This window comes from Prionailurus viverrinus, chromosome C1 (genome assembly GCF_022837055.1).
Source record: "Prionailurus viverrinus isolate Anna chromosome C1, UM_Priviv_1.0, whole genome shotgun sequence".
Taxonomy (NCBI): domain Eukaryota; kingdom Metazoa; phylum Chordata; class Mammalia; order Carnivora; family Felidae; genus Prionailurus; species Prionailurus viverrinus.
Window position 1 is genome coordinate 66,216,672 of NC_062568.1, and position 144,179 is coordinate 66,360,850.

Here is a 144,179-nt window from a genome sequence, read left to right on the forward strand (position 1 = left end):
GGATAGGGATCTGGCTTGGGTAGGGCTGGCCCAGGAATTCCACTGTAGAAGAGATGGAGTGGTAACCGTCCAGATACCTCCCAAAGCAAGTTTTAAACTCAGTGCCTGAATACCGACCGTTCCGAGTTTGTTCAATGAGTCCTTACCCCGCTGCAGCCCCGCCCAATCCCCCCGAAACAATCCACTCAAGAAATGTAGGCCATTCTGTGTTTGCATTTACAGATTCGCCACCCATCTCCAAGGCCTCGTATTTAAAGATCGGGATTTTCGACATCTGCCTAAAGCTGTGGTCAACAGCCTATTTTGACATGCATTTCAATCACACCCTACTCTTGCCCAAAGCCTCCCGCCTGTGAAATTGAAAGAAATTTTCTTAACTCCTTATTTAAGACCCTCCTTTTCCTGCTCGCATTATTTCCTACTTCAGAGAAAATCAGATAGCTATGATGAGGAACTGCCTACGTTTTCCTGGGGAAAAAAAAAAAAGTGCAACAAAGTGAAACTTGACTCATAGGGAACTAAGTACTTTGTACGTAAGAAGGAAAAAGTAATTACTGGTACTGCTATAAAACAAATTTAAGTGGGAAATGGGAGGTGATTCCCATTAAACAGACTGCCCCATCCTGGAGTGGGAACAGGCTATTCTTCCTTAACCCTTAAAAGTAATCACCTATAATAAATTATTTTCAAACTGTAAACTGCTTTCAAACACCATAGCGTTTTACCAGATTTATTTACTTGTTATACACAGACGATACAAACGAGCAAAAAACAAAACGTTTCTCAATGGAGTGTGTACTTGTATAAATTATTCAGTTCACAGACAAAACGAAACAAATATAAAAATCACAACATTAGATTTACAGAAGAGCCAAAATATACACACGTTTAGACCCTGAATTCCTATTAGGAAAAATCCCCCCATGGACTGGAATCTAGATTGAATATTGTGTATGATGCATATTTCACATTAATTTTAAAATACAAAAAAAAGTATAGGTTTGCTACACAACATTAGAAATCCTACTAATCTATTTCCAGGGGGATTAATGCTCCTTATCAAATATAACAAGACTTAAGAGGGGAAAAAACCAGTCTTACTTGCATTAATGCTAGTGTTTTCCCAAGGAAGTCAAATTTCAGCTGTTTCTAGGTGGCAGGGAAATCATTTTCAAAACTAAAATGCAGTAAAATATACAACTCACACAATTTATCTTCACTAGACTACACTATAGTTACCAACAATTCAGTCATCTATATCATTAGTAGATATTCATTACAAAGATTTACAGCATATAAAGGTGGAGGGGGGGACTGAAAAGATATTCAGAAACAGTTTGTCAGCATATTTGGCACCTGCACAGACCAGTAATGGATTTGGCACTTTGGGGAAAAACAAATAAGGCAAAATAATATTGCTGATGTCGAGCTATTCTATTTAGAAGGGGGGGGGGGGGTGGGGAGTGGGGAGGGACATACAACTCCAGTTAACTTTGCTTTGCAGGCATCATGCCACTTAATCGACTTGCCTATGAACAAGACACCTATCCTTTACAGGTGTTTGGTCGGATTCTCCTTAGCTATGTGTGTGCATTAGAGCACAGAGCAATTATTTCATGCAACGGATTGAGGGAAAGTGAGAAGCCCATCATTATCTATCAAGTATTTCACGTTTCCAGAGCCTCTTAGAATATTGTTAATTATCTCACAAGAAAAAATTTTAAAGTGGAGGGGGGTGGAGAAAATGGCAAAGAAAGGAAAAGAAACGAATGAAAAGGTTAAGCGTGAACTGGTTTTGTGCCTTGACGATGAAAATAAAAACTAGCCATTCGTTACAGTAAATTAACACTATATACAGTCATTTTCACAGGCTTTGTTCCACTAAAATTATTAACATCCCTACCATCCATCCATCCATCCACTCGGGAATAAGAAAGGACGCGCTGGGTGGGTCCGGGTTCTAGAGTCAACATCCTACGGTTAATGGGGAGGCCGAGACTTGGAGGGTCGGAATCGCTGCTGCCTGACAGGACTGCCCAGGTCTCCTAAAGGTGAAGAGTTTCATTACAAGAAAGAGAAGGAGAGGGTGAGAAAAAGACGAGAGGGAGGAGGCTTGTTAGGAGTGTAACTTCACAGAAGAAGAGTTAGGAGGAAAACCAAAAGGTTTACAGCAAAGTTGAAGGTCGGTGTGCTAACTGCAGAAACTGCTGTGCAAAAAAAGGTTAAAATCGCACTCGGAGACCTGTACTTATTCGTCGCAGACGGTATTCGAGGGCCAAGTGAAATGAGGGGGTGCGCGAGGTGGGGCGTGGGGAGGAGGAGCTGGGGAGAGCTGCGAGGGGCTGGCTGGGGGTGGGAGGCGGGAGGGGGCCGGGCCGCGGCGGGGCGCGGGGCCGGGCGGGCAGGGCCGGCCTAGCTGTGCGAGTAGAAGCCGTAGTAGCCGCCTATGTCCTTGGCGCAGTTCTTCTCGCAGTCCCGCTGGGCCAGCACCTCGCTCTTGAGCGGCGACGAGCTCTCGGACACCGGCGTGTCGGCGGGTGAGATCCGCCTCCGCTTGGCCTGCTCGTAAATCCCCGAGTCGCTCGAGTCGATGGACTTGATGGAGGAGGGCGTCTCGATCCAGCTGGAGTCGGACAGGTCCTTGGGCTTGGCGTCCTCGGCGGCGCCGGGCGGCAGCGGCGAGCGCTCGGCGGCCAGGCCCTCGGCCTCCTCGCCCAAATAGGGGTTGGCGCCCGCCATGCGGGCGGCGGCCGCGGCGCTGTTGGGCCAGCAGGGCAGCACCGAGCCCGACTTGGCGCCGCAGTACTGCGGGGGGCTGCGCGCGCCCCAGCCGGACGGGTCGGCGTAGTAGCCGAGCGGACGGCCGGTGCAGCCCGCCGCCTGCAGCGGCAGCGCTTTCACGCCCGCGGCCGCGTACGAGAGCAGCGTGGCCGCGTTGCCCGCGAAGTCCGTGGCTGTGTCGTAGGCCGAAGCGGCGAAGTCCAGCCGGTTGTTGGCCGGTGTCACAAACCAGCGCTGCGGCGACGGCGCGCCCGGGTCCTCGGCCTGCTGCGGCGACAGCAGCCCGTTGGTGTGCGGCACACTGCGGTCCGTGCCCGGCCCGGGGCCCGCGCCCGCACCGGGGTGGAAGCGGGCCTTGGCGTAGTTGCTCACGAACTGGTCCTGCAGGAAAGAACCGGCCATAGCGTAGCGGGCCCCGGGCACAATCTGCGAGCGCGGGGAGTCGTTGGGCGAGGGGGTCAGGCGGTCCATGTCGCAGCCAGTGTAGATCCTGCGAGGGAAGGAGAGAGAGAGAGAACCGAGGGGTGGCCGAGAGGTCCCCTCGGGAGGCAGAAGGGAAGGTCACCTCCACTTGTGGCCCACCCCCACACTGTCCATCTGTAACTTGCCGTCCAGGATGGAGAGAGACGAAAGGTCACAGACCTGCGTCCTCCCCAAAACAAAATAAATCGTGAAATTGTAGAGGGATCAATGTACTTATACAGGAACCTAAGCAAAATGCAGACCAAGAGGAAGTCTTCCCTCTCCCTCGCTCTCTCTCACCGACTGCACGGGGGATCAGAGAGCAGAGCACAGCAGGGGATACTCATCCCACTTCTCCAATGTATTTATAAACATGAGGGCAGATTCGCCCAGGGACTACGGTGTTACTTGCCCTGTGGGCCTTTCCTGTGCAGTGAGAGTTTCTGCGCAAAATTTCTAAACAAGATATCCATTTCTTCACTCTTTTAAGAACACTTTCTTCCATTTGACACACACTCGGGCTGTCCAGGTAGTAATCATGGAAGCCTGGCCTTCACCAGTCTTCTGAGACTTGAAGACTTGCTGCTGGAAGCCTCTACTGTACTTGCTGTCCATTGTTTCCCCCAGGTGATCCTTTACCCCCCACCTCTACCAATACTAACAAGAATTACTACTTAGAGACAAAGTCATCAATCAATACAATTCTTTTACAGAGAAAAGGTGCACTTTTTTTTTTTTTTTAAGTAAGCTCTACACCCAAGGTAGGTCTTGAACTCAGGACCCTGAGATCAAGAGTCGCATGCTCTACTGACTGAGCCAGCCAGGAGCTCCAAGAAAACATGTTTTTTACTCTGATCTCTCCCTAGCTTTTGACCTTTATTGGTAACAAACAAACAAACAAACAAACAACAACAACAAAAAAAACCACAACAACAAAAAACACCAAAAAACACCTAAGGGGCAAACTCTTAACAGTGGTTACCGACCTCCTCTAAGCAATCTCCCACTAATAATAGCTAACCATTACACAACTTGACTATGTGCCAGGCACCATTATCTAGGACTGTACAGATAGTAATTTAGTTGACCATCACAACAATCCTCCCAGTTAGGTAGCATTATTATCCCACTTTACAGATGAGAAAACTGAGGCAAAGGGAAGTTAAATAATTGCCCACAGACAGAAATTGTGTTCCTGGGAATCACCTTAGGTAAAATAATGAAAGATTCACTGTAGGCCCTGGGCCTAGAAAATCCCATTAGAATTGAGGGAGAACCAGAGATTGGATCAAGATTGGTAGAAGTGTTTTCTCCTACACATAGACACACGTCTCCCTTTCTATTTAGCTCACACATAAACGTTTTAATCTTTGATCAACATGCTGTTTTGAGAGAGAGCCTCAGTTTTGTCAGACCTTAATCCCTTGGGGAGGAGATTCCCTGGTGAGTGGCCAAGCGATCCTCTAGTCCCCCCTGAACCCTCATTGCTCTCCCTGTTTCTCCAAAAGTGAGCCATGCCCAAAAATTCAACATAAAAGGGGAAAGGGTGGGTGTCATAAGCCATTCTGCTCTCCCCTACCCCCTAAAAACCTGTCCCTTTGTATAGATGAAGACGTTTTTATGAAAAATACACAGTTTAAGAATCAAAAGGAAGTGACTTTTCCAACAGAAGTCAGCCAGAGGAGGGCAGATGAGGGTAATGTTGCTGCTGCTCAAGTCCATTCTGCTCACTCTACAAAATTTCCCTCCTGAAATTTAATCCCAGGTTCAAATAAGAGAAGCAGAGGGAGGCAGGAAGGAAACGTAACCAGCAAGGTGCAAATATCTTCTGTTTACCACCACAATATTTTAAGAAGAAAAAAGCAGCCTGCAAAAGATACAGTTTAGATGCCCATCCAGGTCCCAACCCACATGGGATTACCGAACTGATTTGTGCAAAATAAAATGCTTTGGAACAGATGTTCACAACAGAATTAAAAGCTCAAAATCTACAAGACACCCTAGTACAGAGACCAATATCCCTGGTCTCCTGGGCCACACACTTTCCACAGTGCCGGGTCCACATTTTTAGGTTGTGAGGACTAGAGTAGCTGAGTTTTTATTCTAGGGAATCATCTTGACAAGGCTTGCTTCCTCAGAACTACTTTTGGGGGAGGCACATGACAGATATAGACAGAAATATCAATGACTCTCCTTTCAATTTGTTATAAAAATACCAGGAGGGAAGTTTGCAATCTACCTGGAGATGGAATAGAAGCAGCCACTTGTCTAATTCTCCACAAATTTCATCTATTGCTGGTCAAAGAGAACTTCAAGTTTGTAGCTCTATCCCAGGCACTTAATGCAAGCCATGAAATTCACAATTTAAGTACCCCTCTCTTTTGTGGCCAGAAAAAAGTGGGGGATTCCTATAATCCAGATTTATATATATATATATATATATATTCTATATAACAGTATTTGAACTCTTGGGCACTGTATCTGAACTCTGAGCAAGAATGCAAGAACAAACCCAGAAAGCACTAAGTTTACATCTACCGTTGCCCCCAGAGAACAGCATTTTGATAGAAAAGAAATGGAGATAGGTAAGGGAAGCCTGGAGAAAAGGGTACCAACACATTTAATTAAAACACGCCTAGATGCAAAGGATAAAAGGAAATATTTTTCTTTTGAAGCTGATAAATAATACACAGCAACAGCACCTGGGTCCTTCCCAAAGCCTTAAATAACTGCAACAGTGGCTCTGCTCATGACCTTGCCTATGGTGGGTGCACATTTTTATTCAGTCCATAGTAAACTTGCACAGGAAAAGCTATTACACAAAACTTGAAAACGGGTAAATAAAAGCCACATATGCCAAGGAGACTGTAACAACTGCCAGAGCCACATGCACTTTCCGGCAGGATCAGGCGGTTTCAGACACAGACAATCTGAGCTGAGCACCTGCAGCGCCACATACAGCTCGTGCACCCGGGAACCAGGGCAGCTCCCCCAGCCAGCCAGCCCCAGAGGCCCGCCACCAACTTTGTAACCCATAAGAAAGACAGAAATAAGTGGAGGAAATCTTTGACCAAAACTACAGAAGTACCAAGCCAGAAGGTCAGCAGAGAGAAGGGGAGTCCATGAAAAGGAAAGGGAAAACCTTAAAGACACCTTGTCTTCACACACTCCAGCTTCCAAAAGCCTTGTACACGACCATCCACCTTTGACCTAAAGCCCAATTCCACAACTACTTGAGAAGGAAGGTGCAAGATTACTTACGTGTCATAATTATCCCGAAATCCTTTTGCAAAGGGGTTGTGATCTATTTTCAATTGTGTAATCTGGATAAGACAAAAAGAAAAAGAAAAGATGAATAAGATCTCACCTTCTATACAGGTGGATTAGGTGTTGCAAATAAATCACCACTTTTTTTTACAAGGGCTTAAGGCCTGCAATTTCATTAAGTAGCCAGGTTTCCCTACCCAAAGATTTTGAGGGAATGAATGGAAAGGAGAAAAGAGAGAGCATCATGAAAGTTATGAGGAACATGTTTAAGTTAATGATGCCTAACACTAAAGCTTTGCTTTCAACTAGCTCTCCTATGTGTTCTAAGTCACTTCAAATGCACATTTTAAAAACGCTCGTTATAAAAAGACAAATATCTTTGAGGGGCACTTGAATTCATCACCAAACGTTGTCTATTTTAAACATTTCACCACATTTTTAAAAGTTGGTCATTTCCAATTCATAACCCCAAGAACTCCTAGCTGCATCTTAAAAAACCAGCTTTAAATTAAAATAAATGCATATTTTCATTTCTGATACTTTCATTTAAGTTAAAAAAAAAAAACACCATCACTCCTAGCAGTGAAATCAACAGAAGTAAAATAAGTTTTCGTGAACTTACAAATTCTGAAGTTCAAGTGCTAAAAAAAAACTCATTCCAAGGCTTCCGGGAATTTGATTTATTGTACTTTCCAGATATATGAATGTGTCTGTTCTTTTGCTCCCCCCAAAAGTGATGTTTTTTATTTCGGATACTTTAATTTTTTGTTTAAGATAATGCCAAAGCTTGCCAAGAATAAAATGCAGGGGAAAGTCTGCTTGTTTCTTAAAGGCAAGAAGGATTCGAAAGGAAAAGCAGGAAGGGGAGGAAGGAAGGAAGGAAGGAAGGAAGGAAGGAAGGAAGGAAGGAGATTTAAACCTGTTCTAGTTTGAGAACTGACTTAAAATTCCCAAGAGAAGAGGCCCTCGAAATCCTGGGCCCCTCAAAGGTGGCCCGTGTGACCCGCGATGGAGACGAACAAGAAGCGTTTTCCCACCGGCAAGGGATTCAGGGAAGGCGCCCGGCAGGCCCCTCGCCCTCCGCCCGAAAGGCGCCGCGGAGCCAGCTGTTGCTGCTGTTAGTGCGAGCGGGGCACCGCCGGGGACGCGGGCGGCTGCCGGGGGAAGCGGGAGCCGCCCGCCGCGCGCCCAGCCCCCAGGCCTGCTTACATCGGTGTTCTGGTAGGCGGTGACGGCGATGAACTGAGTCTCGGGGAAAGTGAACGTCTGCACGCGGCCGGGCTGGCTGGTGTCCTCCGTGCCGTCCTCGTTCACTTCCACCACATGCAGGCGGGGCTGGTACTTATGCAAGGACTGTAAAACCACCATCTGTCCGGCGGAGAGAAAAGGGAGCGCGGGGCGGCGCGTTAGCGCGGTCGACGTGCGCGGGGCTGGGGCCGCGGGCCGCGCGGGGTCTGGCTGGAGCCCGCCGCCCCGGCTACCTGACCGCGGGACTCCCCTGGCTGGTGACTGGCTGGCTGGGGCAAGACCAGCCCTCGTTCCTCCCGGAGCCTAGAGCACCGGAGCACGGGAGGAAAACCGAACCCGACTGCCTGATCCTCGGGTCCTCCCGATCCGCCTAGCCCTCCTTATTTAGGAGGAACAAAGATTTTTACAACAAGCAGGTCCTGTGGGGGTTCCTTCTCAAAATCAATCAAGTATTTGGACAGTACTAGGGAAGGCCGGGAACTCGGGAATTGGGCAGAGGGCAAGAGCAACTTTATAGGAGGATAGAAATAGAATTTTTAAAAAGTCTTTTTAATGAAGCAAAGAAACATATGCCCAGTTTCTCATGCTGATTTAAACTAATGGACTGAACGTTAGTGAGGGACATGTGTGGGAGAGAAGGAAAGAGAGAGAGAGAGAGAGAGAGAGAGAGAGAGAGAGAGAGAGGAGCGCTTGAGCCACTGACCTGCCCATTGTTGTTTGAAGCTCCTTTGTTGTTTGTAAGTTTTAATTTTCCAAAAGAGATTTCTTGGCGCATCCAATGAGCCCCCGTGTTGGGGGAATCCGGATGCATATAGACCCGATTTCCTAGAGAAAGAAATACGTTGTTTACATATGCCCGGGGCACTGCCCAGTCCCAACTCCTCACCACGTAGGACGTGCACACACACACACACACACACACACACACACACACACCTTATACCACAGTGAGGCCCATTAGCTGGGGTTTTTTTTAGGCCTCGCTTTCTCCTTATTAACTGGAGATGATTAAAATAGCTTTTGCATAATCCTCCCCCTTCTCGCTGCTCAGTCTGTCCCCCTATCCCCCTCGTTTCCTTTTAGAAGTCATTGGCCGATCGTTTTAAAAGTCTCTCGAGCCAGTCCACAAAGGCTTTAATTAATCATTCTCACCTAAATAAGTGTCAGGAAAATGTGTTAATTGGAAGGACTTGCCTTGCACATTGGTGTCCGCTTTGCCGCAAGGAACCCATTTGCCTCCTTGAAACCTCCAGTGATTGGGATCCGCCAAAATCACATCCACAAAAATATTGTAATGAGCCGTGGGATCGAGACCAGAAATGTTAAAACTTAAAAAAGGAAACATGCGCCTATTTAAATTAAGGGGGGGGGGGGAGAAAACAAGAGAAAAAAAAACATAAATGTTAAAGATTAAATGCAAGAAGCGCGGCGCCAGATAGCAAAGCAAAACTTGTTCTCCCAGCGTCGATGAGCGAATGTTTGCTGGGTTAGAGAAGGGGCGGTGGGGGAGGAAAAGAAGTGGGGCTGAAGTCGGGGAGACCGGCGGGCGAGCTGGCGTGGGGAGTCGGCAGGTGTCACTGCCCAGGTGGAGAGTGAGGTTGGCGACCCGCAAGTCTCTACCTGTCCTCGGTTCCGGCCGTTATTGCGTCCCTCCGATTTCCCAGCCGCAGGCCGGGACTCTCCCTCTCTTTCTCCTTTCTCCCGCCCCTGACTGGCTCTCAGACCACCTCTCTAGCGCGGGAATCCCCTTACCAACCTCACCGCGGCGGTTATACCTTCCACCTTCCCTTTTTCCAAAACCAGCCAACTCCAGGGCGCACCAGAGCGCCTTCCACTCCGCTCCCGACCCCAAATCATCGCTACCGGCGCGGTCACAACCCGGCGCACTTGCCCCCGGGCCGTGCCCGGAACAGCGACTGCCAAGAATGTAGCATTACCTTCCTTGTTTGGTGATGATCATCTCCGTTTGGTGGCGGTGAAATTTCAGCCAGAGGGGCCTGTTGCACAGGTACACCTGAGCTTTGCCGGGTACCAGTCCGGGCTGTGTGGAAGAGAACTGGTAGAAAGGGGCTCCTTGGTAGGAGTGGCTGTACTGCTGTGGGTAGGGGTAGCCGGCCGCGGGGTAGCCCTGCGGTGAGGAGTTGGACAGGAGGCTGTTGTAGGCTCCGTTGGTGATGACCGGGTGGTGGGCCATGTAGCGGCTGGGGCTGCCGATGGAGAAGGCGGGGTGCGCCGGTCCGTGCTGGCCGGGGTACGGGAACATGGCACTGGGAGCAGTGGCCGCAGACTGTGGCTGGCTGGACTGAGAGAGGAGGTAGCGATCTGCAGCAGAGCCATCGAAACTGTGACGAAGCTCAGAGACCCCGTCCAAGACAGGAGAGAGTTTACTTCTCTGGACGTCCCCTGGTGAGTCCTTGGAGTCAGGAAAATTGTCTGTATCTGACTGATTCGTCATCCCCCTGGTAATTTTTTTCAAAGGTGAACTTCTCTCCAGGTTGTCAGTGGTCGAGATAATGGGATGATCGTGCAAGACAAGCTCAGATCCGCCTGAATGTGGGTAGCTGCTGCTCACATTGAGAAATTTCTTGGAGAGCATGATAGAAGGAGAAAGGCAGTGCTCCAGCTGCATAGCTCTAGAACCTGAACACTCGCCCTCCTGTCCCTGGTTTTTAAAGTCCTATTTATCATAAACTAGAAATCCACAGACCCCCTCACTAGACAGAAAGCACTTCAACCAGCAAATGCTTCTCAAAGGTTTGATTTACTTTTTTTTTTTCCCTGGGAGAAGAGATTGGCCAATTGACACTATGCAGCAATCAGAAAAGGCTCACTTTTGATCTTGCTGCTTGTGCAGCCGATGAAACGGCTCCTGCCATTGGTTAACTGCTGACAGTAATTTAATTAGATAGACATTAATTAGGATAATCACCTGGCTCCTGGTCGCGACGATCATGGCAAATTGAAGGGGATGATTTTATTGTTGGCTTGGGGGGTGGGGAATGTGTGTTGGCTTTACGTGAGCACTGTTGTGTCACCTTTAAGCTTTGTGACCACTGCTTTAGGAAGATTCAAAGATGTGCAATTTACTAAACATTTTCCTACCTTCCCCCCCCACCTCCCTCCTTTCAGCTGAGGGGCGGAGGAGGGAATTCGATGATGCTAGGAGACTTTTCGGATCTGAATGAGCCAAATATTCAGTTGAATGTAACGATTTCAAGTGCAAAGTATACAAAGCGCGAGCCGGTGGCCTCTTCTCGCCCTGTAAAAGTTCCAGAGTCTGTCTTTTCCAGTTAATACAGAAGCACATAACACCTGAGCCAGTCCTTTGTGAGAAGGTCCTGCGTGTCCTCGACGAACCGCCCCCCCCTCCCGCACACCTTTTTAACTACATACATAAATAAATAAATCACTGCCGCTGAGAGCCACAGCGATGAAAGTGAGGGGGAGGGGGAGAAGTGGGGGCGAAAAGCAGCCACTCACCCACCCATCCACCCACCTCGGGAAGGTTCGGTTTCTTGCTCGAGCACAGAAACAGTGACAATCTATGATCACCTTTTTAAGTTTTGAAATAATCATAAGCTGTCGGGCTGAAGTGCCTTAATGTATTTGCAGTGATGTTTACGAGGTCTTTACTAAATATTTTATCAGCGAGCTTGGTTGCAGATTATCTGAAGAGCATCTAACTGGGGGCAGGCGCCATGCACGCGCGTCCCACTGCACTTCCTTCTCTCTGAGGTACTGGCTTGGCGACAAGGTTCAAAAGCCTCGCCAGGAACGGAGAGGGCCGAGTCCTCGCGCAAATGGGTTCGCTGGAAGCGCTGATCTGGGGAGACAGAGTGGAAGTGGTGTCAACGCAGTGATCGATGCTGAAAACTGGTCGTCTGTGTGTGTGTGTGTGTGTGTGTGTGTGTGTGTGTGTGTGTGTAATGTTTATATAATCTGAAGGGGAGAGGGAAAAAAGAAACATGCCAGTAAGTTTAAAATGAGGAAGAACTTACGGAGGAATAGAGAAAATAACCAATTTAAAAGGATGTTGGCACGAATGAATAGCACGAGGCCCAAAGCGACCCTGGGATGTCGGAAGAAATCTCCCAGCACTGGCTCTCCAGAGGAACCCAGCCCTGCGCCCGGACCAGAGGGCCAAGAGCAGCAGCGTCTTTATCCGGCCCAAGTTGCTTCCCGTGGCCCGGCACCCGCCAGCCTGCCCTCCTGAAGCTTTCCACGGGGCGCGGAGCCGCGCGGGAAGAAGGAGGAGGCGCGCGGCGAGAGCTGAGCTCGGCCCCGCGGGCTGGCGGACGGGCGGGCGGGCCCCGCGCCGAGCACCGCTAGGGCTGGCAGCCTGAGCGGCCATCCCCGAGCCCGGCGGCCCACCCGGCTCTGGTGCATTGTCTAACGTCCCCGAGCTGCCTGAGCGTAGGCTGCCCAGCTCCCCGGCGGCCCCGAGGGGGAGCCGCCGCCCGGGAGACGCAGGGAAGCGTGGGGAGAGCCGCGCGTGGCGCGGACGCCGGGGGCGCACACTCTTCCAGTGCCGGAGGCACGGCCCCGGCACCTCCGACCCGTGCAGCCGAAGTCTTCGAGAAGCGCGTCAGCCCTCCTCGGGCCTCGGCACTTCCCTGATGGAGAGCGGCGCTGAGGACACTGGGTGGGTCCCGGGCTTGGGCAGAGAGGGGTTAACCAGACCCGACTTCCGCCTAGGCGGGCGCGATTTTAGAGCGCTGCCTCGGTGGGCCGAGCGGTCAGCGCGGAGCCCAGCCCGAGCCCCCGAGGCGGGCTGGGCGCCTTGGCTGCAGAGGGCACCAGCTGTGGCCTCCAGCAGGGCGCCGCGAGCAAGGCCCAGGGCGGACGGCCCTGGGCTGGACAAGTTGATGACCAGATGTCCCAGACTCAAGCCGAGACAGCTTTCTGATAGAAAAATACAGCCAGACCCATTTTTTTTTTCCCCCCTTTCGGAAGCAAATCTCAGCTCCTGGCCATGAAGCTTCATAAACAAGCAGGGCCTTGGTGTTGAGGCATCGGGTTGCGGGGGAGGAGACAGTGGCTATGACACTTTTTGACACTTGGTTTTTCTGCCCTTCCCTTTACCTTCCACCACCATTTCTCCCCGAGGTTTTTGCCCAATTTTGGTTACTCTGGTTTTTCTCGTTTCTTCGATCATTAACTTCTTTGTCCCTGAGCGCCTTTCTGTCCACTGCTTCCAAGATTACCCCCCTCCTTTTTCAGTGGGGTATAAAGCCTTAAGTATGTAGCAAAAAGGCTAGACTGCACCTGGGCTCCTTTCGAGGCTCATTCCTTTTGGGCTCATTCCCGGCACCCTGACTTGGCTTTTTCTTTTTTAAAGAATGGAGAATGATGAAATGTTAAAGTATAGAAGAGGGATAGAAAAGGGATAAAGTCCTCATTTTAAAGGAACTGGAATAGGAGATTAATGTGCATTCTGACTTTATCAGTACTAAATTCAGTGATTCCTCACTACAGGCTATGCCTTGAACTTACATATGTTCAAAAAGGAAAACTCTAGACTTTCTTCAAAATCAGCACACCTGCTCTTGAGCCATACTTGTGTGCAGCAAGTATGTGCAGACTTGAAAGTGCATACGAACCATGCCAGGATTCTTGATTCAGGTCTGTATATATAATGTATATTCTGTATATATAATGAGCTCCCAGAAGACCCAGGGGCTCCTGGTCCAGGAAGATCACTGAATTGTTGAGGCTGGAGCTTCCAATGTCCCCATGTCAGTCTGAGAGGAAAACAGGGACAGCTCAATGCTAGAGGCAAGCAGTTTGGGTTCTTATGCTGCTTTAACACTGCATAATAGATGGGTAAAGATGCTCACATAAGCACACACACACACACACATACACCTTATTGAGCCTGTGATTAAATAAGTCGTTTCAATGCTTTACTGGACCTGAGCCACCAGGCTGCTGCTGAAATAGCTGCACATTCCAGGACAAAAGTGTTCATTGAGACTCAGGGCATCCTCATTTCAATCCATTCCAAATCTCCAAAGAAAATGCAGGGTTTTGCTAGGAGGGATCTGATAAGGTTTTGAAATTGGGAATGTCTCTAACATGAACCAAGTAGGAGAAAGTGGTACTGGCTGTGGGAAGTCCAAGGTGAGGTGATCAAATGAGAGCAAAAGGCAGGCACTGTGTAAACCTTCTCAGGAGACATTTTCAGGAGAGTAAAATGAAAAACAAAAAACTATTTTCAAATGGAATGTTGAGAATAGCCCTTGAATTATTGAGGCCTTCTTCTAGGGGCATACATACTGTGTGAAAAAAAAAATCCTGACTAGCTCTAATGAACAGTATCTGTGAAACAAATCATAGATAGAACCTTATTTATGTAAAGGGAAAAACCATGTATCCAAAAAGTCTGCACACAAGATCAAATTAGGCAAAAGGAAAACTTCTGCTAACTTCCACTTATATTTTAATTGTAAATGGTTAGCTGTTGTAATTTCAACAATTAAATTATTAATACATGTTACATGCCCTACATAAAACATACTATATGTAAAAGAAAAAGCCACAGGACAAGCAAATGCTCAGAATACCTCTTATTCCACCAAAAAAGTCTATGAAACACAGTGGGAATTTAAGCCATTTCTACTTTTAGTTTCTGGTAACTGTTCATTAGGCGACCAATAAGAGCCTAGAATTGTTCAAGTAGGACAGTAATGTGGTCTACCACGTCATTCCTACCACTTCTAGTAGAGGTCAAGTCTAAATTCCAAGCCCCCAAGTAAAACCCTCTTTTTAATGAAGCCTCAGAAACAAACATTTTTACCATATTTTCACAAAGGGTACAGACAAGAATGAAATCTGTCTCCATATGTTTTCCCATACTCCTTGGTGTACCCAGTATGGTGCTGTGCCATGAGGATTAATGGGGCAGTTATTTATGTAAATTAGGTTAGAAACAGGTTGAGGGGTAAGGTCATCTATAAAACCTGCCATTAGTCAAATTTTTGTCTTTATTAGAAAACTGAGTATTTTTAATTTGGAAAAGATGAGAGAAAGCAGAATTATTTATGTGTTCATATTAAACTCACATTATGGTGACTTTTCTCATTTTGCTTTCAAGATTATATACCTTCTATTGCTGTCTTAGCTAAAAGTCTAATGGGAGTCGCAGCCGGCCACTCCCAGATAATCTCAACGCTGTTGGTAGAATGTACTCTTTAAGAAAATGAAAAAGTCTAAATTAACATTGTCACCTTTTTCTTCTTAAATGTACTCCTCTGGAACCCTGAAAAGTATAATACATTAAGAAACTGAATATACAATATTAATTTGTGACAGATACTTCAAATAAAACGTGTCAACATTTTTTTCTGGGTTACTCACTAATGGGGCAGCAACTCCTTAATGGCAATCATTTTACATTTGTCAAGTTTTGTTATCACATTGATGTTTTATGTATTATAAGATCTTAAATTGCAAAGAGAAACATATCTTTGTGTGAGATTTCTAGAGCACTGTCAAATGTTACTCTGTCAATTCCACCCAGTGCCAAAAAACCTCAGGAGACATAGATTGTAAATGTATTTTATTTTGTAAGCAACAATCAAAATATATTTGTGTTACTGTTTTCTTCAAATATTAAATGGGATCTTAACAAAATTTGTCCACTTTGATGTATTCTTATACAACTTTGGAATCTGCAAAGACCCTGACTAAAGAAACAGAAGTAATTGCACAACTGAGACTGAAGGTGTTACAGTGCTGCAAATGATGCCAGATGTCTTACATTGAACCAAACACACCTTCAGAGGTCCCTTGATTTTGAGCATTAGGAACAATAGAGGAATATACGCTGAAAAGTATCACTAATAGCCTTTTGCATTGTTTTATTTAAATACGACAGTATCCAACATAGCTGCTAAACACTGGACGATATTTGAAGTCATAAGTACATCCACATGTTCCTCCAAATGACGTTTGGGGTCCTAAATAAAAAAAAAATGGGGAAAGAAAAAGAAAAAAGAACGATGTTACTGATAGAACAGTTACTTAAAGTAGCTGATGAAACTGGTAAAGAAAGCCAAACCTAAATTTATATATATATGTACAATTTAACTTTCCTAATATATCGCTACATTCTTAGGATTTCTAAATTAATTAAAAATTAAGTACCTGATAAAATAATAAGATTTACCAAGAAAGACTGATTTACACAATCGATGCTATGACTCTGTACCAGAAATTACAAAGAGTAACAAGGAATTCTATAAAGCCACAGCATCTGATTTTTTAAAAAACAAAGTTTAAGCATTTATATGTGTGCATAAGCCCAAGATGTGTGCGTATTTTGTGTCTTTCATATTTATTGACCGAGTGGGCTCTTTACTCAAAGCAGACATACCAATAGGTAAGAGTTGAATGTGAATTCTCATTACTTCCTCTGTAATTTTAATTTAAATTTAATTCATGTATAATTTTTAGTATTTCAGGAAAGGTGCTTTAAATGATTCAGGAAATATTCTTGGATCAAAAGTCAATGTTAGTTGTTTAAACATTTAAATACAATTTGGATCAATTCTACATTGTTAAGAATATATATTTTATATGCTTATTTTGAAAAAAAAAACTATCATAGTAAAGTATATAGGTATAGTCTTTTAACTGAAACCTAATTAAATCCATATATAAAATTATGTCTTAGTTAAAAATGAGGCTTAAAATAACATTATAATAAATGAAGTCAAATTAAAATGCTTAATTTATATTCATGTCTAAGGCTGAGCTGAATGAAATCTATCAGCTAAATATGAAAGCTATAAAATAATATATGTGTGTGTGTGTGTATATACATATATATATTGCACACATTAAAAAAACTCTCAATTAAAGCATTATTTTCGTTTGGGTATTGCTAAAATACCCAAGACTCCTAACTTTAAACAAATGTTCATCACTGGAATTATTTCTTGGCTGTTCTTTCCTAAATTACAATTTCAATATATGCTTGATTTCCTTAAACAACCCAGGGATGCAACATGATACAAATAATTTTAAGTAACTAGACCACATATTAAATTTTCTTTATTTCAGAAATACACCTTAGGACATTTTAGTGAAAGTGACTTTTTGAAAGCCCGGGAGGAGAAAAAGATAGTGATCTGATTCCATTCTAGACAGGTTTGCTTTTGCCATGCGATAGGTTAAACCAGTGAAATACTGTATTTTGAAAAATGATTCTGATCATTATTCAACTTTGCCCATTACATATTTTTCAGCTTTGCCTTTAATTTAGACCTTTTACTTGTTGCTAACTGTTACCACAATCTACATCGTAGCTTCAGATTCATTTAGTCAAAAAATCCTAAATTCTCTAAAGTGTAAGGCTCCAAGCTGGTGATCTAATAATAAATATGAGACTACAATAAATAGTGGGAAAAGACAACGAGAGTAACTGTATCACACAGGATGAGAGATTAAGATGAACTATACTTCATTTTGTTTTGGGAGAGTTCTTGTTGTTTTTAAATTATAATATTCAGACTGCAGTTGAGATTTAATTTCCCTGATTATGATATTTAAGTCAGACCTTTGCCCCTCCTGCTTTGTTGGAGTAACTGGTTTTGTAGTGAATTGGTAACACACTTCCCTCAGTTATCTACATTACTTCTTGTGGCAGCTGGGTGATTCTTAGAGATTTCCCATCCAAGAATGGTCCTGGCCCAAACCTACATAGCTTGTGAGATGTGATGGGATCAGAGCATATGGTAGGATGGCTGAAAGCAAAGACAGCTTAGTGTCTTGCATCTGAAATATCAAGATTCTGCCAACATCAGCAATATGATAACCATGTTCCATGAAATGAAAAAAAATGTAATCAACATTCTTTAAAAAACAGTTTAATTAATCTGTAGATTCTTTTAATTGGTTGGTGTGTTCCCCCAACCCTCAGAAACTAGGAACTAAAATATAGATTTCATCTTGGAAAAGTGAAAGAGCAAATACTTAAAACCCTTCTTCACTCACTATACTCCAATGGGGCTCTAAGCCTTCTCAGGAACATTACCTACATATTGAAGCCTAGAAATTGACAAACTGTATCATTTAAAAAATTGTTACATATGAAATAAATCTACCATTCTATTATTCACTGATGATGTTATTTCCAGTAAAAATAATACTTGAAAAATTAATACAACTCAGGACCTAAGTTTCCTAATTTATTTCTAGTAAATTATTTTCACTAAAGATAGTATCTCACAGGTATATTTGTGACTTCACTATATATGGCAAAGAGAATTTGACATCAAGTAATTCAGTGACCTTTAAAATTAGCATCGTATTTACATGACAGAAGAAAAATGTAGAGTGAACAGACAGGAAAAAAAATCATGCAGGCCCTAAAACAGTTTTAACTCTACAAGAGCATGTTATTATGCGACTGCATAACCTATTACGGTATACCTCACCTGCTTGCCAACATTCTTTATTGCCAGCTGTTCAGGTGTCATCTTATCTTCTTCTTCTACAGCCTGTGAACGAAACACAAAGGACAGAGTTTCAAATTCTAAATTTACTTTTCCCACTGTAGAATATTCAAAGACAATGGTGACCATAATTTTCATTCACAGAATCTTTGATTCAAGTGACTTATTAAACAAAAACGTGATTTTGCTACTCTTTAGAATAACCTGCAATTGTAGTAAAAACGACTACCACCATCATTTTGAAAACAGACTTAAGAAATATGTAAAAGACACTGAATATGTTAAACTGGACCACCAAATGATAGTATTAACTCTCTGGAAGCCGTTACAGAATTCTTTGAGGGATGGCTAAACTGGAGGACAGAAGCCCCCGAGGCAGCTGTTTATGGCAGCATGATGCTAACTAGTCCTATTCTGTGTTCTTTCCCTTTTCCTACTCCCGTCACACCTCTGCCCCAACTTCCCATTTCTTTGTCTCCTTTTTCTTGTCAACTGAATCTTTATATACCCAGTATCTATTTAACTACCAGTTATCTCTTCAGATCAAAGGAGCTGCTGGCTTTTTTTTAATGTTTATTTATTTATTTATTTTTGAGAGAGAGACAGAGAGACTCAGAGAGACAGGAGACACAGAACATGAGAGAGAGAGGGGCAGAGAGAGAGGAAGACACAGAATCCGAAGCAGGCTCCAGGCTCTGAGCTGTCAGCACAGAGCCCGATGTGGGGCTTGAACTCATGAACAGTGAGATCATGACCTGAAGTTGGATGCTCAACTGACTGAGTCATCCAGACGCCCCAAGGAGCTGCTCACTTTTGATCCACTTAACAAATCATATAGTTTTCTCCCTTCACAACTCTACACATTTAAAATCTCTAAAAGTAGTACATGTATTCAGAAAAAAAATCTCACTTCTCCATGACTGATCTTTAGTAATCATGAAGAAACAGAGTAATGTGAAGTTTTCAGCATGAAAAACGTACTTGAATTAAAATCCAAATCAAGTAAAAATGAAATCAACCAAAATATACATAAACCATTTTCTAGTATTATCAGTTAGCTACAAACACATAGGTGCATGACCACAAATTTTCTAGCAAGTAATTATGAAAAATTACAGAATTTAGATTAGCTACCATCACTGTCACCCTCTCTCCACAATAGCACCACCATAAAACCTCTTTATTGAGAAGGAACCTCCTAAAGAGTTTGGGTATGTTTCTGTCTGAATGAAGCCAGGACTCTGTATCAGGTGAACTCCTTGTCTTTAGTGCCTGATAAACGGAAAACAAAGAAAACTGAAGGGTCACCAACCTTAAGAAATAACACCACAGCACTTACCACAAAGATGGTTACAAAAGAGGGTGAGATGGTGGGGGTAGAAAGCAGGAAACCAAAATCCCAGTGAGGGTTAGATTTGGATACTCTAAACTTAATAATCTTGCAGCTGCCAAATTTCTTCATGTGTGAACAATGAACATGTAGGAAATGCAATCATCAGACATTTCCCATAAACTGGGAAGTTTGGCTGCATTTCACACCTTCTTAATAGTTTTGTAAACAGAGAACTTGAAAATGAGCAAAGATGGCAAGTGTCTAATTTTATAAATGGACAAACTATCTAGAGAATTTTCCCCAGTAGAACCTGCCTAAAGAGAAAAGATGGTGAATAAGTACTGTATCTAGTGATTATTAGAGGATACTTATTTACAACACATCATCAAGAAAATACATTTATGACTCATAAAACTGAAAGAAGGAAAAATAAAAGTTAATAACACTCCAAATCTAGAATTCCCTAGATAGAGAGTATGTTCATTTTCAGAGTCAGATGTCACTCCTATTATTCTCAGCTAGTTAAAAAAGTATTACCTAAGTGGGAAATTGCTTCCCCGCTATCCCAATGATTTACATATACAGAAACAAAGACAACACATAAAAAAGTTTCTTTTCCTCAATTACTTTGACAAATCCTGACACTATACCTTACCTACTTGAAAACATTATTGATGAATGGAACAATTCACTTAAGTTGTATTCTGCATTCATTCAGTGTTAGCTGCTCCATGCACATGTCGAAAACAGTACAGTACTGGAAGGAGGTAAGAGTTTTGGAATTTGGCTCAAAATACCAGTCAATGTACAAAATAGTTATTACAAAGTATTATGGAGTATCACAAATATCAAAGATGGCGGGTACGCAAAGATGAAAGTCAAAAAGCATTTTTTCACTTTTTCTCTTCACTGGTCCTTTTCTAAAAAGGTTAAACAGAACATAAAAAGTTCTAACTTAATTTTTAAAATCTTTTACATCATTTAACCACTTTACCAATTAGTTTTTCCATTTCCAATAATTAAAAGAGAGAGTTCACAAACTCTTTGAGAAGTGCAGATGGTAAAAAGTACTCCCAGCCATAGATGCCATCTGGAAAATGAGGAGCAGCTGTAGATTTAGGCATATACTAAGGTTGCAAACCCCATGACAAAGAATAAGCACATCTCTTTCATTCTAAGATACACCAGATCAGACCAGATCATCACATCAAAACCTTGAATGTTTTCTCCACTTACCTAAGTTACCTAGATCTCATCTGCCATCTGGGCATGACCAGTTTGTCTTCATTCATAGTTCTAATCTGGCTAGTCACCAGGAAAAATTAAGAAATGGTAGCAGCAGAAACAAATGAAATTCAGGCACAGGCAGTGTCCTCACTAGGGGAACTTCTGTGTTTATGGCAACTTCTGTGATTTGGCATCAAATTTTGCTTTTGCATTCATGCTCTTCGGTTTACTCAACCAACAAAAAAGCACTGAAAATGTTTGTGGCTATTCACACTAGAAACGTTTTTAACAGTTTATCAACAAAGACCCCCAGATGGCTATCCCATCATGCACGGTCTGCACAGTTCTAAGAAATTCCTAGAATTTGGTCTGTTATGTTATCATAATCCCCTCAGACGTACCCCCATGTTAAACAGTCTTTTACTAAACCCATTAACTTCATTCTCCTTTTTCTGGTAATGGTCAAATTTCTTAAATGGAAAACAGGTATCTCAGATTCTACCATTTTATTTACCCTTTAAAAAATATGGACTGGATCTTTTGCACTTCATTTACACTCTTTTAAGGATCTCCACCAGGTAAAATCCAATGAACTCAGTTTTCTTGAACTTTCTGAACGCCTTAAAGAGCTTCTTCAATCGCTGTTTTCTCTTCTAACCCTTTAACCTCTCTGTTTTTATAACACCATGTCTCCTATTCCACTCCATACTTCTCTGGTCCTTGGGCTTCTTTTCTTCCCTTTGAAATATTAACTTTCTTTACTCTATAACATTCCCTGATCCCATTTAATAAGCACGTGCTTTCTAAAATCACATAGATGGTAATTTTTTTCACCATCAATCTCTGCATAACTGCTAGTGAATTTCAAGATATTGTCTTTTCCTTCTTTCTTGATTTTATATGAAGTTAATGTATTGACTATATAACTGAAAATCACATTACTGGGTTAAGGGTAAAGAACAAGTTTAAAGAAATGGCTTTTATAAAACATACTTGAGAAAGCAAAATTAGCACACATGAAACAATTAGAAATCTGAGACAGGAGAAGAGGTGTGAGTTTGGAGAACATAAAATTGGTTTTCCTACAACTATCAGTAATTACATATTACCAGACACTTGCTTTTACAAATATTGATTTACTGAGTCCTTAAAACATCCCAGTGAAGTAAGTTAATATACATTTTATATGTAAAGGAATTAGGCACTATCTCCTTGGGAGAACCATATGTTAATTCCAGCAATACTCCTATTATATATAAAAAAAATGTATTTCTAACTCTCCTTTTGAAATAGCTTGTAACACTTTAGGTACATTCTATGCATGTCCTCGACAGCAGAATTTTCATTTACATATTCAATAATCACTACTAAGTACTCCCTCTGAATAAGATAGTTCTCTCTTCAAGGAGCTCACATTTGGGCTTTACTTGCCTGGAAATCCCAAACTGCAATGCAGTATGAAATATACAAAAATGGAATGTGCACAAAGAACAATGGGGCCACATATAGAATATAGCCAATAAGCAATGCAACTGTGACTTCAACAATACTATCTATCTCCAAAGACCTTGAAGCAATATTCATGACAATTCAGGAAATAATTACTTTATAATGACATATCCTGGATAATAATAAAGCCAAACCCATGATTTAATAAGCAGCCTAAACAGCATAAATTCTAAAAATCTTACAGGGAATCCAATTTAAAAGTGTAACTACATGAAATAGGGATATACAATAAACATCATAGGTGTATGTGTATGCACCCATAACAGAAATTATAGTTCAGCTTGTTGAAAAATTTCTATGACAGAATCTACTAGATGCCTACCCAACATGTATCCTCCCCTTTCTTCTTTTGTAATACCACCCTAATTTCCTTAAAGACAGTGCTGCTCCCAGGTAAAAGACCACACTATATATATAGCCTTTCTCAAAGTAAGATGTGTCCACTTGAGTTCTGCCAATGAGACTATAATCAGAAGTGCTGTTGGGTAGGGTTTACGAAAAGGACTGTGAAACGGAGCAGATTTAGCTGGGGCGCATCCCTCTCTTTTGCCCCTCCTTTTTAACCAGTTACTGGGAACTCAGATGGGATGGCTAAAGCTCTAGCAATCACCCTGAATCATGAGGATATCTAGAGGATGGAAGCCAATATGAGGAAAGTGGAGCAAAACATAGGAGGAATCTAGGTTCATGAAGACTTCAAAGTGTCATACTGGCCTTGACTTGCAAGACACCTACATTTCTTTCTTTTTCTTTTTCTTTTTTATTAAGAGACCTACATTTCTATCTTGTTGAAACCATTGCTACTTTGAGGTAACACAATCTTAGATATAAGCAACATCTGGTTAATGCAAAAACTGAAAATAATTCAGGATTTACATGAAGTATATTATTCCTCTACTTTCCACCTTTGAGGTGACACTGTTCATAACATAATATGTTGAGATAAATGTGAGATAGGTATCTTTGAAAAAGAAAAGGAAGGTAACATAATAGGAACTTTTCAATTGTTATACAATTCAATTTCTACACATCAGAGCAGGTTGTAAATACTTCTATAAGTCGGTACTTATAGAATTTTTCCTTCAAAATAAACCTTAAAAGAGAACATGTTAGTTTTAAGAGATATATGCATTTATAATTGAAACATAGCCCCTCTGCAAAGTGCTGTAACTCTTTACTTACCCACTAGTGATGCATTTTCCCAAATCATTTCTTAAATTTGAAAATAAAATTTTTCTTTGACTACTTAATAAGGTTGAACTTGTCTTTTCATGTTTATATGCCATTTGTCTTCAGTGAGTTTTCCAGCTGTTTTGTCCAAAATTATTGTTTTTTAAAACTACGTTATAGGGATTCTTGTGGATACTATACAATTTTTTGGATGCTAGTCTTTTCTGTGTTACCAGTACAAATATTTTCTCCCAGCCTGACTCCTAACAAGCAGTCAATAAATGTTAATTTATTATTTTTGTTGCAGATAAACCATACTGTCAAGTTATCAAAACTGTAAATTACCTCATTGATATTCTTACTAGCATTAAAGTAATCTTCCCTATAATAGTATATATTCCCTATATAGTAATTTTTCCTATAATCTAGAATCAATGATGATTTCCAGCTGGAACACTACATATAAATCAGGGCACGTTCTTCAAAGCCAGACCTAATTCGGCTGGAATTTAGTTTGTACGGGCCCATCAACTTTTTTCAAAGCTAAATTCTCTCCAAAGACTTCTTGCTACATGTGGCAAGCTTTACAATATTGACAACAATATTTACAATACTGAATCCTCCTATGTGAAAACAAAGGAATCTATTTTATAAATGTTTTTAGTATTATTGAAATAAGCCATATACATTTAAACATGTATTTCTTATGGTAATTATTTCTAAGTATTTTATAAGTTTGGATACTATGAACTGACTTGCCTATTACAGTTTTCACCTGGTTTCAGCTTATGTAATTGCATGGTTACCACATACATAATTCTCTAGTTTAACAGTTCTGATGGTCTTCTAGTTTAGTCTCTTAGATTACTGTTTGTAAACATATCCTATCATACTTAAATAATGATAATCTGTCTTGGTCTTCCCAATATTTATTTATTATTTTGTTTTTCTTATCTTATTGCACTAGCATAAACCAACATTTTCCCAGTTAAAATAGCTACTGTAGTAAACCAATGTAATCATATAATTACATGTTTTATATCTAATCACATAAAAAATATACCTGAATTTTCTTTCAGGTTATAGAGTAGGTACTATTTCTACCTGAAAGGTTAAGTGTCAGATCTCAGAATTTATAGGACTACATGTTTGAAAACAAGGTAAATTTTTATGTCTCTGTTATTTTTTTCTAAGTTTTATTTATTTAAGTGATCTCTACATCCAACGTGGGGCTCGAACTCATGACCCTGAGATCAAGAGTTTGATGCTCTACCATCTGAGCCAACCAGGTTCCCCTCTTTATGCTATTTTTTTTTTTTTTTGAGAGAGAGGGAGGGAAAGAGAGAGAGAGATTGTGTGGGTTTGTACAGGGGCAAGTGTCAGAGGGAGAGAGAGAGTGAATCTTAAGCAAGCTCTAGGCTCAGCAAGGAGCCCACTATAGGGCTCAATCCCACACCCCTGAAATCATGACCTGAGCCAAAATCAAGAGACGCTCATCCAACTAAGCCACCAAGCACCCCTCATTTTATTCTTAAAATGCTCCTTTTATAATTCACTTTTCACTTGCACATTCATTTACACAAGTATCCAATCAAATATTATCAATATTTTAAAACCTGATACATCTTAGCATGAATAAATTAGAGGAGATTTAGAATAACAGAGTGTGGTGGTTGTAGTTCAGTAATTAGAGAAATCAATGACTAGTAATCAAGCAGAATCTTTGTGTGGAATTCAGACTTGAAACAGAAAAGTTGGGACAAAGGAATTTAATTATTTTCTAATCTTCTTTCACTTTAGGAGCTAACTGGCACCTAACAGTAATTACCTTAGTTTAAAACACCAACCAATTAAAAAGAATACTATGAAGAATTGGTAGCATGGGCATTTCTTTTTATATTTTAAGTGTTACTAAAAACTCCACCACATTCTCTTTCAATCACAGAGGGAATTACATTCTCAAATTTGGACTCCTTCATATCACAGCTTACACATTGTTTTCATTTTATAACCAAACCTTACAAGTTTTTGAGTACTACAGAGATTTTTTAAAACTGTAAAATAGGAAAAACTTCTGTGGATGGGCAGCAGTAACCATAAATAGGTTATTTCCTGGCAGTGGTACCAATATGAATTTACTTAAAACTTGCAATGTTACAGAGAAATGAAAACCATTCCTACAGTCTGCTGAATAATATTACTTAAGTCACTAATGTATAAAAGGTTAACTGTTTTAAGTATGATAAACTATTTCTTTCTCTTTAATCTTCACAGCATGAAAATCATACACTAGAAAGATAAAAAAAATTTTCCCTATAATCTAGAATCAATGATGATTTCCAGCTGGAACACTACATATAAATCAGGGCATGCTCTTCAAAGCCAGACCTAATTCTGCTGGAATTTAGTTTGTATAGGCCCATCAACTTTTTTCAAAGTTGAATTCTCTCCAAAGACTTCTTGCTACATGCAGCAAATTTTATACACTCTCCCTTGGCTAGTATTTATTTGGTAGGTTAATGTAAAAAGAAAAATATTACTTTCTTTTTAAACTTTGAGAGAGAGCCTGTGAGCACATGAGCGAGAGAGGGGCAGAGAGAGGGAGAGAGAATACCAGGCTCCATCATGTCAGCACAGAGCCCAATGTGCGGCTCCATCTCAGAAACCGTGAGATCATGACCTAAGCTGAAATCAAGAGTCGGATGCTTAACCGACTGAGCCACACAAGAGCCCTGAGAAATACTACTTTTTGGTGTGACAACCAAAAAAAAATTTTAGCTGTCTCCAAAATCTTAAGCTCTAGCTCTTATCATTAAATTTTAGTCCTGTATTTCTACCTACTTGTTTAAAATACAACTCGATCTCCTTTCTCAATCCTTCTACTTCAAAATTGGAAAATTTTAATGGTACTAACATACTTTTAGTCACCTAGGTAGGAAACCCTGAATTCATCTCTGATTCCTCCTTCTTCTTTCACTCCATCTATCCAGGTGCCATGTTTTCTTTATTTGTCTGCTGATGCCTCTGTTCCCAATGCTACTCTGGTAAACCAAAATACCTAGTACCTTTTGTTTGGGTAACAGCAAGCTCCTCCTGAACAGAACCTTCATGTCAAATCTCCTCTTCCGGCACAGCCCTTCTTCTACACTGTCGTCAAATTACATTTCTAAAATTAGGTTCTGGGATATCATACTCCTAGTCAAAAATAACTCTATCCTGGGACACCTGGGTGGCTCAGCTGGTTAAACGTCAGACTTCAGCTCAGGTCATAATCTCATGGTTCATGAGTTCAAGCCCCGTGTTGGGCTCTGTGGTGACAGCTCAGAACCTGGAGCCTGCTTTGGATTCTGTCTCTCTCTTTCTCTCTGTCCCTCCCCCACTTGCCCTCTGTCTCTTTCTCTCTCTCAGATATAAACAAACATTAAAAAAATTAAAAAAAAAAAAAAAAAACCCAACAACTCTATCCTGGTATTCTAAATCCTGTTACTTGAATTCAATAACTTTAAAAAACTCTTCCCGGGGTGCCTGGGTGGCTCAGTCGGTTAGGCAGCCGACTTCAGCTCAGGTCATGATCTCGCGGTCCGTGAGTTCGAGCCCCGCGTCGGGCTCTGTGCTGACAGCTCAGAGCCTGGAGCCTGTTTCAGATTCTGTGTCTCCCTCTCTCTGACCCTCCCCCATTCACGCTCTGTCTCTCTCTGTCTCAAAAATAAATAAACGTTAAAAAAAAAAAAAATTAAAAAAAAAAAAAAACACTCTTCCCCACTCACCCTCATATAGTATATACTCTAGCCAAACACAGTTTCCTAAAGGTGTCTTTGCCTTTCTGTCTCCTGGTCTTTGCCTGTGATGTTTATTTTGCCTACGGTGACATTTCTCTGTATGTCCAAATCTTAGTCATGCTTTAGGGTCTAGTTCAAATGCTGTATTCTCTAAGACAGCATCCTGGGTCTCCCACAACTGAAAGCAAGAGCCTCTGAATCTCTATAGGACTTCACTATATTCTCTATGGTAGTGTTCTCTAACTTCCAACTTGAATGAGTACACAAATCTCCTGGAAATCTTGATAAACTATAGATTTTCATTCGGTAGGTCTGAGAGTCTATATTTCTAACATGATCCCAGGTGACACTGATACAGCTGGTTTGTGGACTATTTGAATACTGACGTGTTATGGAACACACCAATTTTAGCCTACAACTCTGATTATTTGTAAACTTTTTTTACTGCCTCTGTTTTCCTAAAAATGAAGGAAGGATCCCTGTTTTCCACTGCAACTTGTACAGGAGATATGCAATTGATATTTGTAAACAAAACCCTGCAAAACTTGTATGTTTTACAAATTACAGGTTTTCAATCCATTAATGGGTTGCAAGCTATATGTACGTGTATATAATATGTATGTATATAACTGAAACAATAAAATTAAGTCAAATGAAAAAAATATATCACATGTAATAAGGGTAAATATTGTTTTATAAAACTTTTGTTGCAACTACATATACACACATATACATTTGCATGTACTTGGTTAAAAATGTAAAATCTGTTTTCTAATTTTTTTAATGTTCATATATTTTTAAGAGAGAGAGAGAAAGACAGAACATGAGCAGGGGAGGGGCAGAGACACAGGGAGACACAGAATCCAAAGCAGGCTCCAGGCTCTGAGCTGTCAGCACAGAGCCTGATGCAGGGGCTCAAACCCACGAACCATGAGATCATGACCTGAGCCAAAGTCAGACGCTTAACTGACTGAGCCACCCAGGTGCCCCCAAAATCTGTTTTTCATGTGAGTTTTAGTCAAGAAAGCTGTAAAATACATGTTATGGGTGGAATCATGTCCCCAAAAAAGATATGTTGAACCCTTAACCATGGTTAGAGATTAAAGTTGCCACAACCTAAGAAAACCTGGGACTTTTAGCCTCCATAATCATGAGGGAATGTATTTGTTTTAAGACACCCAGTTTATGGCAGTTTGTTATGGCAGTCCTTGGAAACTAATAGAACACAGAAGAAACATTTTATTTTATTTTTTAGTTTGTTTGTTTGTGTATGTGTGTGTATGCATGTTTGTATATACTGACTGTCTAAATAATTGACAGAGAGGTAGGGGCAGAGAGAGAAGGAAAGAGAGAATCCCAAGCAGGTTCCACACTGTCAATGTGGGCCCAATGCGGGGCTCAAACTCACGAACTGTGAGATCATGACTTGAGCCAAAATCTAGAGTGGACGCTGAACTGACTGAGCCACCCAGGCACCCCCAGATATACTTTAGTCACAGCTCAAGTATTTTCTTAATTTCAGAATTAGCACTAATCCTAATACATTATATTGTGTTTCTTTGTGTTTTTCCTACCAGAAAATAAGTTCTGTGTGGACAAGTATTGCTTCTTACCATACCCCCTGTGCCTGGTGCATAGCAGGTTTTCAAGAGACACTTATTAAATGGAAAAAAGAAAAGCTCGTAAACTAAACTGTATGTAGAAGTATTAAATGCTGTTGTTATTATCCTACATCTACTTGTTTCCCATTCCCTCCCAAGAAAAAGCCCTTTGGATAATCAAAAAATTTCAAATGTAAAATGTAGCCAGCTGCCTGTTTTATTAAAGTTGTACTGAAACACGGCCTCACTCACTCCTTTACATACTGTCTGTGGCTACTTTTCTACTACGACAGCAGAGTTGAGTACCTACAACATACTGGATGGCTTTCAAAGTCCAAAATATTTCCTATTTGATTTATAAAATAGGCCACTCTATTTTTTTAACTATGTATATATTTATACAATACTTGCCATCTAATCATATGTATTCTAAAGATTATAAGAAATAAATGTGGGAAGTAACCTTCACCTTATTGTAATTCTTGGCTAATTCCAACATCTCTTTTACCACTGATTCATTGTGTTTACAGTGTTCACTGTAGTCCTGAAGTGTCAAACCTTCCATCCAACTCTTCTTATGCAAATTTAGCAACATCTGAAAAATATAAAGAGTGATTATTTTCCTGTATTGAGGATACCTCTTCACTTGTCCTGAGAAACAACTTCACAAAATTGGAATTAATGAATTTAAAATTTAATTTTATTAACTTAAATTCTAGTAAGAATTCTCCTAAATTTATATTAATATAACCTAAGGAGTATTCCAACCTCATGGCCTTTGTACTTGCTGTCCTTCTGTCACAAAGACTATTTTCCTTATCTTTGCATGTCTTACGTTTCTCATTTCCTTAAAAATAGGTGGCTTTCCTCATCACATTATATAAAAAAGCCACCTCACACTATCTCAAACATCTTTCTTCCCTTATCATTATTTTTAGAACATTATCAACACTTGAAAATTTTATTATTGCATTTCTCGCTCACTAAAATATCAAAAGAGTAGAAACTTTCCCAGTTGATTTCAAGATCACCAGGATGTAGATTCTAGAACAATATCTAATCATAACAAACATTCAATAAACACCTGTTGAATGCATAAATGAATGGATGGATGGATGGATGGATGGATGGATAAAACTGCTATGTTACACACAAGGTCTCTAATAGTTCATACAGTCCAGCTTTCAAATACCAAGGTAAGGAGGTAAATGCCCCATTTACTGAATGACTTCATGTAAATCTTACTGTGCCTCAGTTTACATATTTATGAATTGGGGGCTTATATTAGATAATAAATTTCTTTTCAATTCTAATATTCCATCCATAATTTTTAAGATGAAAACTTCCTTACTGTCTAAATGAAAAGTCATGAAACTGGGCAGGAAATCACAGATTTATCCAGTGTGCAATCAAATCAGCAAACTAGGATCAGACTCTATTAGTGATCGTGGAACTAAATACCTTAGTTCACTGTTTCTCAAACTGGACTCCTAGTTCTGAGTATGTAATTCCTGGAAGTTCCTAAATTTTCAAGTTTAGAGTATTTAAGACAGTTTTTCTTAGTCTTATTCTACAAATGTTCTTTAGTTGAACTTACAATTGAGTAACTTTTTAAAATGACTGCTAAAATCACTGTGAAAAAAATCTGGTTGCCATTACAGCCAGTCCATTTTGTGAGATCCATGAGCTGTAATCTGAAGACGTAGCTAGAATAGTTTAGAAAAACGATTCTACTTGCTCAGAGCCTTGCAGTTACATGTGGTACAAAGGTTTTCTTATGCTAGAGAAAAAGGTGCATGTCAAAAATCACCTATGAGACTTTGCCAGACACAAAGCTCCAAATTCCTCCATTCCCATTCAAGGGCCTAAGGAGAGACAAGAGTAACCTGAAAAAAATCCTACACAACTAACTCCAATTTTTTTGACTGCTTCCCATCTTCTCCACTGATAAGTGTTCTAGATAATATATCTTCAGGAAATTTTGGTGCAGCTGCAACTATATGTATTATAAAACTACCTATAATTAAGTGTGGAGAACTGGATTTTTCTACCACTTCCAAAGCAAAGTTTCCACAGAGCGTGAGGATATCTCTACCATGCCTGAACAAGGATTCCACTGGGACCCCTGAGGAAGTTTAAAGTTAATTATACAGGTTGGTGGGTAAGAGTAAAGGCAGGGCTTTTGTTACCATAAAAGCTCCTGAACTAAGCTATTAGGAGCATAAGCATAACATTAATTAACTTATGTAGGTATTTGCACATGTGTCCTTAATGTCAAGGATAGTGGCTAAATTTTGGGGGGTACCAAAAAGGGGGAAAGCTGATATAATTAGCTGGATATTTCTAACCAGTTGGGTGTTAGGTATCAGACTAAAAAAATATTCACATATATGAAATTTTTAGTTTGTATCTGACAGGTGCTCTTTTTCATGGCCAGTATCTATTCTGTAAAAATTAAAAATAGGTGTTGAAAATATACTCCAAGCTATCAACTAAATGTATCACGGCAGATGTAAACTTTGGGACACAGGCAAGCAGCTGCAAAAGAGCTCAATGGCTCTATGTCTCCCCTCAGGACAGCAAAGAACTGGCCCCTGCAGCCCCTCACTCATCACCATGCTCAAAGCACACAGGACCTTTGGGTGAGTTTACTGGTAGCTTTGACCTTTTATTTATATTTTATAATTTATTTATTTATTTATTATTTATTTATTATTTATTTTTTACGTCAGACGGGTAATGTGCCAACGTCATAACAAGGTTTTTTTTTTTTTTTAAATATTTTTAACGTTTATTTATTTTTGAGAGAGAGAGAGACAGAGCATGAATGGGGGAGGGTCAGAGAGAGAGGGAGACACAGAATCCGAAACAGGCTTCAGGCTCTGAGCTGTCAGCACAGAGCCCAACGTGGGGCTCGAACTCACAGACTGCGAGATCATGACCTGAGCCGAAGTCGGCCGCTTGACCGACTGAGCCACCCAGGCACCCCCATAACAAAGTTTAAGGGTGGCACATGTCACACAACGGTGTGAACACCCAATCACGCTTATGAACTACAAAAGGATATAGCTTTGACCTTTTAAAATATGTATTATAAAACTTAAAAAAAACAAAACAAAAGTCTCCTTTTAATGAAAGCCTTATACAGCACATCCTCCCCACAATATATGAATGAGATTAAAACTAGGGGTCATCTGGTTGAAAAGAGGCAGCATTGACAGGTGAATGGATAAAGAAGGTGTGGTGTGTGTGTGTGTGTATACACACACACACACACACACACACACACACACACACATATATACATACACAATGGAATATGACTTGGCAATCAAAAAGAATGAAACCTTGCCATTTGCAACTATGTGGATGGAACCAGAGTATATTATGCTAAGCGAAATTAGTCAGGGAAGACAAGTATCATATGACTTCACTCACATGTGGAATTTAAGATACAAAAGAGATGAACATAAGGGAAGGGAAGCAAAAATAATATACAAACAAGGAGGGGGACAAAACATAAGAGACTCGAATACAGAGAACAAACTGAGGGCTGCTGGAGGGGTTGTGGGTGGGAGGATAGGTAAGGGGTAAGGGGGGATGGGTAAATAGGTAGGGCATTAAGGAAGACACTTATTGGGATGAGCACTGGGTGTTATATATAAGGGATTCCATACTGGAATCTACTCCTGAAATCATTATTGCATTATATGCTAACTAACTAGGATGTAAATTAAAAAAAATCAAACAAATAAATAAAAGTAAAAAATAATTTAAAAAAAATGAAAGAGGGGGCACTATGAACAGCCCAATTTATCCCACTTCTCATCCACCTCATGTGCTACAGGTGAATACCCTTCTAAGGTACCTTTGTGGGAAACAGTTTCAACCAGTTAAGAAACGTCTTGTTTACTACTGATTGCTCGTCACATTTGGACCAGAGAGTCACATGGGAATCAAAATGTATTGGCTATCAATAGTACTTACTGCTCTTAAAAATTATGTTAAGTCTCTCTCAGAGAGAAATACAAGAAACTAATTTGGAAGATGACTAATTGTAATAGTAAAGAAAGAAAAAAGCAGTTCTGATTATAATTTCAAAAAGCAATAGGCAGACTTAAATATTTGGCATTAGGTGAAATAATCCTAAAATAGTAGAAACAAAAGAATGTTACAACCAAGATGTGAGGTAATTGTTAAGGTAATCAAAATTTAAAATTGCCTAGTATAAAAAGGGTAAGAATGTAGCTGTAAATATCTGAAAACACTACTGCATTTCCCTTTTTAATTTTTTTTAAGTTTATTTATTTATTTTGAGAGACAGAGAGCAAGCAGAGGAGGGGCCGAGAGAGAGAGAGAGAGAGAGAGAGAGAGAGAGAGAGAGAGAGAAAGGGAGGGAGAGAGAGGGAGAGAGAGGGGGAGAGAAGGGGAGAGAGGGGGAGGGAGGGAGGGAGAGAGGGAGAGAGGGAGAGGGGGGAGGGAGGGAGGGAGAGAGGGAGAGAGAGAGGGAGGGAGGGAGGGAGGGAGGGAGGGAGGGAGGGAGAGAGAGAGAGAGAGAGAGAGAGAGAGAGAGAGAGAGAGAGAGAGTCCCAAGCAAGCTCCACATTGCTTGAAGTGTGTGAAGCGTGAAGCCTGATGCGGGGCCTGAAAGCGTGAGCTGTGAGATCATGACCTGAGCCAAAACCAAGAGTTGGACGCTCAATCGACTGAGCCACCCAGGCACACCTCGAATAACCAGGCGCCCAGGTTATTTTATTAGAAAAGATACATTAATCAGAAACATCACAGAATGAGGAGAAAGATTTTTATAGTAACTCATACAACCAAACATAAACGTTTATTTCCTACTTATTCTCTATTTTAGCACCTACCAATAAGGTAAATGTCTTTAATATGTCCAATAAAATATTCCTTTATGTTCCTGAAATTCATTGGAATGAAAAAATATTCGAACACATCAAATTCAAACATACTAGGTAATAGTTTAAATGGCTTTCTAAGATAAAAATTTTAACTTACCTTCTGTTCCAGTTCATTTTTTCGGTAGTTAATAGTAATGGAGTAGTAGTGTCTGTTTAGTCCGTGAATTAACGCCTATATATATAAATTATTAGAAAAGGACAAATTAATATTTTGCATGTAAAAGTTCAAAACTGCTGACATATCCTGTAAATAGTATCTTTACCATCTTCTAAAAAAAGTCTTTTAACCTAAATAAATGAAAATGTATTTTTTTTTTCAGCTATAAGTTTAGAAGGTTTAGAAGTACAGGTCACACATTCTTCAAAATATCATACACAGCAGCACAAATTCAACAGTTTCAGTAGCCTTGCTCAGAGTCAGAGACAGGGTCTGACCTCACTGTAATTTAAGTTACAAACTATTCATAATCTATAAATAATACTTAATTTGTTAAGTCTGATTTTATGATATCTAGGGGCTCTTTGTTATTTCAAAAGAAAAGCCTAAAATTTAGTCATAATAATACACTTATCTTTTCACACACAACATTAATCTGGGGTTTCCCTGTTTCTTGATTCAGTTCTACAGTCATATATAGAGTCAAATAATTGTGTCTACACGTCTCCAAATTAACAAAGTCCATTTCTTACCTCATGATCTTAACCAGTGAGAGCAATCTCACTAACCAGAATTTTTTCCACTGCACTTGTCTTCTAAGACAAAGAGGAAGGTCATAATAAAAATTTAAGCTAATGACATGGCTTTATTAAGAAACAATGAAATCTGTCTGTGATGAAATCCACGTGCAACTGCTCAAATAATGGAACGCTAGCAACAGACGTTCAAATGGGGTTCAGAATGGTACTCTGGGAGACTCTCTATCTGCCTAGTAAGACATTTAAGTACAGAAATACACCTTGGATTTATGTTCAACAAGTTTAAGAACAAAAAGCGTTCGGGGCGTAACTCAAATATAAAGCTAAAGCTGACCAAAACCACCACCACACTCTCTAATTGTTGGAATTTTACAGTTAAGGTCTTAAGGTATTGAGGTAGAGGAGGAAGGGGTAGAAAGGAAACATTTAATGAATACTCAGCCTCTGTCTTGCACATTAAGTCTTCTAATCTTCACAACAACCCAGTAAGGTAGACTGGTTCTATTTGTATTTTGACAGATGAAGAAAATATAACACAATTCTTAATCTGTACCAGTTTTATATCAAGGCAAAGATGGGATTTGAACCTGAGTACTTCTGGCTCCAAAGCCCATGTTTTTTCTACCATACTATGCCACAACGTATCTTAGGAAATTCTTGGATTCATAAGTCTTTACACTTTAAAGGACCAGGATAAAAACAAAGCATAGCCAGTCTTATTTTAAAACTTTGCTACTAGCAAAAATCATTCCACCAAGTACTAAAACATTTTGATATGTACTATAACAATCCATTCTTACCCTAACATCTGCTATAATAAAATGGTTGATGTGCAAAATTAAAGTACTAAATGTATCTATTAAATCCTTATTCATCTCAATAATCATCAGTAGTGAGTCAAATTTCAGTGCTCACAAATGCTGTGCTATGCAGATCAAAAAGTGGAATTAGGGGCGCCTGGGTGGCTCAGTCGGTTAAGCCTCCGACTTCAGCTCAGATCATGATCTCGCAGTCTGTGAGTTCAAGCCCTGCATCGGGCTCTGTGCTGACCGCTCAGAGCCTGGAACCTATTTCGGATTCTGTGTCTCCCTCTCTCTCTGACCCTCCCCCATTCATGCTCTGTCTCTCTCTGTCTCAAAAATAAATAAACGTTAAAAAAAATTTTTTTTTAAAGTGGAATTAATCAGGGCCTCCCTTAATATGTACTAGTATTTATGTAAATTAGGAAGTGTATCCTCTGGGTAGAAGAATCAGAAAAAGGTACTAGTCCTTCCCGTGGATAAAGCCCAAGTGGAGAGTGGAACTTAACACTAGATTTCAGTTGCCAATTGTCCCCTCATTGAAGTGCCTTTGTACAATGCCCTAACTACATACTTCTACATAGCAGCCATAAAGCTAGTAACACCTATAGCCAATAAACGCAAAAATCAGCCAGTGTGCCCACAGTCTACATTTTGGAGGGTAATTATACTGCTAAAATATACAGTTTGGGATTTGAAGGCACTACCTACTTTTCACTTAACATTATTTAGGTAAAAGAGGTAAAACTAACACAGCATGAAAGAGTAGTAGTTATCATAATAAAAAATATTTAAGCTTAAATAAAATGATATCCCCAAGCAGTCTTCCAGTTTCACTTACTCACTGCATAAGTGAGCACTGTGTAACACCAGCACATTCCATATCACAATAATTCGGCCAGGTACAGTCCTCCTTCCACATAAGCCCCCCAAACTCAGCCTCAGTGAATATTAAATTCTCTCAAATTAACCAATTTAGGGGCGCCTGGGTGGGTCAGTCGGTTAAGTGTCCGACTTCAGCTCAGGTCACGATCTCGCGGTCCGTGAGTTCAAGCCCTGCGTCGGGCTCTGGGCTGATGGCTCAGAGCCTGGAGCCTGCTTCCGATTCTGTGTCTCCCTCTCTCTCTGCCCCTCCCCCGTTCATGCTCTGTCTCTCTCCGTCTCAAAAATAAATAAACATTAAAAAAAAAAAATTAACCAATTTAGTTGACAAGTTGAGGCAGCATATACCAAACATAAGATTAGTTTTATCAAGAGGGAGAACTAACCATTTGGAAGGGTCAAATTACAAATTAAACAGAATATACAAAAAAGGCCACAGTATGTCAGAGAGATAAAGAAGAAAGTTATACAGCTAGGAAAGTTCCTAAAACATCACTACATAACTTTTTGATTTACACTTAAACATATGATGGACTTAGGAAAATTTAGGAAAATCTTCATTAAAACAGGGTTCATTCCCAAAGCTCATTCATTAATTGGCTACTTAAAATCCGCAACAGTTTCGGGGCATCTGGGTGGCTCAGTCGGTTGAACATCCAACTTCAGCTCAGGTCATGATCTCATGGTTTGTGAGTATGAGCCCCACATCGGGCTCTGTGATTCTGTGTCTCCCTCTCTCACTGTCCCTCTCCCTCTCATGCTCTCTTTCTCTCAAAAATAAATAAACATTAAAATTTTTTTTCTTTTAAATCCGTAGCAGTTTCTCAGAGAAGCACTGTTATAAAAGTCTGATTCTATTCTATAATATTGTATACTATGGGCTAAATAAGCTTTCAGTGGCTGGCCTGGGAAACCAGCCACCTTTTACAACGCTGTTTCTATGATAGTATATTTTGGATTTACTAACAGCATTTAGCTTATTTATGTGCTTCCTGTATATCCTGATCCTGGTTTTCTATGCTCAAATCCTGTAACCTTTCAAGAAGAAAATTCTGCCTATGTTGGTACTCATTATCAGAGTAAGGTGCTATCTGTTCTAGATTAAGAATGGTTTGGAGGACCATAGACAAAGGGGAGTTTTGAGATATGTTGATTAATTTCCAGGTTACTTCTATGCTGTTTTAGTTCATCTTTAGAGTAGAGCTTCATAATTTTATTGGCATGACAAATTCAAAACAAGTATACAAGTAATCATTACAGTGAAATAAACTTCAAAATCAATCGCCATTTGAGTTATTCAAATATTTATTCAAATTCTGCTAACTACCTTTTTGTACCTTTTAAATTTTGAACTGTATAAATATATTATCTGTGCTAAAATTCATTACATAATTAACTTCCAAGTGCAGTATAAAGAACCAGGAGCACAGGTTATAAATATCCGTTCCTACGTTAATTCACTATGAAACCTGGGCAAATTTTGAACTTTCTGGGCCTCAATGGTTCCTTCCAGGGCAATAGTTTTATAACTCCTCAAAAAAAAAAAAAAAAAAAAAAAAAGTTTTTCAAACAGCTTAAAACTCTGTTAGACAATGCAATTGTATTCAGGGCTACACTTAGAGGCTCACAGTCCTTGCACAATGCATCTGTGCATCAAAAGTTACCAAATTTCCATGCAGTTCACAACCCAAGCTTCACTTATACTATGGTTCTCAAAGATTTGAAATGCTCTTAACAGTTTAAGTGGAATATAGTTTAAAATTTTTAGTTACTAAAATAAAATGCTTGTTAACTCTCAATCCTATTACCTTTGACAATAATGGTCAAATATTCCAAGGACAAAATAATACAAAGTCTCATATATTAAAACAAAAGTCCATAGGGTGGGCACTATACTTCTGCCTATCAGGATTAAAATGGCTTCCCTTATTTAAAACATGGAAGTTAACATAAACTTTGTCTATTAGCTTTGTTTTATGGTACCTATTTCAACCCTGTTTTAGTGTTTTAAAAATAATGTTTTCTTTAAGTAATAAACGTTTCACAGTAGTAAGTTTAGGAACCACGGAAAAGGAAAAACAGGAAAAAAATTCCATAATGCCACCACCAAAAGTAATCAATGCTAATATCTTGGTATAGATACATAGGCACAGTTTATAAAATATGTATTTGCTAAGAGAACCTTTATATCCTATTTTATAACCTTTTTCTTAACATATTTTGAATTTTCCTCAAATTATTAAACAGTAATCTATAAAATAATCATAATTTTCCCCACTACTGTAAGTATAACAGAAAAAAAATCAATGTTAGAGAAGCATTAGTAACACCAGCATAAGTGGTTTCTATCCCCAGTTACAAAGAAGTTGGTTTAGGAGGAAGGCTCCTCTTAACACGAACTAATTTTCCTTCAAAATAAAAGCCTTTTGGAAAGGCTCCTGATCCCCAAGTCAAAGATTCTGCTAACATATATTAAAAGTCCATTATAAATATTACCATTCATTTCAGATTCTTCTGGGTTGCTTTCTTTCTAGCTTGTCTTAGAAAACTAAGAAATAGTTTTGTCTATGGCCATACCACCCTGAACGCGCCCGATCTCGTCTGATCTCGGAAGCTAAGCAGAGTTGGGCCTGGTTAGTACTTGGATGGGAGAAATAGTTTTAAGGTGTGGCTTTGTTCTGTCACTTGTTGGCTTAATCCCATTTGAGTGTTTTAGTACTGAAATTGTCTTAAAACTATAAAGCACTCAGATAGATGACATTTGATGGGCGCTATTTAAACTGTGAAATAAATATATTTACAGATTTTAATTACAAGGCAAAACAAACTAAAATGAAAGGAAAAACAATGATGTTGTAGCTATTATATACACAGGTCTTTCTAACTTGGGTTTGGAACTTGCTTTATTTATAAGGTCTACCTTAAATGACAGACGGTAAGGTAGCACCGAAAAATAAAAACTGGACTGCTGTAGAAAAAAAACAGATTTTAATATTGATTTTACTCAATTTATAAAGTTAAAAAGCAGTGTTTACATTTAAGACATGAAATTGGCAACAGGTGGCTGTTGACTTGCAATTAGTAAAAACTTCTGGCAGAAATATACCATGTAGTAATCACAATGATCTTGGATTGTGAGATGCTACTTAACCTTTTGTAAAAAAATAATGAAGCAGTATGATACTATGGGGGTTTATAAGAAAGGTCATTATCACAGGCTAAACAGGTCCAATAATATATTCTCCTGGAACATACAAGCATGGGCTTGTCTGTACCCAATCAAAAACACTGGTAGCTTATTTCATACTCATTAAACTCTGCAGTTTTCCCTGACTTGTAAAAAAATTTTATGCAAAAGCAACACACCTCAATTCTTTGAAACAAAACATTTCACTTCGGAAAATTTCAGATGAGCGACTGCTACAAAAGTAAGCATCTAAAGGTATAAAGTTATGAGTGTAACCCAGGCTTAACCATGGTTAACTATCAAAGCCACAACTCCCCAAAGACAATCATATGACAGAGCAAGGTTTCAGAAGGCAAGAAGTAATAGCTACTATGTCTTTGTCCTATGTGTTCTATTAAACCAAACTGGTATTTCTGTCCATTTAATTAATCTTCAGAGAAGCAATTAACTATATAGACACAGTTTGTGGTGCATTTAAAAACACATTTAAAATAATCTTTGCAAACAATAAAGATTTGTGTAAAAACAATGAGACACGTGAATGATACACAGAAAACATTAATCACTCAGGAGGATATTAAATGCCCACATAACTGTGAGAACGACGGTTGACATTATTAGAACAAGACATAAATGAATCAAAAGTGATACACAGATATGTTTTGTAGAATTTGTTTTAAATGTGGAGAGTAAACAAAGAAAAGGTAGAAAACTTTAAGTACCATTTAGGAACTCTGTCTCAAGGTGTATCAATTTTCCCATTTTTAATGCTATGAGAAATGTCTACTAACCAATCAATAGTGATACCTAACGCAGTCTACCTGAAACTTGTGTTGGTCCTTGACTACAATGTTAACCATGCAAAGCCATAAGGTACTCTCAAGATAAAGGCTCCCCTATGCTCCCAAAAAGGGTATCCTCAAACTATGTTAGGAAAGTTTAAAGACTTCACAAAAAATGGACTCATAAATGAGCAAATCTAACTTTTGCAACAGAATTTCCATAACCATCTTCTCAAGCACAAGAAAAACTAATTGCAAACAAATTAAAATGCTAAGTATCAGATTTTAATATGACCATTTATAATAGGCTTTTAAAATGTAAAACAGAGTTTTAACACATTATCAAATACAGGCATTACCTGGATAGATGGCTTGTTTAAATGACCCAGATTTGAGGTTGTTTGTCTTGGTTCATGTCCTAAGACCATCATATTAGCATTGATCAATCTGAAGGCATCGATAACAACCTGTAAAAATAAGGTGTCTGGTCAATTCTTTTTTAAAAAGCAAGTGATGATGCCAAGCAACAGTGGACAAGGCATGATCAACTTGCATCTGTTTCTGGCCTATTTCCAGAAAATCATTTAATTATAATATTAATAAAAAAGAACCTCCTGCTGACTGTGCCATCAGCACACCACCCTCTATCTTGTAATGTAAGGTGACACCAATTATTGCAATTTTCATGAAGCAGTAAAGAAAAACATTAACTTTGCATCTTTAGTATTGAAATACATCATTACTAAACTTACATAACCAAACAGCCTTCATTGGTGTGCATGTTTGTCACCTAAATTTTACCTAATCAAAATGAATGACAAAGAGAAACTAAAACTGAAAGTGAGCACAAGCTAAGGGACCACATGTAAAGCCCAGCCCTGTCACATCAATTATACTACTACAGTACTTGAAATGACAACAAAATTACAGCCAGCAAGGCACTTGCTCCACGTATTCTCTTCTAGTCAGATACCTTTTACTTCTTGTGACTATAAAAGACTTTATACCTTGTCTGATGGCCTTAAATATCCAAGCCACTGTCAAGAATAGGAGGCAAATACAAAAAAACCAAGGTCATCTGTGCTTTAAGCCAGGAACATGGTATAGAATGATATGGCCCTAAGTTCATAGTACAGAAATAACAGTAGGTATCATCTTTTTCTAAGTGTATTCAATATTTCCATAAAAAAGAGTACATAGTCTTACATGATACAGTATCATCTGTTCTTTTATATTAAGAAATTTAACACCCATCACATAGTATCCTAACATTTTTTTTTTTCTGTTCATTGTCATGGATTTGATAGAACTCGTTTAAGTTTTATGTAAAGCACTGGGACTTAAGACAGATACTTCTTTCTGTGAATTTAAATCAATTACCTAGATAATAAACTCAATACTGCCGTCACATAAAAAAAATTTTAAGCAAGATAATGTATTTTTCTATATTTGCCTTAAAGGTGCTTTAACTGAGATTTATTAATGTTATAAAAGCAGCCATCAACTAGACTGTTTCCCATCTGTATTAGTTTGAGTATAGTTGAGTAAGTTTAGTTGAGTAAGAGGTAGAAAATAAAATTTATTTTTAAGTTAAGCCACATGAAATCTAATCACATCTGAAAAATCTGTTCAGAGTTATGTATGCATGCTGTACACTAAAGAACAAAATCTAAAGAAAGAAAAAGAAAATCACCCTTTCTAAAAGGCTACCATGAAGGGTCAACAAACAGTATCAAAGAATACAAACTTAGACCGAAGCATTACAAGAAGTATCCACTCCAGCAGGCCAAAAAAAAAAAAAATCAACTTTGAATTTTGCTTTTATTTCTAACAGTCTGAATTTCCCCAAAGAGTCCTCCTGCCTCAAAATAAAACCAAGTATCCCCAGAACATACATGATTTAATAGTTTTGGAAACTTTTTTCTTTCCTCTACAATAACTGAAATTCAGACTCAACGTTCACATTTATATATAAATGAATATGGCCTAGGTTTATACCTCCTGCTTATACTTAAAATTTTTTAATCATTTATTTTCATATAGCAATAATAAAAATAGGTACTAATATCACGCATGCTTTAGTAAAACATCATAAATAATTTCAATCACTTGTTTAAAAAACAAAGAAGTAAAATTTTCTACTAAAAAACACATAAGATAAAATTAAAATGTAAGCAAAAGGAGAAAAATGACCATTTTAATAGACAGATGTACTTAAATAAATGCAGGATTAAGAACTTCCACCATTTAAGTGTTGTGGTAAACTTAAGAGCAAAGCATCATCTTGGCCCCACTGTTCTTAGAAACCTTTGATTCCATTTTAAAATTTTAGTAAAATCATTTGTAGGAAAAAAACAATCCTACAGAACTATGAAAATTCCATCATATATCACAATAAAATGTCTATGTATTTTTTTATACTGAACACTTTTAAACAAACAGCAGGCAGCTATTTTACATGCAAAAATCTCTGTAATATTTCTCTGGAATATTATAAGCAGGTGTGAAACTTCATAAAAAGGAAATGAAAATACCAGCTAAGTAGGTATTATGAGCAGTTAGAAACAAATCTAAAATAGAAAAAATTAAATTATATTAAATAAAACATTTTAAAGGTGATACACTGCTCAACTAATAAACGATGGCCTGTGTGAAATTACATGCTTAGATTGACAATTCCTGAACAGCAATATGATAGCCAATAGAAAATAATACTTTAACTACACTAAGATTAAAGGAATTTGCTGCCATCGCTATAGCAACTGTCTTAAGGAAACTAACATGTTCAACAACCTGCAGACCAAAATTAGATTTAGTACGCAATAAAAATATAAATATGGCAATATAGTCTACATTTTAATTTCTGTACAATTTTATAATTGCCTTCTGCGCTGTGAGAATAAGTGGGTTTCTCCTTTAGAGCAACCTATCAAAATAGACTCATTAATGTCCAGTGCACTAATGAGCAATGGGTGAAGAAGGTGTTAATTATGCCACAGTAAGATTCAAGAAAAAGCCCTGGTGAGCACTTGGAGGTGTGTATAAGCTGAAGGCATTTCTCCATGTTTATGTATTTACAGCATGATGCAACACAATGACAGCAAAGTGGTCACTCCATGGATAAGAACGGTATCTTAGATACAATATACTGCACAAAGAACCCCCAAAGATTAATTAAGGTTTGGGGGAGGGGACAAGGGAAAGAATCCATTTTTGGAGCTATATGAATTTTCTAAACAGTTTGTTTTAAAATATACATACATTAAACCAGTTCAGTTTATATCTTATAAATCCAAATAGTAATTTAGCCAAAACTCTTTGCATAAAAACTACCTCATTAATATGTACTAAAAAAACTTCCAAACTAAACTATAAAGAATATTTTCAGGAATATGATGCTAGACTTTTATAATTCCTTCCCATGCTGAAATCCTATATACCACACTGAATCTATCCACCAGCCTGACCATTTAATTTTTTCTGGTACAAGTGCCTTGAGACTTTTCAGAGGTCACTGCAACAGTAGACAGCTTATAACAAAACCATTAGCAGTTTGGCTAGCTTAGGGAAACCTCTTACTTTCCTTTTTTGTTTATTATCACTGCATGAATCTGCAGCATATGATAGTTTATAATTTCTCAGGCTTGTTAAATTCATGTTAAAGGTCTGTTTTCTTGTTGAATAAATTTTGTTCATATAATGCTGCCTATTTCATACACTCAGTCTTTAATAGCACCTTTGGTCTATGCGCAACTCACAGATCAAAACAGAGGACTAAAATAGGGGTTGATGATGCTATTTACATGTGTGATTCCTGCTGTCTTCTTGTTAGTAGCTTTAATATAATAGAAGACCTTGTCTGTTTTGTAATTAACACATCTTTACTGGAGAGATATTTGGAAGTGATTGCTGTGAATATACTGGTTAGTAAAATAAACACAATCACACACCACTTTCTGTTATCAGACAAATTTGTGAATTGTACACATTATACTCCAGATCAACAAACTGTGATATAACAGCCAAGTAGAAGACACATATTTATATAACCCTTTATTTTTCTGAAAATATGTATTCACTCTGACCTTGCAAATATAATTAGCTTGTGGGATGTGCAGATTTCAGTACCATGGTTGCTTTACTAATTGCAACTCTTGGAAATAGATACTAAATATTTGGAAGCTGCCAATACAAAATAAAAACTGCATCTTTTTTGTACATCTGTCTTAGCTTATAAAAGCAAAATAGTTTTAAAAACAATACTGTGTTCCATATTTATTCCAAGCACACCCAAGGGTCAAGGACCTATCATTTCATTTTAATAACGAATCTGGTTTAGGACTCAAAACTGTAATTATTTCCAAATTCAGCTTAATCCATAATTTTTTGGCTTCTTTCATAAGTATAGTACAGTTTATCCAATATGCTATTTATTTTCAAATTCATATTTTCATATCAACTGCTAGGTCACTGAGAGACTAAATTTCTAAAGCATCAACCTATGTAAACCCAATGTTTACTTTCAAAGGAGGCTCTCTTCTTAAGCAAAGCTCTTAAAATTAGTTTAATACAAAGGTTTCTGAAAGAAAAATGCATAAGCACTTTTGGCAGTAGTTACTAGAATTATAATCTCTACGTCTCCGTGTCTCTCTTATAACAGTAGCTTCCTTTGGCATTTCCAATTGCATTTATATTGAAGTCAATGACTATGGAAAGTGTTTACATAAAAATAAACAGAAGCAGATTTTTTTTAAGGCTTGAAAGAAAACTTTTAAGACCTCAAAATCAATGTCAAATGTCAAAAAAAAGAAAAAAGGTTGTAATTCAGTTACCAATTACGTTACATACTTAAAAGTACATACACCTACTACCGTATCTAATGACTATAAAAATGCTAGTGTAGCAGCACTCCATATCAAATACTCTTTATCACCTAGAAATGACCTGTTATCAACTGCTTAGGTTGTCTCTAGATTCTTTAAAAATTAAGGGTGCATGTGACCTGGGAGTACTGCTGGGGTTTGTGACCCTTTCGTTACTTCTGCTGCCATGCACTGCCAGACATCTATAAGAGAAAAACATCTTCTGTCTCTTGTAAGCCCACAGCATAAAAAATTCAAAGAAATCTTACTTTTTATGCCATTTCCAATGAAAAGCACTAAGAACTAAAACTGACTCATGCCAAATGCATATCACTGAATTGCTGTGATTTCTTAGTCTCAAGTTTGCAACACGGAAATTATTTATAAAATGTCAATTTTAGCTCTGGAAAAGAAATTCCTATGTGTATGTACATTTTCTTTCTTCATCCTTGGAGAACTGCTTACTGTAGCTAGAGATCTGTAGTACAACTTCAATATACTGGGAGAAAAGGGGGATGGGGTGGAACTAGCATAATGTATTTTTTTTGACAAGTGAAGACATGCATCAAAAAATGCAAACAGTAAGTTCAGCAGGATTTTTTCTGGTATGCACGTAGTCGGTCTGGTATAGGTACCTAAACGCTTGAGACATAGGAGTCAGAATCCTGCCTAAGTTACAACTGTGGTTCTTCAATGGCTAGTTCAGCCATCCAGGGTAAGTTATTTACGCTCTCAATGTCTCCATTTGCTCATGAACGACACCTCACAGAGTTGGTGATAAGATTAAATAAAACGTATGTGTACTTGCCACTGTAGTTCTTAGTGTTATTAACCGTGGCAGTCACAGAGTAGCCAGCTCAGACCTCCTTTCAGACAGAACCTGCTTCAGAGAGCATCGCTGACTCACCACCTCCACATGCTACACCTTTGGATCTTCTGGGAGTTCACCCTAAGTCATGTTTTCCTTGGGCTACTCCCAGCCAATGAATGAGTACCATGGGGGTACTAGCACCTAGGATTACTCTAAAGGCAATTTTGTCTCAAGGACTTCCCATCAGTCTGGCTGAAACTTTCTCAGGAACATGTTGTAGTCTGGTATTTTTCCTACCCAATTCTACCTTTCCTTTTTCCTTCTACAGGGTCAGACCTGTACTGCTGTCTGAAGGGTCTCCCCTTTATCCATCACAGGTGCTTACCATAATAAATCTCTTGCACAACTAATCCCATTTTGGTACCTGCTTCTTGGAACACCCAAACTGACCTGGTAAACAAGGTAGAATACTGCTACTACAACAGTGTTAAAGTTAGAAAAAAGCTACTCCAAAACCAAATCAGAATTATAAATTTGGCATCCGCAGGCACTTGACATATGAAAACATCAACAGAAAATGAGGGAGAAATATTGAAAAAAAAAATTTAATGTTTATTATTTATTTTTGAGAGAGAGAGAGGGAGGGAGGGAAGGAGAGAAAATCTGAAGCAGACTCCAGGCTCTGAGCTGTCAGCACAGAGCCCGATGCAGGGTTCGACCTCATGAACCACAAGATTCATAATCTGAGCCGCAGTCGGATGCTTCACCAACTAAGCCACCCAGGTACCCCAAGGGAGAAACATTGAAAGACCTCTATTTCCTTAGGAAAATTCCTAATTAAAGTTTTTTAAGAAGTATAGAGTTATGCTAAATATTATTATCTCTTTTTAAAAATGGTAATATGCCTGGAATCTTGCTTGACACTCCGGTATAACAGATATTTCTAGATTGTGACAAATAAACACTAAACTTAAAGACTGAACTTCTCAGAGGACTATTAATGATACAAGAGACTATCATCTCTGGGTCACTGGTCTGATATCAACTCAGAGTACCAATTCTATCTGGTGGCTACTCACCCACAGTCTATATTAAATGAACAAGTGACTTCAGATTCCTTTCTGGTATACACAAACTAAAGCAATATAGTTGATATGCTTCTTGACAGTTCCACAAAAAGGAGAGAAAGAAAAGACTTTAGAGACTAAAGGCTGAAGCTCAACCATGTTAACAAGACGGTAGGGCAGGTGGATACGAGGAATAAAGGACTTACATACATTTCTTGTGCTGTAATATCACCTTCAAAGAAAAATGCAAACATATCCTTCAAACTGCCATCTCTCAATAGGAAAGGTCATTTTTGTAAGAAAAATATGTAATGGTTAATACTTTGTTGGTATCATTTTCGTATTTTTATTGAGCTTATTAATTAAATACTGTATAGAAATTATCTTGTTTAAATCTCTCAACAACCAAGAGGTAAGTATTAATATTCTCAATTTATGGATGAGAAAATGGAGGCTCAGAGAACTTGGATAAATTAAATGAAGTGACACAACCAGCAAGTGATACCACTATGATCTGTACATACACAACACGCCAAAGTCAGTACTCTTCACCACGAAGCTATTTGATATAACACTTTCTCCTATCACAAAACAAGAAAAGACTACTCTGAGATCAGTTACGACAGCAGCTTTGTGTGCTACTCACCATCAAATAAATATCCATTCCCCAGAAGAGTACCTGGCATACATAATATGGTATAGAATAAACACCTATTAAAACCAAGAGCTCCAAGGAAAGCATTTTATATAAAGTTTTATCATTCATGTTCATTCTTCCTCAAAAAAGGGTCATTATCTACAAATATCTAATCACTATCTTTACAAAATATATACTTCCCACCTCCTATCACTGATCAGTTTTGAAATTCATAAAGTACTCTTCCATGACATACTGAACCAAAAAACCCAAACATCACCAAGTACTGACCTACGTTTGGAATAAAAACTGCATACAGGAAAGCAATTTGGAATGTAAGAAGTGGCACTGGGCATCTATTAATTAGCTTCCTAGTCATCTAAGAATAATCATTCAGGAATCAACTATGACCTACAAAAGTATCTACCCCCAATGATAAGAACATATTAAATCTATTAAAACTAAGTCCCGGGTACAGAAACATCCTCACAATTAACAAGGGCTAATGTCAAATCATTTCAGTATGATCTTAAACAATTACTATATATATGGGTTATGGAAAAGCTTCCCCTACAAAGTTATGATTTCCATATGCTGGCACAATACTGGAATTAATAATGGGATAGATCTTGTTCTTTTCTATGTCTCCAGTGTATGCCTGGGACACAGTAGTGATCAGGAAGTACCTGTTAAATCAATGACCAAGGATCTTTAGAGTGGGGGAAGAAAAGTATTCAAGAATCAAAAGTCAATAAATAATATTCTTACAGATAATGGAAAGAGTTTTAAAGGTTCTCCTATACCTTTACTGAAACAGCTTAATTTGAAGTGGATTTATATCATCCAAAATGCATAATAAGTACTAAACAATAATAAAGTAGGTCAGAGACTACATTATTAATACAGGAACTATAAATTAAAAGAACTATACTAAGAACTGTTAGTTCTATATAAGATTTATGTTTCTTAGAATTTCAAACATAAAATTGCTTTAACATTCGTAGCTGACAATTTCTGATAATATCAGCTAAATAAATATTGTAAACTATTAGGCTTGTCTATCGGGAATACTGTAGGCACATTAGCACCTATAATTTCTTAGGTAGCCTCACAAATTAAATCTGAGAATTTTATAAAACTTCAAATTGATAATAAGAGTGTAAAACAGGAAGCAAACAAAAGATAATATAGTAACTAAACTTGTTCCAAGAGTTGGATGGGTATGCTCACAGAGCTATATTAGGAGTAGAAATAGAATTTTTATGTGTCCTATTTTCTATTTTTCTCTTGCAATCTGGAAAACTAGATGAAGGTGTGTGTGTGTGTGTGTGTGTGTGTGTGTGTGTGTGTGTGTGTGTGTGTGTATACAATCTGAGATTAGGACTATCGAGCCCAAACTGACCCTTATGGGATACCGATTAAAAACAAACAAACAAACAAACAAACAACTTATGAATAACAGGTATTCTGCGTATCTTTCACTATCTTTAGAAGGCAAATAGCATGTTACACATGAACTCTAGCTCTGATTACATTACACAAAGTTCATACTCATCAAGGCTAATATCTATGAACTGGCTCACTGACCTTATCAATCCCACATTTCACTTATTTAATAAATGACTGTAACCAATAACATAAAAATTACTAAACCTCATAAAATTAACCAGTTTTTTGTATGCTAAAAGCCAAAACTGGTAATGGCTGGCTGACCACTGACACATTCATTCTTTGATTTTATTTTATAAACATTTATGAAGAAAATGATTTTTTTTTCCAAGACACTACATAAATTCCCAGATATGAAAACATTTCCCCATTGAAAGAGGCCCCAATCTTGTAGAGGGAAGATAATACGTAGGCAGATGAACAAAACAATTTTGGGTGCAATACATTAATCACTTGAAAGTTTGACTGCATTTCAAAGGCCAGAATTTTAATGTAATTATTTTTCTTTTCATCAGAATGTCCTAGAGAAATATGTCAGAAAAATAGTAACTGCTCAATAAAAGAATCAGCTGATTAAGTATTCTTAAATTAAGAAATACAAAATACAGGGGAAGTTTCCATTTCTTTTGTAGTCATTGCCTTCATCTTCTTAAAATGAGCAAGTCAGTTAATGTATAGACTTGTTCTTAAAAGACTGTCAGAAATACTCACATTCCATATTTTTAAATATGCTAGTTGTAAATCTCTTTAAAACGTACCAATTATTTTAACCTTCAGAATATAATGTCACTTACTGCACATCTCCTGTATGGCATGCACACCCTACTCATTACATAGATCATTTCATAATACAGGTACCAACACCCCTGTTTTATAGATGAGAAAACTGAAGTTCTAGATTCGGCAACTTGCTCAAAGTCATACTACAGAGAGGAGATAAAGAGATAAAAATGGGATTCGAATGCAGGCCTGATCCCAAAGCCCATGCTCTTCATTACTCTATGCCCTGCCTTTATGACAATAAGAAGAAAACGCTAAAACAAAACTATTTTTGAGTAGTTTAAAATCTCCACCATCTTAAAACTTCTAATACAAAATTTCTGGATAAGTAAAATATTTGCCCTCCTTACCCTGAAAAAGACAAAACCTTCTAAATCTCTTGAAAATAAAAGGTAAGCTCTTATGTTCATTCCTTAATTCTTTCCTCCAATATTTGCATTTATTCTTCAAAGTCCTATCTTTTTTATAAAATGCTGACTAAAAACAACATCATCAAAAACTGTTCATTTTACATTCTAACGTATCTGTGAAAAAGCATGAACAAAGAGGCTAGGTATACAATCTGGAATAGAACTGTTTCTACATTCTCCTCCAGAAGGTACAAACTTACCTTTTCTGAGTAATATGCTATCAAGACTCAGTCCAAGCTTCATTTACTTTGTGCAGCCATACCAATTTCTTTCTAATTTAATTTCCATTTACTATGTTTGCTATGCAAGTACTACTTTATTGCATATTGGCACATACAAGGTTCCAAATAAGTATCTGCTGGATTATTTCTCTCTAGCAACCACCTTAATACTTAGTTACAGAAACAAAGCAGTATCAGTATAATTTGTATTCTACCAGTATGCAACATAGGGTTATCAAGCATATAATTGGCAGAATGTTATCTGGCTCACTAGTGACACTAAATGTATATGACTTATCTTCACAAAAAGACATTTTTTAGAATCATTAGCACACAGGCACATCAGATGTACTTAAGAAATCCCTGCTGATAAACAGGATTTCTGATCAGAGTAAACAGAAATTTCCCAAGAAAACCCAGCCAGTGTGAAGATTTATATGGACTAAAGGGTTATGAGGGTTTTTTTTTTCTCTTTTACTGTTTTCAAAATAGGAAACAAAACATGGAGATTGTTAACAGCAGGTAACATCTGAACATTTTTACTGATAGGAATTGTGATAAGGAAATAGGTTCTCAAAAGAAGTAATAGTTGCATGGTAGTTTTATGATTTTGTACAGTCATCACTCTTTTTGCCCTAAGGACGCAGTATAATCATGTTACAACTTCGAAATTTGCTGCTGGATCAAGTCCAGTTGTGGGCTATATATTCAAGACAACAAAACTTTAAGCAAGAGGCTGTCACTTTATTACTTGAGAACTGAAGTTGAGAATATCTGAATATGCGTATTTTACAAATAAACTAAAACAGATTTTTAACTATTTCACTGAGAAGTTTAGAGTGAGACTCACCAGTAATTTCTATAGCTTACTCTCCACTTAAATTATGCATGTTATTAACATTTTCTACCTGTATCATTTTTAAACATTTACAGGATTACATAATATACAGAATACTGTGGATTCTTTATCATATAGTATATTTTATTATTTACGTAGGTCTCAATGTTTGGCCCTAGGGATGTCGCAAAAGCTGACAGGAACAGGTCTGTCTAAATTGTCTTTTTTTTTTTAATTAACAGAATACTGTATAAGAAAAATCAATTAATAAATAACTACTATAAATAGTATAGGGAACTATTGAGAACTTAGACAAAATGTGTAGCGCCTTACCCTGAGGGAAGTGATACCTATCCAAATAAGTTAAGAAAGGGTGTGGTAATGACCTCTGGTACTCATTTTCCAATTCTGTGTTACTCTAATTATATAGTTCGTAACTGTCTAATATTAAAGAGCCATTAAAACAGTTTGAGCTCTGAAATTTTATAGACCTGATTTGTATCCTTGTTCTGCTGCTTAATAATGCTATGATTTTGGGGGCGCCTGGGTGGGTCAGTTGGTTAAGTATCTGACTTCAGCTCAGGTCATGAACTCACAGTTCGTGAGTTCGAGCCCTGCGCTAGGCTCTGTGCTAACAGCTCAGAGCTGTGCTGACAGCTATTTTGGATTCTGTATCTCCCCCCCCCCCCCCCTCTCTCTCTCTCTGACCCCACCCCACCCCCCACTTGCGCGCGCGCGCTCTCTCTCTCTCTCTCTCTCTCAAAAATAAACATTAGAAAATAAAAATTAAAAAATAATGCTATGATTTTGGGTAAAGTAATCTCTTTGACCCTAATTTTTTTTTTACCTTTTCATTGATAAAATGGAGTAATAATACTGCCTGTATCCCCAGAATTACTAAAGAATACATGAGACAAGTTGAAAATTTATCACCACAATACCTGGCACACAGCAATAATTCCATAAATATACACTCAAGTCACTATAAAAGGAAATCAAACATTATGAATTAATGAGACTACAAAGAATTAGTAATTACCTCATCACTCAAAAACAGATAATACTGGGATTTATGAAAATGAAAATATAAAATATACAGGAAAGAGGTATTAAGTGAACAGAGACTCAATGTGAATAATTTATATAGATTGTCATTTTAACTCTTGATCTAATCATTGTTTTGCTAAATATTTTGACAGCTTTGATAAATCACATGCAGGGAAGGGGAGAGGGAGAATCCTATGTTACTCTTGTTTTTTTTTAAGTTTATATACGTAAGTTTGGCTTACAGTTTTGAGAAGTCTTGACACTAAAAGAACCATAAATTATAACCAAACTCAGACATCCTACAGATGAAGTTACACTATTGAGACAGAACTGGATCCTTATTTCAGGTAATATTAACTATACGAATCTATGTTGGGTGCAAGAAGTGATGTGAATCATCGATGACAGATACTTATACTCTATTTTTCAAAAATATTTTTTATGACATGTAAAACTAGACAATGATACATATGATTTTATAAAGTAATTTTAGATATATTATTTTGAAAAAATAACTACATTTACCATATGACAACAGTCCTGTCATGCAAGTGTTTTAATGAAAGTCATTCTTTTAACATGAATTATGATTAATCAGAAATAAACAATGCAAACACCAATGTTATATAATACCTAAACTAGGTTTAGAAACTAAAACTGACATCAAGATACTATAAACAAGACAGAACTCTAATTATACTTAAAATTAAGCTTCAATTATCTTTTGTAAATATTGTGGTGGGGGTACTTAACTGGATAACTGTTATATTTCTAAAATAATAATTATTACTTAAATGAGTTAATTGTGAGCTATTAAAAAGGTACCATATCAGAGAATTAAACTTAGGGAAGTATCATACTGTATTTTAATTCATAAAACTAATAAAATTCAAGGATTTAACTCCTTTTATCTGTATTAGTTAAGTAACAATATAGTTTTAAAAAGAATAAACTGAAATACAGGTATACAGCAAGCATCAGAAGTGATCCTCTTTGAATTATCTACTACATTGGTTTCTATTATTATTGTTTTTGTGGCTAGTTTCCACCTCTGAAAAACTAAATCACATCTAATAGGATCATGATTTAGGGAAGACCTCAATTTTTATTCGTCATAATGATAGGATGTCAGAAAGTGTTCAACTTCAAATTCAAAACAGATAAAAACTCCACGTTTAATAGCCATATTTAGTTTGTTTGAGCTGGTGAGCAGATATAAATGTAATCTGCAATACTAGCAAATTCCAGGTCTGATAGATAGCAAGCTAATATTTATTTTTAAGTGCTCTAAAAATTATTTGTAAAAGCTGCATAAAAAGGATTCCATAAATGTATTGTGATTTTAACAATTATTCTACACTACAATGGAAGTACATGCTCAAACAAGACACCTCAGCAGTATTTTAAAGCAGTAACCACCTAGCCAATTTCTGTATGTTCTGTAGTTTTTCTAATCCACTCTCCCTGTGGTTGAGCAAAATCGAATTGCCTCTCACATTTGCAGACAGCTCTGTGAAGGTGATAATAGAGCTGCTCCCTGCTGTCATGAGGCAGGAAATAGGAAAATGGCATATGGGGCTAGAAAGAAAGAAATAAAAAAAAGAAAGAAAGAGAGAGAGAACGAAGGGGGGAATAAAAAGAACTAAACAAGAACAAAAGATTTCAACAAAGAACAACTATAACCCAATATGCTTTGCAAGTTAATCTCTTTTCTGAATCATTTAGCATATTTAATCATTCATCTGCGTCCTCACTCCAAAAATGCGAATGGCTGATACCAAGTCTTTGGGTCAAGTTTTCATTGTCTAAAACATTTGGAACATCCAACTCCAGAATATGTTCTATACAATGTCTGCAAAACAGAGAGTCTTTAACTAGAGACATAAAATGTTGTGCCAATCCCAAATTCACCATTTTAAGATAAAGGAAGATAAAACAATGTTTACTAAAATAATAATAAAATGTGCATAGCAGGCTTTTATGTGGTTTAATGTTCCTAAATCTATGAAATAAAATTAAATTTAAAAATAAACATCTATGATTAGACAATTTTAGCTGATTAAAGTAGAAACAAATCTCCAAATAGTTATATTGCTAATTATACCAAGACACATTTTTCGACTTGTACAGTTTTTTGTTTGTGTTTTTAAATACACAGTCAGGGTTTTTTTTTTTTCTGTGTGTGTACAAATCCTGCTCTAAACAAAAGAAATTTTAATCTAATGTATCTGTAAACAGAATGTGGCAGTAGGTGCTAATAAAGATAGAATCTACTCTACCTTTCCTTTTACACTCTGAATGGGATCCACAACCACTGCCACAGCTCTCTCCGACAAGGCTTCAAAGCTCTGCTGAGTGTTGATATCCACACCAGAAAGCCAACAACCAAAGCCAGGGTGACTGTGATACCAACCAACAACCATCTCAGGCCTGAAACAAAGAGGGCATTCAGCAGTTCAGAACAGAACAAGTAATACACATGTATGCTATGAAAAGAAACAACACACTAACAGGGTATAAATGAAGAAGAGATGAAAAACACACAGGTGTGAAAAAGCACCATTAGAAACACTGAAATCATACACCATATTATCCAGAAAACATGGAAATGAATAAGCATGACAAAGGAGTGCTATCATTAAGAGATGCACATTAGCAGTGGTAGATACGGCTTTCAGTTTTTCACCTTGTTACCACACTTTCTCTGAGCCAGTTTTTACCCTTTCAGCATTCAAGTAAATATCTACTCTTTAACTCCTTAGCTCTGGGAATAGGATTTTCCAGGCAGAGTACATTGTTAACAATGGACACCAGGATCCACTGTTGTGAAAGGATTAAATATCAATTAAACCAGCAGTAGAACTAGGAACTCAGTCAAAAACCAATTTGCACTGTTCTGCTCAGCTGCTGAGCCTTTTGCTAACATTAATTTTGAAGTTTCTTCCACAGTAGAAGAATTTGAGCAAGAGAATGACAACTATTGAGAGATTTAATCTGGGGAAAAACTTGAAAAATATCTAAATTCTACTTTCTCTGTCTTTAAAAATCATATGCCTAATATAATTAAATAGCCAGAATCTTATTTAGTCCCAACTCTCCAATATATGGAACATACAAGCTCTTTCAATTATAAATGACCAGACAGTAACTCCATATGCTGAACAGGGAAGCTGCAGCCCAAGCTTACTATGTGATGGTTGAGAATTTTAACATGAGGCAGTTTTCTCATTGGCAAATTTCTCTGATTCTAGAAGAAAGAGATACTAGATAGGTAGTACACAGGACTGACAGTGATAATTTACATTAAGTACATGGCTTTTTTTTTCCAGGTATGATAGTCATAAACATCCAGATTTTTGAAACACATTTCTAAAACTACTTCCCATTATTCCTGTATAAAATTAGTTAGAATACTTACCTTCCTGTCTGCTTCAACATATCTAACATTTTGGCTTGGAACACTGGATCAACTGCCTCCACACTGACACCCTGGGTTAGACAAAAAGAAAAATAACTAGCTTTTAGAACTGTGAATAAATACCCAGAAACTTTTTTTTTTTTTAACAATCTAAATGAACAAAAAGCTACCAAAAAAAAAAAAAAAAAACCAAAAAAACAAAAACCCAAAAACCCCTATGTATATTATTTTGGGATGCCAAAATAATTTTATAGGCTTGGATACTCATAATTGATTCCCATTTATGTCATTCAATTATCAGCCATACTTTAATAAAGCTTCTAAAATTGCCATTTACCAAACTGCTGTTAGCTAATGAGTTAAGTTTTGGGGATCCTTTAAGAGTTTATGGCCATTGCTATGCACACACGCACGCGCACACGCGCGCGCGCACACACACACACACACACACACACACAAATACCAGAAATACCAAATGACTGAACCAACTATTTTTGGCTAGACCTATCTTGGCAAGCATAGTTCCAAATGCCATCTCTGATACCTGATTAGCATTATATCCCTTCCATCCCATCCAAAGTTCTACAACTATTCAGCTATAATAATCAATAACCTAAAGACTTTTTGTTCCTCAGCAATATAAATACTCTGAAGAAGGATAACAGTTTATGAATTTCCCAGAGTTGTTTTTGTTTGTTTTGCAGGGTGGGCTGGGAGAGGAGGAAGCTGAGTGAGTGCTTCATTAAGAACTACTTGGTAGATTAAGTGCTTGGAGGCAAATATATACTTTTGAATATCATCTCAAATATAAAAGCAATCACAAATAATTCTTCATTAGAGATCTAAAACCAAGTCTTTTAAATGCTGCATTGTCTTGCTAGTTCAAAAGATTTTTAGAACATGGAAGAATTAAAGGCAATCATGTCACCTCTCCAGTGATAGATCACTGCCATTATAACTCCTACAAGGTTTTCTTCTAACATCAGGAATTTAATCTATCTCAATAAAGCAGTTAATATTTAAGCACTTCCTTCCCACCAAAACAAATGATATTTTGAATCTTTTTTTTTTTTAATTTTTTTAACGTTTATTTATTTTTGAGACAGAGAGAGACAGCATGAATGGGGGAGGGTCAGAGAGAGAGTGGGAGACACAGAATCCGAAACAGGCTCCAGGCTCTGAGTTGTCAGCACAGAGCCCAATGCGGGGCTCGAACTCACGGACTGCGAGATCATGACTTGAGCCGAAATCGGACACCCAACCGACTGAGCCACCCAGGCGCCCCGATATTTTGAATCTTAATGGAGAAAGCATCCTCAAGAACAGGGGTATGCCTATAGGCATAGGTTGCCTATAGGTGTTTTTTGTTGTTGTTGTAGTTGTTTTGTTTTGAACATTTTTAAAGGGGGTTTAAAAATTTAAAAAAAAAAATCATAAGAGTAGGAGACAGAAACATGTTTTTACAGAAAGTCTGTTAACTCTTGGGCCAGAAGAAAACCTTTGTAATCTACTACATAGAATGAACACAAAGATCAAAATCTTCTATTTCAAACTGTCAAACAAACATTTAGAAGGAAATGATATTAAAACTTAAGAACTCTTTATTATAATTGATAAAGACCACATATAACAGAAATACTAGTTAATTTTGTTATGCTTTTCAAATTCAGACATGAAAAGATAAATACAAGTAACAACAGCCTAAGACATAAATCTAAATTTTTAGTTAACATGCAGCATATCTCTCTATATCCAATTGTACAAAATAAAGACAAGGGATAGCCAGGTGGACAAAATCAGCAGATCTAAATTAATTTACCTCAACAAACTTGTCTATTTGGAGAAGAATTTGTGTATTTTTCTATATTTTGCATCATTTACAAACACACTACAATCTGTAATAACAACTCTAAACCATCTATAAAATGTATATATTACACTATTTAAAAATAGAACTTGGTTTTCTCTATTATCTACTTTGTTGAAGAATACTTACAGTTAAGAGTCTCAAACAGAGCAAACAGTTGTATGACAACAATCTCTTTTATCCAGATATTTTACAAAGCTCGATAAGAGAAATGTTGAATATTAGGGGAAAAAAATCCATCAGAAAAATATACATGTTATATTTTTCTAGGCAAACAGATGAGAAGGATATGTGTACAGTTTTTTGTACAAAAGGTAGAAGAGTTACTGTTGTTTGGCCACACAAATCCAATGCATTACATAAAATACCAAAACAAAATAAAAAGATTCCAGAGAGAATAATACAATGTATTCTAAAAAGATAAAGTAGATGACTTCCAAAGTTTGTATGTAGTATATGCTTCCTCTATAAAGAAATTACCATACCTGGGCAAAAGAACTAAAGTTTGCCATAGTTTTTTGGTTTCATTAAATTTAACATTTTGAATAGGAAAAGCTTAAGAGTCATTTATCACCATCTATAAAAAAAGGGACCATATTTCAAAACAATAGGAACAAAACATGAGGACTAGATAATGTATCTGAATTACATCTAAGAGAGTTTCTAAAATCTGAAGCGTTCAATTAATACCCTACTATTTTAGCAATTAACATAAATCTAGGATGCTATGCTAGTTAAAGCTGAAAGTATGAGTAAAGGGATTTAATGCTAGCATCCTTCAGTTTGTGGACCTACAGGGAATTCATGATGCATTCAAAAGATGAATGAGTTAATTCAATACAATCTAGATATTTCAATCATTAATCTTATGATGGATTTTTCCTATCAGGAAGAGAAAATATAATATGATGAAAGTGATTTTGCATAGGAAGAGGAAAGAGAAAAGAAACACATTTACTTACAGCAGGCAACCATAAAAAGTACTCACTGTTCCTGACTGTGGCATAGCAAACACATCAATCACTCTGACGGTGTAATCATCAACAAATTCTCCAAGCATAAGACCCATAACTTCCATTGGAACTCCAGCACGACCATGCTTTAACATCTGTAAAGAGAACATAGGTAGATACGAAGCTTTAAAATCTTTGGTCCTTTTTATTTTTTTAATAACCTAATTTTGCTTCAGTAGAAATAAAAACACTCTTATTATAGATGTACCTAGAACAACAGCTTCCGTTTGAGGATTAACATTAACAAGTATTCCCAACTAAAAGACAGAGAGTGAAAGCAATAAAGCTCTCTAAAGCAAGTAACTTTCAATACTTACTTTTAACAGTGCAAGGGAAGAAATATATACTTGCTCTGCTGTGTCCACTGCAGGAGCATCTGTGGGTGGCCCCTAGAAATAAGCATATCAATTATTATAAACACACAGTTTATGAGTTTAAAATTAGTTACATGTTATATAAACTTGATTGTTTTTAAGAGTTTTGGGAAAATATGTCAAGTATCCTTTTAGTCGGGTACAACACAAATAATCAAAACAACTTTGCAAATATCAAACCTGCTGGCAAAATAAAACAAACTTAGTACTCAGGCAAGTGTCCAATGGACATAAAGCTTAAATCTTCCAGCAATGCTTATCTACCTCTGCTACAAAATGACTACCATGCACCAATTAGCCATGTTTCTTACCACAATCTGAGACTGATTTTCAGCTACGGACAGCATGTACATTTAGGGCTATGGGATCTCTGCAGATACGTAGATGTGGTTGGGGATAGGGGACAGAAGATTTCTAATCCCTAGGTGAAAGAGCTGTGAACAACATACTATGCACTCCACCTGATGAAGTTATTCCCCTCCCCAATACAACAAATTTAACACAAGTGCACCAGGTGTGAACAAACTGGTTGAGACTGCTGTAGCTAATATGAAAATACTTTTAAATCGGGACTACTATCTTTAAAACAAATGTTACCATTAATCTTACCACAGGTTAAGGGACACATTATGCTCTCCCTAAGGATTGTGTCTTCTTCATCAAAAGCAACAAGCCTCTTTTGACTCTAACATTCGGAGACATAAGGTAATTTACATAGGGTCATTACCCTCAAGATGACTACAATCTTATACATGTATTTCTGCACACAGAAAGCTTTATTGTTTTTTAAAACTGGCACTTGGAGAAATTAAAATGAGATGTGTCCTATAATTGTCAGGTTCTGTGTTGCTTAAAGTTTCCTTTCCTTGACAATAACTCTATTACAAATTGTAAAACAAACATGTTAGCTATCCAATTATAAATCAATATTCTATCTTGCTTTTATGGGTTTACTTACTAAAATTAAACAATTACTTCACTTGTTACATTTTAGACTTGTAGGTCTATGTGTATTTTGTGCTTCTTGTCTATTTGCTAAATGCTCTGATTTTTCAATTTTTATTTTTTGGTTTTGTTTAAAAGCTCATAATATTTGCCAGAAGCATAAAGTTCTATGTATGTTTTCTCTAAGTATAAAAACTACATACAAAAATTATTTGTTTCTTTATGTAGAAAGGGGTGTGAAAAATCAAATGCCTCTAATTTTATGTAAAGTTATTTATTTGAAAGAGAGACCTCATGTGCATGTGTGTGCATGCGAACGGAGGAGGGGCAGAGAGAGAGAGAGAGAGAGAGAGAGAGAGAGGAGGGAGAGGGAGAAGGAGAGGGTGAGGGAGAGGGAGAGGGAGAGGGAGAGGGAGGGAGAGAGAGAATCCCAAACAGGTACTGCCCAGTGAGGAGCCACTCGGGGCTCAACTCACAAACAATGAGATCATGATCTGAGCTGAAATCAAGAGTCAGACACTTAACTGTTTTAATAATAAAATTATTAAAACTTATTTTTGGGCGCCTGGGTGGCTCAGTCGGTTAGGCGTCCGACTTCGGCTCAGGTCATGATCTTGCGGTTCATGAGTTCAAGCCCCAGGTCAGGCTCTGTGCTGACAGCTCAGAGCCTGGAGCCTGTTTCGGATTCTGTGTCTCCCTCTCTCTCTCTGACCCTCCCCCGTTCATGCTCTCTGTCTCAAAAATAAATAAACGTTAAAAAAAATTTTTTAACCTTATTTTTAATAATAAATGCCAGAAAATAAACTTAAAACCCAAAACGAATTCATCTATTATCACCTAATGCAGGTTTACTGCTTGCCTTTCAAATAGATAGGAGTGTCTTTCAGAATGAAAACTCTTAAGCTGAAGTGCTGTCATGCCAAAACATTTGTTGAGATCATCATATAAAACATGATAATTTTGTTGATATGATTTATTCATCTAAGAAAGTAAAGAAACTTTAAGAAAAAAAAGCGAGAACAGTAGTAAGTTAGCCATGATGAGAGGTCTTAGGGAAGTATTCATCGAAATTGTATTCATAGAAATTATTTCCTGAATCCAGAGCAACTTAAAATTTCATATGGAGAAAAAGAATTTAAACTGGTATCTAGGCTACAGTTTTTCTGCTTAATATTTGTTTGTTTATTCATTTATTTATCTGATGTGGGAGACACAGGGTGTGAGCTGGGGAAAGGCAGAGAGGAGGGAGAGAGAATCCCAAGCAGGCTCCACGCTGTCCGCTGTCAGCCCAGAGGTGGATATGGGGCTGAATCCCACAAATAGTGAGATCCCGACCTGAGCCAAAAATCAAGAGTCAGGCACTTAACGGACTGAGCCACCCAGGCACCACTTTTTTTTTTTTTCTTCCTTTTAATACAGTCCTTCTTAACTTGCCAGAGATGATTAAGAAAAAAAGGAACAGGGAAATAAAACATCACACCATCACCAAAATATATTATTGACAAAACCCAGAAACTACCCCTGCTATCAATTAAAAAACCAACTTTAATTTGTTTAACATTTATATAACCAGTACACAGCAGAGGGCCTAGCACATCATAAGAACTTAGTAAGTACTGGTTGAAAAAATGAATGAATAAATAAACTAAGGTACTGCAAGCCAATGCAACAGAAATGAAAAATACCCACTAATTACGCTCTGAAAGAGCACAGCCATAAGCAAGTAGATATAAAGACAATTACCTCCTCTTTCACTATTTTCTTCTGATTCAGAAACATACTAACAGAAAACCATGCAGCTTTTTCTCTACTGGATGGGAGCTATTTTTTGAGACAGTAGTCAGTGATTATTTCCTGTTACTCTTCTCACTCCGCTACTATTCTGTTTCTTGATCTAGTCAGTGACTAAATTTCTTAGAAAAAAAAACTTGGCAAGAAGTAGAAAAGAAGTAGTGGTGAACTGCTTTTTTTTTTTTTTTAAAGTAATCTCTACACCCAACATAGAGCTTGAACTCACCATCCTGAGATCAAGAGTCAAGATCAAGAGTTATGTGCTCTTCCCACTGAGCAAGCCAGGCACCCCTGAACTGCATTCTTAAAAAAAAAAAAAAAAAGAGTAACCCATGGAATATACTGTCTATGGGACAGCTGCTAAGGATCTCCCACAGCTGTGAATATCTGAGGCTATCATTTTCCCACATGCTCACCTGTCCAGAAGAATGTACAATCAGGCAAAGAAGAAAACCCAATTCAAGACCCTGGAAACTGAGCTAAGAGATTTGTATAAGGACCTGTACAACGGTAGATCAAAGATGACCCAAGTTAAGAAAAATGTGGGGCTATGGACAATATACCTACATTGTCTTTTAGCAAACACTCCCAAGGAATAGCATCCTCGCTATTCAAGGAGAGGAAAGACATCTAAAAATAGGACTCCTAAACAAAATTTTAGAAAATTATTTGGCATCAGTAGAATACAAGAAGCTTTCCTAACTTTGAAATAGAAAGTTCAAGGACATCCAAGATGAAAAGGTGAAAAATAATTAAGAACTAAAATTGCACTGGAGGAAACAAGGGTAAAAATAAACATGACAAGTTTAACTCACTGATACAGAACACAAAAAAGATAGCTCAGAATGTAAAATAAAAAGTAAGAGATGAAAACTACAAGAAATATAATGATAAGAGAGGACAAAGGAGCTGTAAGCTAAGAAATACGGTTGTTCCTGAGGATAAAACAAGAAATAGAAAAGATCAATAAGTAACAGTAAGGCTGAAAAATTTTCCTGAATGAAAAAAAAAAATTTCAACTTTTAGATCACTAAATGTCAGGCAATAATCAGCGAAGAAACTATTATACCTTGAAAAGTCTTAGGTAAATCTTAACTACAAGGATAAAAGCAAAATATCTAAAAACATGAAGGTAGAAAAACTAACCTTATGAAAAAATGCAACTCAGGTTGACTTTGGATATTTCTCTGCAACATTAAGTAGCAGAAAACAATGAAAGGAAGTTCCCAAGTTTTAATAGAAAAACAATGTGAGTCAGAAATTTTATATTTTAAAAATGTCTTTAGACCCACAAATATGTTACTAAATACACAAAGACTCGGAAAATATAATTCCATGTATCCTTCTTCAAAGAATTTCTTGAATAAATCATCCACTTGAGGCACCACAAATTAAAATTAAAACCTTAAAAATAGAAAAGCCATTACATTAAAAAAATCTGTTAAGATTACTGAGAGTAGTTAAAAATACATATAGACGTAAAAACAAAAACAAAAACAAAGAACAGGTTCCAAACCACAGATACTGTCCAAGTAACTATACAGGGCAGTGGAAAGAAATGAAATGTACAATTCTCTGTTTCACAAATATGAGGGGAAAAAGAAAAAGGAATCTGTTTAAGTGATTTTGACTACTAAAGAAATATGGATTAAAAAGTCTTCTGAACAACCTTAAAATAACCACAATAAACATTAAAACTGAATGTACACCTTATAAAATCACTGGAGGAAGAAAAGCAGATACAACACTGACAATAAAATAAAACAAAACAGTAGGGAACCAAGAAGGGAACAAAATAAAAACAGTAAATATAAGATCAAATATACTGGCTATGAAAAAATATAAATGAATTAAAGTCCCTTGTCAAAAGCCTCTCATAACGTTTAAATTGGAAATTCATGGATATACTACTTACAAATAAAAATTAAAATGAAACAAAGGACTGGAAAGATTTGTTAGTCAGTGACATATCTGTATTTCTTTTTGTAAACACAGCCATAATGGCCACTATGTTTTACTCGGCTTGCCTTTGTCCAGCAATGCACTACAGTAATAGATTTCCCAGTATTAAATCAAGTTTCTACTCCTGGGATAAACGGTTGATGTGATTTACATTTTTTTTTTTTTTTTTTTTTTTTTTTTAGTTTTTGTTTCCCTGTTTATAAGTGAGACTAGAGACCAGTTGGGCATTTTCCTTCCATTTTTTTTTTTTTAATTTATTTTTGGGACAGAGAGAGACAGAGCATGAACGGGGGAGGGGCAGAGAGAGAGGGAGACACAGAATCGGAAACAGGCTCCAGGCTCTGAGCCATCAGCCCAGAGCCTGACGCGGGGCTTGAACTCACGGACCGTGAGATCGTGACCTGGCTGAAGTCGGACGCTTAACCGACTGAGCCACCCAGGCGCCCCTCCTTCTATTTTTTGAAGTTTATTTCTTTATTTTGAGAGAGAAAGTGTGAGCAGGGGAGGGGCAGGGAGAGGGAGATCCCAAGCAGGCTCTACTGACAGCATGGAGCCAGAGATGGGGCTCAACACCACAAACCGTGAGACTATGACCTGAGCTTAAATCAAGAGTTGGATGCTTAACTGAGCCACCCATGTGACCTGGGAATTTTCTTTTTTTCTGTTAAATTTGTCAGCTTTTGATATCATTATGTTAGATTTATAAAATACTTGTGAAATTTTACACTTTCCTACTTTCTGTGTTCTGGTAATATTAATACAGTTGACCCTTGAACATAGGGGGTTAAGGGTACCAATTTCCCGTGCACTCAAAAATCCACATATAATTTTTTTACTCCCCCCCCAAACTTAATATCCCACTGTTGACCAGAAGCCTTATTGATAATATAAACAATTAATTAACCCATATCTTGTATGTTATATGGACTATATACTTTACTCTTATAATAGAGAAAAGGTTATTGAGAAAATATATTTACACTACTGTACTGTATTTATTGGAAAAACTCTGTGTATGTAAGTGGACCCGTGTAAGTTCAAACCCATACTGTTCAAGGATCAATTGTATATCCTAAATTGTCTATGTCTTTAAATTTTGGAAGAGTTCACTATTAAATATTTGGCTCTAAAGCTGATTTTGAAGCCAATTGTCGTAACTTTTTCAGTGGTATTAATAAATTTACGTTATCTATGTCTGGTATTATATTGCTCCAGTTAGATTACAAAATTATTGCCACAGAATTGAACATATTGTATTTTACTTTTTAATTATTTAATATTGAAAACATTTTTTTTAAAGTTTGAGAGCAAGCAGGGGTGGGGCGGGGGGGAGAGAGAGAGGAAGACAGGGAGGGAGGGAGGGGGGAGGGAGAGAGAGAGAGAGAGAGAGAGAGAGACAGAGAGAGAGAGAGAGAGAGAGAGAGAGAGAGAGAGAGAGAGAAAATCCCAAGCAGGCTCTGTACCAGCATCACAGAGCCTGATGCAGGGCTTGAACCCATAATCCATGAGATCATAACCTGAACCAAAACCAAGAGTCAGACAATTAACCGACTGAGCATCCCACTACTGAAAACACTTAGAACTAAATTTATTTCTCCATATCACATTACCTCACCACCCAGATAGATTATTTACATTAAAAAAATCAAATTATAAAATCTGGATAAAAATATTGGTGAAGGGATCTTCCTAATTCATTCTATGAGGTCAGCATTACCTGCTACCAAAGCCAAAGACACTACAAGAAAACTACAGGGGCTTCTGGATGGGTCAGTCAATTGAGCACCAGGCTCTCGATTTTAGCTCAGATCGTGATCTCACGGTTCATGGGATGGGAGCTGCACATCAGGCTCTGCACTGACAGCCCAGAGTCTGCTTGGAATTCTCTCTCTCCCCGCCTCTCTCTGCCTCTTTCCCACTCCCTCATTCGTGCTCTCTCTCGAAATAAACTATAAAAAACCAAAACCCAAACCAAAAACCTACAGACCAATATTTCTTACAAACACTGGTAAAAACTCCTCTACAAAATACTAGCAAACAAAACTTAGCTGTATATGTAAAGGATTATTCTACACATGACCAAGTGGGATTTATTCCTGCAATGCTAGGATTGTTCAACAAATGAAAACTGACCAATGTAATACACCACATGAACAGAATAAAGGGGAAAAAAGCCCACACAATCATTTCAATTGATGAAGAAAAAGCATCTAACAAAATTCGACACCGTTTCATAATAAAAACACTGAACAAACAAGGAATAGAAGGAAACTACCTCAACATGATAAAAGCCGTATCTGAAAGCCCACAGTGAACATAGTACTCCAAGGCAAAAGACAAAAAGTGTTTCCTTTAAAATCAGGAACAAGACAAGAATGCCTATTTTCACCACTTATTCAACATGGCACTGGAAGTTCTAGCCAAAGAAATTAGGCAAGAAATAACAGGCATCTAAACTAGAAAGGAAGAAGTAAAACTGTCCCTGTTTGGAGATAAGATGCTCTTACATGTAGAAAATGCTAACAATTACACACACACGAAAAACTATTAGAACTAATAAATGAATTCACAAAATAGCAGGCTACAGTCAACACACAAAAATCAGTTGCATTGATTTTTATCATGAACAATGAACAATCTGAAAAAGAAATTCTAAAAGCAGGACGCCTGGCGGGCTCAGTCAATAGAGCATGGGACTCTTGATCTTGGGGTTGAGTTAAAGCCCCACATTGGGTGTGGAGCCTACTTAAAAAACAAAACAAAATGAAACAAGAAATTCTAAAAGCAATTCCATTTACAGTAACATCAAAAAGAATAAAATACTTGGCAATCAACCAAGGACATCAAAGAGTTTATGAAGAAACCTATAAAACACTGTTGCAAGAAATTAAAGAACATAAATAAATAATGTGAAATGGGAAACACAGCCCATGATCTAAAGACTTCATATTAAAATGTCAAGACTATCCAAAGCAATCTACAGATTCAATGTAATCTCTATCAAAATTCCAATGGTGACTGGTGCAGAAACAGAAAACCCAACCTAAAATTCATATGGAATCTCAAGGGATGGTAACTAGCCAAGTCAATCTTGAAAAAGAACAAAACCTTCTGAAGGACTCAAACTTCGTGACTGCAAAACTTATTACAAAGCTACAGTAATCAAAAGTGTGGTATTGGCACAAAAAATAGACATACAGACCAATGAAGAGCCGAGAGAGCCCAGAAATAAACCCTTACATATATGGTCAAATAATTTTTAACAAGGGTGCTAAGACAATTCAATGGGAAAGGACAGTGTTTTCAACAAATGGTGCTAGGAAAACTGAATATCCACATTCAAATGAATGAAACTGGAACTTTACCTAACACCTTAAAAATTTTAACTCAAAATGGATCAAGGACCTAATATAAGATCTAACAATGAGAGAAGAAAACAAAGGACAAAAGCTTCACAATGTTGATTTGGCAATGATTTCTTGGATATGACACCAAAGGCACAGGTAAAAGAAAAAACAGATAAATGGACTTCATGCAAAATTTAAAAATTTGTGCATCACAAGATACTATCAACAGTGTAAAAAGACAACCTACAGAATGGGAGAAAATACCGCAGTTCAATATCTAGATTATATGAGAACTCCTAAAACTCATCAACAAAAAACCCTGATTCATAAGTGGGCAAACAACTTGAACAGACATTCATCCAAAGAAGATATGTGAATGGCCAATAAGCACATGAAAAGATGCTCGACATCACTAATCATAAGGGAAATGCAAATCAAAACTATAATGAGATACCATCTTATACCCATTAGGATGGCTATTATCAAAAGAAAGAAAGGGAGAGAAGAAAAGAAAAAACCCAGAAACAACAATTCAAACCTTTGTGCACTGCTGACAGGAATGTAAGATAGTAAAGTCACTATGGAAAACAGTTATGACAGTTCCTCAAATAATTAAAAATAGAATACTATAAGATCTAGCAATTCCATTTCTGGATATACACCCAAAAACATTGAAAGCAGGTTCTCAAAGAAATATTTGTATACCAATGTTCACAGCAACATTATTTACAATAGCTAAAATGTGGAAACAACCCAAATATCCATCAAGAGATTAAAAGATAAGCAAAATGGGGGCACCGCTGCTTAAGCATCTGATTTGCATTTCGGCTCAGGTCATGATCTCACGGTCGTGGGATCAAGCCCCATGTCGGGCTCCACTCTGAGTGTGGATCTTGCTTGGGATTCTCCCCCCCAACCCCTCTCGCTGCCCCTCCCCTGCTCACACTCTCTCTCTTTCAAAATAAATAAATAAATAAACATTAAAAATAATAAAAGATAAGCAAAATGTGGTATATACATACAATAGAATATTATTCAGCCTTAAAAAGGCAGGAAATTGTGCAATATACTAAAATATGAATGAAGTGAACATCATGCAAAGGGAAATATGCCAATCACAAAAAAACAAAGTATAATTCCACTTATATGATGAGGTACTTAGAGTAGTAAAATCAAAAAGACAGAAAGTGTAATGGTGATTGCCAGAGGCTGGCAGAAGAGGAGTGTGAAGAGTTTTATATACATATATATATACGGGTATTTGTGTGTGTGTGTGTGTGTGTGTGTGTGTGTGTGTGTGTGTTTATACATGAATATCTGATCTGGGTGAGGAAACACATTCTAATTTGCACATATAAAATATAAAACTGACAACATAATCTAAAATTTTTTCTAAAAAGAAAAAATCTGAAAAAATAGTTGCCCCATTTATGACAAAAAGTCAATATATAAATTAACAAACAAAATACGAAAACTGTAATGGAAACATGGGCAAAGAATATAAAGCAAGTAATTACATAAATACATGATGAAATAAATATGAAAATGTTCAACCTCACTAGCTGACCTTCTTTAATTAAGAAATACCAATTAACACATTAAGATGTTGTTGTTTTCTATCACATGAGCTTTATAATACCCAACTGTGGAGATGGTATTATAAAAGAAATACTCTGAGCACTGTTGGTGAGAATGTAAACTGGTATAATCCATCAGAAAATCTGTGTATCAAGAGCTTTACAACTGCACAAACTTTTTGACCCTACTTTTGCACTCCTAGAAATTATTTAAGTAAATAAGCTGAGATGTTTGCATGAACCAGAATGTTCATGATGCTTCTTTTAATAACAAATAAATCTAGGAAAAAAAAAAACAATAATTAAAGAATATTGTTGAATATCCCTTTCTCTGAAAGACAAATACCATACAATTTCACTCATGTGGAATTTAGGAAACAAAACAACTGGACAAAGAAAAACAGACAAAAAAGACCTTTTACTTTTTAAACTTTTTTTTTTTTTTAGCAAAGTTTATTTATTTTGAGAGAAAGAGAATCCCAAGCAGGCTCCGCACTGCCAGTGCAAAGCCCAACATGGGCCTCAATCCCATGAACCATAAGATCATGACCTGAGCTGAAATCAAAAGTCGGATGCTTGACCAACTAAGCCACCCAGGGCTCTCCCCTTTTTTCATAAAGCTTATTTATTTTGAGAGAGAGAGAGAGACAGAGAGAGAGAGAGAGGAGACTCTTAAATACAGAGAACAAACTGGTGGTTGCCAGAGGGGAGGTGGATTGGGGGATGGGTGAGATAGATAATGGGGATGAAGAATACACTTACTTTTTTTTTTTTTTTTTAGTTTATTTTTATTTATTTTGAGAGAGAGATGGAGAGAGAGCAAGGGAGGGGCAGAAAGAAAGGGAGACAGAATCCCAAGCAGGCTCCACACTGTCAGCACAGAGCCTGATGCAGGGCTCACACTCACAAACTGTGAGATCATGACCTGAGCCAAAACCAGGAGTCAGACACTTAACTGACTGAGTCACCCAGTTGTCCCCAAGACTACGCTTATTTTGATGACTACTGAGAAATGTAAAGAATTGTTGAATCATTATATTGTACACCTGAAACTAATAACACAGTATGTTAATTAACTTGAATAAAAATTTTTTAAAAAGTTCCCTATGATGAGATCTCAAAATACTTCAGGTGCTAGATGGCTATACCCTAGGCAAAGATATCAAGGTATAGCTGTATTTCAAATAACTTAAGAAAAACAAAATGTATGAGTCATTGACTTCAAGAAGGGGAAATGTATAGAGCAGGAGTGATCAGGGTAATGAGGTAGTAATGAGAATCCTAGGACTGTGAGGCACTATCCAGCAAACACAGACATAATGGTTTTTTCCCTTATCCACTGACGTTTCCAACTCCCTTTAACTAGCCCTGCCCTCACATCTCACATATGCAATCCTGTGGCTTTAATGAGAAACAAAGGATTTCACAAGTAGAAATTGATACAAATTGTTTTAAGTTAGGCCTAAGTTAACTATTTTTAGCCTCTGTTTACATTCAACTAAAATGGACATGTGGTGATCACAACAAATCATCCATGTCCCACTTGTAGGATGAAAAAAATCTGAATAAATGCACAGAATTGGAATTACTTCAATCATCATTCACTTTTTGAGAACTTACTATATTTAAGAAACTAAGCTAAATGCTGGGTAAACCAAAGCGAAAAATTATACAATGATTAAAGCAAATGAAAACCTGAACCCAAATATTTTTTGAATTTTTAAACTTGGCTATTACTACTATAAAAAATAAGTAATAGAGAAAATGTTTTCTTTCTGGTGCTTAGTCAAACAGCATAGCTCTAAAATAATCAGCTTATAAAGTGTGTGAACTATTCAAGTTCTCTGCTGACCTTATAATGATTCTACTACCACGATAAACAAGTACAGAAGGTCATTTTTTTGGAGATTGAACATGATGTAACTTAAATTTCAAGGTTCTTTAAAAGCAATAGAATAACTGAAGGCACTGGTATTATTAACGTGGTATTAAGCAAAAGAAAAACTAAAATAAAAAACTAAAGAAAACTGGTCTGTATGTCACACAATGCCACTACAAAATAGAAACACATGTATCATTGATAACAGGTTAAGTAAAATAAGAAACATCTATGGGGCCCTTGGCTGGCTCAGTCTGTGGTAGATCCTGATCTCAGGGTCTTGAGTTCAAGCCCCATATTGGGGGTAGAGTTTACTGTAAAAAAAGAAAAAAACCTAAATGTTCTGCAGCTTTATAGTCTATTGTTAAAAATTTAAATTAACGTTACAATTTAAAAAGTGAAATATGATTTAGTTATATATTGCTGTATAAGACACATAACGAAAATATACCCCTAGGATAAACAAGAAATTGAAATGCAATAGTTAAATTTTCTACACAACTCCTCAATATTCAATTCCTACAGTCAACTTTAAAATCACTTACATAAGTCTGACTCTTCAAAACTAAGTTTATTTTAAAAGGAGAGAAAGTCTCTACCTTTAATCTAAGAGTATAAAATCAGAGAAAATAGGTGAACCATATGCACAAACAGCTCCTTTATACATACCATGAAAATCTACCCAACCAGTGTTATAATACCTATGATGGACTCCACAAAGGCATTAAACTAACCTCTGTACAGTAAGTTTTCATCTGCCACATTTAGTAAAACAAAAATTAACTTCTAGATCCACAAATTTTAAATGTGGTTCATTTAAATGAGACATGGTTCCCCACACCCCACCCCCATTTAGAAGGTTAAAATCTGATCCAGCATAAAAAGCTGTGACTTTTACTTGGGCAGCCCTTGTTGACTAAGTGCTAAAAAAAAAGGCATTTGCCATTATAACAGGATAAAACTAACGCCTCAAAGTGTTACCTACTCAGGCCTTTTAACAAATTTGTTAACACTATTAGTTATATTACTCCACCTTTCTCTTAGTGTGAACTGGTATCAATTATTTAGCCAATTTTATTATGTTATTAAAATACCTGCTGATTAAACACGAACCAAAGTGTCACTTAAAAGAAATGTAAAATAAATAGTATCACTGAACTGCAACGTTCTAAAACTATCTAAAAATATAAAGTTATTTTGGGAAACGACATAAAACATTTCAAAATTTGTTAAAAAGTTGTTCTAGGGTTAAAATATCACACAGGCTTTATTTTTACAATGGTTGTTTAAAGGTGTATATTTGGTCCTGCATCACAGAATTATTTTTAAAAGTGTGTTAAAATATGTATTTTTCAAGAAGGAGAAAACAAATTTTATTAACAAATACAGGTGACTACATTTGAAAAACAAAATAAAACCTAAACATATACTGAATAGTTGACAGAAAATATTTTCTAATTTATAGTATCCAATATAACTGAAATTTAACAAATTCTGTCAAATATTTAAAAATTTGATGAACGACCTTCAGTTTCTGCAATTAAAACATCCTTAAAAAAACCAACTGACCACAAGAGGCAAATTCAAACACCTACAAATAACCACGATGGTATTGTTTATCTCCTATCTAGCAAGGTAAGAAACAACCTTTTAATACTTTAATTTTGTGAGTATTAAACAACTAGTGTGAAAAACAAGCTGCATGTAAACTATTTCTACTGCCTGAGCTTCAATGACTAGCTGAGGCAACCTGTTATAGGAGGTGTTAATTGGCAATAGGAGTACAAGTCAGAAGCATGTTCCCCATCGTCCTAACCCAGCAAGGCTAGGTCATTAAAGTGGAAATGAATTCTTTCATGTCGACTTAACCCCTTCAATGCATGATTTCAGCTGTTTTCTCTCAATTAATTTAAAAAACTTGTTACTTTTTAGAGTTAAAAAAAAAAGTGTTCCCCCCAAAAAGGTCCTTTGGCTAACAGTTCCAATGACTATATTATTCAGAAGAGAAGAATAGAGCAAGTTAACTGCAATGTAAAATAGCAACTCTCCCTTCTAAAAAACATATAAACTAGTTATATTTGCTTATTTTAACACTGTAAAGAAGATATAGGACATAGTGTTTAGAAATAGCTTGGAACCACTTAATCATATAAGGTTTTGATTTACATTTCCATTTAAGGATCCAACTGTCCTATGGTGATGACTTAATCACCTTACCGTTAGGATAGGGTAATATTAATTTTTTCACTCCCATAATGTCCATACACGAATCCTCAATTTAAAAATATTTTGAAATATATATGAGTTAAACACCTTTCTAATTATGTTTTATTATTCTGATAAGGTGCAGAGTCACAGCATATCCTAATGACTGGTTGCCAAAAAGCCTAAATTCCTTTTATGGCATGATCTCAGAGGTTTCCAGATGGCACATTAATTCTTAAGAAAAAAAAAAAAATACAAAAAGAAGGAAAGAAAAATAAGAATGAAAATATCAAAATAATGATGCATTGCTTTTGAAATGCTGTATTCATAAATACTAATATTCTTATATATTCTTCAGCATTACAGGCATTTTAAATAAAATTCAACTAAATAAATAACATTTTAAATATTACAATTAAATTAACATATTTATGTCTTTCATCTCTGAGTCACCCTGAAAATACTTCCTTTAATAAAAAGAGTAAGAGTAAGAACTAAACATCAGAAAACTTATACTACCTAAAATTATGTAACTTGTGATCAATAAAAAATTACCAACATGACAATACAGACATAATTTCATCAACTGTTGTAATATAGCTGGACTCTTGAGTAACTACAACTAAAAATATGCTTATTAAAAACTTGGTTAGCAAGGGCTAAGATAACAATGGGCAATATAATGGTTCAAGGATATAAAAAATAGAAATTATACTACACCCAATTCTATATTCCTTTCCCTACCTCACCCTACTCTTCTTCCAAGTCTTCCAATTTGACAAACTCAGTTCCTCTATGCAAACAGATTTTCTTTCCTTAGGTCTACTGACCTCCTCCAATACAGCAAACCTAAATAGCTACCATGGAACCAATACTTTGAGAATATAAAAATTTCAGTGGGGAAAAAGGCAGTAGGGTGGGGCTACAGAATAGTAAGGGAGAGGGTAAGATGACAACATTACCTGGTTATAAAGACAACTAATCTAAGTAACAAAGGATCTGGAGGCCTAATGCACACTGCCCAATGTTACATTTCTCTTTTAAGACACTCACTTTGAAATAATTTTTACGTACTTAAAAATATGTGTGTGAAATATACTGTAAGCATCAATCACTTTAGATATCTAAGAAATGTGTCCCTCCGGAATAGGGATCTACTATCTCCCACTCTGGGTTACGGTCACTCTGCCCCACAGCAATGAGGAAGGAGCAAGCACAATGCTTGACTACCTTTGTTATACAGAAGCATCATTCACAGAAGATCAGGTAGTCAAACTTCAGAAACCGTAAGATAACTACAAATGTTTGAGTAGCTAAAACATGCTGTCTTTTATAACTGGAAATTAATTCCCAGAATCAAGCAGAACCTTCCATGTCCTACAACAGAACATGAAGTTATCCAAACTGTTCCACAAGAGACCCTCTACTACTAACTAGCTCAGACTTTAAAATTCTTGTAGTCATGGGTGCCCCTTTTTTCTTTTACAATGTTCAATGTTACTATTTATCTCTGAATTTAAATCACAAAACATGTAAAACATAAGTCAGCCACAAACTGGTTATTTTGGGAAGCACTCATAATCTATTGGCCCACCTTCTGAATTAGTACACAATACATGTATGGTATGTTACTCACACATACACAGAATGTATGTTTTTATTTATTCACTGAACAACCACAAACTGGAGCCTACTTGCTGGCTGTACAAAGGCAAACATGCCCCCCCCCCCCCCGCAAAAGGTTTATGAACTAGGAGGTAGGCAAGAAAGAGACAAAACTGTAAATGCAACACAGTAGATTAAGTGCAAAAATAGAGGCGTATATAAGGGACACAAAAGTCAGAGCAATCTACTTGATAAAATCTTTCCATAGGCTAAGAATTAAAGAATATGCAGAACTTTTCCAAACAAAAATGGGAGAGGAATGTTGGGAAAAGGTATTCCAAGAAAAAAAAAAAGACATACTGAAAGACACAGAGATATGAAACAGTTATCATCCTGCATATTTCTGTTCAAAGCTTTTTAAACAATAAAATGGGCTGCTAAAGCATGAGTTCTTAAGTTAAATATAAGTTAATAGTGCTTCAATTTCAATGGGTGTTTTTCTGAAGATATGACTTTTTTTTTAATTTTTTTTTTCAACGTTTATTTATTTTTGGGACAGAGAGAGACAGAGCATGAACAGGGGAGGGGCAGAGAGAGAGGGAGACACAGAATCAGAAACAGGCTCCAGGCTCCGAGCCATCAGCCCAGAGCCCGACGTGGGGCTCGAACTCACGGACCGTGAGATCGTGACCTGGCTGAAGTCGGACGCTTAACCGACTGCGCCACCCAGGCGCCCCTGAAGATATGACTTTTTTTAAAAGGCCATCTTTAGGGGCGCCTGGATGGCTCAGTCGGTTAAGCGTCCGACTTCAGCTCAGGTCACGATCTCGCGGTCCGTGGGTTCGAGCCCCACATCGGGCTCTGGGCTGATGGCTCAGAGCCTGGATGGAGCCTGCTTCCGATTCTGTGTCTCCCTCTCTCTCTGCCCCTCCCCTGTTCATGCTCTGTCTCTGTCTCAAAAATAAATAAACGTTAAAAAAAAAAATTAAAAAAAAAAAGTCCATCTTTAAAAGATGCTTTTTCTTTCTATCCTTACTTTTCCCTTTACAAAAAATATTTAGCACTTTAGAATATAAATCAAACAGTCTGGAATTCTCTGACATGTTTTAAAATAATATACAGTTATAAAACAGTAAAGAAGATGTGTTTTTCTATACAAAATGTTATAATAATATGTAATATTTCTTTAATTTATAGAATTTGTACAAATATTAAATCTAAGGCTAAGAACAATTTCCCTTTCACATATAGTTCTCAGAACTGAATATTGTTGTAACCAACAGTATTCTAAAAAGCTGATTACCCGACATTCAAGCAATGGGTACCACTGGAAAAGAAGACACAGAGTTCAAGGCTGGGATTAGCTGAATCACTAATCAAAGGAGCTGGAGAGTAAGTGGATGCTACTGTGATCAGCTGTTAGAGCCACTAAATGTTCAGCCATAAAAGCAGGCCCTAGAGTTGTTAACACAGAATACTAATAACCTGGCCTGCGTGGGTGTATCTTATCTTGTTTTGTATTTTTCAAATATGCTATTTATATCACCTCATGGAAAAAAATAAAGACGAAGAACAATATAGGAAAGCACCATACACAGGGGAGGAAATCCAAAAACATGGGTGAATATAGGCATGGTTAGGTGGAAAAGAAAAAAGACAGGAAAGCTCTGTGCGTGACACACCATGTATGACATGCACCGGGTATATGATGAATAAATTAGGTGTGGTGCTAGTCCTTAAAATGTATGTTGGAGACAGACAATACACAAGTAAAAATAAAAATGAGCATATAATTGTAACTTGAGTTATCAAAGGATAACTCAAAATAATAGGAAAGAGAACAAGCTTTGGAGATGTAATAAAAACAAGGCCTATTTTCAAAGAGCCTTCCCCTTTATTTCAAAGAAATAAACACGTAAGCCAGTGGTTCCTAACCTTGTTTTATTCCTCAGAATCCCCTGGAGGAGTTAAAAAATCCTGATGTCTAGGCCCACCCTCAGAGACTCTGATTTAAATTACTCTGGAGTGAGGCTCAGTAATCTTTTTTATTTTTTAGCATTCCAAGTGATTCTAAAATACAGCCAAGGTTGAGAACCACTGATACAAACTTGTAAACCAAAGGATTTCATTATTTTGAGGTTAATGAAAGGACTGGAGTAAGTCTGTCTGGCTAACTGGCGAGGAATTTCAGAGATCTACAGCCAATCCCCAAACAAATCACATACACAAATCACATTACAATAGGATTTTATTATAATCTCAACTCAGTGAAATGGAATGGTTTTACAAAGTGCTACAGTAGGAAGTAAGAGATTAATCAGGTTTGAAGACATCATAAGTGATAATTACTGTTATCCACCAAATTATTTCTGGTCCTTCCCTCCAGCACATAATAGGACTACACCTCCTTGACCTCTTGAATTTAGGTGGGTACATGTGACTTGCTTTAGCCAATGAAATATAAATAGAGGTGACCTGTCATTTCCAGTCAAAGCTTTTTAAGAGCCAGAGCTCAATGATAGCATTCTGTCAGCTTGAGTCCCAGAGTAAGGATGACACCGCCAAATGGCACCTAACTGATCCATGACAGACATACAGTGTAAGTGAAAAGGAAAACTTTGTAGTTTTAAGTCATTGTAACCAACAGTATTCTAAAAAGCTGATTACCCGACATTCAAACAATGGGTACCGCTGGAAAAGAAGACACAGAGTTCAAGGCTAGGATTAGCTGAATCACTAATCAAAGGAGCTGAGATTTACGGGTTGTTCTTGAAGTTTTTAGAACTCACTGAGTTCTAAAAATTTAAGTCACTGAGATTTACGGGTTGTTCTTGAAGCATAACCCAGCCTTCCTGACACACCATAGAAGATGTCCAGAGGAAGAAGATTATTTAAGCAGTCCGGAAGGAAAGTTAAGAAGTATAATTCAGGAGTGTCTAGCTGGCTCAATTGGAAGAGCATGAAACATTCGATCCTGGAGTCGTGAATTCAAGCACCACATGAGGTGTAAAGATTACTTAAAAAAAAAAAAAAAAAGTACAATTCATTAGACAAACAATGGCGGCAAGGGGCATTTGTTTCAAGAGAATGAGTCATGAATGAATAGAAGCAGAATGACCTGGACTCCTGAAGAATTACCGAATAGTATAATAGGGCTAGTTTAAGATATGAGAAGGTTTGAACAAGAGAAAGCTGGAAAAAGACAACTTACAAGGAACTAAATATCTAGACAAGAGATCAACTCAAAAAAGGATCAAAGCAGCCATTCCACAAAGCGGTTCACATACTAGTCTTCAATCTTCTCTCTGCCCTGTTACACCTAAGTGAGAAGATGCGTTTTCACCAGTAACAATGACATACTATTTTACATATCATTTTAGAAAGTTTCCAGTTGATTCTGATCCACTTTTAGGAGAGATGGCACTCCCCTTTCCCTAAATCCTCAAGAATCACTAGAGTTTGGCTTGAGGACTGTAATTTTTACCCTACAGTGAAGATGACTAAAGCCTTACAAAGAATGTTTAAGCAAATGAATAAAATAATAAGCTCTACATCTTAAAAAGGACTTGTATTGCTGGTAGTAGCAAGATTTACTATGGGATACTATGACAAGAAGGGTACAGATAAAAATTATGTAAAGGTCTGAATTAAGCAGATACAATGACAGAAGAAATACATTCAAGAGACTTTTAGAAAACAGACCCCATACTACAAATCTTGAGGACTAACTATGTAGAGGAAATGGATTAGCACACTGCGATTGCATGTTTTTCCTGGGGAAGCGGGGCAAATATCAATACCATTAATCAAGATAGGAAATACCTTCAAGCCATATCCAAAATCTCCAGAATCTAACTATTTCCTACCAACAGAATCTTACTGCTTACCACCATAGCATTCTGATAGTTATAAATATTACAGGGACATGAAATCCATCCATATCTCATTATAACTGTTTTTGTTTTTACTCTTATTAGAAATGATCTGAGTTCTCTGTTCCTTTCTATCACACTGATTAATCAAGACCTGGCATTACAAAGTTCAAATTTAATTCAATGCAGGGGCACCTGGGTGGCTCCATCAGTTAAGCATCCAACTCTTGATTTAGGCCCAGGTCCTGATCTCACAGTTCATGAGCTTGAGCCCCATGTGGGGCTCTGTGCTGACAGCAAAGAGCCTGCTTGGGATTCTCTCTCTTCCTGTCTCTCTGCCCCTTTCCTGCTCATGCATACTCTCTCTCTTAAAATAAACTTTAAAAAAATTCAATCCAATGCAACTTTAATAGCATTATATACAGTATACAAACAATGGTTTAGGCCTGCCTAAAGAGGAACAATTTAAGACTATCAAAAATCATGATAACAATCAGTTATTTACTCAAAATTAAACACACTAACATCTATTCTTAATAACACTAGTTTTCTTCCCTCTTGATCTAAACCACTAAAGTTCTTCATCCCCAAGCAGAGTTGATAGATAAAAAAATTCATAATACTCAGTTAAATTTGAATTTCGATAAATGAATATTTTAAATATGTACATTCCATGAAATATTTGGGACATATCTATATTTTAAAAATACTCATTGTTCAAATAGAATTCAAATTTAACTGGGCATCCCATATTTTTATTTGCTAAATATGGTAACTCTATTATACCCAAGTAACTATTAAGTACAGTACTTTCTAATTTAAGTCCATATTGGAAGTCTCTTTCCCATTTTATTTGTTATGCCTAGCTTAAGCTAGTCAGAGGCAACTTTATACTACTACATATAACAGTAACTTTTTCAAAACCTAATGCTACTTCTTTATCTTTCTTTTTTAAGTTTATTTATTTATTTTGAGAGAGACAGCACAAGTTGGGGAGGGGCAGAGAGAGAGGGAGAGAAAATCCCAAGCAGGCTCTGCACCGCCAGCACGGAGCCTGAAGCAGGGATGGATCCCACAAACTGTGAAATCATGACCTCAGCCAAAGTCAGATGCTTAACTAAGCCACCCAGGTACCCCCTGCCTTTTTTTTTTTTTTTACTTCTTTATCTTTAAATAAGTAATACTTTTAAGACTAAAGCACCTGACTAAAACGTCCCGCAGTTCCCTCTAATAAAAAGAATACAAATGAAATTTACATTTTATGATATACACATGATACTTTTGTTCTTGTCATAAAACAGCATCTACTCTGAAATGTCTTCTCTTACCAAATGCTAAAATAATTTTTCATTAACCAAGAAATATGTCTTTTACTTTAGGCAAGAAAACATTCACTATTCATATTATACTGTCTCTAGCGTAGGTTAACAGTGGACTCTCCACGCAGGCTCTAAGCGGTGCGCCTTAGCACCACTAGATTTTCTTTACTACAAACTCTTCTTATGTCATTAAGTCTCCATTAAGTAAAACACTCTGTAAGGGCTTTGCATTCACTTGTAACTCCACACAGCATCTGGGTGCATGCTCTGCATAATACTATTGCTCCCTGTTGGAATATCTTTTTTTTTTTTAATGTTTATTTATTTTTGCAGAGTGAGAGAGAGACAGAGAGAGACAGAGAGTGAGCATGAGTGGGGGAGGGGCAGAGAAGGAGACACAGAATCCAAAGCAGGCTCCAGGCTCCGAACTGTCAGCACAGGGCCCGAGGCGGGGCTTGAACTCACGAACTGTAAGATCATGACCTGAGCTGAAGTCGGGACGCTCAGCTCAACCGACTAAGCCACCCACACACCCCTCCCTGTTGGAGTATCTTTATAGAAAAATCAAAACGTTAAGAGAAGGTTATGGATGTAATTGAAAGAATTCCACACTAGATAAAGATTACCCAACACCCACAAAAAAGATGCTCAATAAATAACTCTTCAATCTCTTTATAAATAAATGCAGTTTTAGCTTTTATTTTTGATCACTATCTCACCCACAAACATGCCAGCAGGCATTCTGATGCCTCTGTGAGCCAAGCATACATGAAAATGCCAAAGGCAATCCTTTGCTTGTGTGGTCTCCATTAAGAACTTTAGATCCCTTCTCCCAGAAGGATAAATACATCCAAAAGGCAGAATAAATGAGAGGCTACAGAAAAGGAAATTAAGGTGCTTGAAGCATACTAGAAAGAGAACAAGAGACTGAGACAGTAAACCAAGTTGGCAGCACACTATGCACAGGGGTTATTCATACTGAGAGCTGATCTTAGGACTAAGAGTAGAAAGTTGCTTTCTTGGGTGTAAGAGAGGCAAATGATACTCCTAAGTCAGCAACGAGAGGAAGAGAGAGTCAAGTGACAAACATCCAAAGTGTGAACAACTAATGTTTTTTCTAACTAATCATTGTTATTTTGTTATTTTTAAACTTTGTTTCTTTTAAAACTTATATAAAATATTTAAGAGGTCCAAAAACATGTAATAAATAATGTAATACACTCATTACCCAGCTTATGAAATAAAACATCACTAAATAGTTGGGCTGAAGCTCTTGTGTGATCCTTTCTAACTGCATCCTCTCCATACCCTTGGTATAGCCACTACTCTAATTTTGGTGATTATCATGCATTTCTTTATACTTTCACTATACAAATATAAATATACATAGATAAAATATAGATTAGCATTTTCATGTTTTAAATTGTATACAAAAACTTCATATAGAACGTAATATTCCTCCACTTGCTTTTTCCATTATATAAGTATGGATTAATCATGTTGGTATGTGAAGATCACCTACTTTACAAAATTCCACTGTTAAGCAAAATTATGTACACATTCTCCTACTGATGGACAATAGGCTGTTTTCAATTTCTTGATATTATGAAATAGAGATCAGCAAACTACAGCCTGTGGGTGAGCCAGCTGACTGTTTTTGAAAATGAAGTTTTACTGGAACAGAGCCAGGCCCATTCATTTTTTTTTTTTTTTTTTTTTTTTTACATATGGCTGCTTTAACACTACAGTGGCAGGGTGGAATTGAATAACTGCAACAAAGACCATTTGGTCCACAAGCCTAAAATATTTACTATCTGGCCCTTTAAGAAAAGGGTACCAACCCCTGATATAAACAATGCTGTTATGAATGTTCCTGTCTCCATGTGGGAGACTTTCACCAGGGAACATAATTAGGAAAAGATCTGCTAGGTTGTAGAGCAGGCAAATCTTTATCATTACTAGATTTTAGCAAGGTGATTATACACTTTTACAGTTTTTTTATAGTTCATATTCATGTCTCTTCTAATGTTTGTATCTTTTGCCCACCTAAAAATGGGTATCTTTCTGGTTTCTTAAATATATATATTGATAACCAGTGCTTTCTCCACTATATGTTAGATACCTCTTTCCAATCTGTGGCTCACCATTTTGCTTTGTAACCTTCTTCATGTCTCAGCTACATCTGAAAAATGAGGATTACAACATAACCCAACTTCATACAGTTGTTGTAAAGAGTATATGAGTTAATGTATATAAAGTACTTAGAACAGTGTCTGGTACAAGTGCTCCACAAATACTAACTGTTTATTCTATAATGGTGTTTTTGGAGGAAAATGAATTTTAAATTCCAATGTAAATTAATTTATCAACCTATCCTGTTAGTATTCATGCTATCTTGTTTAAGAAATCCAGCCCTATACATTCAATTTTATGTGTCCATAAAGTAATATTGGTCTCAACCTATCTTGTTTATTACTCCCTCTGAATGCTAAGAATGGCACTTTCAGTTAACATGATTTCAATTAATTATTCAATTTCAGCATTTTTTCTTCAGTATAATTTTAATATTGATCTCTCTAAAGTTCAAGTAGAAAATAGAACCGCATCTAGAATATCTAGTCCCAAACAAATTTTACCCTTTAAAAAGTAAATAGGGGCGCCTGGGTGGCGCAGTCGGTTGAGCGTCCGACTTCAGCCAGGTCACGATCTCGCGATCCGCGAGTTCGAGCCCCGCGTCGGGCTCTGGGCTGATGGCTCGGAGCCTGGAGCCTGTTTCCGATTCTGTGTCTCCCTCTCTCTCTGCCCCTCCCCCGTTCATGCTCTGTCTCTCTCTGTCCCAAAAATGAATAAACGTTGAAAAAAAAAATTTTTTTTAAAAAAATAAAAAGTAAATAAAAGAGAGATCTGCTTATGTCCAAGATATAATAACAGAGACTAAATTTACATTCCCACTTAAAACAAATAAAAAGATAAAATTATATAAAACAATAGTTTATAAGACATGGTTGATCAAGTAATAAAGGACTATGATTTCTGAGAACAGGGCAACACAGAGATGAACCTTACTACCACCCAAGCTGACTGCCTTAAGATAGTTTCCAGGCTACAGTGCAGGGGAAAGGAAAACAGGCAGAATCTAGTGGACCCTCTGAGTTGAGGTGATGGAGCTGAGATTACTGCGAGACCAAAGCAGCCAGAACTATCAGGGCAGAGTACTGATAATAGCTGAGAAAATAGCTGCTAAGAGAGAAAACTCTAGAGACCTTGAGGTTCCTTCTTGGGTATTCAGCTGGGTACTGATAAGCGCATGTATGAAGAAACTACCAGGAGCTGAGGAAAGAACCACCCAAAAGGATTAGAGAGAAGAATACTTACCTCTCCTATAGCACTGGCAATAGTGCCTGTTCCCACCAACAAAACTGAAAAATCTCCAAATGCAAAGGTATTAATTAGACAGAAGGGTCTTGCCTCAATAGTGGAAAATAATGAGCCCCAAACTAGGCACTGCTCCAAATTCACCTAATAATTTTTAAAAGCAAAACTAGAAAGAATCAAACAGATTGAAGTAACTTACTGCATTCCATAATAAATATCAAGAATATTTACGAGAATAAAAAACAGCCAGCATACAAGGCAAAATTCACAATGTTAGGCACTAGTGAAAAATGACCAGGCATGCAAAGATCAATCGAAACCAATTCAGAACTGACAAAGATAATAAAATTAGCAGACAAGGATACTAAAATGTTATAATTGTTAAAAAGTGGAGACATGGGAGACATAAAACAACCCAAATAAAAGTTCCTGAGGTGAAAACTGTAATTTTATCAGTGGTAATAGGATGAAGTAGGGGTGAATTCTGAGAGGCATGGTAGCGCTTTAACCCTAGGGTGCCCATGGGTGACCAAAAGGTGAAAAAATATTAAGATAAAAAATACACTAGATGGGATAAATGGAAGATTAAATCATACACACACACACACACACAAATGAGTTAACTTGAAGACACAGCAATAGAAAATGAAACACAGAGACCAAAAAGATAGGAAAAAAAATTAACAGAAACCATAAATGAACTATAGGTCAACTACAATGAGAAAAAATATACATGTCTTTGGGATCCTTGAATGGTGGATAGGTGGTAGGAGAACAGAAAAATATTTAAAGAAGTAATTCAAAATTTGTTGAAACTTGATGAAAATAATAAGCCTACAGATACAGGAATCTCAAAGAATCACAAGCACAAGAAACATGAACAACATCAACATAGAGCACACCATCACTAAAAACCAGTGATAAAGAGAAAAATCTTAAAAAATATTACAGTACAGTAAGGACAAATACAGAGATCAATAAAACAGAATTAAAATTTCAGAAATAAATCCTAACAAAGGGACCAACACAATTCAATAGGAAGAGTTTTTTCAATGGTGCTAAGAATATTTACATGCAAAAGCATGATCCCCACCTCACAACATGCACAAAGTGGATCACAAAAATAAATTTAAGAGCTAAAATCATAAAACTCTTAGAAGAAAACTGAGGAGTAATTTTTCCCGAACTTTGGTTAGACAGTGATTTCTTGGTACAACATCAAAGGCACAAGTTATAAAAGAGAAAACTGATACACTGGACTTCAAAGAAGTATGAAAAATTTTAGTGTTTCAAAAGTTACCATCAAGAAAGTGAAAAGATAACCCATGGATTCGAATAAAATATTTGCAAACTATATAAAGGAGCATATAAACATAATATATAAAGATATTTAGATCTTTAATATAAAATATATAAAATATAATATTTACAACACAATATTAAAAAGAAAAATAACTCAATTGTTTAAATGGGCAATAGACCAGCATGTAAAAAATGTTATGTCCTGGGGTGCCTGGGTGGCTCAGTCAGTTTAGCATTGATTTCAGCTCAGGTCATGATCTCAAGTTCGTGGAGCCTGCTTGGGATTCTCTCACCATTCTCTCTGCCCCTCTCCTGCTGCATGCCAAGGACTTGGGAGAGAGGGGAATGAGGAATTATTGTTTAATAAGTACAGAGTTTCTGTCTGGGAAGATAAAGAAGTTCTGGACATGGATGGTGGTGACTGTACAACAATGAAAATATGCCTAATGCCACTGAACTGTATACTTAAGAATGGTTAAAGTGGTAAATTTTATGTCATGTATATTGAGAAAAATAGGTAAATTGTAATATGAGAAAAATAGGTAAACAGTAATATCATAGATTTAAATGTAACCATATCAATAATTACATTAAATATACATGACCTAAATATCTCAATTAAAAAGCCAAGATTGGGGCACCTGGGTGGCTCAGACGGTTAAGCATTCAACTTGATTTCAGCTCAGACATGATCTCAGTTCATGAATTTGAGCCCTGCATCAGGCTCTGTGCTGACAGTGCAGAGTCTACATGGGATTCTCCCTCTCTCTCTGTCCCTCCCCCACTCATTCTCCCTCTCTCTCTCAAAATAAATAAACTTAAAAAGGAAGGAAGGAAGGAAGGAACAAAGAAATAAATAAAAGAAAAAATAAAAGAAATAAAACATAAAGCCAAGATTAGCAAACTAGATTGAAGACAAACAAGACCCACCTATATGCTGCTTATAAGAAAGGTACTGAAAGTAGGTGAAATAAAGACCCAAATAAATTCACTGGAAAAAATGTACCACATTACCACTAAATAAAAAGAAAACTGGAATCTGTGTTAATAACAATTTAAAGAAGCTCATTATATAATGATAAAGGGTCAATGTGATCATCTCAACAAAAGCAAAAGAAGAATCTAACAAAGCCAATATCCATTCTAGATGAAAGCTAAATAAAGTAAAACTAAAGAGCAACTTCTGTAACCTGATAAAAACCACCTATTTAAAAACACATAGCTAATACACTTGATGGTAAAAGAATGAATGCTTTCTCTGAGATCAGGAACAAGACAGGAAAGCCCACTTTTACATCTATTCACCATTTAACTGCAGGTTCCAGTCAGTTCAGCAAAAAAAAGAAATAAAAGGCATCCAGATTAGAAAGAAGTAAAACTGTTTTACAGACAACATAATCAATGAAATAAAATTACTTATTATAATAGCATCAAAAATATGAAATATAACATAAATATGATATAACATGAAAATTCTGTACATTTAACTACAAAAAATTGCTGAGAAAAATTTAAAACCTTAATAAAGAGATATACACTGTGCTCAAAAAAGTTTACTTCTTCAATATAACTCTATAGGTTTTATTTCAAATAAGCAACAGCATTGAAAATACTAAAGAAAAAAAATTATAACAAAACTCATAATATGCTTCCATAATCCATATAATTTTAGGATCTACAGCTGCTTCTAAATAGTATTACCGCCTTTTTATATCCCTGTTATTCACCAATATTCCAATATACCATAAAATATTCAAATACAGTGTTATATTAACAGAGTGACCTGCTTTAATTCAATACATTATAAGTCCTAGCCACAGCAATCAGAATAAAAAGAAATAAAAGGCATCCAAATCAGAAAAGTTGTCACTATTTGTAGGTAACAAGATACTACATATAGAAAAACTTAGACTCCACCAGAAACTATTAGAATAAATTCAATAAAGCTGCAAGATACAAAATTAAAATGTTCTCTTTCTATGAACTATTAATGAACTGTCAGAAAGAGAAATTAAGAAAACAATCCCATTTACAATTGCACCAGAAGAATAAAATATCTAGAAGTAGATTTAACCAAGGTGGTGAAAAACCTGTACTCTGAAAACTATAAAACACTGATGAAAGAAATTAAAGATGACACAAATAAATCGAAAGATATACCATGTTCATGGATTAGAAGAATTAATATTGTTAAAATGTCCATACTGTCCAAAGCAATCTACAGATTCAGTTCAATCCCTACCAAAATACCAATGACATTTTTCACAGGACTAGAACAAATACATAATCCTAAAATTTGTAAGGAACCATAAAAACCATGAATAGCCAAAGCAATCTTGAGAAAGAACAAAAAAGCTGGAGGTATATAATGTTCCAAATGTAAACAATACTACAAAGCTATAGTAGTCAAAGCTATATGGTACTGGCACAAAAATGGACACACATATCAATGGAAGAGAATAAAGAACCCTGAAATAAACCCATGATTATACGATCAATTAATCTACAACAAAGAAGGCAAGAAACAATGGAGAAAGAACAGTCTCTTCAATAAAAAATATTGGGAAAATTGGACAACTACATGCAAAACAATGAAACAAGACAACTTTCTTACACCATATACAAAAATAAACTCAGAATAGATGAAAGACTTAAATGTAAGGCCGCAAACCATAAAACTAGAAGAAAACATAGGCAATAAGCTTTTGGACATCAGTCTGAGCAATATTTTTTTTTGGATGTCTCTTCAGGCAAGGGCAACAAAAGCAAAAATAAACACATGGTACTACGTCAAAATAAAAAAGCTTGTGCACAGCAACAAAAACAACAAAAAAATCAAAAAACAAAAAGGCAACATACTGAATGGAAGATATTTACAAATGATATAAATAAGGGGATATATATCCAAAATATATAAAGAACGCACACAACTCAATATCAAAAAACAATCTAATTTAAAAATGGGCAGAGCACATGAATAGATATTTCTCCAAAGAAAACATACAGATGGCCAAGAGACACATGAAACATCACTAATCATCAGGGAAATGTAAATCAAAATCACAATGAAATATCATCTCACACCTGTCAGAATGGCTATTATGAAAAAGACAAGAAATAACAAATGTTGGCAAAGATGTGGAGGAAAAGGAACCCTTGTGCATTGTTGGTGGGAATGTAAATTAGTGCAGCTACTATGAAAAACAATATGGAGGTTCCCTCCGAAATTAAAAATACAACTGCCATATGATCCAGCAATTCCATCCCTTGATATGTATCTGAAGAAAACAAAAACACTAATTAAAAAAGATATATGCACCCCTATGTTCACTGCAGCATTATTTACAATAGCCAAGATATGGAATCAACCTAAGCATTCATCCACAGATGAATGGATAAAGCTGTAGTATATATACAATGGAAAATTATTCAACCACAAAAAAGAATCAAATCTTGTCATTTGCAACAACATGGATGGACCTAGAGGGTATTATACTAAGTGAAATAAGTCAGAGAAATACATATAATCTCACTTACATGTGGAATCTAAAAACAAAACAAATGAATAAAACAAGATAGAACAGACTCTTAGATACAGAGAACAGTCTGGTGGTTGCCAAGGAAGAGGGGTGGAGGGCGAAATAGGGGAAGGAGATTAAAAGGTACAAACTTCTAGTTATAAGATAAATAATATGTGAGGAAGCAATGTATAGCACAGGGAACAGAGTTAATAACATTATGAAAACTTCATATGGTGACAGATGGCAGCTACATCACTTTGTAATGCAAAGAAATGCTAAATCACTATGTTGTACATCTGAAATTAATATAATGTTGAATGTCAACTACCAAAAAAAAAAAAATCAGTGACCCTGCTTAAATTTAACCATTGTCTGACAAAGAAGGCACTATGTAAGAGCTTGAAATGTACAACTTGCCAGCTGATATAAAAAAGTTCTAGATTAGCAAATGAAAAGTAATCTACAGATGGCTATATACAATTCAGAGAAGTCGGCTGAATAAAAGGTGGAAACTATCTGCACTTACAAACCTAAATTAGGCTAACTGAAGCCTTTTGAATGTTCTGCCATAATTCAACATTAAATACAGTCCTGAGTTGTTATGGTTTCATTATTAAAATAAGTTAACGGTAAGGCTATCATTATCTACCACTCCTAATATGGGTTTCTAGCACCATTCTGGAGGTCCATTACCTAACATTACTTCTAATAATCACATAATCCTGCAAAATAAGTACTATAGTGCCTGTAGTATAAATGAGGAAGCTGGGGCTCAAAGAAGTTAACCAATGTGTGCAAAGTGATCAAGGTAAGTGGTGACACCTAAAAATTCAAAGCTGCCAATGTTGTAGTAAGTATCTTTTCATAAACATTAATACGAGAAACAAACTAGGAGCGCCTAGGTGGCTCAGTCGATTAAGCATCCAACTTTGGCTCAGGTCATGATCTCACCAGTTCATGGGTTTGAGACCCATGTCAGGCTCTGTGCTGACAGCTCAGAGCCTGGAGCTTGCTTCAGATTCTGTGTCTCCTCTCTCTGTCTTTCCCCTGCTCATGCTCTGTCTCTCTCGCTCTCTCAAAAATAAATAAATACTAAAAAAAAAAAAAAAAAAAAAAGAAACAACCTAAGTGTGCATCAACAGAAGACTGGTTAAATAAATCATGGTTCATCCATAAAAGGGGATAGCAAACAATCACTTAAAGAAAAATGAGGTAGCTTTATAGGTACTGAATATGGGAGGGGACAATATCCAGGATATACTATTAAGTATGTATATTCCCAGTGTCCAATACAGTACCCACTGGCTAAATTGTAGTTATTTAAACTTAAATTATTGAGGGGCCCCTGAGTGGCTCAGTCAGTTAAGCGTCCAACTTTGGCTCAGGTCATGATCTTATTGGTTATGAGTTCGAGTCCCATATTTAGCTCTCTGCATTCAGCACAGAGCCTGCTTCAGATCCTCTGTCTTCCTCTCTCTCTGCCCCTCCCCTGCTGGTTCATTTTTTCTCTCTCTAATAAACTTTTAAACTTAAATTATTTAAAATTAAATTTAAAAATTTAGTTCTTCAGTCATACCACCCATATTTCAAGGGCTCAACAGCCACATGTGGCTAGTGGATACCATATTGCACAGCTATGTATAACATGTTTCTTTGTTCATGGAAGGTGCTACTTGGACAGCACTAATACAGAGTATCTCTAGAAGGACAGAAACTGCTAACAATGGTTGTTTCTAGAGAAGATGACAGAAATGGCAAGGCACTTATTCAACTTATAAACAGTTCTAACTTCTGAACTCTGTAAGAAGTCATACTACCTATTTAAAAGTAACTACCTATTTAAAACTACTTTGTTCAGTTCTCAAAAAAACTCCTTGATTTATGCTGGTTAGAAGCATAAAAATCTCAGAAGTTCTGAGGCATAACAGATAAGAGATTAAGAGATAGGAAACATCTCTCCAAGATTTCCTAGAAATACTACTGACCTCTGCCTTAACGTCATTAAACATTCATCTATGCCCAATACAATTGGGATACCAACCAAAAGATTACAGAGTTCTTATTTCAGAGGAATTAAAGGAACGGGGACAGGAAAAAAAATAAAAAGTCAACCAAAACTTATTACAGAGCATTAAAGCTGTGGTCAAAACGCCCAGGGGAAAATTCTATTCTTTTGGGAAGGAAGGCAAAGATCACACTCTGTCACATCCATTTATACTGTTGTTTAAGGCTCTACATAGGAACACCTAAAAGCAAGTCATTCAGTTCCACTCTGAAATCATTATTTTTTCCTTCAAATGTCATAGTTACTTAATTGCCATATGCCTCAAAAATGGAAACCTGTTGCTTAATCAATGCTATTTATGAACTCCTGGACATTTTTGCCTAGGAGAGGGAAGAAAAGCCAAACCTAAGAATAAAAAAAGGGCACAGTGGTTAGGTAATCCAAAATAACAAACAACAAAACATTTGAATTGATACTTTTTTCTCACTGGGACAAAGTCCACTCAGAGAGGTTGAAGGGACTGAGGATGATATTAACATATGAAAACAAACCCTGGAAGAAAAATGAATAGGAACAAGACCCCAGACATCTGTTTTCCTGCATATGGATACTGTATTGTCATTTTCTCTAGTCTCTCTAGGCCATTCAGATCTAGTTTAGTTCCAGAATGTGGGCTTTCATCGTTGCCTACTGCCTTTCTCAGGGAGTTTAGACAGATCAGAGATCTGTGCCAAGGCAGAGAGAAAGCCAGGCTGGTGTCCACAAAATGACAAAGGCATGAATATGTCCCTACACAAATTGAGGACCAGAGAGGGACTCCATAATCTAACCATATCCACAAGCATTCGAAGAAGTCAACTTACTAAGGAAAACATCCTATAAAATATAAGACCAAGCAGGCACCTGGGTGGCTCAATCGGTTAAGTGTCTGACATCGGCTCATGTCATGATCTCATAGTTTGTGGATTCAAGCCCTGCATCGGGCTCTGTGCTGGCAGCTCAGAGCCTGGAACCTGCTTTGGATTCTGTGTCTCCCTCTCTATCTGTTCCTCCCCTGCTCGCACTCTGTCTCTTTCTCTCTCAAAAACAAAGATTAAAAAAAATTTTTTTAATTATAAGACCAAGCAAGGAAGATATGGCACAGTGAGAAAAAAACATATGACAATTATTCCAGAAATCTATATTTCCAAATTACCAAACAAATCTTAAAATGTAATAATTACCAGTAAGTAATTTAAATCCTAAAAAATATACAAGACAGATGTTCAATTCATTCCATACAACTGCTACATGTAGAAATCTCAACACTTAAGTGGCCTCAGACTACTCTACATTTATTTAAGGGAGGGAGACGTTTGAAAATGAATGTATGTTACCAGGAAAGTACAAAGAAACTTGCCAGTGTGTGCCAGCTTCATGGTTCATGGGCAATGAGCATCGCCTGCTTGTGCCAGTCAGATCTCCAACCAACGTTACTGTGCAGGCCATTAAAGAAGCTGTTAATACTCTGGTTTAAAAACTAATCTCAGCACAGGGCAGAGCAGCAGATTAAGCAGAACTTTACATCAGTGGCAGGTCTCCCAAGTTCTCTTGATGCCACAGAATTCATAAGTGGGATCAGTATGTTCTAAAAAAACATGGTACTGCAAAAGGAAAAAAAAGGTTCCACAGCATCAAGCAGTGTAATACTTGAAACCTCATCATCAAAGTGACAGTTTTCAAGTGCCATTTATGATGCCCTAGTCTGGAAACATCCCAGCTAACCCATCTGATCAAAAATTTCACAGATGGAAGCACTTGATGGCTAATTGGCAAGTCTATTATTCAAATAAAACAGCTCTCTGTACCTCTTCTTTCATTATTACAAGTCAAGGTACAACAAGACTGGTCATTCAAATTCACTTAGTAAAGAACGTCTTTCCAAAAGTAATTTTTTTAATATAACAACTTTATTTTGGCAGTCAATTTACAGCACTAATCAATTTCTGAATAGTAAGGAAAATGTTTTATAAACTAAAAGGAGAAAGGAACATAAACCTTCTTTAAAAAGTTGTCCTATTTGTATACTCTGCTTTTGCCAATATATCAAGGTATACATTATACATTATCATAGGGAATAAAATGAAATAAGCAGTCAATCCCTAAATATTCTTAAAACATGAAATTGATATTACATGTCACAATAAAGAAAAATCCTCTCCAATATTTTAGGTTTCCTAAAAATTTAAAAAGCAAGCATCTTACTCTTCACCTACATTTTGCAATAAAAATTTCCAGACTAATTAAGATTTTTTAATTTATGAAGCAAGTAGCCAATGACAACACTATAAGATTATCTACCTGATATAGATGTTGTTGATATAGAATAGACTTTGGCATCAGACTTGTGTTCCAAGTCTAACTTCACTTCTTAGTTCTGTGACTCAACCCTATAATACAGGAATAATTATCCCCATTCATATAGGATTGTTATGAGGATTAAATGAGGAGATTAAGTACATAGAACAGCTCACATCAAAACATGGGAAGCATTCGGCATTTGTCCATATTCGGTATAAGACCACTTCTATAAATTCTAGGGGAATCCTGATAACTGTAAAAATATGTGGTTTCTCTTTATGGATCCATACACTTGCCCTAGACCCCACTGACAATTACATTCCCTCTTCGGAGTATTTGGCTATCTCCCTATATTGCTCCCTATATTTCACAGCCCTGAAGGAAACCCCTAAGGAAGAGCCTTGTTGAAAGACTGAACTATAAAATGTTCAAAGATCTCATTTAGTCTATAACACAGAAACTAGGGGAGTGCCTAGGTGGCTCAGTAGGTTGAGCATCCATCCAACTGTTGATTTTGCCTCAGGTCACAATCCCAGGGTTGTAGGATCAAGCCCTGCTCAGTGTGGAGCCTGCTTAATATTCTCTCTCTCTCTGTCTCTCTCTCTCTCTCTCTCTGTCTCTCTCTCTCTCTCTCCCTCTCTCTCTCCTGCCCCCTTCCCCATTTCACGTTCTCCCTCACTCTCTCTAAAATAAAAAATTAAAAATTAAAAAAAATTTAAATAGAAATCAGAGGGTAAAATGGGAAGGAAATAATAGCCTGAAACTGTGGAACCAGGTGCAAACTAAAGTAAAATCAAAATGGTCTCCCTATACTGATATGGCTATTTAAAGATAACAAAAATATATTCTACTAGGTAATGAAATAAGCAGTTTCCATGAAGTAAAAGAACACCTTTTCTATAAAACATTAAAGGGTGCCTTACCAAAACTAGATTTTGTTAGTTTATCTACTTTTGATTGGCATTTTGCTTTCAATTAATTACTTAGGCTCTGGTGTTTAGAATGCTAGAGAACAAAGAACTAATTAACAGAGAGCTACCATAGGCAGGTAAGAATGTATTTGGGTGAAAAGAGGGAAAATGTACACAGGAGTAAGAGAAAAGTGTAACTATCAAAATCATTAATTTATTCTTTATTGTCCCTAAGCCTTCCCATTGTGCTCAACATAGGCATTCAGTGTCCCGGCAGGAAGAGCCCGTGAAACCACCAGCAGTGTGAAGAGCAGCGCTGGGAAGCTGCCTGAGGGAGACTATTGCCCTGCTCTGGTGGCATATGCTTCCCCGGCACTCAACCCAGATAACATCCAACAAAGAACCACCTTGAATGTGTTGTGGGAGAGAACACTAACCATATCTGTCCAGATTTTAAATGAGTATTAGTATTTTATCTAGAAAACTGTCCAAATGGTAATATGATCTGAAAAGTTACAAGTTACATCACAAAAGTTTAAAACTGGAAACCCAAAGATCAGTGCTCCAAATGAGCAAGACGGCCAATAAATCAAATACGCAAAACAATGTTGAGGGTAGGGAAGAAAACGACATACACCAGATTTTCAAGATCGTAACATCCCACACATTTGGCATATTGAGATTACATTGCAATATCTTAGTTTCCTATATTAAACAGGGGTATCTTCTCTTATTTCTCATCCCATATACTTTTTCTACCAAAAATGGTATCAAATGTCTTGGTCCATCATATATTTGACTTCAAATTTAAAATTTTAATGTTTCATTTTTCCTCATAATTTTGATGCTCTATTTCATCAGAATGTAAGTTTGGAAGATAATCTCACTGTAATTGAAAATAACTGCTCCCCGGGCCACCTGGGTGGCTCAGTCGGTTTGAGCATCCAACTCTTGATTTCGGCTAAGGTCATCATCTCACGGTTGTGGGGTTCAAGCCCCACATCGGGCTCTGTGCTGACAGTGTGAAGCCTGCCTAGGATTCTCTCTCTCTGCCCCTCCCCGCTCGCACTGTCTCCTATCTCTCTCAAAATAAATAAATAAACTTAAAAAAATGGAAAAAAAAATTTAATTAAAAGAAAAAGAAAAAAGAAAGAAGAAAATAACTGCTCCCCTTAAAGAACTCAAACAAAACCATTTATGGTAATTTCACATCAAATTAGAAGTTTAACATTCACAAGTGTCAAAGATCTTTCCCCTTGAAAGACCACTCACTAGAAAGTTCAAACAAGATGACAGAAAGTAACCACAATGCACCCGCCAGGAATTTGTTTTCCTTTTACTTGAGAACTCTCAAGAGTAGATTTGAGACCTCTCAAGAGCACCACATTTTTCATGGGGCTTAATATCTATTCAGCAGAATTACATTACAATGACAACTAGAAAGAGTATACTCTAATTAGCTTGCTATTGACCTGACCTTTCCTAATTTTCTACAGTAGAAACACCAGCTCAAGTACATGAATAATTAGGAACTATACTTTAAAAATAATAGAATTATTACCTGGCAAGCACAGCAAATGAAAAAAAATAAAGGCATATTATATTTTTGCTTTGTTTCTAAAGCAAAATCACTATTTATTTGTAGTTAAGCAAAGAAAACAAATACAATTTCTTGACCCTTCCCTACTTCTTAATAGGCAGAAAAATGGCCAAATTAATCTACCAATGTTTAGAAGGGCTCTTTGTAAGTGTTCAGAGGATCACCTAAGGATAGAATACTCAAAGAATCAAAGAAAAAAAAAGGTAACCAGAAGCATCCATCAGTATATAAAAGTTGTCAAAACAAGCTAAAGAGCTCAAGGAACATATAAAAAAAAGCCTTTTATGAAAATCTGTAATTTATCTTAAAATAGTGCTGTAGTAGCCTTTTTGTCTCTGCTTCCATTCTTGCCATCTTACCTCTCCTCTCCAGAGTACCCAGGTTTTTAAAAAATGTTTCAAGCATTAACTCCTTTGCTGAAAAATCTCTAATGATTTCCAATCAGTTGGAAAAGCATCTTCTACAAGGCCCTACATAGTCTAGCGTCTGGCAACCTCTCTAGATTTATATGGAATGCCTAAGCAAGGCATGAAAAAGAAGTACTGAAAAATAAATTAGGATGCATTTCTGGTTTTGTTTTACTTGGTGACTTTTTAAAAAAAGTACTAAAGGGGGCGCCTGGGTGGCGCAGTCGGTTAAGCGTCTGACTTCAGCCAGGTCACGATCTCGCGGTCCGTAAGTTCGAGCCCCGCGTCAGGCTCTGGGCTGATGGCTCGGAGCCTGGAGCCTGTTTCCGATTCTGTGTCTCCCTCTCTCTCTGCCCCTCCCCCGTTCATGCTCTGTCTCTCTCTGTCCCCAAAATAAATAAACGTTGAAAAAAAAAAAAAAGTACTAAAGGAGGGGTGCCTGGGTGACTCAGTCAGTTAAGCGTCCGACTTCGGCTCAGGTCATGATCTCACAGTTTGTGGGTCCAAGCCTCGAGTCAGGCTCTGTGCTGACAGCTCGGAGCCTGGTGCCTGCTTTGGATTCTGTGTCTCCCTCTCTCTCTCAAAAATAAATCAGCATTTAAAAAAGTACAAGAAAATGTTATTTAACGTCATTTAGTGGTACTCACTGACTTGTTCTTTTGCTTATTTTTTGTTTGTTCATTTGTCTATTAAGAAGAGAGAACAGAGGCACCTGGGTGACTCAGTCGGTTAAGTTTCTGACTTTTGGTTTCTGCTCAGGTCATGACTGATCTCACAGTTCGTGAGATCGAGCCCCACATCGGGCTCTTCTGCACTGTCAGAGCTTGGGATTCTCTCCCTCTCTCTGGCTCTCCCCCACTTTCACTTGTGCTCTCTCTCTCAAAACAAACAAATAACTTTAAAAATTAAAAAAAAAGTAAAAATAAAAAACAGTATATATGAAGTAAAAGTTCCTTTTACCTCCCTCCCTTCTCATGAATTTGTGTTGGTTTATCTAGGCCTAAGGTAGTTGCTAGCTACATGTAACAATAAATTTAATTAAAATTAAAAATTCAGATCACACTGGGCATACTTCATGGACTGAACAGCTACACGAGGAGACTTAATTTAAATTAATTGAAATTAAAATTAAGTAAAATTTAAAATTCAGTTCTTCAGTTGTTCTACTCACATTTCAAGTGCTTAACAGCCAAATACGGCTAGTGGCTATTGTACTAGAGTCCATATAGAATATTTCCATCACTGCAGAAAGCTCTACTCGATAGTGTTGCTGTAGAATTTGTTATACTTTTACTTACGTTACGTACCCTTTAAAAAAGTATTGTGTTTTATATTAACATTAATGCTTTCATATTGTATATGTCTCTACAACCTGACTTTTTCCCTTCATATGTTTATAAGTCTAAGAATCTAGTCCATTTTAACTGGAGTATAATAATTCCATTCCATTATATTCCAGTAACACATTTTCCCACAGACAGAAATTTAGGTGTTTTGCAATTTTTCAATAATCTAAACAATGTCACAATAAATATCCTTAAACATGTGTCCTGACACATGTGTGTGAGAATTTCTCTAAAGTGAATAAATGGAATTGCTGAGTCACAGAAGTCAGGGCATTTTCAATTTTACTACATACCCGTCAAATTAATTTCCAAAGTGACTTCAAGCATTTACACTCCATACACAGTGTGTTCATTCAACGTATATTTATGGTTCTCTATTTGCCACGTAACGTTCTAAAACACTGATATACAATCCTTAACCAATTCCCACACCCATAGTGCACACCCACACCTAACCAAAGGGAAAAAACTTACGTGAAAATCTTTGCTTTCCAAAATCTTAACACTTAACAGACTTTTGTTTTTAAAAAACTCTAATACTTGTTCTAATTTTCATTTCTGTGAGGTACAGTGAAGCTGAGTATCTTTTCCTACTTGCTGGCAGTTCTTGCTCTACAAATTGCCATTACATGTTCTTTCTTCTGAGGTTGTCTTTTATTGTCTTACTGATTTATGGTTCTGCTAAATGTGTTGCAGACAATGTGTTACAAACATCTTCTCTATCCCTTGTCTTTTAAGTTTGTTTCTATGTCTTTGTTGGGGCAAGAGATAGTAATGTACTGAAGCAGTCAAATTAGCAACCTTATGATTTTGCTTTCCTATTCTGAGGTCATAAAGGCAAAATTTTCTTCTAAAAAATTTTATGAGGTCTGTCTACTGTGTGACTGACACGTTAGTTTATTTAATCCTTTTAAGAAACATCTACGGTAGGTATTAATCTCATTACAAAAATACAGTAATTGAAAATTTTATTGTGGTAAAAAACACACAACACAAAATTTATCATTTAAACATTTTTAAGTATACAGTTCTATGGCTTTAAGTACATTCACACATTCACATTATTGTGCCACCAACACCACTATCCATTTCCAGAATTTTTTCATCTTCCCAAATTGAAACCCTGTACCCATTAAACACTAACAACCACATCACTAGGTCTCCCAACCCCTTACAACAACCACTCTACCTTCTGTCTCAGTGAATTTGACTAGTACTTCATATAAGCAGAATCACTCAATATTTGTCCTTTTGTGACTGGCTTATTTCACCTAGCATCATGTCTTCAAGGTTTATCCATGTTGAATTTGGTATGTCAGATTTTTCCTTCCTTTTTAAGGCTGAATAATATTCCATAGCATGTACATATCACATTTTGTTTATCTACTCATCTATCAGTAAGATACAAGTTGTTTCCACCTTTTGGCCACTGTGAATAATGCTATGACCATCGGTGTACAAAAATCTTTGAGTCCCAGCTTTCAATTCTTTGGGATATATAAGCAGAAATAGAATTACTGTGTCATATGGTAATGCTACATTTAATTTTTTGAGGAACCACCATACTGTTTTCCACAGAGGTAACATAATTTTATATTCCTACCAGTAATGCACAGGGTTCCAAATTATCTACATCCCAATCAACAATTGTGATTTTCTAGTTGTGTGTTGTTTTTGTTGTTGTTGTTGTTGTTGTTTTGTTTTGTTTTGGGATAACAGCCATCCTAATTGGTGTGTCTTCCAAACTTATAAAGTTTGATTTTCATAGTCATGTCTTCAATCCATGCGCTATACATCTTTGTATATAGAATAAAGTAGGAATCTACTATTAGTTTTCCCTCAATATAGAAAGCCACTTGTTCCAGCATCATTTAATGAACAGGCCTCTCCTTCCTAATTTTTAGTACAATTTCTATCACAAATCAAGTTCCCATATATGCATAATTCTACTTCTGGACTTCTTAATTGACTGCACTGATCTATCTACATACCAATATTATACTACTTGAGGCATATAATATTAAAATATATTTTGATTTTTGGTAGAGCAAGTTTCCTTTTCCTTTCTAACAATTTCTTTGCTATTTTTGGATTATTTTTTTCCTATATGAATTTCATACTTTTTAAAATGTTTATTTTTGAGAGAGATAAAGAGCACCCTTGGGGGGTGGGAAGGGGGAAACAGAGGGGGAGACAGAGGATCCAAAGCAGGCTCTGTGCTGACAGCAGAGGGCCCAATGCAGAGCTCGAACCCATGAACCACGAGATCATGACCTGAACAGAAGCCGGACGCTTAACCAGCTGAACCACCCAGGTACCCCACCTATATGAATTTTAGAATCAGTTTTCTAATTCCATGAAAATGCTGGTTGACATTTTTACTGGAACTGCACTGGATTTATGATTAAATTGGAAAACTGGCATCTGATATTAAAACTCCTTATCTATGAAAATGGTATTATTTCTTCATTTATTCCAAGTATTTTTTCCCATTACTATGTTAAGTTAATCCTTTCTATAAAACATTAGACCAAAATTCAAAAGACAAACAACTGAACAAACATTTCTACTCAAAGACCCATGGAAACAGAAAACTCGTTATTAGTTATGTATACAAAAGCCATACACTGCATGGATTTGAGAGTTATAACAAATACACTAGAACACATCCAATTCAGGAACTTATTTTGTTTAAATCACGCTACCCGAAATACTCCTTCAAAATTCAGCTTACATCTCACCACTTTCAGAAAGCCTCCTCTGATCATTCATCTATAGTATTGTCCATTATTTTTGCATCTGGAAATCACTAAGGGCCTGTATCAGAAAAGATACCGACTGATAACTTACTTATAGGCAACACAGGTCTGCATACGTGCTTAGTTTGGCCTACATCATGTTTCTTAAAACAAAAACCAGAGACCAAAATAATTAGGACATTTCACACAAAAGTCCAGGATTTCTGACTTGCAGGTTTTTCATTCCCTCTCAGGGACCCAGCTAACAAAGATCTCCATGCTTCCTTGATTACCAGGACAGGCAAATCATTACTTAAAGCTTCCACATAAAAGTGACCTATTAATTTCCAACTCACATTCCATTGGTCAAAGCAAAATCACGTTCAGGCTAACTTAAAAAATGATGGAGAAGTAAAATCCTACTATGTGTCTGAAAGGTTAAAAGTCAGAAGTATTTCATATAATTGAGGACTCTGACTTCAATCTCTTCCTTTCTATCTATTCTGCAAACTACCACTAGAATTACTTTTCAAGAATACAGATTGAATTACCTCGTAACTCTGCTACAAAAAAAAAAAAAAAAAAAAGTTTATAAACTATAATGCCTATGGGGAGAAAAAGCAAGAATCAACAGGAATGGCATTCAACCCTTTCACAATCTACTCCAAATTCATTTACCAGATTCTTTCCTCATTGTTTTCCCTTACATCACTTATTCTCCAACATTTTGAATATGTGTTGCCATATGCTCATTCCAAAGTTTAGCTCAAACATCATCTTCTCAATTGTCTTATTTACCTTTATTGTGTAAAAAGTTAGAAACCCCACATCCACTCTACTTACAAATCATATTGTTTTTAATGAGCACCAGTATCCACTCAAAGTAGTTAATATGTGCCAAACACTTAAACATAATTGCTATGCGTCTACTAAAATGTAAGATACCTAGGTTAAGTAACAATGTTCTTAGAGCATTGGAGATTATGCTTTAGCTACACCTATCTCTTGAGTTTTGTCCTCACAGCTTGCAGAAAGGTTAGTAGTCAAGACCTAAGTTGGGATAGTTATAAAGACAATCAAGTAGCCAAATTTACAACAGTAAATGCATTTAATAAATCATCTCACGTCTTACAGTAATTTCATGTTTGTAAGCACGTTAGCAAATAAAAAAATACATTTGAAATTTAAAGCCACTAGTTTACAAATTTTAATAGTTCTAATAAAACATCTGCTTGTTTCTACTTCAAATTACTGATAGGTTTATATAGGAGACTGTGGATAGATTTAATGATGTTAGCCTATCACTGTTCAAGTATTAACATTTAAAAATGTAATATTTAGGGGCGCCTGGGTGGCTCAGTCGGTTAAGCGTCTGACTTCGGCTCAGGTCATGATCTCACAGTTCGTGGGTTCGAGCCCCGCACTGGGCTCTGTGCTGACAGCCCACAGCCTGGAGCCTGTTTCAGATTCTGTGTCTCCCTCTCTCTCTGTCCCTCCCCTGTTCACGCTCTGTCTCTGTCTCAAGAATAAATAAACATTTAAAAAAAAGTTTTTTTTAATGTAATATTTAAAAAAAATAAAGCTTCTAGTTGTTTTGTAGGTATGGACACAATAATGAAGAACTAGGAAAAAGTACCAAGGTAAAGTTTTAATAAAGACATTGTGAACAGTTTTAAAATAATGAAGCCCAGTGAAAAGGGAACTAAAGTAGGCCAATAGATTTGGCAATTTGAGCAATTCCAAAACAGTAATGCAAGAGGCCAGTATATAACCTCACAAGAGTTGATAAAGGTAAGGAAGTAGAATCTTTGAGTATAAGCTGTTGCTTTAGAAATTTTAGAAATAAATGTAAGAAAAGGCTTAATGGCAGAATGCAGTGAAGTTTTGTTGTTCCTGGATACAGAAGACAAACATTTTTGTAGGCAGAGAAAGGGGTCAATTGAAAAGAGCAAAGTTTCAAGAGAGGATGGGATCAGAGAATAAGTGGAAAGATTAGCCATGGAGAAAAGAAAATCACTTAATTTCAGAGACAGTTAAGAGTTGTTAAGATGAAGAACTCTGTTCTGTTTGTAGTCTCATGTTTTAAAAGGGGCATCTGCAAACTTACCAGCAAGTATTCTGCCCCTATTTGTAACGACATTATGACTTTTCTGTTAAATAGTAAGAAAGTAACATTCCCCATTTATTTTTGGAGGGATAAAGCAGCTTATGTCTCCTTTTTTACTTTTATTGGCTACTATCCATTATTGAATGGAAAGAGTAGTTATTACCAATCCAAATATCTTTGTCTTTATTAAAAATAAACAATACACAACATTTTATTCCTGTTTATTGAAAAGTAACACACATTTGTTATGATAACATTATTTGTTATTATAACACTTGTTGCAAAAGGAACACTTAAGTATTTGTCAAATAAGTCTAGAACAAGAGTAAAATAAAATGTTAAGAAAAAAATTAATCATTGCACACTAGTATTAGATAAAGGAGTTATCACAGAAATTAGCACTCCACAAATTCTCCCTTAAGAGTTTGTCATCTAACTGGGAAGATGAAACACATACATGAAATAACAGATTCTCAAACAACATATTTTTAAGTTCAAAAAAGAATACAGAGGACACATGAGGCGATTAAGTATCAGAAACCAAGGAGAAGTTATTGAACCAAACTTAAGTTTTTCACTTACTGCAAAGGTTTGCAGTGGTCACTGAGATACAATATAGCTCAATCTGTGGTCAATAAAACCTTATTTCACGTCCAGAAATTTCCCCAGCATGGATTTGGATTTCCAGCATGGATATATAATTTATTGCATCTAATGCTTAAGAAAAATTACTTTGGTATTTAAATTTGCTGCAACTTCTACTAAGGCAAAAAAAGAAAAAAAATTCTACTAAGGCAATTACCATTGCCTACATTTTGCAGGTAAAACTGCAGTACCTACCTACATACTACCTCAGCTCACTTCTGACACTTTCATATGCCTTAATGTTGTTATTGCTCATTTCAGAATACATTAGGGAATTCTAGAGGTTATCTAGAATGCTTATAAAAGTATGGACACAGCTTTGGAAGGGTCAAATTCAGAGAGGCTCAGTCCTCTTAGAATGGATTACACAGCTCTTACAAAAATGAAGAATCATAAAGAAACATGCTGACAGTAAATGAACCTGAGAAATATTCAACACTAATAAAAGTAAAAACAGCTGATGTCTACACAAGGATGCAATACAGAATCACAAAATGATTCCAGTTTTCTAACAGGAGAAAGTTTATTAGTAGAAGCCATAATAGATCTACTCAAGGAATTTGGGTAAAAGTGCCTCCACACTGAAAATACCATGAAATCCCAAACAAAACTTTCTTTCACCAAATACAGACTACTTTAAATGAAGGAAGACAAACTCACTGCCAGTGATACGGAAATGAGGGAAAGCTGGTAACTAAAAAAAAGGGTTATAAAAATATTCTCGGGTCTACAAACCAGCCCCAACAGAAGGCAAAATAATAACAATAATAATAATAAATAAAAATAATAAAAAAAAAATATTCCCAGGGGTGCCTGGCTGGCTCAGTCAGAAGAGCATGCAAGTCTTGATCTCAGGGTTGTGGGTTCAAGCCCCACACTGGGTGTAGAGATTACTAAGAAAATAAATAAACTTTAGGAAAAAAAATTCCCAAAATTTGGTCATTAAACAACATATTACATAAAAGTCTCAGGAAAAGAACAACACATAGTTATCACTTTTGTGAATGGAGGACTGGAAAGATAATCAGTGCAGAACTCAAAAAATGGCAAAAGTTTCTTCTTCAGCTAAAAGCAGAATAAATACTTTGAGACAAAAAAAAAAAATCTATCTACAGACTGTTTGCCCAACAGCACGAAGGTAAATATAGTATTAAAAGTGAAAACAAATTTAGTTTTAATAGGAATGTAAGAAACCGTATATACCAAATTTAAAAAACAAGAGATATTACATATTAATTCACCCATGTATCATAACTACTATAAGGAATCCATCAGTTTTAAAATTGTACATACAAACATTCTATGGGTCAGTTTTCTCAATGTTGCCAAGAGGATGCCATGTTTACTTTTTCATGTGCTACTTCTAAAATCTACATTGTAAACCCAGAAATATGACATTTTGAGTCCTTTTTTTTTTTTTTTTTACTAAAAGGCAAGATTGACAATTCTCACATACACTCAAATTTTAAATTAAAAAGTAGAAAATTCTTATTCCTAGGAGAAAATAATTAAGATAATAGAAAATGTTCTCCACATGTTATTTACTGTTGCAATACAACAACCGGCAATAAGGTAAGCTTCTTACCATAAGGTTATCTGTGAGACAATTTCTTGGGAGTGATTTCTTTCTCTTTGGGTAACTAGAGAAAGACATGTAGTTTACACACAAAAAAAATACTAAAGGTCTATATATACTAACCTGGCCCAGTCCAGGCATACCTCCTCCAAGTCTAAGAAGTCTGTCCATATTTCTAGGAAACAGAAACAAAGGAAAACGTTCCTAAGCACAAAAGTGTTTACTCAATTGCTATCTATATAATTCACCTTCAGTCACTCAGTATGTCAAAAATATTGGTGGTAATTACAACACAACATCAGACTTCCTGTTAATTAACACCACATATTAATTCAAGAAGCTGTCTTCCATGCTAATTAACAGACCTTACTTTACTGCTTTGGTTTTGGGTTATCCCCGATTTTAAAGACAAGCAATCTTAGCATACTTTCAAAACTTTGCTATCATTAAGTTAATTATATTTCCTCATTGTTATCTAATAAAGTACCCGAATGAGGAAAAAGTGCCTGAAATGCTTATCATATGTATGATTGAATTTCCTTCAATTTGTCCAGAGTATACAAATAAAAATCCTCACTTTTAAATTAAATTTTAACATCCTCATTAGTAAGTTCTGTGCTAATTAACTTACAGCTTGTCAGTTACCATCAAAACTACATGTGAAAGACATTGTGAGCAGATTATGGATCTCTGAATTAGCATCAAAGCCTTTTTTAAAACGAACTCATTATACTAAAAGAAATATTATAAAGTAAACATTAAATGCATGAAGATAGTGTTCTAGAACCTACGCAGACATTTTGCATTATTTCAGATGTTGTGTAGACATATACCTTTTTCACTGAGGAAATTCAACTGCTGTCTCAATTATAATTTTAGAGTTAATCAATACAAAGATTAATTTTATCAATCTAGAATAACTATAGAAGACATTCTTATAAGCTTGAAAAACTCAGAAGAAATCAAAGAAATAGCAAGAGTACCAATATGGCCTCAAATGAAAAAAAAGAGTAACCAAATGATAAAAAATTAATATCAGTACAGCTAAATGTTGTTAAATGTTAAACATGGCAATGAAGCACTTCTTCTACTTGAAAATCGCTAGTGCCTTAAAATTTCCTTTTCTTTCTAAATATATGCTTTAGTGGGGCGCCTGGGTGGCTCAGTCGGTTAAGTGTCCGACTTCAACTCAGGTCACGATCTCGCGGTCCAGGAGTTCGAGCCCCGCGTCGGGCTCTGGGCTGATGGCTTGGAGCCTGGAGCCTGCTTCAAATTCTGTCTCCCTCTCTCTCTGCCCCTCCCCTGTTCACGCTCTGTCTCTCTCTGTCTCAAAAATAAATAAACGTTAAAAAAAAAAATTTTTTTTAATAAAAAAATTTTTAAAAAATAAATGTATGCTTTAGAAAATGGTATTACAATTTATATTCTATATTAAATGCTAACAAATTAGTCATCTGTTCATGTTATTTTACTAGTTAGAACTGCTATACAAACTAAAACTTAATAATATACTCAAGATCATTACAGCCTAATCATTTTTGCTGAATCTTGCTAACAATTTACTTCTATATTTAACAATGTTAATACTCTAAACTTTACTCAAGTCCACATATAGGAAACTTGCACAAATGATATAGGCATGGAATCTTCACAAAGTGAATACTCTCCCATAACCACCACCTAGATAAAGAAACATTATCAGCACCTAAAAACACCTGTCATGCCCCTTTTTCGAGTCCCTACCACCACGCAAAGATAGAATTCCAACTTCTAATGGCATAAACTAGTTGTTTTTGAATTTTATATAAACAATTTATAAACAACTTTATATCAACAAGTCTGTCAGATTCACAATGGATAAATTCACTTTAAAAAAAGAAAGGCACACAAGAAAACTTGATAGTCCAGATAAAATTTCTGCTTTACAACGTTAACACATCCTCCTAATAGCAACATTTACAAACAAAATCTCCATCAAATTCTCATTAAAATTCCTCAACTCAAATATAGCATTCAATACATGGCACTTTTTAAAGTCTATAAACGGGGGGTGGGGGGAACGTGAATATTTTAAAATATTAAAGACATTTCTCTAGAATATATTACCAAAGGAAAAAATTCTTTTGTACCATTTCTAGCTTATAAACTTAAAGAAGAAATGGTAAGAAAACTAATAACATACAGTATACTTTAGACATTATATACATTCCAGGCCAAAGTCGATTCCCAGCTGTGTTCAGTTTATCTATTTCCCCTGTGTTGTTTCTGATGACTTTACACAGACTCCAGATGCTGTGAATATACATGAGCGATGTGGGGAGCAGAGGGAAAGAAAATCTGGCAGGTCAAATTTGTGTTTTTAGCAAAATTAGATGTCTCAGCAAACAGGAAAAAATATTTAACAAACTAAAACAGTTTAGATAACATAATGAGATTTAATAAAAATATTAACATTTGGAAATGAAATACATTGATAAAGGTTCTAAATCACACTACTTTTTTAAAAAATTTTAATGTTTATGTACTTATCTAAGAGTTTATAGAAAGCAAATAAGAACAAAAATGCTAGTTATCTAAATGACTTTCATGAGCTCTTAAATCTGGTCATCTATCACTTATTTATAATTTGATGTATGTTAAAAAAAAAGGATACATTTTCTGTTTTTTTTAAAAGATACATTTTCATATATCATATCCTAAAAACAATAGGCAAAAATTATATACATTCTTAATTCTCACCTGGTCAGCAACTACAATTCTTGTGGTGTTAAGCTCCAATTCGTTGTTTGACAAATTTCTTCTTAAGCTCCTGCTAATACTGACAGGTATAACTTTTCCCAAGTACTTTTTTTCTCTCTCTCTCCTAGAAAAGTAAATAAGATTAAGATATGATTACTTTGAGAACTATGGAGGAAAATATGCCAAGAGCTTTAAACGAAGCAAAATTCCTAAAATTGAAATAGAACTCAAAATTGATTTTTAATCACCAACTTCAGAAGAATATGGAAGAAATCGCATCCCAGAGAGCTACAGAGCAAAGGATTGACCCCACATCCAAATTTTGTTCCTAAGTTTCTTTTTTGAGCAGTTTTAGTTATATGTAAGGATTGACATTTTATGACTTTTAGTCTTTCTAGAGGTGTTTCAAAGACCAGAGAAAACTTACTCATATTTTTAAATAGAACATTCTATTGTGCAATTACTATATAGGTCCACTGCACATTACATACAAACCTATGATGTACTATGGAATCTTAGTAATGTTATTTTTCCTGTATTTCAAAGTTTGCTATTTCATTATCATAGGAATTTGTTTGTCATTTCTTAGTCAATTATTCCCAACTACACCAAAAAGACTAAAAAAAACCCCAAAAAACAAAAAAAAAACAAGAAAATGGAAGAATAAGAATTATCCAAAATGATGCAATAGTGAAATACATTATTGCTATTGCTTCATCCTTCACTTCTTATTGTGCTGTCCAAAGCATTTACCACTTTTCAAAAACACATAAAGGACAAGAGACATCACCTTTGTAGTCTTTTTAGCTTTCATTTGAGCACAGCTAAGAAGTCAGAACTTTGCATATTATACTCATAATGTCCAAGAGAAAACTGACAGAAAAAAAGTTTCGCAATTATTAGAGAATCACAAGGTGAATGTAAAAACAGGTAACATTCTAGTCTCTAACAATAACAATAAAACTGGTGGTATAAGCCAGGGTTTCTTCAGCACTATTGACAGTTAGAACCAAATTTCTTGTTACAGGGGGCTGTCTTGTGCATTACAGGATGTTTTGCAGCATCCCTGGCCTCTACCCATTAGGTACCGTTAATACGTACCAAGTCGTGATAATCAAAAATGTCCCCAGACATTGCCAAATGTCTGCTGGAAGGGCAAAAATCACTCCCAGTTCAGAACCACTGATATAAACAAAATCTCAGGCTATACATCTTCAAATGACAATACCCTAGATCCTCTCGATCTTAAGAACCAATCATCGCTGGAAACAGTTTGGGAACTCTTCAAAAAGTTCAACAAAGAATGATCATATGACCCAGCAATTCCACTCCTAGGTATATATCCAAAAGAACTGAAAATAGGTATTCAAAACAAACTCTTGTACATGCAGATTTATAGCATCACTATTCACAACAGCCCAACGATGGAATCAACCCAAATGTCCATCAAAAGATGGAAGGATAAACAAATTCACATGTTTTTTATATGGAATATTATTAAGCTATAAAAAGGAATGTAGTACCATCACGTTATATTATGAATGAACCTCAAAACATTATGCTATATAAAAGAAGCCATGCACAAAGGTCACAAACTATATGATTTCATTTATATTAAATATCCCAAATATATGAATCCATAGAAAAGGAATGCAGATTAGTGATTGCCAGAGGTTGCAGGAAAGGTGTAAAATGGAGAAACTGCTTAAGGGGTAAGAGATTTTACTTCAGAATGATGGAATCGTTTTGGAACTAGATAGAGATGGGGTAGTTACACAACACTGTGAATGATTTTGGCTCAGGTCATGATCTCACGGTTGCTAAGTTCCAGCCCCGCATCAGGCTCTGTGCTGATAGTGCTGAGCCAGCTTGGGATTCTCTCTTGTCCTCTGTCTCTGCCCCTCCCCTGCTCACTCTCTCTCTCAAAAATAAATAAACATTAAAAAAAAATTTTTTTAAGTAGATCAATGAGTGAACAATATTTCTAAGACTAAAAAAGAAAAACTTTCTCATCCGGTTGGGAATTCAACAAGAAGGACTTCATTACACACTATTTTACAACAAGAACCTGTTTTGCTAAGAGATGTATAATGATGTTGATGAAGCTCATATGTGGACAAATGCTGAAGTGTCCACAAAGATGAACAAAAGTAAACAGATAATGTAGAATGAAAAAAATCATTGGACTAACTCTATTGGTGTTTATAAATCTAAAAGCAAAAAACATTTTGTGAGCAGAGATGATAGCCATCCTCTCTTCAATAAAATTATGAGCTATCAATGTTTTCAAAAGTATTGCAATTGGGAAATGGAAAAGTTCCAGAAATGGATGGTGGTGACAGCTGCACAACGTGAATGTACTTAAAGCCACTATACATCTAAAAATGATTAAAATGATAAATTTTATGTTATGCATACTTTATATGAGGGTTAACATCTATGACTCTGTGTTACAAGTGCCAGGACTCAAATCTTGTTTCTAATACTTACTAGCTCTGTGTCCTGGGGTCAGTTACCTCCCTGAGACTCAGCTTCCTTATCTGCAAAATGGGAATAAGGACAGCATCCACCTTATACAGTTGTTTGGATTAAAGAAGACAATGGACATAAACAACACTTAACATAATGCTTGACATATAGTGAGTAAACAAGGAGTGCTAGCAGCTCTCCTCAGCACCACTTTCCTTAGTATGGCTACAGTTCATACAACAAAGATTTTTCTTCCCACATGCTTTGCCACTTACTGAATTTCAAAACAATAGGTACATTTCACAGTACTAAATGAATTACACTGGAGAAGAGGGACTTGAATTTTGCAGATTTTAGCAAAAGGGTTTATAAAATTAAAGTGTTAAACTATAACATAAAAGACAATACTTCCAATTCTTCAAAATAAAAGCCATACAGGGGCGCCTGGATGGCTTAGTTAAGCGTCAGACTTCTGTGCTGATAGCTCAGAGCCTGGAGCCTGCTTCAGATTCTGTGTCTCCCTCACTCTGCCCGTCCCTCTCTCTCTCTCAAAAATAAGGAAGGAAGGAAGGAAGGAAGGAAGGAAGGAAGGAAGGAAGGAAAGAAGGAAGGAAGGAAGGAAGGAAGGAAGGAAGGAAGGAAGGAAGGAAGGAAAGGCCGGCCATAGAAAACTCCTATGGATCTAAACCAAGTTTTTACACCTACCAAAAAGCAGAGGACCCCAAGAGCTCATTCACGATATGATTAACTTTACTTAAAACATTATCAGATAATATGAACAAAGCGTTTAGCTGTAACTAATATGTCATATATAATGTTTACAATCCAAATTGGTAACAATACAAAATAAGTATCAGTACTTTCAAAAGGTTGTACATCAAAAGTTGATGATTTTCGGGGCACCTAGGTGGCTCAGTCGGTTGGGCATACGACTTTGGCTCAGGTCATGATCTCAGTTAGTGGGTTCAAGCCCCACATCGGGCTCTGAGCTGACAGCTCAGAGCCTGGCGAATGCTTCAGATTCTGTGTCTCCCTCTCTCTCTGCCCCCGCCCCCTGCTCATGTTCTGTCTCTCTCGCTCTCAAAAATAAATAAACATTTAAAAATTTTTTTAATTTTTTTTAAAAAAGTTGATGATTTTCTACTTCTTCATCTCCCTAAGTTAGTATCTGGTTAGAACCTGACACAGTTAGATTGTTTTCCTGATGGAATTAAAATAAATCAATTCTCAAATAATTATAGGAAATGTATGGAACTATGAATAACTCTAAAAACAGATCCTTCAAAACTATCTTAATCCGGATTTGGAATGTGGCAATTTTTTAACTCTTCAATCTTTTCACAAGGGACAAGGGACACCGTTTTCCTAGTAATTCATAAAATTCAACAAATCATGAAGGCCTTAGTTGTTCGAGTTTATCATTGTTTCTTAGTTCAATTTTCATTTTTTACTCCCCAATTTTTTACATTACTTTTCAGACTGATGCTAAATCCTTTACTCCATATTTGTGATCTCACTGTATTTCTAATTCCTCTACTCTGATTTGTGGAAAGTAATTGGAAATGTTTTTTACTTTCTTAAAGGCTTTCTTCAGGGGAAGAAACAGAGTCGATATTAAACTTTTAATTATATAAATAGGATTTTGAAAGCAAGATTTTTCCATTTTAGAACAGTAAAGATGGAACTGTTACAAATATCTTTTCTTGTGCTGTCTCCTAATTACAACTTTCAATTAAACATTCATTAAATACAAGTTTCCCTCTCTTATCCAAAAGCAGAATGTTCCTATGAAAATCTTCCTAAGTGGAAATGGTATAAATCGAAGAAAACAGTTACCATTTAGTAAAAGCGAAAATCCTCTTCAGATTTCTATCTGTTAGCAAAAATGGGTATAATGCAGGTCTTCTGTAAAAGTGAAGTGGGGTAAAGCTAACTTTCAGATAGCAGGGAAAACCTGTACTACTTTGTGCATAAGGTGATACAGAAATAGAGCCACTAAGAAACTCAGTTACCTTTCACTGAAAGAATTTATACTCTATCTGGGGAGGCATGATATAAACCCATAAAAAAATACATATAGTGAAAGGCAGCAGGGTAGAGCCAGAAAGGCTCTGAAGGCTATCATACCTCAATTTGAATCTGGGCTTTATGACCTACTCTCCGTACGATCTGTAAAAAGTTACCTTCTTCTCGTCTCTAGACTTCATCCATAAAATGGGATAATAATCTACCTCTTGCAAATCAGTGTAAGAAAAAATACAAAGCACCTCTTATAGTGCCTGGAACATTTATAAGGTACTCAATAATTACTGCTATTGTTATGATCATCTTAGAGCCAGAAGCGATTATTTAATCCAATTCTCATTTTACAGATGGGGACACCAAAATATCACGAAGCAGGATATGAATGTCAAAGGAGTGCAACAAACCGGGTATATGACAAGTTCATTAGTAATAAATCATGTGAATTTTCAGGTCAGACTTTCAGAAGTGGACACTGAATTATGAAATGAACACTCTATACAATTGAAAACAAAAGCACAATCTCTTGTTACTGATAATCAAACATAGGTTGTCAACCTACATACTAAAAACAAGGTTTACATCACAAGCATAAAAATAAACGCAAAAATAAGCTTTACATTAAAACAGCAAAATATTATTTACCAAGCAACCCTGAGGAGAAAAAACAATCTCCCAAAGTCAACAGGTGAGGCTTCATTGAAAGATGACTTCAAAACTGTTTTCTGACAATATCCAGGGTTTTCACTAAGTATCACTTCACTGAACACAACTTAACTGTAGTTAATGTCCCACTTGTGTTAAATTTGTTTAAAATATATAAACTTTAAATGAGCCAGTTGATAGCCTTACTGGACAAAACAAGAAAGCCACCATTGTGTTAATTATCTCCACTAACATTGTATTCAGTTCTTTTTTGTTATTTCGACATTATAGTGGCTGACTTATTCCTTTACTCATAAACATTAACTTAGTAATAAAAAAACATATTTTTGTAGCAATAAAAAAAAACTTACACCTTAGAACTGCATTTCTATGCTAATTTTTAAGGCTTCTTCCCTGCCTTTCCCATGAATCTTTATCAACTTTTAAGTTACCATTTTTTATTTCAAGACTTTTTCATTCGGTCACCAAATTTACATTCCAACTCTTCAGAAAAGTTTACATTTTTTTCTTCTCTTGACAGACACAAAAGTACGTCCCAAGGAAAAGTTCCAAGAGGTAACACAGAGCAGATTTCTACTTTACTGAAAACAGGAAATGCTACCTATTCACCAACAACTACTCAATTAGGACAAATTGAAAGTAAGCTAAAAAGCATAGCCGAAAAACCACACTTTGCTTTGGAAAGTTTCAAGGCTAAACACCAGTGCATCTCTGGGGTTTTTGTCCGCTTTTTGAAGGGAGCTGAAATCTTAACACTAAGAAAAAAAGGGGTCAAGGCCCATGGGTAGCACAAGTGATAAAGCAAGCATGCCTTCACTGAAAAAGTTAATTTAATTCTCTCCCCCTTGTTTCCTCTGCCTTCTTTGAAGTTTTTCAACACCGGAGTAACTATCAATAGAGCACACACACACACACACACAGAGGCCATACACAAGGATTCTCCTGGTGTCGGGAGAAGAGGGTCCCCCAAATGTGATGAATTCAGCGAAGCAGAAACTCCTGGAAGACGGAGACTACATCCAGAGAGGCCCGAATAACCGGCGAGGAGTACGAAGGAGCCTGGACTCCTCCCTCAGGGCCCAGGCCTCCAGCGGCAACCCGGCTGGGCAACGTGACTCAGGAAGGCGCGGGGCCGGCGGCGGCCTAGCTCGGCTGCCTCCGCGGACCTCCGGGGCCCTGCCTTCCCCGTCTTACCTGAAAGCGGGCGGGGACGGGAGGCCGCGGTCTGGATTCTCGTCTCCCACCTGCGGTGACGCGGAGGCGGCGAAGACGGCAGCAGCTGCAGCGGCGACTCAGACTCCGCCGGGCTCTGGCTCCGCGAACCGGCGATGAATCAGCCCGATTCCATTCAAAAGAGTCGCCCGGGCCTCCGCGGCGAAGCACTTCCGGGTTCACTCCTCTGCTCCGGCTTCCGTTCCCCCGACGGCCAATTGGAGACGGCTCGGGAGTTCGGCGGGCGTCCCGGAGGCCTGCGCCACCCGGACGGCGCGGGCAACCCCGCTTCTCCAGGCGAGGCTGGGAGGGCGGGACGGAAGTTAGCGCCGGCGCCGCTCCCGCCCCTCAGACATTCACCCTTTTCTCCCCCCCACCTTTTTCTCCCCTCCTCTTCGCGTCCAGGCCGCGGTCGAGCTTTGGGACGCCCGCCTACCGGGCCCAGGAGGTGACGGGCTAGGAAATGTAACTACCGGGTTGCAGAAACCAGAACCCCTTTCGTTTGGGTGTTCACCACAGTCCTACTCAAAAACTGAAAGGTTCGTTTGAACTCGGTCATCTGAGAAGCAGAAAAGGGAGGGGTGTAAAGAGAGGGGAAATCGGTCAGGGGTTCTTTTCCACACTGCAGTCTGCCCGCCTCCTTGTTTTCGCCGCTTTCCAGGGATTGGATTTCAAGGAAAACCAACGTTTCCCAAATGTTAAATCCACCTATTTTAAGCCCAATTTACAGGGCTCAAAAAAAAACACTTACTGACGTTTCTCCATAGAATTAGCATCAATAACGTTTCACCCATTATCTGCTCTGTGCTAGGTTTTCAGATAGCAAAACCACCCAAGAAATGACTGATTACTGACGAATTTATATCATACTTCGCAACAGGCTCTGTTTAGGGCAACATGTTCACCAAGTCCCTCTCACTTTATCAAATATATTCCAAATAATGAGCATCTTTAAAGCATTCCTAAATCAAAAATGATGAATCCCCTGGATAGAGGGAAAGGAGGGATTACAGCATCTGAATCCAAAGCTACTTGAGTAGGCATAATTATACTGAATTTTCCTCTTAAAGATAGTCCATTTCTATCTAAAAAAACCAAAACCAAAACAAAAACATGGGTTATTTTAACCATAGGTAATACTATATTTGGATCAACATCTTTATGTTTACCCCCAAACCTGTTCCTCTTCTATTTGCTTTTTTTCAGTGAATGAGCCTATCCTTCAACTGGTCTCCCTAATCAGACCTACGAGTTGACATTTCCCTCTTATTCACCTATTCCCACTGGCCTCCCAACTAATAACCCTAGAAATCATGAAGGATTTAAATCTATAAAAGACCTTTTCCGATCCACCACTCACCTTTTACCATTCCCTCTGCTTCAACCTTAACTCAAACCTTCATTACTTTTTTCCTAGAATGCAGCAATAATTTTAATCTCCCTGCCTTCAGTTTGTCCCCCTTCAATGCATTCTCCATTTAATTAACAAAGTTTTTTTTTCCAGCTGCATTAAGTACAGTCATGCCCCTTTGCTTAAAATTTCACCAGTGACTCCCCCAACAATCAATACAAAGGTCAAAAATCTCTCAACTTTGTTTAGAACACTCTTGCTTCCAGCCATACGAAAGTATTTAGCTAAGGAATGAGATGTCCATAGGGTCTATGAAAAACTCTGAGTCATTCCTGGGAATCTAGAAGGTAATATGTATGCTTAGGGGCGTGTGCCTACCTAGGGCCCTGTGAATGCTGGGAAAGACCTGAGAAGGCCACGAGCTCTCACTTCTGTCTGACCTTGAGGCTCTACAAAAGCAAGAAGTGAAAACTAAAACAGAGGAGTAAACCCCCTGGCTCAGTGTTGAAGGCCTGCCCCAACACATTTACTAAGCCCCTCAACAAAGACTAGGAGAATTATTGGTTGAAGACATTTAAGGAAATCTCTGTCCAGTCATCAGATGATCACTAAGCTAACTGCAAAGACTTCACTGGTTACACACAACAAAGAATATAGACTTTAAGGAATGCATTCAAAAAAGTCACTAAATCAACAACTACTCTAACAGACAAAAGCCCTGGGGAGAGAGAGTCTGATTTCCAAAGTTCTCACATTATATTATTTGAAATGTCCAGTTTTCAAAATAAAAAAAAAAAAATTTCAATACAATACGTGCAAATAACTAATAATGTATGGCCCATACACAGAGAAAAAAGCAATTAATAGAAACTATCCCTGAGAAAGCCTATGTGTTGAACTTCCTACATAAAGACTTTATGTAAGATATTTTAGGAGCTCCTGGGTGGCTCAGTCAATTGAGTGTCTGACTCTTGATTTTGGCTCAGGTCATGATCCCAGGGTCATGGTATCAAGCCCTGTGTTGTGCTCCACGTTGAATGTGGAGCCTGTTTAAGATTCTCTCTGCCTCAGCCTGCAGCCTGTTTCAGATTCTGGCTCTGGCTCTCCCTGCCCCTCCCCCACTTGTGCTCTGTCTCTCTGTCTCTGAAATAATTAAACATTAAAAAAAAAAAAAAAAAGATTCTCTCTGCCTCTTCCTTGCACGGCCTCTCTCTCTCAAAAAAAAAAAAAAAATACATACATTCACAAAGCTAAAAGAAACCATGTCTAAAGAACTAGAGGAAAGTATGAGGAGAATATTTCACCAAATAGATAAAATCAATAAACAGGAATTTTTTTTAAATTTTTTTTTTTCAACATTATTTATTTTTGGGACAGAGAGAGACAGAGCATGAACGGGGGAGGGGCAGAGAGAGAGGGAGACACAGAATCGGAAACAGGCTCCAGGCTCTGAGCCGTCAGCCCAGAGCCTGACGCGGGGCTCGAACTCACAGACCTCGAGATCATGACCTGGCTGAAGTCGGACGCCTAACCGACTGCGCCACCCAGGCGCCCCAGGAATTATTTTTTTAAAAATTGTCAAGTAAAAAAGTATAATAACTGAAGTAAAAATTTTATTACAGGAGCTCAATATCAGATTTGAGCAGATGGAAAAAAGAATCAGCAAATTTGAATATAGATTTAGTTAAGATGATCAAGTTTGGGGAACAAATAGAAAAGAAAATGAAGAAACATGAATAGAGTCATGGAAGTCTGTAGAATATAATCAGGCATACCAACGTATGTATAATGGGAGTCTTAGCAGAAAAAGAGAAAAAGGCAGAAATATTTGAAGAAATAATGGTCTAAAACTTCCTAAATTTGATGAAAAACATTATACATCCAAGAAGATTAATAAATTCCAAATGGGATAAACTCAAAGAAATCCACACCTGGACACATTATAATCAACCTACTGAGAGCTAAAGCCAAGGAGAAAAATCTTGAGAGTGTCAAGAGAAAAGCCACTCATCACATAATCCTCAATAAATTTTACAACCAAGGCTGTGGAAGCAGAAAGCAGTGGGATGACGTTCAAAATGCTGAAAGAAAAAAAATATCAACCAAGAATTCTATATCTAGGAAAACTATTCTTTAGAAATGAAGGAGAAATTAATATATTCCCAAAATATACATATAAACAAAAATAGAGATAATTAATTACTAGGAAATGTGCCCTGCAAGAAATATTTAAGGGAGTCCTTCAGGTTGAAATGAAAGGACAGTAGACAATAACGCAAAGCCACATGAAGAAATAGAGGACACTTGAAAAGACAGCTAAATAAGTAAATGTACAAGACAGTTTAAACGTATTTTTTGTTGTAATTAAGTTTTTACTACATGACTTAAAAAATAACTGCATAAAGCAATAATAATAATTCTGTGTTGGCATATTATGTATAAAGATGTAATTTGTATCACAATAACACAAAGGAGGGGGGAGGGAAGAAAGCTATATAGTAATAAAGTTTTTGTATACTATTAAAATTAAGTTGGTATTGGGGCACCGGGGTGTCTCAGTTGGTTAGGCATCCTATTCTTGGTCTTGGCTCAGGTAATGATCTCAAGGTTTCCTGAGTTTGAGCCCTGACTCAGGCTCTGCACTGACAGCACGGAGCCTGCTTGGGGTCCTCTCTCTCCCTCACTCTCTACCCCACCCCCACTTGCTCTGTGTCTGTCTCTCTCAAAATAAATAAACTTTAAAAAATAAATGAATAAATAAATAAATTAAATAAATAAATAAATAAATAAATAAAAATAAAAGTAGCTATTAATCTGAACTATATGGTTATAACTTAGGAAGTAATTGTAATCCCCAAAGCAACTACTAAGAAAATAGTTAAATGATATATAATAAAAGAAATGACAAGGGAATCAAAATGGTACACTAGATTTTATGTATTGAACAGAAAAGGCAGCAGTAATGAAGGAATAGAAAAACAGCAAAAAAAAAAAACCAACAGATGACATGAAGAAAATATATAGCAAAATGTCAGGTGTAAATACTACATTAACAGTAATTACATTAAATATAAACGGATTAAACATTCTGATTAAAAGGCAGAAATCTGCAGAATGTATTTTTATTATGTTTTACTTTTTCCTAAATGTTTGTTAATTTTTGAGAGAGACAGAGCATAAGCAGAGGAGGGGCATAGAGGGAGAGGGAGACACAGAATCTGAAGCAGGCTCCAGGGTCTGGTCCGTCAGCACAGAGCCCAACATGGGTTTGAGTCCACGAACCATGAGATCATGACCTGGGCCTAAGTCTGATACTCAACTGACGGAGCCACTCAGGCACCCCTGAAGAATGCATTTTTAAAAAGATACAACTATCTGCAGTACAAGAGACACATTCTAGATTCAAAGACACAAAAAATATTGAAACTAAAAAGATGAAAAACATATATACTATGCAAACAGAAACTAAAATGGTACAACCACTTTGGACATTGTCCTATTTTTTTTTTTATATAAAGTTAAAAATACAACTACCATTTGCCCTAGCAACTCCACTGTATGTATTTACCAAAATAAATAAATAAATAAAAACATAAATCCACACCAAGACTTCCATGTGACAGTTTATAGCAGTTTTATTAATAATAGCCCTAAACTGGAAATAATCCAAATGTTTCCCAAATGGTAAATGGATAAAGTATAAAATGTCCTTATAATGCAATAATACTCAGCAATAAAAAGGAAACTGATAGGTGCAGCAACAAAGATGACTTTCAAAAACATCATGCTGAGGAAAAGAAGTGAGACCAAAAGAGTACATACTGTATAACATCATTTTAATCAAACTCTAAACAAATGAAATCAAATATATAGTAACAGAAAGCAGATCAGTGGTTATCTTGGGGCTTTGAAGTGGAGTTAGATGGGAGAATTGATTGCATGGAGTGTAAAAGAACTTTTGGGGTTCTTGGAAAAGATATATATATATATATATATATATATATATGCATGTATCTTTTTTGTGGCGTGTGTTTGTCAAAACTCATCAAACAGTACACTTAAAATGGGTACATTTGATTGCATATTATTTACACTACCAAAAGTTTATCTATTTTTATTTTTTTTCAACATATGAAGTTTATTGTCAAATTGGTTTCCATACAACACCCAGTGCTCATCCCAAAAGGTGCCCTCCTCAATACCCATCACCCACCCCCCCCCTCCCACCCCCCATCAACCCTCAGTTTGTTCTCAGTTTTTAAGAGTCTCTTATGCCCAAAAGTTTATTTGAAAGAAGAAAAAAATCCTTGGCAGATCTGGTTGGCTCAGTTGGCTAAGCATCCAACTCTTGATTTTGATTCAAATCATGATCTCACAGTTTGTGAGAATGGAGCCCCATGTCAGGCTCTGTGCTGACAGCACAAAGCCTGCTTGGGATTCTCTCTCCCTCTCTCTCTCTATACCTCCTCCCCCTCTCAAAATAAATAAGTAAACATTAAAAATAAATAAAAGAAGAAAAAATCCTCAAATTTGTTATTTTATCCCTTTCCTTGTTTATACCGAAGTATTTGTAGTTAAATCACGTTGTTTTATGCCTCAAGAATATTCAAACCTATTGTTTCTCCTACCTGAAATGTCCTTTCTCCCATCTGCTATCCCCACACTCCACCCCATAGTTTTGGAGAGATACTCATGTATCTTACCCTATAACCCTACTCTATAATCTCTTTTTGTACTTGTCTGCCTTCCCATCTAAACTTTAAATTTCTTCAGAGTAGAGAACATGGCCTCATCAAAAATAGGTATTCAAAATTGTTATTAAATATTGAAGTATTACTTATCAAAGTACTTTGCTTCCTAACTATGCTCAAAAGGATTGGAAACATTTTAAATCCAGATACAGCTCCTCTTGAAATAATCAATTCTTTAAAAATAAACAATTGAATTTATGGAATTTAAATGGCCACATATCTGATAAAAAATATTACAGGCTAATGCTTAAAGCATTCATTGTTTGGATTAATCCCAACGTGGCTTTAGAGAACACACTACAGTGAACAGAACTGTGAAATGTTTAACATGTTTCCTAAAATGATAAATTGCCAAAGTTCACTTTATTAAATATGTAATGTACACTGTGTCAGAGACAAAGTTTCCTGCTCATTTGGTATCTTCTGAACCTGAGAGTTTTGTTAAATGAATGGATAACTCTGGCTAGTAGCATTATTACATAGCTGTTCAAAATGTCTCCTTATTATAAAAATGTCTTCCTATTTGTAAAGGGCACTATGTACATATACATATAAGCCCTTTCATATGCAAAGTCTGGCCATGTGTCTAATAAGAAATTATAACAGTAAATTTCCAGATAGCCAAGCTTTACAATTATGAATATCAGAAAAGAGCTGTTGCCATTTGAATTTTAAAGAAATGTTTGGAAGGAATTTAAGAAACACATTGTTTTCTGCTCAAAATTTAAAATCAATTTGATTGTTATACCTAATTATAGTTTTTAAGTTATGCAGCTTTTGAGTATTATAAATAAATATAGATCTAGCACAAGAAAAAGGAAAAATAGGAAAATATTTACTCTTTAAAGTACAGTGAATTAATTTAATGTATAAGGCCAATAAAATAATTGTTACTTCTGCCAGATGGTATTTTACATTTTGATAAAAAGATATATTCTTAATCATATATGTCAAGGAAAAGCGACCATATGTTGTTAAACACTTCCAATTTGTCATTTAATTTAAAAGGCACTACTGATGTTGCCATAATTTTTTTTGGTGATGTGGCCTAAGTATCCTTGGTGTCAATAAAATGTAATCTTCTCAAGTAATTTCCATATTTCTCTTTGACTGTTTGAGTGAATAATTCAACAAAGAATTTTCTTAACATCTACAAAGAAAGGATATCATAAAGGGGATAAATCAGAATCAAGAGTCTATATTCAAGTTACTACTGGGTAAAAAGCATAACCTGTGTCTTCAAGAAACCTCTAAAATTTAATTTACTATATTCTAGCAAAATAAATAAAATAAAAAGAATAAAATGATTCCAAATTGATGTGTCTTAAGTTTAGAAACCCAATATGTTCTTTTTTCTTTTTTTAAGTTTATTTACTTATTTTGAGATAGAGCACAAGCAGATAAGTGGCAGAGAGGAGAGACAGAAGAATTCCAAGCAGGTTCCCCACCATCAGCACAGAGCCAGATGCGGGGCTCAAACCCAGGAACTGTGAGATCATGACCTGAGCCAAGATCAAGGGTCAGACACCTAACTGACTGAGCCACCCATGGGCCCCAAACCCAATACATTCTGAAAGGAAAAAAAGATGGTGACTAATTATAAAATAATTTTGCACATTACAAAAGGACTTCTGATGAAAGACACCTTACAAAAGACACAGAAAATAGCATTTTATCTACAATGGAAAAAGGAAATTGATACTAGATGATTATTAAAACAAAGGTTTAGGGGCGCCTGGGTGGCTCAGTCGGTTGAGTGTCCGACTTCGGCTCAGGTCATGATCTTGAGGTCTGTGAGTTCGAGCCCCGCGTGGGGCTCTGTGCTGACAGCTCAGAGCCTGGAGCCTGCCTTGGATTCTCTGTCTCTCTCTCTCTCTCTCTGCCCCTCCCCTGCTCATGCTCTGTCTCTCTCTCTGTCAAAAAATAAATAAACATTTAAAAAAATTGTAAAAAACACAAAGGTTTAATTTTTTAATGTATATTTATTATTTTTAAAAAGTTTTTTACATTTATTTTTTGAGAGAGAGAGCATAAATTGGGGAGGGGCAGAGAGAGAAGGAGACACAGAATCCAAAGCCGGCTCCAGGCTCTGAGCTGTCACCACAGAGCCTGACACGGGGCTCGAACTCACAGACCGTGAGATCATGGCCTGAGCCGAAGTCGGATGCTTAACCGACTGAGTCACCCAGGCGCCCCTAATGTATATTTATTTTTGAGAGAGAGAGAGAGAGAGAGAGCGAGCATGAACAGGGAGGGGCAGAGAGACAGGGAGACAGATTCTGAAGCAGGCTCCAGGCTCTGAGCTGTCATCACAGAGTCTGACGCGGGGCTTGAACTCATGATCCATGAGATCATGACCTGAGCTGAAGTCAGACCCTTAACAACTGAGCCACCCAGGCACCCCTACAACAAAGGTTTATATGTCTTTGTTTCCTCTGCCTTTTTCAAAAGGGAATTTTTTGGTCCCTCTTCCTTGTCATTTTCCACCCATTTCTCTTTTCACTGTACAGGGCTTTATGTATGATTTTATTCAGGTTTAAAGTTTAAATTACTATGTACATTCTGAAGACTTGCAAATTTCTAATAACTATGCCTATCTCTTCTCCAGGTTTTTCATTGTCGTATGGCTATATTATTCTTTATCGATTCTCCAGTTGACATTTGGGTTGTTTCCAGTTTTTTTTGTATCACAAACAATGCTACTATAAATATTCTGTTTTTCTTCTCTATTTGACTGAGAGATTCTCAACAATATATACCTAGAAGTAAAATGACTGGGTTATAAGTTACGCATGTTGTCAATTTCAAACTGTACTACAATATAATCTTCAAATTTTCTCATTATCTCAATTGTCACCAACATATAATTTTGTTAGACTTCTTATTTTTTGCCAGTCTAATGGGAAAAATGATATATTATTTTGCTTTAATTTGCATGTTCCTGATTGCTAGTGAGTTGAACATATCTATCATGTTTGTTGGCCATTTATATTTTCTCTTTCCTGAAATGTCAATTCATGACTTTGGCACATTCTTTACTATGGAGTTACGTGTCCTTTTCTGCATACTTTCAAACTCTTCATTTTGCACTTCAGTAAAATGAAACCCAAAGAGGATATATCACATGGGAAAGGTCGTGTTGTTAGTAGCAGAGTCAAAATTCACAGTAACCAATGACATATATATATACATATGTGTGTGTGTGTGTGTGTGTGTGTGTGTGTGTGTGTATAATATATATACATTATTTAGGTGGAAGATATATATATATGTTTTCCATATATATATGTGTGTGTGTGTGTATATATATATATATATATACACACACACACACATATATATATGGAAAAGCAACTCATGTGCAACTACTGTCATTTCCTTCTGTTATAATTTTATTTTTCTAAAATGGAAAGAAATATAATATTAAATTTCCATGACACTTGAGATTGCATTCTATATTATAGATTGCATTTGACCACCTCCTTTCTGAGCTAGGCAGATGTATATGGGCTTAGATTGCACTCAGATTGCAATGCTGCTCCAGGGAGGCTACATTCAATAGTGAACACTGAGAAGTCATAGGTTTGTTCATTACATTTGCAAATAACAGAGGAAATGTATTAACAACTATTCTGGAAACTCAAATTTTGAGGACAGAGTGAGGGACGTATGTAGTGTAATAAAGACCCACAAATGAGTCTGATCTTTCTATTCATCTATGTACTCATTATCTAAAGTGATTGGGAGGCAAAATCAAAGCGAGGTGTATTTCTTTTTGTTTATTATGAGTTCCACAGCTAGTACACAAGATAATCTTTTAATTTTTTTATTATTTTTTTAATGTTCATTTATTTTCAGAGAGAGAGAGAGTAGGGGAGGGGCAGAGAGAGAGGGAGAGAGAGAGAATACCAAGCAGGCTCCACACGGTCAGAGCCCAATGTGGAGCTCAAATCTGCAAACTTGAGATCATGAAACTTGAGCTGAAACCAAAAGTTGAGTCGTATGCTTAACTTTGAGCCACCCAGGCGCCCCTCCCCATTATTTTTTACTTCAAAATAGGCATGTCCTGTTTCGTGTTATTAAATTTATGTAAATATTCTCAAATTCTGAATTTTTCCCAGTGATGTTGAAACTGGTAATATCATTCTCCTGGAATACTCAGGAGTAAAATGCCAGTGGTGATCCACAGTTAAAGCTGACTTGCTATGAGTAAGAGTTGATAAACAATTAAGTTGATAAACTTAATCTTTAAAGAAAGTCTAATTTCCATTTTTATGGATTAATCATCCATCATATTTTCTCTGCTCATTCCAAAGAGTTGCCCTTTTCCATATAATGTTCTACTTCTGGTCATTTTCATGGTTAGATTTGGTGTTCAGGATGCATTTCCCTCCACTTACACCTACCTATCATTGTGAAGCTCACCAAAATCTCCATCTTTTTCATTTGTATACTTCCATTCTCATTTTAATAAGCACATGCAAGAAAGTAATCTCTTCCTATTTTTGGCATTGACAAGGCCCCTTTTGGAATCCTACGTCTAAGTTTTATCAACACATTTTAAGAAAAAGAAAAAGCAACAGTAATAATTGTTTTAATAATAGAAAACATGAATAAAGATGAGAATAATTTGAGTTTTTTAACCTAGAAAAAAACTAAGGGATGAATTCAAATGAATGCTAAGCTATTTAAAGAAAAATGCTGAGTGTCCTCTATTCCATAAAGTTGAAGAGCTTTATAACAATAAATAAAGAAGACTTTATCAACTGTAAGGATAGCATAAAGCATTTTCATTCTTAATAGCTTTGAAATAAGGTGTACAGGGAGGTAATCAAATTTTTGAGCAAATCAAATGTCCTATCTTCCATTTACTACTTGAGGAGTTTGTAGATGAAAGAAGCTAAAGTACCTCCCTAAAATTGTTAGGGTCCAGAGTAGCCAAAAATGTAGAAGAGTGAAGGCCTAGTGGCTCAGTATTTCGACACTATAATTTTTTTCCCTTTTCTAAAAACTTTAATTCCAGTATAGTTAACACACAGTGTTATATCAGTTTCAGGCGTACAATATGGTGATTCCACACTATGTTTTTTTCTACCTTTATTTATTTATTTTGAGAGAGACAGAGAAAGCGTGAGCAGGAGAGGGGCAGAGAGAGAGAGGGAGAGATGGTGAATCTTAAGTGGCTCAGAGTCCGATGCAGGACTCAAACCCATGAAACTGTGAGATCATCACCTGAGTCGAAATCAAGAGTCAAATACTTAACCAACTGAGCCACCCAGGTGTCCCTACCATGATTTTTTTTTAATTGGCTTAAGTGATCATTTGGAGATATTATGTGTATTCTTGCTTAAGGAAATTGCCTGTATCAGATCACTATGGAAGACTCTTAACTGGGTTTCAAAAAAGTATAATACTGTCATTTTATTATTTGTTTCAATATGCAGAATACTGTTTGCATAAAGTTGTACTGTCTCCATAAGAATTAGAGTAAAATACTTTTCTTAATTTCATAAAATCCTCAAACTGACACTAAGCTTCTTTTTTAAGAGTAAAAATATTAGTGACTCATTGGTTAGGACTTAGATAAAGCTCTGAACCTATTATAAAATGGACCTGATCCTCTTACAAATATGAAAATTAAATCAAAATGTGTGAAATATCAGAAAATGTTGATCCAGTTAAACTTCAAAAGCTTTCTTAGCCTCTAATGAGGTAGCTTAAACAAGATCATCTTTGTTGGGTGTTATTAATTGGGTCTATAAAGAGTCCTATTATTAGAGTATAACTACTTTTGTAATAAACTTATTTGATTTGTAGGTTAGTTCACTATAAACCCATTTAATCTTTGTATTAGTTTTCCTGGCATTTCATGATTTCTTTCTATAATTACTATGTTTAGTAAACTAAGTAATAACCTTAATGCTGTAAAATGTTAGCATGATAGATAAATTTTGTAACAAATTGGGTGAAAATGAACTCATTCATGGAAAGGATTTAATATTCATTCACAAAATGACAAGAGTTCTTTACAGAAAGTTGGTAACATTTTAAATAAATCTCAGCCATTGAGTGAAAAGTTCGAAAGTGTTAACTCTGAGACTACAGATACCTTGATTAAGGATTAAATAAAGGGCAGATTATTTTTCCTTACTGTGAGATAATTTTTTGTTTTGTCAAAACATAATTGGGCTATTAATGCTTAACAAGAGCAACTGAACTATTAATCATTCTGACAAAAAAAACATTAAAAAATAATATTCACATACCAAACACCAAATCATACGCCTGAATATACAGAGATATACAGATTTTTTTTCATGAAGTAACTTTATGAGACTAGCGTGCAAAAAGGCTTTCTGGAGTCGTAATAATAACCATGATAGCTGTGCTACAGAATTGCCTCAAAGGTGACATCTCCTTATGATAAGATATTTTTGATATAGTTATAAAATGTTTCTAATAAATTTTTAAATGTTTGGAGTAATTTTTAAATAACGTAAACACAGGGGCGCCTGGGTAGCTCAGTTGGTTAAGTGTCTGACTTTTGCTCTGGTCATGATCTCGTGGATTGTGAGTTCAAGCCCCAAGTCAGGCTCTGTGCTGACAGCTCAGAGCCTGGATCCTGCTTCAGATTCTGTGTCTCCCTCTCTCTTTGCCCCTCCCCTGCTCATGCTCTGTCTCTCTCAAAAATAAACATTTAAAAAAATTTAAAATGACCTAAACACACACACATGCACGTGCAAACACACACACTGTACCTTTCTTTGAAAAGTCTATTCCATTTTTTCTAACCTGCACATTTTTAGACTCTGTAGTGCTATAAATAATAATAATGGGACACATGAGAAAGGTTTAAAACCATCAAAACTACTGAGAACTAAAGAGACAGAGAAAGTCAATAGGGCTATCTATTCAATTACTGCAAAAGTGGGTTTATTTCAAGGGCTTTGTAGTGTTTCATTTAATCTTAACAAAGGGATAGTGAAAACAAAAACAAAAACAGAATAGCATAAGTTTGGACCAGATTATGCTGCTAACTTTGTGACCATATTGATTAACTGCCCTGTGCTTCAGTGTACATGAGGAGAGAGTGCTTTTCAACTTCCTCCTCTTTCTCTTCTTCTTCTTCTAGCAATAGAACATTTTGTTAAATGGAATCTTGCATGGAGCACCAATATATAAAACAGATACATGCAGAACTGCTCGTTGAGGTGGTGGGTGGGAAAACTGGAGCCCTCTGCAGATTTGTTTATGCTATTTTTCGCTGTATAAAAGTTTCAGAAAAAAAGTTGGATGACTTTGCTTTTGCTTCTGTGTTGTACACAATCAGAAGAAGATTTCACAGCATAAAAATGTGTAAACAATCCTATCTTCCTTTTTCAAAGACTTTACACTTAAATCCTTGATCTATCTGGATTTTATTTTTGTGTAAAGAGTAAGTTAGGTCTCCAAAAATCATATTTCTCAAGGTTACTATATAATTGTTCCTCCATTTATTAAGTAATTTGTCTTTATCCTACTGATTTGCAATGTCATCCTTCTCCTATAATCAATTCTCACATATCATCGAAGCCATTTCTAGTTTCTGGTACTTTAGTTCTAGGGATGCTTCTATCTCTCCCTATCCCTTACCGATTGCCAAGAAGAAATATTATTTTATTACAGTCCTGTTATTTTTTTTTAGCTATGAAGATTCCGTTTTGTATATTATTTGCTAGCGTTTTGTATATGTTTTCATGTCACATTTACCATTCTTTATTGCCAACTGTGTAATAATTATTGACATCCACTGCAACTATAATCAAACAAGACATATAGAAAACATTAGCATAGTGGTTAAGAGTATGAATTCTGGAGCCAGAATGGGGACAATTATGCTACTTAGTCAATAAAATTGTTGTAAGGATTAAATGACTTACTATTTGTAAAGCACTTAGCAAATGTTATGTGTTAGTTATTATAATTATTGCCTATGAGCTTGACACCAATTGATTTAGTTTGTATATTATACATTTCATCTTTTAAAAAATTGCTACCCTTACATTTACATGAATATTCTAAATACTATCAGCATCTAAGTTTAGTCAATCTCTCTCTCATTCCTCCCAAACCAAAGATCTTAAGATGCTTGAATGCCAATAAACCCCTCTTCTGTCTACCGTGTTATCATTGTTCGGTTCCATCTTGCTTTCAAGATTAAACATTATACTTATTTTTTTCCCAATTCAATATTAGGTTTACTCACATGGTTATACATTTTTTTATTTACTACTGCTTTTGCATGTGGGGTTATTGCTTTCTTATGGGAATACATCTTTCACTATTTCTTTCAGTGAAAATCTGAGTGGTGAACACTCTGACTTTGAAAATATATTCTGGTCTCACTCTGGAATGATAATTTAACTAGCTATTACATTCTATATCATCAGTTATTTTTCCACAGAATATTAAAAAGTTATTCTATTACCTAGTTATTTATTTTTGCTGTCTATTGTGGGTTCTGTGTGTTTTGGTTGTTATCATTTGTTTGGGTTGGTTTGGTTTTGCTTTTACATTTAAAAAAATTTTTAAACGTTTATTTTATTTTTGAGAGAGAGAGAGAGAGCATGAGCGGGGAGGGGTAGAAAGAGGGAATCCAAAGCAGGCTTCAGGCTCTGAGCTGTCAGCACAGAGCCCGATGCAGAGGGTGAGCCCAATGCGGGGCTCGAACCCACGAACTGTGAGATCATGACCTGAGCTGAAGTCAGATGCTTAACTGACTGAGCCACCAGGCGCCCCTGCTTTTACCTTTAAGATTCTCTCCTTGAGCTTAGTCTTTGCAGTTACATTTTGGTATCTCTACTAATGGACTCCTTTTTATCTAACTCTTCAGTCCTCAGTGCCCTTGTTCAATATGAAGACTCAAGTTATTATTTCACTAGTTCCAAAAAAATTTCTCAGCCATTTTCTTTTCCTGGCCTCTCCCCACTTCTCTCCAATACTTTCATCTTGGAACTTTTGTTGATTATATGCTGTATTTCTCATTTATTCTCAAATCGCTTAATCTTGTGTTTTCCGTGTTTTTATCCCTCTGTGCTAGACTCTAGCTCATTTTCTCATACCTATCTTTCAGGTCACTAATTGCTTCTTCAGAATCTAATCTTTCGGATCTATTAGTTTTCTTTTTTCATGGGATCTGGCACTATGCCAGTCATGTAAATTCAAACTCTATCACTGTGCATGGTTCATGAGTGGGCAGCAATTCTGGTTCCCTGCTGCAAGTCATGGTTTCAGTTCTTGCTTCTTTCTTCACAGGGGGTCAGGATGAAGTCTTCTGTTTCTGCCTGGGAGTTAGATTCCTATTTCCTGCCCAATTTGATCCATAGCCATGTCTGATAACCTTGGTTGCCTTGGCACCTGTATTAGTTTCCTATTGCTACTCTGACAAATTACTACAAATTCGGTGGTTTGAAACAACACATATTTATTTTCTTATAGTTCTGGAGGTGAGAAGTCTGAAAGGAACTTTACAGGCTAAACTTACGGACTGATGCCTCCTGGAGACTCCAAGAGAAAATTGATGCCTTGCCTCTTCTAGCTTCTAGAGGTGGCCAGCATTCACTGGTTGTAGTGAATCTCTCCAAGCTAACTTCTTCATCTCAGCACTTCCTCCATTCTCTGACCTCCCTCCCTTTTACAGGAACCACATGATTATATTGGGCGTACCCAGATAATCCAGCATAATCTCCTCATCTTCAGATCCTGAATTTAATCATATCCGTCAAATCCCTTTTATCATGTAAAGTAACATATTCACAGATTCAGGAGAATAGGATGTGGACATCTTTGGGGGCCATTATTCAGCCCACCCACAGCATTTGTTCATAGACTTATTGCTATGGCTGGGAGTTCCCTTTTTACTTCTAGTACCTCTGGATTCTCCTCTTTTTCTTTCAAGCAAAGTTATGTATTTAAGAAACGTTTTGCTCATATTTAATTAGAAATATCTATATATGTATTTTGTAGATGGTATGGAGGATGAGGGACAGGTCTTTCTCACGCTGTCAGAAGAGGGGTATTATAAACAACCATAAATAAATAGTCATAACTAAAATTATCCTATTGATTGATTGATTGATTTTGAACAAGAGAGAGAGACAGAAGGACAGGGGCACAGAGAGAGGGAAAGAGAGAATCCCAAGCAGGCTCTACACTGTCAGCGCAGAGCCCAATGCAGAACTTGAACTCAGGAACCATGAGATCATGACCTGAGCCAAAGTCAGTCACTTAACTGACTGAGCCATCCAGGTGCCACTAAAATGATCATTTTTTAATTACAGGGATTTGAAATACCTCAGGGTGATGAAAAATAAATCAAATATATATGAACACAGGTTTTTAAATGCCAGAATAGTCTACTTCTTAAATCAAGGGACACCGTAGTCAGGGACTGCTTCCTTTCCCTGCCTTTAGGTTCAGTGCTACTTGCTTATTGGTGGCAGAGGATACGCGACTTTAGGTCAATAATGTCCACTTTTATTTCTTTGTGACTATTCCAATTCTTTTGGTTTACTCACCCTACTTCCCATCACTGTGAACAATATTTTCAGAGGGCCCTGACCTTTGAATTTCTTCATGTGCAGCTACCTTGCTGAAAAAAGGGAATCCTAAAATGTCAGAGGATTTAGGGACAGAACCACATCATCTGTTCTTGGCAGGGTGAGAAATGGCGAGACTTGCAGGAGATTACCTAGAACTCTTCATCGTAAAGTTTCATCAGTCATATTACTCAGAACAAACAGTTCTTTGTGGTTCAAGGGTTCTTCCCCTGACACCAAATACATGGTGTCTTTTCCAACACCACTCTGTGATTCTCTCATACCATCTGGGTGTCCTACAATTTAATCCTATCGTGACACTAAGAGTTGGACTCCACGGCCTCAGTCTCATAAGGCTGCCCCCAATGCAAGTATCAGTTCCTAGTAACAGGTCCCCAGGTACCTAAACTTCTGTCCACTTGACCACAAGTTCCAGGGTTTCTACAACTTCTTCTCCCCACTCCAAGGTTTACTAATTTGCTAGAATGACTTACAGAACTCAAAAAGATACTATGTTTACCATTACAATTTATTATGAAGGATTCGAATGAATGGCCAGATGAAGAAGTACATAGGATGGGGAGGGCACAGAGCTTCCACACCTTCCCAGGTGTGTGCCCGCCCATCATCTTGATGTGTTCATCAATCTGGAAGCTCCCTGAGTCTCACTGTTTTTAGCAGAGCTCCATCTTCAGGCCCCCTCCCCTCCCTGGAAGTTAGTAAGTGGGGCCAAGAGTTCCCACCCTCTAACCACTTGGTATTTCTGGTGACCAGCCCCATCCTGAGGCCATCTAGGGTCCCTAGTTAGTTATCGCATTAGCAAAACCCAGACGTGATCAAAGGGGGCTTACTGAAAATAACAAAAGTCACACTTAGCACTCAAAAAATTACCAAGGGTTTTAGGGTCCTTGTGCTAGGAACAAGGGACAAAGGCCAAATATATTTTTTTATTATGCCACAATAATATTCTATGTCCATTTTCCTTACTCGGCTCACAGAAGACCACACTTCCTAGCCCTCAGGAGTTGGCCAGGGCCATATATTTCCAGTCAATAGATTGTGAGAGGAAGTGATATATGGGCTGAGGTAGTAAGAAGCCACCATGCAAACTTCCAGTTTCTTTTTCCCCCTCCAGCAGCAAATGGAGATGTCTTGTGATAAGAAGTTGGAGCCAGAAGATCAAAGTAGATCTGATGGCCAAGTGACACATGAATGACTGCTGCCCTGGAGAACTGCATGGACTATAGTGATCTTTGATTGACAAAGAAGTAAACTCTTATGTTTTAAACCACTAAGATTTTAGTGCTTGTTATCACAACATAAAGCTAGCTAGCCTCTTCTGCCTGTCTCTCCTGCTTAGTCTATATATTTTTTCTATAATCTTCTTGCTGAAACTCTGATGAGAAGCCATCTATCAGTCAGAATCCCAGCAAGAAAGAGAAACACATTCAAAAGATGTCATCAAAAGACAGATAAATGAGGACCTTGTTTAAGACATGTGAGCAAGTTTAATGGAACTGAACCAAAGCACCTGCCAACAGGAAGCCATTACTATTCCTAGACTTGAAGGGAAAAGGGGAAGGAGTAGTTACCAGAATCTGAAAGGGGAGTTGTAGCTGTGGGGGATGGGCTAAGAACTATGGCCTTAATGGAATTCAGACATTCTCAAAATGAGACTGGCTTCCAAATGAGTCAGTCCTTAGGGGCTAGTCTCGCAGAGCACAGAGCAGGGTGAAGAGCAAAACTATCCAGCAAAGCCTCATGTCCTTGAATATCCTGCTCTAGAACAATGACTCAATAAATGGTATCTAAGGAGAAATTTCATGGCCAAACCACATCTTGACAATCACCTTGAAAGTTATAAGAATCAGGAAAAATGCACTGGTGTCAGAGGACCACCCGGGGATATTCATCCAAAAGAGCCATGAGCACCTTCCCTGTGATTGATGCATGTGAATCTGAAAAATTAAAACTTGAGAAATAAAAACATGGGGCACCTGGGTGGCTCAGTCAGTTAAGTGTCCGACTCTTAACTTTGGCTCAGGTCATTATCTCATGATTCCTGGGTTCGAGCCCTTCGTCGGGCTCTGTGCTGACAACATGGAGCCTGCTTGGGATTCTCTCTCTCCCTTTCTCTCTGCCCCCACCCACCCCCTGCATGTCTCTCTCTCTCTTTTTCTCAAAAATAAATAAACTTTAAAAAAGGAAATAAAAACATGAAATGAATATATTTACATATAACTGAATAAAATTAAAAAAACAATCAATGTATTTCCTCTTAAAAATCATCTTCCTATTAATACCATAACCTGTAATTTTGGATACCAAGCAAACTATTCACCCTAGTTATTTCGAGCTCCTTCAGTACAGGGACCTAATCTTATCAGTCTTTATAAGTCAAATATCTAGCACATTTTTCATAGTAGAATGAATGAATGAGTAACTGTTAAGTACAAAACACTATGAAGGATGGATAGTGACAGGAATTTATTTCATATACTGCTTGGATAGTTTATATCTGTGCTATAACAATGCCAGCTCTATCCTGAAGGATGTAGATTCATGGGAATTGGAACAGAAATGTACTCTAGCTCTTTCTTTTGCTTTAAAGAATAATCTACGGGGTGTCTGGGTGGCTCAGTTGGTTAAGCGTCCAACTCTTGGTTTTGGCTTAGGTCATGATCTTACAGTTTGTGGGTTTGAGCTCTGCCAGGCTCTGCATTGGCAGCATGGAGCCTACTTGGGATTCTCTCTCTCCTCTCTTTCTTCCCCTCCCCTGCTCACACACACACACACTCTCCCTCTCTCTCTCTCTCTCTCTCTCCCTCTCAAAATAAATAAATGAACTTAAAAAAAAAGAAAGAAAAATCTGTGAATTCATCCTATATCCTTGAGGTGGGGGGTGAGGTGGGAAGCCCTGGGCACCTGTGGGGTGAAAGAAAATTTAAAAGAATTATCTATAAATTCAAATGAGTGAGAGGTATGTCATTATACAGAGAAATATGGATGCCCTATAGCCTTTTAAAAATTATTTGCCAACTTTGCTGCTTTATTTTTTATTAATGGCATATGTTACTTTTGGCAGATCTCACAGTTCATTGTGGCACTCAAACCAATGGACATCAACATGGAGGTTAAGAAGCACACTCTGCTTGGGGGTGCCTGGCTGGCCTAGTTGGTGGAGCACGTGACTCTTGATCTCGGGGTTGTGAGTTTAAGCCCCATGTTGGGTGGAGGGATTACTTAAAACAAAAGAAAGAAAGAGAAAGAGAGAAAAAGAGAAAGAAAGAAAGAAAGAAGAAAAGAACAAAGAAAAGAGAAAAGAGAAGAGAAGAAAAAGAAGCAGTATGCTTTGGGGTATGAATAATTTAGCTAATTATGTATTTCATTTAAAAACTGGATTGTGAAGTTTGCAAACATGAGAACCCATGGACCTAGTTTACAAGAGGTAGGCAAAGATTATGTATGATCAATTATGTCTATGTTCTGCTGAGGACAAACTATAATCTAATACTTCTTGACAGGAGCTACTGTGGTTTTTAATAATTAAAGATTAATTTATAAAACATTATAAAAATAGCTTTTTATCTTTTTTTTAATGTTTATTAATTTTGAGAAAGAGAGAGATAGAGTATGAGCGGGAGAGGGGAAGAGAGAAAGGGAGACAAAGAATCCCAAGCAGGCTCTAAGCTGTCAGTGCAGAGCCTGATGTGGGGCTTGAACTCACAACGAACTGTGAGATCATGACCTGAGCTGAAATCAAGAGTTGGATACTTAACCAACTGAGCCACCCAGGTGCCCCCAAAATAGATTTTTTCTTCTATTTAAGTTATTTTTCTAAGGCAAGTCCCATTCAAGTAGAATGGCTTAAAGAACTTTAAGATGATATGTATATTTGATATAGAAATTTTTAACAGCAGAGTTTAGAAAGATATAGATGGATTCATGGTTTTGATAGTTTAGGAAGATTAGTGTATTAAATACTTTGTTTCCAGATATCAGAAGTAAGTAAAGCTGAAGAAGTTCTTGAATTATTTCCCTAAGAATTTTAACATAGATGTTCATCAAAACTAAAATGTAATTATCTTGGATTTTTTTTTTAACTATCAAGATAAAAAGAAAGGAAGAAAGAAAAGAAAGAAGGGAGGGAGGGAGAAAGAAAGAAGGAAAAAAAATGTAAAAGAAAGAGATGGAAAATGCCATGATTGTATATTGAGTACTATGGGTGCCAAGGGAAAAACAAAAAACCTGTTTTAGGAATTTTTTTTCTTAATTTTTTTTAACGTTTATTTATTATTGAGGGACAGAGGGAGACAAAGCATGAGTATGGGAGGGGCAGAGAGAGGGGAAGGCACAGAATCAGAAGCCGGCTCCAGGCTCTGAGCTGTCAGCACAGAGCCCAACTCGGGGCTGGAACTCACAAACCGTGAGATCATGACCTGAGCCAAGGTCGGACGCTTAACCGACTGAGCCACCCAGAGGCCCCTGTTTTAGGAAATTTTTCACAAAGATTTTCCTTCGAGGTTTCTGACCACATGCAGACATGGAAGTAACTGATCCTCTAACTTTTTTTCCTTCCTTAGAAAGACTCACAAATAAATCGCTGTGCATTTAAATCGAGTCAATTTAATAGCAAAACAAAGTGGTAAATCTGCTCCTTAAATGATATATTTCACTGTTTTGCAAGAAAATATTATGGTTCCCTATTGCTTCACATAAATCTTTAAAAGATAATTCCCTGCATGACTTTAGTCTTTCTTTTTACTTTTCACATTGATCTCTATATCAATACAGCATGTTAATTTCCATTTTTATACTCCTAGTTTATATGCCTTTTTGTTCCCTCTTTGTCATTGTATACCTATCACTCTGTTCAAGATCTCAAAATATCTTAAATCCTCCCTTGTCTAATCATGCCCCATTTAAAATATTTCCCTTCAGTACTTGTTCAGTTTTTACTATCAACGAGACTTCCTTATCTATATTAATGAAAGGGTCAAAGGGTTAGTAACTAAATACCTTCCATAGCCAGGCAATGTCACATATGGTTTCACATAATTGACATTATTAATTCTTTATCGATGATCATGATGTAGCTCTGAGAGTTTGAATACTTTGCAAACAGTCTCAAAATTAAAAACGAACAGAACTGGGATTTGACCCCAGAGCCATGTATCTCCAAACCCTATCTACTCTCCATCCAAAGACTGCCTCCTATTGCCTCCTAATCCAAAATGGTGGCTGATTCAAAAAGAATTCTTATTTAGCTTTGGAAAAAGTTGATTTTATACTTACATTTGAATGTGGCAGTGTCAGAAATTATAGAAATATATGTCAAACCAAATTATGAAGCACACACAATATACTTTTAAGAAAGATGTTTTCTCCTAGGCTGGCACAAAGCACCAGGATAAGCAGAATGGTCTTTCTTGAGCTTTGGGCAGTAGTTTTAGGTTTGGAATGACTTTTAAATTATTTTCCCTACCGGGGCGCCTGGGTGGCGCAGTCGGTTAAGCCTCCGACTTCAGCCAGGTCACGATCTTGCGGTCCGTGAGTTCGAGCCCCGCGTCAGGCTCTGGGCTGATGGCTCGGAGCCTGGAGCCTGTTTCCGATTCTGTGTCTCCCTCTCTCTCTGCCCCTCCCCCGTTCATGCTCTGTCTCTCTCTGTCCCAAAAATAAATAAAAATGTTGAAAAAAAAATTTTTAAATTATTTTCCCTACCAAGTATTTTCTGTTGTAGGTAATCTGTTGTCACATCAGCTGCATTTTGTTAGATTATAAACAGAAACTATGTGTTTTTTCAATCTTATTCGTTTCCTGGAACTTGTTGAGTTTATGAAGAGCACTTATTTCATAAATATTTGTTGGTTAACTATAACTAATCAGAAAACCCAGTTTTCTTCACAACTGGCTAATTTTTGAAGGTATAATAATGTTGCTTGTAACCACCTTTATCAGAGAAGAGAGAATTCCACCACACATTAATAGTTTTAGACAGGGCTCTGAATGTAAAACAAAAAGCAAAACCGCAAAAAAAATTCCTTATGAAATCCATATATATAATTAATAATATATCTATGATCAATGCTTAATAACGTTTTTTCTTAAGCCCTATCTGTATTGATTTTCCCTTTTAAACTTCCCATATCTCCACTATTTGTTGACACGACTTTCATCATTTCCAGCTTCTTCCTCACTTTGTGATGTTCATTAGTCTCAGTTATTTTGAAATTTAATAAATATTTTTCGTTTTAATCTGTACAACTTAAAATTGGCATTTTTAAAACTTTAACAAAACCTCTGGGTATAGCCAGTTCCCCGTTGTCCTAATTCACTGATAAAACAATTACCCTGAAACTATATTGCTTTTTGCCAGTAGATGGCGCCTATGTCTAAGTAACACGCTCCCTATTTATTTATTTATTTTTTTTAAGTTAAACTATTTGGAAAAAGCCTGGTCTTCCTTTGAGGTAAATCCTACTAGTGAATTTTCTTGATAGGCACAATTTATCTCTTTAAGATTTAAGTAATTGTTAATTCTAAGCAATCTGGATTAAGACTTTTCTAAATGGAGCTATACATTTCCTTCTTAAACTAGAGCATATAAGCCTGTTTCCTGATGATTGATAATGATCATCATAAACATCAATTACAGTACTACATAAGCATATACAGATTATTCTAGTGTTTGTCCATTAAGGGGCCCCAGATACTATGCTTTTTGAGATTAAGCTTTACAGTATTTTAGCATATAGTCTAGTATTTGGGGGCTTGTTTTTGAATAAACATTTTTTCTCTTTTTTCCAAATATTACTTCTTTTTTTTTTTTTCAGATATTACTTCTTAAAAGTAACTGCTAAGAGCAAATGTTTTCTTTACCCAAACCTTGCTTTGAAATATAACTACCTCTAATGTACCATAATCAAATAAACCAGATAAATAAAGTTATTAGAACTGGGTCAAATACAAATTCTATTGATGAATTACATAGACTTTAGTATGTTTTATGGCATCTGTTTTGAGTACTGAGACACTCTGATAGTTCTATTTCTTAATAAGTGACCTATTTTAATTTATTGATTAATTTATAATTAATAATTGAATGCTAGAGCATTCAAAAATTTGAGTGCTATTCACCATATCCTTTTGACTTCCTTCTCCTTTTAATTTTAGTATTAATAATATTATTGATCCCATTAAGATGACTCCTGGTCTGAGAACTTATTTATTATAAAAAATTTCAGGTCTATTTTTTACACTATGCAAAAGTATTTTCATATGTCTATTGAAAAATAATTTTGTTTATAAAAGGAAATATTTGAAGAAATATGTGATAAACATAGATATTAATTAAAAAAAGCTATTCTGAAACTTTACTGTGTTTCAAAATCAAGTAAAGATTTTTGTTACAACTGCATACAGATTCCAGGGTCTCACTTCCAGAGATTGTATTTCAATTGGTATGAGGTAGAGACCAGGACTCTGTATTTTAAATAAATATCCCTATTGATTGTTTTATCTCTCTGTACTTCTCAGAGTTCTTAACTAACACTATAGTAGGAAATCTCACTTGAATGGATGTAAAGTTGAGTGTTTTATTTTGGATTCAAAATTAAGGGGTGTAAAATCTTAAAGAAAATAATAAAGTAGGGGGCACTGTCTGGCTCAGTCGGTAGAACACATGACTCTTGAGCTTGGGATTGTAAGTTCGAGCCCCATGTTGGGTATAAACATTACTTCAAAATAGAATCTCTAAAAAAAACACACAAAAACACAAAAACAAAAACAAAATTAAAATGTGTTATACAATCATAACTTCCATGAAGGAAATTAGTTTTCGTATCAAATCTGCTTCCAAAGTAGGGCAACACTGAAAATCCCACTTAATACTTACTTTCTCGATAATGTTTTGGGACATCTCATCATTACCCAAGTCACATTTAAAGACGGTAAACTAAAACCACTTCAGATTATTATTAAGACTTTCTAATATGCAATTATAAGAAATTAATTAAAATTAAGATAACTATCTCAGTTTTTAAAATACTGATCCTGACTTTTTTTAAAAAAATGCTCTTTCTCAAAATCAACTTTTGCCCTCCTTATCTTGTAGTAACGCTTTTCCACGCCTTTTAAGTGACCCTGTTTTGAGCAGGGTTAACACTTCAGAAAAATCTCTAGATATGTGTCATGTATCTTTTGGTCTACTTTAATAACAAAACGTAGTCTCCTTGTTATCCTCACTTGCTCAACCAATGCATGTTCTTGCCCCTGTGTTTATACAGTATATTCATTAGTGGTTTTTACTTGTCTAGTCTTTTGGGCCATAAAAACTAGAGTTTATTATCCTCCAGGTGATGAATCTTATTTACAAATTAATTGCAGATCATGTGTGGGCAGCATGATTGCTGATCCTGCCTAACGAATACATTTAGTGTTTAATCTTTTTTTTTTTCTGTTGCTATTTTCTAATTTGAAGTGGGTAGACCAAAACCAATTAATTCTATTCCAGTTTTTCAGTACTTTGCTGCATGCTTCTTCTGTCACTACAGATGCTTATGACTCTTAATGTATGGCTTTAAATAACATCGATATTAGAGATGTGCTGATAGTAAACCCCACGCTCCTGATAACTGCAGTTTTCAGGTAAACCAGAGCTGCTAATTACATTAAGACATTTTGGGTCACATACTCATAATCTGAATTAACGTATCTTGAACAAAACTACTTACATTCAGATTGCCTTAATAATCATCATAATCACAGAACTAGAAATCCTTAAGAATGTTTTAAAAAATAGCTTAAAGATTATAATACCTAGTTGAATGTGATTTTACCAAAGGGAAGTTTTGTGGGGGGGGGGGGAGGAGGGTTATATCTGAATATAGAATTAAGAAGTAGACATGTGGGGTATTTTAGATGTAGAAATTAGTAGGTTTGTGTACTCCTCAACATCTAGTCAATCAAGACGTTTGAATGAAGTAGAAAAGCAACTTTGCACCTGTGAAGACATACATTTATTGAGACTATCATAAGATTCTATGATTTCTGGTGATTTTTATCATTTGTGACCAAGATTTTAGCAACAGTGAGTTAGTGGAAAGGTAAATTAAATAACAGGTAAATATTGATGTAACTCTATCATGACATATAACTCTATTATGTTAGCCATAACCCGAAGACTATAAGAATCTGGAACATAATAGAAGTATCTTTATTTTTTCCAAGTTAAAAAATTGTGAACTGGTTCTATTTCATAATATTAAATTGATGACATTCCAACAATTCTAACCTTCACATAATAACAGACAAGCAGGTACCAAAAAACTAGGTGATGTAATGAGTGTGATATAAATGAATTTAAATATGACTATTGTTTAGTATGTATTATATTTCTAACACTGTGCTAGGCATGACCAAATCGGTTATTTCATTGAATCCTCAGTCTTATAGATATTGTGCAGATGCATAAATAGTAATTTATTCCTAGTTTATTAGTTCTCCTGTTCTCAATTATATATGCTCCAGCAGAAGTAAGCATTACCATCACTAGAATTATTAACTCTAAATCTGTGTAAGTACTTGAAGAGATTAAAGCATCAGATAGGTGCTTGAACTTGATGAAGTTAAAATTCATCCAACCCTAAGATTCTATAAATTTATGTAACACTGCTCTGTTTTAGATTGTGGAGAAGCCTTAAAAACCGTTCGGCTAAAGCACAAAACCAGCAGGATACTATGAATATGAGGCAGAAACCATGTCCTAGTGCTCCTAGATAGGCCACCTTCATGGCAGTCTGTCCAAGAGAGTTGGGAGTTAATTATGTATACAAAATTAATTGTTTGTCCCTAATTGTCCACATCATAGTAAAATAATCACCTAATACATAAAACATGAGAAAAAAATTAGCTAGAAAGGACTCTCCCTCCCCAATTTTTAAAGCAGTCAGCTTTATACTCTCACCTACAGAATGAGCAGAGGTTAGAACATTCTAATTCTATTTCTCTGTAGGACACCAAAAATAGAAGTAGCTTGCATTGAAATAGTACTGTGACTAAGCCTAGCCTCACTGTTGCATGTTTCTAATTGCATGCACTTCAAGGTTTGAGTTTTTTTAGAAAGCTATTAAAAAGTAGGAAAGTAGGCCCTACAGTATGACTTAGAGTTTACTTTTTAAAAATCCAACTACTTAAAATTCATTAGTATTTAAGGCAGTGTTATTTTTCACTTCTTTTTACTTTATTCCTTTTCATTTTTATAAATAGTCACGCAGACAATTATATGCTCATGTGCCTGGGCTTTAAAAAAAATAACAACCCAGAAAAAAAGATAGCCAGTAGGGAAAATATAGAGGAGAGACTAAAAGATATGTAATAAACTTTGTCTTGCTTTAATATTCCCTTTTGGCCACTTTACATGATAATCTGTGTTTGCATAAACTCCAAGAGCAAAGAATTCGGAAGTGTGTGCTCCAATGAACTGGGAAGAAAGTTTAGTTTTTCTGCTTCATCTCTCAGATGTGTCTGCATCCGTTCTGTGTAGAATTGCTTTTTTGTGGGCCAAGTACATTCTTAGAGTCAGTCCCTAATTTCTCACTCAAGTTCATCTTAACCTTTACGTTTCTATTGTGGTAAAAAATAGGTAACATAAAATTTACCATTTTAACCATTTGAAGTGTACAGTTCAGTGGGATTAAGGACATTCACACTGTGCAATCACCCCACTACCATCCACCTCTAGCCATCTGTTTCGGTTTTTTTTCACCCTTGTTAAAAATGTAGGATTGGGCCATTGTTGCAACTTCCTGAGTCCCACTTGACTTTTCTTAGCTGGTTTCCAGAAGGTAAATTTGCCATAGGCCTTCTCATCTAAAAGGCTACATTTGTTTATCTGTATTTGCTGCCAACAGACACTAACAGGATAAGGGAGATAAGAAGTGATGGCATTAGAAAGTGGATGAGTCGAAGTGAATTATGAGAAGTAATAAGGATGTTTGCAAGCTCAAAGATGTTTTGAACTTTCTGTAAAATTACAATCATATATTTGAAATGAAGAGTTTTAAAAAAATCTTTAAAACTAAAAGCTAAAGTTTAAAGCTATGGAATACTGCAGCATGGAAGCTTTCCCTCCAGAATATGAAATATGGCACACAAGATATGAATTTATATGATATTGGGGATAAAACCTGTGAAAATGTCAATTCTTTGTACATTAACTATTTGTATCGCTGAACATATTACCATAGATATTGAATCTCCAAAATAGCTTCATTCACTTGTTCTCAAAATGTGTATGTAAGATAAGGCCAAACTCACTCTTCCAGTAAATATTCATTCCATAATTTAGTTTTCAATTGAGCCTGAACATATATCAGGTGAAAATAAGATGATCCAGATCTGTCGGTATTGACGTACATGTAGGTGGTTCTTTTATTACAATTTGTGAAATGCTTGCAAGCTGTCTTGGTGAGGGATCTCACACGGAGAGAGATAATCGAGATACAAGACGGCAAAAGTAAGTCAAGTTGCGCAGTTTTGTGAAGTGACCAAATCCGATATGTTTTAAACAAACAAGGCAAATTATTGGCCTATTCAAAGGCGAGGTGCTACAGTACAGCATTTTAGTGCAAATTATTTGATATCTTAAAAGCTGTTTCTTGTTATTTTTTTTTCAGTCTAAAGTGACTGACAACACTTCTGAAATCACTTGCTCCCATTTGAGTGACATTTCATTAAAAATCCCAAGCTAAGTCCCCTCCTATTCCTTTATTAAGTACTGCAGTCTACATCAAAACTGTCTACAACCATGAGTTGTTTGTGTTTATGTCTTTACATTAGCTGCTTTTCGATTGTATTGAGAAAACCACTTTTGTTTTTCAATTATTTATTGGATTCTAAGAGAAACAGTTGTCAGAAGTAAGTTTACGGTGGCGAATGGCTGCCTCAGTAGGTGTAAAATCAATTTGTAATTTCTATTTAAGAAAAGGGATATGCCAACTACCCCACTGTTCCTTTAGTTACTGATTTTTGGTAGTGATGATATACCTAATTCTGAAGGGAAAATTCTGTTTTTGAAAAACAAGGCAATGTACTTTATCATGAAGTCAAGCATACCATGAGCTATGTAGGCTGACATTTTCTAGGAAATAATTTTTTTTTCAACTTTCCTTCTTTATGTGTCTTAATTTTCTTCCTGAAATGACAGAATCATGTATTCATCCTACAAGTAAATCTATTTCGGAAGCAAAGTTCACAGTGGTGAGCCAACAACTGAACGTATTTAGTGTTAAGATGAAAAAATGACAAAAGACTTCAGAGAAAACTAAAGATCCAACTATGCAACTAGAGGTTATGCTACCATAGAGCCTATAATTTTAGGTTTTTTACCTTTAACATTTCTCTTGAGGTCAACCTCTGCATTTCAGAATCAATGACTAAAATAGCACAAGCAGGAACAGCAGGTAGATATGTTGTCTAATAGGGTTCTATTGATGCCAACCTCATTTGAGGTAAAGGAACTATTGGTAATTGGCAAATAATCAAACAAGGCCACGTGAGGCATTCAGGTTCTCGCTTAAACACATCAAACATTGCAATGAATTTGCCACGTGGACGATTTTGATTCAAGTAATAACTAGAGAAGGACAGTACTTGCAAACATTCAGAAAATAATTTAATTTTACCAAAGGCAAAGTATTAACGGCCTGCATTTGAAAACAAAACTGTTGGGTTGAAGTGTAGCCAACTAAGCAAAAACAAATTGTTGCGAGGGACGCCCATCAAGTGGGTGAGTTATTCTGGGTCTACCTGAAGGGGGACAAAGATGAGAGAAGCCATTTAAGAGCAGTTCTGCTTTCTGCCTCTTTTGTTCTTGCCAGGGTGCCCATTTTTAAAGTATTCAAACAAAGAACCACAGACCGCCAGTCACACCATAATACCAGCTTGTGTTTACATTTTCAGCTCTCCGGATCGTGATCCTATTCAGTGCACACAGAGCGAGAGCTCGTGTACACGCGCCCGTCCGCCATCAGGAGGACTGAAACTGTAAACACAAGCTGGTATTTTGGTGTGATCACGCTAATATGGCGGTTTGTGAGGTCGAGGGGTGGAAGGTGAATTATGGATCCAGAATTTCCTTGCTTTTGTCAGTTTAAGTCAGGCTGCTGACGCAGTCGCTGCTTTTCAAACTTGAATAACTCAGCTATTTTAAAGAAATGAGGACCTACCTTAAATAATTAGAGGGACTACACGGGAGAATTGTCTTCCCGGGAAAGGAGTGAAAGTTTCGTTCTTCAGAACCTACAAAGTTAGACCATGAAAGGCATGTTAACAGTCTAGTTCAGAACAGAACCATGTGTTGTTAATGTCAAAAAATGTTGGGTAAAATAACCCAATGTCTCTATAGGACTTCTCATTTCAAAGGAAAACCATTTAGGGGGCTTGTTTTACCATTAAAAGTCCATTTAACCAAGAAAATAGGGGGAAAATTATTTAATTGTTCGGTGCACTCTAAAGAGAAATGGACCAAGTTTGAGAAGTAACTCAGAATACTCTCCCCATTTTGCTGTTGAACAACAATTGATATTTGCCCTTTAGTTACAGGTAGGAAATATATCTTTAATGGAAGTTGTACTAGATGAGATCTTCAAGAGTATCTGGATTTTGAAGTTTTATGGAAGTATCCTCACTCAGTACAAAAAAATCTCAGAAATGGTATCTCAACTCATGCCAACAAGGTCAAGAAAAAGATCATTAGAAGTGGATTTATTAAAGCACAATTCCTATTGAAACATAGGATAGCAAATAAATAGATAAAATTAGTTTTATAGCCTCATTTATACCTTCATGCAGATACTGGTAAATACAATACTTTCAGTCTGTTAACTTTTAAAAAATATAATCTTACTAAAATTATCGATGTTAGAAAAATAAATGGTGATTTCAGTATATGGGATACACTTATCTTGCTTTTTGGCTCTTTTGAGTGAAAGTTACACGAGGACTATTTATATTTCTAGTCAAGTAATTTAAATTTTCCATTCCTGCTGACAACACAGACATTTCTTTCAATGTGTATTCTTTAGATTTGTGTGAAAAATAGTTCTAAATAAAAATTGGTCATCAAACTGTGTGTGTTTGTTGTTCTATGTACAAAAATGGAAAACAGGAAGAACATTTTCTTCATATATTCAGTTATTTCCAATTCATCAGTACTCAGTATGAAACAAATCTCAAAGACACGAAGTTTTTCATCTTCAGGCAGAGAGGCCAATAATAATTGTGCATAATAATACAAATATAAATGTATATTTAGTTGTCCCACAGACCGCAATTATTCCTGTGACAGGACTGCAATTTCTAGAGTAAAAAGTTCAGGCAGTCCTTTGGTCCATTATAATCTTAAAGCTGATTACAAATGTGGAATTATCAGCCCTCCATATGTTGAGATTTGTGGAGTCCCCTTCTCTTAGAAGCCTTCTCTCATTAATATAAGCAATTAACCACTTTGTCCCCTACATGTGACTGTATTCACAGGCAACAATATATTCAATGAATGCATATAAATACTATATAATAAGCAAACCTACAAATACATAACATGAGTAACTGAATACCCATATTAGCTAATTTTAAGTGAGCTCATTTCAAGCTTTTCTCGTCTCTCCTCCTAGACCATCAGCTATTTAAAAATTGAACTATATTTAAGTGAAAGTTGTAGCTTCCACTACATCATTACTAAGATCTGCTGGTCTTAGTAATGATGGTAGTACTGATTAAAAATGGAGGTGGTGAAAGATGAAAAAATAGAATGTAAGGAGAGGCCAAAATCCTGAACAACTGTTAAGACCTCAAAATTTTCTACATTTTGACCAAGCATTAATGCATCTTCTATTACCTGGTATGCAACAATGTCTTCATTTTCCATTGACTTTAGAAATACAACTCTTTTATTTTTTTTATTATTTTTTTTAAATATGAAATTTATTGTCAAGTTGGTTTCCATACAACACCCAGTGCTCATCCCAAAAGGTGCCCTCCTCAATGCCCATCACCCACCCTCCCCTCCCTCCCACCCCCCATCAACCCTCAGTTTGTTCTCAGTTTTTAAGAGTCTCTTAT

The 144,179-nt window shown here is 36.6% G+C and overlaps 2 protein-coding genes and 1 pseudogene across 4 annotated transcripts; all 3 read right to left on the reverse strand.

Moving 5' to 3' along the window:
- Window positions 1–2,412: 2,412 nt before the first annotated feature.
- TBR1 (T-box brain transcription factor 1) lies at window positions 2,413–10,387 on the reverse strand. Its single transcript, XM_047872918.1, has 6 exons — window positions 9,696–10,387; window positions 8,953–9,107; window positions 8,462–8,583; window positions 7,720–7,878; window positions 6,505–6,566; window positions 2,413–3,271 (listed from the first exon to the last, which is right to left on the reverse strand). The coding sequence occupies exons 1-6, from the start codon at window positions 10,385–10,387 to the stop codon at window positions 2,413–2,415; spliced, it is 2,049 nt and encodes a 682-aa protein (XP_047728874.1).
- A 4,912-nt stretch (window positions 10,388–15,299) lies between these two features.
- PSMD14 (proteasome 26S subunit, non-ATPase 14) lies at window positions 15,300–112,671 on the reverse strand. 3 transcript variants are annotated; one of them, XM_047870489.1, is made up of 13 exons: window positions 112,363–112,671; window positions 108,502–108,551; window positions 106,012–106,135; window positions 103,396–103,447; window positions 58,841–58,912; window positions 58,499–58,618; window positions 55,644–55,714; window positions 54,505–54,655; window positions 40,463–40,570; window positions 33,854–33,928; window positions 29,304–29,429; window positions 18,198–18,260; window positions 15,300–15,716 (listed from the first exon to the last, which is right to left on the reverse strand). In XM_047870489.1, the coding sequence occupies exons 4-13, from the start codon at window positions 103,441–103,443 to the stop codon at window positions 15,618–15,620; spliced, it is 933 nt and encodes a 310-aa protein (XP_047726445.1). In that variant the 5' UTR covers window positions 103,444–103,447; window positions 106,012–106,135; window positions 108,502–108,551; window positions 112,363–112,671; the 3' UTR covers window positions 15,300–15,617. The 3 variants fall into 3 exon arrangements, with proteins under 3 accessions (XP_047726445.1, XP_047726443.1, XP_047726446.1); XM_047870487.1 differs by lacking the exon at window positions 108,502–108,551; XM_047870490.1 differs by lacking the exons at window positions 58,841–58,912; window positions 103,396–103,447; window positions 106,012–106,135; window positions 108,502–108,551; window positions 112,363–112,671 and adding an exon at window positions 58,732–58,750.
- Window positions 31,807–31,899, reverse strand: LOC125174305 (uncharacterized; annotated as a pseudogene).
- Window positions 112,672–144,179: the final 31,508 nt, after the last annotated feature.

What these genes read in the sequence shown, in the direction of transcription:
- TBR1 (XM_047872918.1), bottom strand. Translation starts at nt 10,387, where the DNA reads ATGCAGCTGGAGCACTGCCTTTCTCCTTCTATCATGCTCTCCAAGAAA. An exon ending in AGCGGACACCAATGTGCAAG is followed by an intron (nt 8,584 to 8,952) that starts GCAAGTCCTTCC and finishes TTCTTTCTCTAG; the next exon opens with GAAATCGGGTCTATATGCAT. An exon ending in CCGCCTACCAGAACACCGAT is followed by an intron (nt 6,567 to 7,719) that starts GTAAGCAGGCCT and finishes TGTCTTATCCAG; the next exon opens with ATTACACAATTGAAAATAGA.
- PSMD14 (XM_047870487.1), bottom strand. Translation starts at nt 103,443, where the DNA reads ATGGACAGACTTCTTAGACTTGGAGGAGGTATGCCTGGACTGGGCCAG. An exon ending in CTTCCCTTGCACTGTTAAAA is followed by an intron (nt 58,619 to 58,840) that starts GTAAGTATTGAA and finishes TTCTCTTTACAG; the next exon opens with ATGTTAAAGCATGGTCGTGC. An exon ending in CTATGCCACAGTCAGGAACA is followed by an intron (nt 55,715 to 58,498) that starts GTGAGTACTTTT and finishes TGTCTAACCCAG; the next exon opens with GGTGTCAGTGTGGAGGCAGT.